We start from the raw sequence: 123608 nt of genomic DNA, 5'->3' as shown, positions 1-123608 counted from the left end.
TTTGAAAGAAGTGCAAAGAAGAAAAACATTAACTTACTAAGAAAGGAAATTGTATGGGCAAACTAAAACAGGCAAAAGCCTGACCTTCATATTGGGCAAGTGTATGCAAAGGTGGAGAAGTCAGGACTTGATTTAGTTTGATGAACAACCCAATCATGCTTATAACATGAAATTAGACCATTTATTTAAAAAAGAGCTACAGAAACCAAAAAAATCTTATGCCATTGACCTTAACACTCCTCTGTAATATACTTGATGAGAGGGATTTTGTTTTATTTTTACTGAGACAAATTCAATAGATTTACAGTGATGAATGCAATAAAATTACATCCATGGTGAAGGAAAGCTTCAAGGCAGCACAACTCTGTCCAAGCAACTTAACTCCTTAAAATGCACCATTTTCAGCTGGAAAGGAAAAATCTCAAAGGCATGACTCCAGCAAGGCTATTTAGTCAAGCAGTACCAGATGGATGTATGAGACTCACCTTCTGCTTCGGTTATGAATGAAAGTAGTCACTTAGGAGTTTGCTGAAGCCTATTTTTACCTGGAGAAGTCCGGTCAAGACGGGGTTAATGTAGCCACGCTTGGATCTGCTGTGCTTTGAGGGAGGGATGTGTAGAAATGAGAAGGAAAGGAAGATCAGGAGAAGCCAAGTAGCACAATGACTGAAGTATTTTGCTTGGATGAATTCAGTCTGTGACCAGACATTTTGCTTTGGTACAAAATGCCATGGTCTCCGGGAGACATTGTCAATTTGTGACACAGTTTTCAGCATTTTCCTCTTTCTGGGAACCTCACCAACAATACAGCTTGTGCTGTCCACATAAGGCACAAGAGAAAGAGCCCTTTGACTGACCTCTGAAAAGCAGACCATTATCTGGGTTTGGATGGGCTTGGAGCATCTGCCTCTCCTTAAATGGCAAGGAGTTGGGTAGCAGCCCCAGGGAAGCCAGGTGTGATGGACGGAGCAGGGAGTGACACCTCATACTCACAGGAAGACAAGCCCAATGCAGAGCAAGATCTTCTTTCAGTAAAGGCTTTAATCCATATTTGGCTCCTTCTTCTTGAGGAAGTTTTGAAAGGTGTCTAAATGCTCACACAAACTCTGCGGTAGGCATACTTATACACTTTCCAACTTGCCTTTTGTTCTGAAAAGTCAGATCAGCTCTGTGTGATTTGGCCCATCAGGTGTCAGATGTTGGTACGTACAGACTCACCACCTGATGAGGCGACTAGAAACCCAAACCTGTGTTCAGCCCAGCTTTGGCTAAGCTGACATCCTCCCTTTGCCCCTTCTCCTTTGGGGCAGAGCAGCAAGGGGATTCAGGGAGCAGGACATATCATACAGATCAGATCCATCAATCACATGTACGGGCCAGTGGCAAGCCATCCCCTTTCTGCCAGCCTATGGGCCTTTGCAGGGCTACCAAAGCCCCCAGCCTAACCAAAAATTGTCCCTTCTATCTACCGCACCGAAGGCCAGAGATCCAAAGCCTACCCTTCGTATCCCACATATTTCAGAAATGGTTCCAGGGAGAGCAAAAGAAACTGCTGCCCAAGCAACATACACAGATGCAAGTACTTAGCTGCATGATTAATAAGGCAGTTTGTTTCACCACTTAAAATTCATCCAGAGGGCTCTTTTTAATAGTCGGAATCATCCCTGGCAAAGGTCTTTTTGAATGTACCTATTAAGACCAAGTTCAGAGTGTTGTGGCTTTTTGGTTTTGCTTTTTTTTCAAAAAAGGGTTGATGAAAACCATTTTCCTAAACTGACAGCAACAACCATAACACGCGTACAGAAACAAGATAGCAGTCTCATACAGGAAATATTTCTGCTTTCGTTTTTATTTTATGAATACATATACAAGAGATGCATAACTTTCCATTATCCAGGCTTAAAAGTAACAGGTTGGGGTCTGTCTTTTTTTTGTTTGTTTGTTTGTTTGTTTTTCCTTTCCAAAAATAGCTTAAAGAGGAAAATAAAAATAAGAACGAAGGAGGTGCAACATATCCAAACCATACAGTTGAAAAGTTTGATGAAATTACTGCTGAAATGTGAACCCGTGGAGGATGTGCCTCTGTGTGTGTGTGTTAAAGCCTCACCCAAGGTATTTATGTATAGGAATAAAAAAAAGTGCTTTGGCATAACCAGAGATTCCTCCATGCACAGTTTATTGACATTTCTGAAATACTGAGAGAATTAAATCTGAGGATTATATCACATATCATTTTCTCTTCTTGGCAGCAACGTCTTTAAATGCAGTGGGGAAATGAAGAAGAGTCTGTTGACAAGAGACTTTGCTTCCATACTACGATGGTTATATTAGCAGAATGCAATCAGCTTCATAGAGAAGAGATGGAGAGACAGATATACGTATATAATCTAAAAATGCATATTTTTTTATGAGAAAGGAAGATTTTCCAAAATAACATAAAATGAACCACTCTAAGACTAGCTTCCAGCAAAACATGTTGCTTTATTAGTTCTATTTTCTAGCTACAAGTCAAGCTGACATCTGTCAGGCTTTTTAATTTTTCATATGGCAGTCTATAAGAAACGTTTCATGCAACGTCTACAACGCTAAATACAGGGTAAATAACTGGGATTAAACAAGTGAGGAATACAGACTATCGTAAGGACCAATAACAGCATACTATGTACACAGAGCCATATTATATTCTCATGTCTTCACAGTAATGTGCAAATGTGACAAATATGGCTTTCATTTTTTTTTCCCTTAAGAAAGTAAGACATAATTATACAGAATAATGTTTTAAAACGCTTAGGAGGATTTCACTTTTTTGCGAAACCTGTTCAGTCTTCATTGCATCAGGGTTAAGGAGCCACCCCAGCTCAGGGGTGTAGTTCAGGTGTGTTTCCAGGAGGGGGCACAGATTCCTAAGGCACAATATTAATGTTAAACATTTTTAATTTAAAGTCATGCTATTTTATTTTAGTTTTGTTTTTATTTTTTTTTTTGGTTATATGAAATAATAGGTTGTTACTAGTTATATAATAAGCAGTTGATTGTAAAAAATACAATGTTAAAGGCTACACTACATGCCTACCTGTAGCTCCAGAAACATTAGCTAATCTGAAAACACACTATACAGCGCCGCATATTAAACCTTGGTGGTTTTTTGGTAATATCCTTTTTCATACATGTAGCAGAGAGTTATAAGGCTTCTGCGGAATAATAACATTATAACTGAACAAATATTTTACACTCTTCCATAATGGTATTTACAGTGACTACAATTCATATTTCGACATTTGGTAAATAACATGTATCTTGTATGCATCCTTCTTGCCTATCTAAAGTGCTTGCTTAACTGCTTGAGGAAAGAAAATGCATACCTGCTTTAGGTGCAACAAACCCTCAGAAAAAGTAGCTGAAATATTTGTTGTGGATTTGAAATGCATTCTCAGAAATTGAAATTATTGCTAAATTCAGTGCCCTTATCAGGCAATCATCTATATTATTTGTCATATATAAATATATGCATATATACTAGTATGTATGTACATGCATACACATTCATCTATCATGTAAAAGATAGATATCAATTTTTTGTCCATCAACCTTTTTATTTTGTGCTATTCAACTCACTTGTGCTATGACAGAAGCTGGATTAAAATCAAAATCTTACCATGCTACTACTAACAACCCTATGATTCATTAGCACATAACAAAGACAATATGCAAAAGAAAGCTGAGATGATGACGAATCATGAGGCTTTTGAAATGCACTGAGAATAAGGCAATAGGCTGTACATTACAGCAGAGGAAAAGCTGAAGAAATTCAGGAATTCATAAACATGTCTTACTGGAGTTGGGACTGCTCTCCCTACTCTGCTGCACAGTCCTACTTTTTTTTTTTTTTCCCAATATCACTCTCAGGAATTCAAGCTCTGTAATTTCTGCATTTACCAACACTTTTAATGGTAGCAAATTCAAAGCTTATTAAAAATGCCCTGATGCCACAACCTGGTAAAATAAGGCACTTCCAGGGCTGTATTCCAGCGGTGCCATGCCAAAAAGATCAGCACTGGGGAAGAAGCGCTCAGATTTTGCTGAGTTTCCTAGTTTTGTCCCATGAAATGAGCCGTCTCGGAGCGTACTCCCTCTTCTCTCTTTTGAGATGATTTTCTTTGAAAAAGCTGTTTTTCATCAGTTGAAGCTGAGGAGCTACTTCTTCGTAAGCAAGAGGTAAATCTTCAGTTCCTGACATTCAGTAAGGTGGAAGGTCAGAGCGGTACCAGGCAACGTCTTCAGTTCATTCGGTATCTCTGTACTCGAGCTGACACACCAGCTAAGTCAAAAGTCTGTATTTCATGCTAAAGCCCACACTGAAAGCTATGAATGGACATTGGTACTGGAAAGGTCATTCCTTATAATTTCATTTACTGCAAAGAAAGAAGACAAGAGAAAAGGAATCAATTAACATCCCACTGCTGCAGGTAGGTCTCTTCAATACACAGCACCCGCCCTCCCCCAAAACCTGCATTCGTTCCTTGGCAGTTTCAGTACAGCTCTGAAGAGTAAGTGTAACATCACGAGGTAGCTTGTACAGGCTGATCACAGTGCAAAACCAGCAGGATTAACCAAGGTTATTAACATGCTAAATACCATGTAAAACCAGCCATCACAAGAACAGCAGCATCCTGGATCCGTACTCCACATTTCAAATGACTTACAGATAAAACATTTCATTTGCTCTAGAACTGGCTCAGAAATGTAAAACCAACAACAGAAGATCTTAAAATAATCTGCTCCTTCCTTAAAAAGAGACGTTTGGAAAGCATGTTAGCCATGGTAGGTAACAGTGGCAGAAGGCTGCCAGTCACCAAACCTGGCTATGTGCAGCTGCAGTGCCTAGATAGAATACAACTTCACATGCTGATTTTTTCCACCGTGGGTTGATTAAGGGGGGGGAAAAAAAAAAAAAAAAAAAAAAAAAAGAAGAGACGAAACTGCTGAGTGCTTGCCCATTCCCTGGAGGTGGTAACATGTTCAAATACCCTCCTTTTGCAGTGACCAACACACGTGGTCACTTCACACTTCAATTCTATCCACACAAACAGACAAGGGGGACAAACAAGTTAAACTCTCGGCAAGAGCCAGGGGAAAGAACAAACAAGGTTTGCTATCTCAGCATCAGCCAGTCAGACTGCATCTCCACTGATAAAGTGGTTTCTTTCCTTATTCACAAGCTCTTCTTTCATTCTTTTCCCTCTTCCCCGAAGATCATCAGGCAATAGAGTTTCCCACACTCCAATTATGTCCATGTGATTTTTGGCAGATGGACAGGAAATGACTGAACCTGGCAAAGGTCATCAACAGTGGACTACACAACGTCCCTTTTATTTCCACTCCACCTCCCTACAGCAACTGCCACCACCTGATTTACACAGAGAGAGACAAAATGCCATCAGTAGGGCTATCACTGCTTCTGAGTTTCCCTAACACTGCTGGGAGTGGGAAACACATGCCCACGTCATGGAAGCAACACGGAAAAGCCCGCACTTTCCTTTCCTTGTGGGCTGCTGTTCACAGCAATCCAGATAACTTCATGTGTTTACTGGAAAAGACCAAAGCCTGTCTAAAACCAACTTCCTGAAGCAGTCAATTGGGTCTGTTGGGTGTTGGGATTTATGACTTGGTGGGTTTTTATGAATTGTTTGGGTTTTGTTTTGTTTGTTTGTTGTTAGGTTTTTTTTGGCTTGGGTTTTTGTTTGTTTGTTTGTTTATGTTCAGACCTATTGCTCACTTCCTAGTTGTAGCACATGAATCAGTCAATTTGTATCAAAGGTCCAAAACCAAATATACCAATGGATATGCACATCATATTTTGGAAAGGACATATCAATTGCACCTATGACTACCTATTTACAGAAGCAAATTAGGAGATATGGAAATGAGCTGTGAAGGACAAAGCAGTTCTTTCACTTGAGATTGCCAAGGAGTTCATCTTCAATACTACCAAACAGAAAATCCAAATTCAAGCAGCAAGCCCTGCACTGTGGCACAGACTGCTCTGCATGCCTCCAAACACAGCAAGAGGTGCCACCCCATTCATTTATGTCGTGACTCCGGGCAGCTTTTGGGACTGAGTCTCTGCCTTCACTGCAAACAGCACGCTTCTGTGGGATGGTTTTTCCATTATGCTTTTGTAAAGATGGTTTCTGTGATAAACTTCTCAAAGCAATATTGGGTATGCAGCAAACCCACACAGCAATACCCTGGTGTTGGATGTGACAATGAAAACAAATCCTCATATGGGCCGGGCAGTGCCAGACAGTTTTGCTAACTTACCCTCAAAGTTTCTGTTACATCAAATAAAATACTAGTAAAGGCTACTGCCACTCTTTGTACAGGTAATTAGAGCTCAGAAACATTAAACAATGAATCTTTACAGTGCTTCTGTAATATGTGAACATAAATATCACTGGTATTTCACAGATGCGGACAGGGAAGTGGAAACATGAAGGACATCCCCATCTCAACCACGATTAGCACTAAGGCATCCTGAATCTCAGACTAATGCTACAACATATGCTGAGGTACTCTTGTTTGATTCTTTCAATAAAACTTTCAAAAGCAAGAGTCTCAGCCTGCCTGCCCATGCTTTCCCCTATTAAAGCATCTAGTAAAGATATTTTGGAAGCAACTTGATGACATGAGAGTCTAACAGCCAAAGGTTCATCTCCAAAATCATCTTAGAAACTCACAGGCTGCCCTTTCCAATCATGCTAGGTACCCTCAGCTGATCCTCTGTCACTCAAACGCTCTAGGGCACATGACTTACCCTAGATATGACATGACTTTTCCTTTCAGCTGGGAACCCACCTGCCTTGGCTCAGGCCATGAGACCATGACGCTCCTGCAGTCACACTCTCTCCAACTCTCAGCAGCTAAATCAGTCTGTCTCCAGCTGAAATTACTTATAATTTTGCTATCAACCCACAACAGTTTATTGTTTTTGGTTTTTTTTATTGTATGTTACTTTCTCAACAGAGGAGGACTTTTGCTACCTTGACGAGTAAGTCCAGTGTCCTCATGTAACAACATCTGACATCTGTTCAAAATAGTCACTAGACAACCACTCCATGGACTTGGGAGACAACTGAACCTCAAGTGTACCCATTGCCACTGGATCTCACAGCCAAAAACACCAAGAGGACATTCAAGGTTTCTCCCATCCACAGTGGTCCATGGACAGCATGGCTCAGACACGTATCTCTTTTATTTCACTGTTGCTTGTTCCCTTTTAGCCACTGCAATGTCAAAAACGCAAAAAAATTCCCAATAATGCGGTGGAAAAAGCCTGCAGAGAGGGACAAGGGTGCAGGCAAAAGGCCCAGGTGGGGCAATACGTGATCTGGCAGCACAGCCGACCTTGCAGAGAGCACTAAACACAAGAGCTGAAAGGGGAAGTGTGCTGAGAGCGGGCTTTCCCTCACTGCCCACCAAGGCACCTGAGGCTGGAAGGAAAACCCTTGGGTGGGTGGGAACAGGGGAAAACCAGGAGGCAAGTGGGCAGGAAGTGTGCAGGGTGACGCTTGCTGGGTTCAGCTAGAAGGATCCTCCTGCATGGTCCAGCACTCCCATGGAGGATCTCTCAACGTGGTTTGTTTTTAATTTCTGGAAAATTTTCTTCTTTTAATACTCCAAAACGTATTAATATTTTTGCTGCATGTTAGGAAATGTTTTATTTTGCATCAAATGGAATGTCTTGGAATGTTTTGTTTGACCCCAAACGGATTTGTTTTCTTAGGAAAACATTAATATTCTTGTTGTAGGCTGACCCAAGACTGTCCTTCCCAACAGCAAATCAAACATTCTGTTACTGAAGTATGGCTCTGCTAACACATCATCTGTGTGATGCCCACCCACACTAGTGTCACAACTACCACAATGGCCAGTAGTCAGTTATTTGGAAAAGAGCTTAGGAACCAGTACATCTCCAGTGATGCTTTCTCTGGTACACCTTTACTCTGCTGGGGGATCTTTGTGAGCCAGAGGAGGTCTGCATCCTTTTTTCTAGTGAACTTTGATGAACTTTCTTTCATGAAGTCTTCTAATAACCTTCTGAACTTGTTTTGGCGTTCAAGATTTTCTGTAGCAATGACTTCCACAGCTTATGGATGGAAAAAGTGCATGGTGGAAAAAGTATGGGTTTTTTTTTGTTTTAATTTTGTTTCTTGTTAATTTATGTGTCACGTGAATGAGCTGACTGTTCCCTGTTCACTATCTCCTTTGCCATCTATTCCACTCCTTTCCCTTGGTATCCTCAGGGCTCTACTTGGTCCTGTAAGACCACTGGAGAACTTTCCAGAGAAGCAAGATAAACTGTTTGTGCAGCTAAAATAATTGGCATTTTTCTCTTAAGTTTCCACCTTTCTAACAAAATATATATTATATACTTAAGGAGATTCGGCTGTTTGCTGTCTTGAACGCTCAAGTTCTGACTTCTAAACCTGTTACTATTACAAGAAGATTGTGTGTGCTCCACAGAACAGCAGTATTCAGTGCAAGCAGTATTTTGGCCTGGGTTTGAGTTTCACTCCCAAAGCAAACGCTGTTCTTTGATTCCGCTGCTGCTTGGATATGCATCCATTCATGTCTGCAGTACCATTCCAGGAGTAGCTGGGCTTTGAATAAGCACAACATTCTTCAAAGGAAGGTTGCAAAGCCTCTACACTTATTTTTAAAACAACATACCCTGAGCACTTGAAAAGACCCATTTTACAAACAGGACAGATGAGATCCAACTAATTACCTGGCTTGTTGCAGGCCCTACACGCAGCTTAGCAGCAGATCTAGAATAGCATGCAAGATGTTTAATCTTCAATGCCTAGAAGTAGCATAACATTTCCCTTACAGCAATAGGTTGATCCCTATCAGATCAAACAGCTGAGTACTACAATTTACAGTGCCTTTGTCATCAGGTTTTTTTTTTTTTTTTCACTGTTTTTCTGCTGGCTTTGGGGTGGGAGGCCACTGTCGCTTTCATAGCTAACACCTACAGTTCCCCACAATGCCTTCTTTCAACTGGTATTTTCCATTGTCATGTTCAGCTTTTCCACTGACAGAAAAGTCAAAAAATAATAATGCTGAGAAATGCAGGTAACATGTGACCTCTCTACCTGTCAAGACTTCTGAAAGAGGAACCTTTCCTTTGCTAAACAGCAGATGCCACGGTAGCAGGATGTGGTGAGCTGTTACACCACATTTTAGTTTATTAAGTAGCTTTTTTCTTCTTGTATTTAATTTTGCTTTGAAATGCCCTTGCATTGGAATTTTTTGCCGTACTAATTAGCAAAATCAGTGTCTTACCAATGCAACAGTTTGGGTTTCTGCACGGAACAGGACAACCAGATATATCTGAACAAATGTGGGTTCCATATATAGATGTGAACTTCATAGGAAATGGAATATTTTTAACATTTAGTGGCTGTACGTGGATTCCATCAACTGGCAAAACTTTAAATTTCTGCGTATTTCTGCTTCTCTTGCATCTGACTACTAATAGGGATAACAATGTCGCCTTTGGTCTTAATAAAGTACTGTTCTTCTAAGACAAAGTTCTGCCTTCCAGCACAGAGACTGATCCCTCTCAGATCAAAGAAGATACAAGGTCATTGGTGCAGGGAGTAGGGAGAGGGCACATGCACGGGGTTTCCCCAGCTGGGGAGCTTTTTGGGGATACAAATAAGAGAGGCTGGAAGACTTCACACTCCTAAAGATGACTGTTCCCAAGAATCTGAAAAAAACAGAATGTGAATGAAAGCCACGGTCAAACCCACAATTATAAAGAGCTGAGCCTACAGTTTTTTGGGGGGAACAATGCCAGTTTGAAAGCACATCCCACCTCTGTTCACTTTGTAAGCAGTAACATTAAGTCTCCAGTTTCTGGCTGGGTTAAACTGCTGTCTCCTCACGCATCACACACCAAAGGCAGTGGAAGTCAAAGGCCATCTTTCCAGTGACTTCCATCCACTCCAACAGGGGCCCAGAAAGGCTGAGCGAGCAGCAGGACTCTGGGCTTGTATTTACTGTTGTGCCCCTTTACCACCCCACGCTTCTCTTCCGCAAGAGAGCTTTGTGTCTCCCCGCTCTTTAAGGGGTGTGACAGAGTTGAAGCAAAAGGGCACTGAGAGGTTGTGCGCTGAGCTGACACCACGTGATTCACACGTCCCTGTTCTCCCGTAAGTAGCGACGGCATCAGCTCGGTTCCTTCAGGATGGGTTTTTGTTTTCCTTACCAACGGGCACTGCGACATGGTATGCCCCAAGACATGCAGGCATTCTGGGTCACCATCAAGTTTCTATCCACAGCCGACTAACCAACCTTTGCTTGTTACTTCGTGTCCACCTGTGTCCGCTGGGGACCATTGCCTCTACCGTGGAGGAGAACCGAAGACGGAAGCTGAGATGCCGTAACGCTCTCTTGACGAAAATGAACAAAAGCAACCTGCTCTGACTGGTTGGAAAATACAAGTAATACCAGCTGCATCTTTCAAGCTGCATGCGTGGAAAGCCTGTGGTAAATTACGCTCAGATTCGGCCGCATCCAGACAATAACACTTCATCTTTCAGATAGGTGTAACTTCCCAAGCAGTGCAGTGCCATGTTTTGGACACCCTGTTTGGAATATGTTTGACACTGGTCAGACTACACAGCTTCTGTGTCACAACCTCCAGAAGGTTTGTGGAAGGTCTGAGCAACCTCCAGAAAAAGCAGCAGTCCTGAAAGAAAAACTGCCTCGGTTTGGCTCATCCTTTTTGCCTTCCGGCAGAACTCACTAGCTCAGGTCAAGCCTTACACAGGTACAGCTACAGCGATATCCAGGTCAGGGATCTCACCACATAGCTCATTACACAGCGTAGATGTACTCACAAGCGCTCTAAATTTCTGCTGTCACTATTCAACATCTGAACAGAGACAGGGACACAGAGCTCTGGAGCGAGTATGTGAGTTTGATGCTGAGGTCATGCTACCTGTAGTAATGCTTTGTAGTATGATGTTCGCTTTGCTGTCTGTAATTACTGCCCTCAGATTTTTTTCACCAGCAATGATGCCATTTCTTGCTCCATCAGGCTCTTGTATGCGCTTTCATTTCAGATGAAATGCCACATACTAGCCTCACCGAAGAGGAATTCAAAGTTGCAAGTGAATGCAGAGGAAGCAGAACAGGAGGGAAAAAGTGTTTTTCTTATCTCCGTGGACAGATTTTATTTTAAGAGAAAAATTACTAAATATAGACATATACAGAGCAAGTAAAGAAATTAGGTTCCTGGTATAAACTCCATCCCATAATTAAAATCCTACCGTTTTTATCAGGGTATCTACTTCCTCACTATTAACAGGCATCATTCCTTTCTGACATATGAAAACTGCAACAAAAAAAAAATAGAATTGTGACTCAAATCACTGAAAAAAGTAGAGTTGTCTTTTCCAAAGCTACTAAGTATTGTCCTGTGAGTAAAACACCAGAAAATGGCGATACAAACTCCTTGGGTGCCAGACTGTAATGCAAAACTATAGATCACATTAAAGCTTACTGAATTAAAAACCAAACAAAACGAGTTTCATGAAGCAATGGAAAATGTAACTTCACACGCTCCATAAAGAAGTCAGACCTTGTATTACCTCAGGTGTCCTGGATGTGTTTAAACCTTAAACTTATTTTTGTCTGTTTAATCATAATAAGCCGCCACCACCACCACAGGGCATGCTATTTTTGGAGACAGCGAATAGGACAGTGGAGCAAGTGAGTGACAACAGCTAGCAGGTTTTAATAAAACATGATCCTCCCATAAGGACGTCAGCTTGGCGCGATGGATGGTATTGTTGTGCATGACAGCCAGTAACATGGAGTCATTTTCCTACCTGCTTTACCCTCTGCCTTATTTAGCTCAACAAGCCCAACTAACCAAAATCTCCCACAGTGGCTGTGCTGAGGAGGGCTGATGGGAAAAGTTCCTTGAAGTGCGATGACAGCACTGTGTGGCAGCGATTTCACTGGGACTCCTGACGAGGTGCCCAGACTAAACGAGTCCTATCCTATCACACCAAAACTCCTGGGTTTGGATTTTTTTTCATCTCTTCCATATGCAGCCCTGCAAAAGCCCTGTGTCTCTTGCTCTGCAAAGACTTAGGGATGAATTCCCTGGCTGCTGGAAATCAGTGCAAGAAATCAGCAGAGCCGCAGTGATTACCAGCACACTGGGGTCTAAACTTCAGCTTGTTTCTACTCTCAATCTAAGAGTGCCTGCACTGAACCTGATTTACCCTTCTTACCAAAGAATCAGAGAGTCAAAAGGAATTTAAAGTAGCCCTCACTGAGGCCATCCTTGCCTGGAGGGATGGGGATTTGGGCTGCGCAGAGGCTGCAGGATCTGCCCTGCTATGATGCAAGCCACGTTTGACACACACCCACACACACACACACACACACATATGTGTGAGGATAAGGCTGCAAAAAGGACAAATAAACCGCATTTTAACCAAAATGATGTGTTTACATTCTTAAGAGAACCTGTAAGGGAAACAAAACAGACATATCTTACGTTTTACACAAAATTTCCACATGACTAACTACACAAATGCTACCTAAGGCAGCCAAAAGTCGACACTGCTGGAACCTTTGTGGACACCAATCCGGAAGGAGTAAGGAAGACCATGCACGGCTTTACCAGAGATAACAGACATCAGCCTCTGCCATAAGCAATACAATAATGCAAACTGATCCTGGTGAGTTCTACTTTTCAGTCTAATGCCCAGCAGTGAAATAGTACTGTTAGACCCCGGCATTCAGAACTTATGAATCATGCCCTGAAGGATGATGAGACCAGATTCAAAACTGAAATAAATTTAAAGCAGTTCTGCATTTGCCTATTTTTTAGCCTCCAGGCTTCTCTGGCAACATTTATTAAATCATGAGTGCAATCGAAATGAAACTTCCTCTTTTTCCTTTTTACTCTCATATTCCTGATTCCATCCCTCAAGGTTTGCTGTACCTCAAAACCAGCAGTCAGCTACAGGATGGACAACACTTGAGACACGAGGGCCTCAAAGCATCCTACAGTTAGAAGAGCAAGGTTAAAGCCCACCTGATGACCCCAAGGGCTGGCAGCTCCCAATGTTTACAAGCAGTGAATGGGAGAGTGGAGTGAGTCTGGACCATGTTGCAAAGCTTTGAACCTGAAGGTTGCTACTTGGGGACTTCATATCCTGCCAAAGGAGCATCCCACGTGCACATACCCAGCCAAACACCGGTGATTTCTGTGGGCAGCTGACACCAACCCTTAGCATCTCACACAGCAATCTGTATCAGCCAGGCCTTTCCACATAACACAGGAAGGACTTTCTCCACATGTTAGAAAAGTGACAGATTAGCCTTAGGAAAAAAAAAAAATTCTGGGGGTACAGGAGGGAAGAAACAGAGCAAGGGAGGGTCCATAATCTCCATAGCATACTGCTTTCAGAGTTTTAAAAAAAGCCAAATAAGACTGAATTTTTTTATTGATTATACAATTATTAATCTTTTTAGAAGCTTTTCCAACATAGCACATAATGAGCAATTCATCAAAGTATATTAGGTGCCACAGAAGTTGCATTCAATATAACGGGGTCATTAAGTTTCTTGTAATTGCGCATTACTGAAGCTTTCGTTAGTTCTAAATCAAATCAATAGGATGTGCACGTATGCTCTTTAATTGACTTTATGTAATAATAGTGTGGCCCCTAGTGAGCATCTGGAATCCTCCAAAATGAGCCACCTTGCACTGCTGTTCATAAAAAAAAACAGCTCGTGTGCAGCTGGGCATATCAAATAAAGCAACGGAATAATGAATAGGGAAAGAAAAAAAAAAGCACCTTGGGGCACACTGCAGTATTTGCTGAGTGCCCTTTTCTTTCCATGACAGAGCCAAGCAACTCAACTCTTCTTCTACTCAACCAGCTTCGAAGTCTGATGGGCTTTAATAGGAGTAACATAGCCTCAACACTGTCCTGGAGACAAGGTTAAAACAAGTTCTATCTGATCATCTTCTGAGCAAGAACGGTTTGCTTTTGGTTTAGTGGTGGGGTTTTTTAAAAATGGACCCTACTTGCCATATTATCATCACCATCATCCAGACTTCTTTCCTTTATAAGCCTTTTCATCAGCAAAGTGTGTGCTAAATGGAAAAAAATCAGTGCTATTATTCCCATCACCTACCAAAGAGGGCACTGAAGCAGGAACAACACCAGGATGCTGCTGCCTATACCACAGAAGATGTGCCTATGAGCTGCTTCAGGGAGTGACCACTGTTGGGCCACATCCACACCTAGGCTGTGGTAAAGGCTGAGCCTTGTTTGGTAATCTCTAATTCACGGGAGTTTTGCTCAGGCAGATAAAATGATGGTCATAAGATGACTCAGTGAGCGGCCACATGCTGCTGGATAGAAGAGAAAGGCTGGGTGGAGCTAATAAAACTTTTATGTGTTTGATAAGGGAAAAGAAATCCACCTATGAGCCTGCTGGGGACTAGGCTGGGAAAGGTCATGCTAGCTGGGGGAAATCCTTAGGTGATGGAACACAGCTGCTAATCTTCTGCAGTGGGCACAGATGAAGGGCTGACTCTGGGAACCTGAACTGGCAGCTGCAAACAGCCTGCAAAAAAACCAGATGCAATAAAAAAAACCATCACGCAATAAATCTGCTTGTGGCATGATGACCTGGTCACCACCATAATGTGAGCTGTATGTAATGCCACAGCTCTTTCGAACCACAGCAGCATCTGTTGCTGGAGAACACTGAAGTTCAAAGAGGAACGCACGTCCCCTCTGCCACAGCTCCTTGGACAACAGCACTGGCAGCGGATGATGACACTCTTGCAGTGGTTTTGCACCACACTCACTAGGTAAAGACCTTTTTGTAACACAACTCTCATCCAGTTTGGCTGAGAAGGTCTGAAACAAAGGCTGATTCGGTGGACCCACGCTGGAGACATACCAATGCAACCTGGGCCATGGTGGGGGAACCACCAGGTGGGTGTTAGTAGGTGCTGTAAGCAGTGCAGAGACGTGGATGTGAAAGCCACTGCGTCCAGACAGTTGCTGGACTCCAGTACTCCTTGGATGCTGGAGTCGCCTATAGCAAGCATCTCAAATTATAGCAGCTGGAAGAATACTCTTATTTGTACATGGTCCCAGTGCGACAGAGCTGCAAACACAGCAAAATGTCTCTTCCTCTTTTCCACTCTCCCACATGCTGTGTCTAGCTGCAGAACGGCTCAAGCTTAGGCTGGACTGACAGAAAAACAGTCAACAGTAAAACACCAGATACAGTTGCAAGAATTCAGTAAGCACGGCAGCCAGCCTCTCAGGGAAGACAAAACCTTCCTCCTTGCAGCTCAGTGCTTGACACAAGAACCCTGCTGAAGCTCAGTGCTCTTGACTAGAGAGGAAATTTATTCTGCCTCAAGAATGAAGCCTGTAATCCTGCTGCCAGCACTGGAGAACAAGGAAAAAGGCACTTGAGAGCAGGCATGCAACACTCATCTCTCAAACACACTTAAGGATCTGAAATTTTATTCAAAATGTTTGCATTACACTTCCCAAACAACCACTCTCAATGTGCAACAGGCTTCTTTTCTGCCTCTTTTGAGAACCTGGACTCCAAATCCCTCGCTTCTCAATAGCTGAGAAATGACAGGGTGCTTCCGTGGCCCAGGCTGCGATCTTGCAGCACATCCAAACTCTAGCAGGAGTTGGCCTGGACTTTTGAGAGGTGCTCTGGGCAACAAAATGAGTGGAAGAACTTTAACAGTAATTCAAGAAGAACTTTAAAAAATTTATTAACGCTACAACGAAGAAAACTGGCTGCTTATATGAGACTCAGCCAGGTCAAGTCAGCCAATTCAGCCCGGGAGGTGAATGCACGGAACCTAACACAGGAGTTTTGGAAAATCCACACAACTACACATTGCTGGAAGGGGCAGGCATCTCCCTGCTCCCCAGGGAGATTAGCCAGAGCATGCAGACCCCAGGACCCAGCTGTGGGCACGCAGATGTGCAATATCCCACTCTATCTTCAGAAGCAACCTCGTGACAGGAGCAACCCAGCAAGGGCCAGCTCTTCCTGAAGACCCTGTAAACCCAATGCTTTTCAGGATGGGGCCTTAGGGACATCAAGGACATTCCAATGATGGGATAAAAGGAAAAAAAAAACAACAAAGGTTCTGATGAAAGGCTGTGCAAGTTGATTGTTGTTTGCCCCACACAACAGCCATTCTTGTGCAACCACACCTTCTGTAAAACACAGTTCCATGAAACAAATTATTATCTCCAGCAGCTTCCGTCTACACAAATTTCTGAAATACTTTCATCCCAAATTATTTTGAGAGGAAACATTAAAAAGAATGGAAACCTGGCAATTGATCAGATGGAAACCTTCGTTTCCACTTTACAGAATAGGAAAAAAAAAAGGGAGAGAATTATAAAAAGAATACCCATCATTAACTGCTAAGCAGGGAAATGAAAGATAAGAAGAGGCCAGGAACTGGGAACACTGGTGCGCTGCATGCATTTACCTGCATTTGGACGTGCTTCTAAAGGGTGGGTCAGATCTGTGTTTGCCATTCTCGTTCAAACCCACATAAACACCTAGCTAGGAACTGGTTTTTGACAGATGAAAATTCTGTTTTCTTTAAAACTCACAAAATAAAAACCTTGAAAAATTTTTTTTTGAAGTATGGACGAAAGTCTCTCCTGGTCAAGACACAGCGCAAATATTTACAGGTGCTGGGGAGACACCATTTCCTCCCTTTAGGCTTCAACCCAGTGTCTGCCACATAATTTCATCCATTCAATGAATTTTTTTTTTTTTCCAGACATCTGCCAAGAGGAAATAACTCTGCTGTATTGGGAGTCTGGGAATCCTAGAAAACAATCTTAAATCCATAAAATAATTGAAGTGCAGTTTTACTGAGCTGTTCAGTTCGATTCTGATTTTTACTACAATGTCAACAAGAGTTTAATTTGTTTTAAAGTTTAGGTTCTTAAATCTGAGTGATATACGGTAGTTTACAGCTTGCTGGCAACAGCTACTGTGGAAAAAAAAATGGAAAGTGCATATAAAGGCAGTTCTAAGTTTGACATTGTGAAAGCAGGGAGCAGTGCCAAGAGCAGCAAACAGCATGGCTTTCCCAATCCTGGCTGGCTTTAGGGACTGCTTGCTATTGACATCAGTCGCTATGGGATACATTTCCCTGCTCTAACAAATCTCATCTGGAGCCTGTAATTAAAAAAGAAATGTCTCAAAGTGTAATTTCTTTCCCTAAAACATTTACAGATGTTAACTAGGTTGCTAATAGTGTGAGATGTCCGTGGGTGGACATCTTCCTCCTTATCTGCTGTGTCAAAGAGGAAGATTTCTTTACTAAAACCAATTCTAAAGGTAGTATCTTCTCTGTGTACATCTTTGTGTATGGGGATGGTGGTGTCTTTTTTTTCTAAACTGCTTGCTGAACTGAAAGGTTTGGAGGTGTTTTTATAATTTCTTCTTTTTATCTTTTCCTTCAGAAGTCACCTCCAGAGTCAGTCTGACATAAAAAGGACTCAAAGGGACTAAAAATGTCTTTCCTGAGCAGATTAAGGAGTATCCCATCTGAGCTGTAAAATTATAATAAAAATAATAGTGGTAGTAAAAAAAAAAATAATAATAGTAGTAGTGATGTAAGTTTCCTGCTCCAGTGACTTTCCACCAGTGTCTTTGGCTGGCACTCTTTGCTAAGTGCTGCTAAAAGCATTTACAGGAGCTGCCGGACGACCAGGAAAGCTGATCTGCTTTAGGCGCACACCAGACACGAGAGGGGAGAACGTGACAAAGGGACGGGTTTTTAGAAAAGCATGTCCCTGGGGAGACAAAAAGAGGTTTTCTTGGCTGTTTAGGGAAGGTGCTGGCCCCAGCTGTGCCTTGCCAGCAGCATGGAACACCACTCCCAGCCAAGCGCTCCCTGTCCACATGGCCGTGTCGAGCAACTCCCCAGTACCCCGCAGGAGGTGATGGCTGAAACTCTCCTTCCTGACACACACAGCCCAGTTGTCTGCTTGGGCCTTCCCCTCTGCCAACACTCCCTCTCTCCCTTTTCATTTTCTTTTTTCAACCAGCTTTGATTGGAGCCAGGGCCTGGGGTAAATCAGAGGAATTTCTAGATTTTTCTGAGTGCTGTGAGCTCTTGCCTTTTTCCGGTACCTACTTCCTGCCATATCTAAAATAACAGCAGCTGCAAGGGCCTGATAGAGAAGAGCTCCAGGGGAGAAATTCTCACAAATGGGGTGGGGAAAAAAAAGAAAAAAAAAAAAAAAAAAAAAAAAAAAAAAAAAAAAAAAAGAAGTCAGTTATTAGGGAGACGATAACACACAGAGCCAGCATCAGATTCATTGTTGGAGTCGATAGCACCATAGGCTGTGGATGTTGTTGTCAGAAGAAAACAAATCCTGTAAAATGGCCGTGAGAATGATAAGTCTCCATGTTTGCTGGGATAACAGAAGTAGCTTTACAGCACTTGTCCTATTGTATGGAGTATCGTGCCTCGATTAGCTAATGTCTCCGAGGGCCAGATAAGCAACGATGAATGTTCTGACGTAGAGGCTTTCATGCTTTCCCTTTGTCATGGCTATCTGTGGAGTGCTGCAACAGAAATCTTTGCACACATAAAGAAGGCCCGCTCTCTTGAGGAAAACATCACTGAGAGTGGAAAACTGTTGAAATTACCCTGTTTTCTGTGGAGGATGTATGGGTGCAGTGTTGTCATAGTCTCATTGCAGACCACACGAGTACAGCAACTCAAGACTTCCAAAATGGACATGGCGCACTCACACAAAATATACCTGTGTGCAAGAACACACTGAGATCTCCCTGAGATTCCTTGAAACCGACACAACATATTGCTTTAAATATCAGCACATCCCAGCAACCAAAGTGAGGGTTCTTAAAATGCCACCAGTCAGTCACACTACTTGTACAATACAGGCAGCACTTCGGATTATTGTATGTGCCATTAACCTTAACAGAATAACGTAATAGAATCTTCCACAGTTACTTCAGGAACTATAAGTTGTGGCCGTATCAACTTTTGGGCCCTGAAATTTCCACCCAATACTAGAGATTTTCATAGATTATTTGTTTTCAACACAGGACTTTTTTAAAGAGCATTAAGTGATTGTTAGATGGAGGTTATCGTGACTGTGCGTTGGAGTCTGATCCAAAGAGCACAGAAGACAACAGAAAAATTCCTTCTCACTTTAATGGGCTTTGCATTAAGTTCTTATGAAACACAGGCAGGTATGTAAAGGTGGTCTACAAATGCACAGTGTACCAGTCTGATGACTTGACAGAAAACATCAGTCACCGCATTGTAATCATCCTATTTTGCTCATTATTCCCAAAAGATCATTTGAAATGTTTTAATGTTGATATGCAAAAAAGGCAAATAGATCTGTTCTCCTCTTTTGCCTGAATTTTGGAGCATGCAAGACTTCTCTGATGTCAGCAGAGAAGTCTTACTTCTTGTCAGCACACTACTCAGAGAGGACGAGCATGTTTCTGTGTTTACTTCAGTGTGTTGGTTTGATTGCATATGCATGTGGGTGCAGTTTGATCCTAGAGCTCTATCCCCTTTCTAGAGAATAGTGGAAAACCATAAACAGGGTTTTAGTAGCAGCATGTGGTTTTTCTTTTCTAGATTTTAAACAATTTCTGTAGGCCTAAAAATCCTTGCTTTGCTTGAGTACGCAGCTTAGGTGCCAATTTTTAATTGTTAAAACAAGATCATGTTAAGCTACTTGGTTCTTCACATCCCCAAAAGAGGCTCCTTAAAACACAAACCATTTTTAGTTCATGTTTAGGTAATTACACAAATTGACCAAGTTTAGATAGACTAGACAATCTTCTAGCCTAAACTCATAAACCAAAACTAATTAAAACATTTTTTTAACCAAAAAAATCACCCTTGACAACACAAAGAGAGTGAATTTGTATTCCTGCAAAAGTAGTAGTTAGAAAACATGAGGTATTGTCTAATCCCGTTTCAAGCACTGCTATGGCTGTGCTGACATATGCTCATGGAGTAGTACACTTATGGTAAACTGGTTAAGGAATCTGGGAGCAGGATTAATGAACTTTCCTTTCACACTAGACTAGATCAGATCTCAGAAGGAGATCAATCTGCCACAATTCCCAGCTTTTGTTCAAGAAAGGCGAGCACGGCGAAGGTCAGAGGCAGACTAAAGAGCAGCATGGCAATTATTTACTGACATGAGACTGGAAAGAATATCACATGGAGCACAACTTGGACTTTAGACACGTAGGAAAGAATGGTTCATTTTATGCCACTAATCATAGCCAGGGATTAAGATATTTTGGAAAAGCCCTATTATTTCTCATTCTGCAAACCAGGATTTCATTACTGGTAAACCAGGAAATTTATGAAGTCCATTCATACAAATTAATTTCCTTTCCTGATTTCCATTGGCATGTGAGACACAGATACATAATAGAAATAAAAGTCTGTGAAGGAAAAGATACACAGAAATGTCTGCTAATGCTTAAAAGTGGGGTCACCTCAAGGAAGGGTGTAGCTAAGAGGATCACCCCTGCAGCTAATACATTCAATCTTAAACAAATTGGTTTGGGGTCTAAACGGGTAGAAATCAGTGCAGTTGCACTACATCTAGATGGATTTATATTGACTTACTCTAGTTGTTTCTATCAAGAATAACCTAAAGTTCTTCCCCTCTAAGACTTTCACTGTGCAGTAGCACTGTAAAATCTAGATATCTTTCCTATATTATGAGAAATATTCCCACCTAGACAACTTAACGAAGAATTCTTACAATCATTTTAGTGTCACAAGGTATGGGGGTTTCCCCCTTCGGTGGTGCTTCCCCTTGATGAAAGTTTTTCATATGAAATGTAAATCTGTCTTCAGACAACTTTCTGAACACTGACATTTTTCCAAAAATAGGCACGGGGAGGTGGCGGCCATATCCCTCAGGGGACCATGCACGACAGAAAGCATGATACAGCCTCATCTGGCACCCCAAGCATCTGCCAGCTCCTCCCTGAAACAAGGGCTTGACTAACAGTAAAGAAATTGCGTTGGTTGTTGCAGAAATCTAGATTTCATCATCAGGGAAACCATAAATATAGCCCTGAAATATTAGGTATACATCTGGCTGATTTCTGGCTGGCTGGCCATTTTTAGAGTCAAAACTCCTGCCACGAGACACAGAAAGTCCTCTATCTGACCACCTTCCTCACTAAAATAATGACAGACAGTAAGTTTGCTTCAAATTTCAAAACCAGATTACTTTTTCCGAATATTCACCTAACAACCAAAGAAATGGCCCATCCATTTTTAGATTTCTTGGCAGGAAATCCGGCATCTCTACCAAAGTCTGCTCACTTTTTGTACTCTCCTCTGTGCTGAGTGTTGAATCTAAGATATTCCTTATAATACTAAAAGTCTATCCTACAGTTTGTTATGCAAGGGCAGGCCTTGGTTCCAAAAATTAGTTCATGGGAGCAGAAGGTGCTCTGGTTTAAGATGGTGATATTCCCTGTAACAGAATTCAGTGGAAGGGAACGAATTAGGGAGAAGTTTTCTCTTTTCCTTTCGCAGATGATTTTTTTTTCAAAAGTGTTTTTGGTCTGGAAACACTTAAAATTTTTGATGAGACACCATTCAGTCCAGGTGCTTTTCCTAAGATAATATTAAATATAGCTTTGGAAACTTCAGCAGATGTTCCAATTTTTCCTAGTTCAAATTTTTTTTTGCTACTACTCTGCCTTTATGTAAATAGCTGACTCTAATTGATTCTTTAATACAGTGATTCATAATCTGTTGTGAATCTTAATTTACTTGCAAGTCTGTTAATATTTCCCCTGATTTAACACATCCTGTTTTAGAACATCCATCGAAGTTGATGGAAAAAATTTCCATGGCGTTTGGATCATATCCTAAATGTAACTTGAATGCCATCTTTCGAGAGTTGCAAAGTAAAGGGATTTCCTGTTTTATTCTTCAATTGTATAGCCTTGAAAGTGAGCTTTTACAAATCCCCCCTCTGCCTTGTCAAGGTCTGATCACTTCTACTCCTTCTAGCACTACTTTTTCTGGGTAGCTTCCAACTGGGGAAAAGTCAATGGATAATATATTATTTTTCTAATTTTTACTGATCGCCCTCTTACACCATGAGTCTTAAAACCGATATGAAAATTTCTCAGGAAGTTCAGGTGATGGGAGTGTATTTCTTCAGAGAGCACTTCCCATCCCCTTAATTTCCACCACATTTCTGAGGGTCTTTTGGGCTCCCTACGGAAGCTTTCTCCTCCTGGTGCTACCACTGAAGCCCCTTCTTTGTCCCTTACAGAACTTGTCAATACAACATGGCAAAAAGTCATGGGGTTATTTGAGGGTCCTGCCCCGATGGAGCTGGGCCACCAAAACTTTCCACCTGCAGGCAGTGCAGCCACTTCACTGCAGACCGATACAGACAGATGGGCTCCTCTACACTCTCTCCTCATATCTACGTAAATTTAATAATCCCGTTGCTCATTTCATCAGCTCCTCTAATTTTTCTCTATACTTAAATTATTTTTGGGCAACGGGAGGTATTCTTCAGGCACACTTTTCCATGGCAGTCAAATCCTGGGCTATTACCAATCATTTCTACCATTTCACTTTTAGACAAACTCCTCTCTCTCACACTCCCACTCATCCTTTCTTCTCTTCTTCCAGAATTCATTTTTACTCTTTTTTTTTTCTTTTTTTTAAGGGGGTTGCTATATTTAACCTTTCTCTCATTTCTCTTTTTCTCAAGCCTTTACTCACTCTAATTACACCACCAGGTAGTTTCACAGCCATACTCCAAGTCTGAAACTTCAAAATGCTTGCTAACTGTGCTACAGCTTCATGAAAAAGCTTCTATTTTTTTTCAGAATGTTTCCCACATACAATACATGCATTTACACACATGCACTTGCTTGTACTTGTCACAAAGGGCCCCAAACCTTCAAATGTGCTGAAATCCTCTACGTGGAGCAGCCCCATGCAGAGCCCCTGCTTTGGTTGGGGGTCCTGGAGTCCTGCAACACAGATCTGCCTCTGCCAGCAAGCACAGACCAACTCAGCTGAGGGCTGCAGTTATCTCTGGACTTGTAAATTAGCTACTAAAATACTGCAAGATGATGCTTTTGCATTAGCATATCCTTCTGGCAAACCTTTCCCTGACTTCAGCACTGCTGGTTCCACTTTAAGACTTGAGTTTTACCATTGAAATAGCATGAAAGGTAAGTCTAAAGCCTCTAAACAAAAAAGTGATGGTCACCTTTATCTCTACAACCCTAACTATGTGCTGAACAGGGCAGAAATCAGCAGTCTGTCTGGTAATAATGGAGATTCACAGGTTCCTACCAAGTGGTGATCTGACACAGTTGTGAGTCTGTGGTTTACATAGATTATAGTGTGCTTGTCTGACCTGTAAAGGTCCAGCATGGGTTTCCAGAAATAGTGAGAGAGCTTCTGGAAAGTTCTCTGAAGCAGCCATTGCCACCGTGTTTGCCCACTGATGCAAAAAGCATAATCTTCTCTCTGTGGTTGATGGCACTTTCTGCCCTAGGATTAGTTTTGCTTCTTTTTCGCTTGTAATGAGTTCTTCCCTCATCCTAACATACTCTCTATGTGGAAGAAAAAAACACAAGAAAAAAAAAAATCCCTGAGAGCTTTTTCAAAGTAGAGGCTGAGGGTCTCGAGCAGAGCAGCCACCTCCATCTCCGGTGGCCCGTCCAGAGAGATGCTGTGCAGTGCCTGGCTGAGGTACACCTCGCCAGAACTCGGACCTGTTATAATTCTCTGCAAAACCACAATCTGTGTTGCATCAATTCTAGCAACTTCAGGAAGCTGTAGCCTTTGACTGCCGTGGCCCACGGGACACCTCTCCATTGTGCGGTGCCATGGTTAACAGTTAACGAGCCAGGGAATTTTCTCAGAAGAAAGAAAACAAACAAGAGTGTGTAACTGGAAAAAAAATCTGGGCCAGTTTCTCTGCTAAGCTCTTTTAATATGACGATTTCACACACAGTCACTTTAGACTGAGAAGAACCTCTGAACCTCCCAGTACTACTGACCCAGAGACATTACCATAAGGAGAAGATGCCCAGAGAAGCTGTTAATGCCTTATGCAGATGCTCTGAGGTGAAAGCCCTCGAGTCAATAGCTGAGTACAAGCGCAGCCTGGAGCTTGGTGGAACAAAGAGTCATCACAGGGAAAAAGAAGAACCCAACTAATAGTGAAGAGATTATCTTTACCAGTTGCTTCCAAAAGAATAACTGGATAGCAAAAGCTGGGATGCCAGCACCAGCGACAGCCACAGCTCAGAGATGTGCAGCAGCATGGAACCAGTTTTCAGAGCTGCAATGGGTATTTCAGTTCAGAAACTAACTGCACAAAAGAACATCCACAGGATGGGCTTATCCACCTGACGTGCTTCTAAAAGCTTTTACTCAGCAGGCACCTGCAGATTTTCAGAAAAGTCAGTCATAAGTAGAATAGACTTAGATCACTCTAGCCCACCACAACTAAAAGGATGCAAAAAAATTAGAATACTAAGTCTTACATCTCATTCAATATATAGCTTATTTCATACACACTGCATGTGTGTATGGGCTTGCATATACAGGATAGAAATAAAGGTTAAAATAAATATTCCAGGTTTTTATTTTTGGAGGCTTCTCTTGTGACCCAAAATAGCATTTTCCTACTTCTTAAGTAATTTGCAGAAGATTTTGCTTATGAGGTGGCAATGAAACATATTTTCCCTGAGGCACTAGAAAAAGAACTGACTGCTGCTCCCAGACTATCAAAATGGATTTGTAATATCTATAGCAATACCTATTCTGCAACCCCAATGATATCACAAGAGTTATGAAATGGAACAAATCTTCAGCTCCATCTCCCACAGAAATCTAACATCATGAGCAATAAGGACAGCACAGACATAAAACATCAAATCTTGTTTTCTGCACTCTCATATGGCTGCAGATGCATCAAAATTCAGTAAAGAAATCGTTTTAGTTATGCAGAAGAAAGGTAAGTAAGGAATGTTCTCGTGCACACATGATGCTTGGATAACATGAGCTGTAACTATGTTAAGGACCAAAGAATTGAATCCATTAATTATGGACTTCAATAGCCTGTAGCATTGCTTTTTCAAGACTGTTCAAGTGCTCATATTGCAATTTACTTGCTCAGGAACGTTGCAGCTTGGGAGTTTTGACACACTTGCAGCACGGTCTCACTTGGCTTTCTGCTGTTTGTCTTGCAGTAGACTTCACAGCATGCAAAATGTAGAAAACCTACTGACAAACTAAGGCCTGTAAAGTAGGCAGAGGGCTGGTCCAGCTCCCTGGTTTGCTGACAAACCCATCCAGGCTAGCCAATGAAGAACAGGACCACAGTTTTCCTACTGTATTTCTTACTCACCAATTCTTCCCAGGTATTTTGAATGCCCAGACTTTGCAGACTTCCTCAGCGACAGAGGAGGAGGGGAACATTTTGAAGGTCTGCTTTTTTTCATAAGCTTCCTCCCCGCCTGGAGATAAGCCTGCTGTGGAAAGCCTGTGCCCCCTTCGGTTGCAATCGGCGCTAGCTCCTCAGAGAGGAGGAAAGACCTGGAGCCAGGTTATCGAGCAGCCTGCTCTCAGCAGCAACGGTCAAGACACTATCAGGCCCCTGACCAAGCCCCCAGCTGCCCAGCAGACACAGATGAAACACAAATCTGCTAGGGATTTCCCTCTCTGCCTATCGGGGACCAGGTTTCCATGAATGCAGCTATTATGTGCGCTTCGGCTGCCAGCCACGCGCTTGGTCCCGCTCCCAACAAACCCAAAGGGAATGCTGCTATTGACTTAAGCGGGAGCAGAGGCAGGCCCTCCACAGCTTGGGGATCCAGCAGCTTGCCAGTGCCACACCACGAGTGCCGTCCGTGAAGTCGGGGAGCCTGCTCATGAGAGTGCTTCCTCTGGCACGTAGGTGTTGGCCGGCAGCTTGCTCCAGCCCAGCTCTGCCGGGACGCGGTGGGGGTCTGTGCGATACTGTGCTCCCTCGAGAAGAGGGGTCTGCTGCCACAACTTCCCCCCGCGGTGTTTTGCCAGAAGGGGTTCAGGACACGGAGGCCGTGCAGGAGGCACAAGGCCACACCTGACCAGCTAACATTGCTCAGCTCAGCAGAAACAATTCAAACAAACAACGTATTCCTAAAATAATTTGCATCGGGACAAAGCTTTCTCACGAAGCTTCTGCAAGCCATGTATTTTCCTTGGCACCGCTCCAGGCTTAAAAGCAGATGTAAATGTTGCCAAGGCTCAGATACAGCAACTTCTTCTCTCCCAACCACCAGGGAAAACTTACAGAAAATAACCAACAAAACCTTTACCGTTTGAAATAGCAATGCCAACAGCTATTAATATGGAAACAGAAGAATGGATCAGGCATGGGAGTCAACAGAGACTTCTTCCCCAGTGAACTGCACAGCCACCAGCGGGGCTGCTGTGTCAAGCAGCTCTTGGCTGGAAAGAGGGGGAGCAATGCAGCTTCAGACGGACACTTACTGACTCCAAACATTACCATGAAGGTGTGCGTGCAGATGCACATCAAGCAAAGCTGTTTTTTCAGCACTAAAAATACCGCTTTCTGCAGCTTTCCCATCGCTTGGTCAGCCTCCTGCTCCCTCTGCCAGTGTCTGCCATCACTGAATGGGGCTGAAGGCACCCTCAGACTTCTCTGAAGGAACCGGACGCTTCTTTGAAAGTCTGAGACTCCCTGGAAATCCAAGTGCTGATGTTGAAAGAAAGCAAAGTTCCCTGCTATATTTCACAGCATACCGCAGCTAGGAGGTGGGCAGGTCTGCTCTACGGGCAACCGCGCACCTGGGGCTGGAGAAAACCAGGAGGAACACCTAGTCTGGTCATCTGCGCTTCTGGGGGCTTTCTTCTGGTGGGCCTCCTGGGAGACCCAATTCATCAAACGCACTAGAAACAGCAAAACACCATCCCCGTGGGCGTGTGGTTTCGTGTAACAGGATACCCCTCCAACCCAGACACGCAAGCCCGCTGAAGGTCTGACTCGAACGCATTACTTCAGCCCTCCCGTACTCATCGCCTCCAACCCAAGCCCCAAATGTTAACGACTCAGCATGTTTTATCACAGTAGCATGTACACTTTCAATCATCATTAGAGATGAGGAGGGTCTAGGCTCAGGCACTACGCCAGGTTAAGTAAAACTTTCCATGAGGAAAGCTATTTGTTTTCTCCCAGAGCTGCGAGGCTTGGCCAAGAGGGAGGGAGGGAGGGAGAGAAAAGCTCGCCCAAGCCAGACCAAAGTGTAGACAGTGTTACTGGGCTTTGCAGACTACCTGCGTGTTGTTCTAATGACATTTGGACTACTGGAAATCACTGAGTGAACCCAGGAGTTTTCAAAGGCATAATTGTGGCAGAAGCAGACTAAACTTAATGCCTCAAGAGCCAATCGCTTTAATCATGAAGCTGAGATGTATGAAAAAGGATACATTTCAGCAAAAGAATAATTCTGTCTGCTATGGTTCCTGTTCAAATAAACTATATCACCAAACCACGTGCATTTCCAGAATATAGAGGAGTAAAAAAAGAACATATGGTTTAGAGGCAAAAAACTTTCATATATACTGTATAGGAGATATATGGACTTGTCAGACATCTAACAGTTCAACACTGTAAGCAATTCATGGGAATGACATTAGCAATAGCTCATATTACATCCAGGAGTTACAGTTTTTACTGCAAAAGTTATTTTTAAAAGAGCCATGTTTAAAATGAAATGGCTGGCAGGGCTGCAGCTTTCAGTAACACTTTACCTGTGGTTTTGCCACTTTTACATACTTATTGGGGGCTTAGTGCTCCCAATTTACCTTTTCAGAGTAAAATAAAAGTCGCAATGAGTGCATTCATTGGCACAGTGCTATAAAACTCACAGCTGTGCAAAGACAATCACAAGAACAAAAGCCTCCTTGTTTTAAAAAAGATGATTATGTGGTTCTGATACTTTCTCTTAGCCACATATCCAAACATCAGATACCTTTGTTTATGACCTGTGTATTTTCATCTTACTACACAAAGATTTATAGATCCAATCAGGTCAAGATCAGGATAGAGACCTTTATGAAAGCATTCATGTGGAGAGGAGGAGGCTGAATTAATATACAAAACTTTGGACAGGAGATCTGTCATTCAGATATTGTTATTTCAGTTCTGGCTCCTACACAGGACTTGGGGCGTTCTGGAGAACATTTTTTTTCAACAGCATGTGGAACCTTGGCCCCACGGCCAGCAATGGGAGTGCGATGCTGATTTCAGCAAGGCTGGGACTGCATCTCAGAAGTTGAGATTACAACCCAGGAAAAGCTTGAAGAAGCTAAGATCTTCATCTTCACTACTCAAGTCCACCTTAAAGAATTCTCCAGGATGCTACTTTGCTTTAAATTAAAAGCTGCTTTTGTAAAGTTTTGTGCATTAATATAACAAATGGGATTACAGCATTTACAATATACCTTGAAACCTGCTGAGAACGTAAGTCATACATCTTTTCCTGTTGGTATCAATATGTTTCCCCCTCGCTTTTTCCAAATACCTTATTTTCATCTGTAATAAAAACTACATTCTTTGATGTGTCTAACAGCAGGAAATAATTTCACAACCGAGTGTTGTTCTGCTGCAGGTAAAATATCCAATAGCTATTGGTAGTGCCAGTTAAAAACTGAAAAAAGTTTCTTGGCATTAGCATGCTTAATTGAACTCTCTCCATCCTGGTGAAATGAAAGATTTGGAGCTCAGTTCCACTCAGGCTACACTAGGTCCAGGAAAGGGAAATGGGTGTAAGGAAGGTGATTTCAAGTCACCTTCAGCATCTCCTGTTGTAAGCCTGGCCAGTTCCCAGCTGCCTGAACATCCCGAAAGCTTCCACTCCACTGCCTCTGGCTGGGGGTTTCTTCTATCACTAAGAAAAGCCACTAAAAATTTGAAAATTTATCTGAGCTGCCCTAGTCAACAGAAAAGAAGGAGGACTAGCTCAAGAGAAGACTGGAACACCTTTTGACCCAAGTACTAGCTAGATGAGCGCACAGAGGAATACATTCAAAAGTGAGATACAAATTAAGGAAATGTTCACATCTGGTTCAAGGGACCAGGAAGAATTTTTGCCAGCTTGTAGCTTCCCCAAACTAGCCATCTCCTTGGGCAATGCTCATCCACTTCATGTCCCAAAGGGGATACATCAATACCCAAATAAAATGCTTTCTCTTAAAAGCAATTACAGCATCGACTTGTACTTGCCTGCCTAATGATTTTCCATGAGCTCCACCGCCCTAGCACCCCCACACTACTCCCAGGTTAGCTACTTAACAGAAATGTCACTTAACCTTCTCTGTCTAAGGCAGGGGTGGCACACGTACACAGAGACATTGTCAGCCCTGGCATCATCTACCAGGGTGCCACAGTGCCCTGCAGGTTTCTGCAAGAGCTCCTGGCAAGACACTTCCTCTCCCACTGCAAAGGACCATGGGCTCTTGCAGAGGACCAAAACAGGCATAAATGTCACCATTTCAACCACTTTTAATCAATTTTTCCTGTCAAAGCAGCAAAGGCAGTCAGCCATAATCTTTGCTAGGAGGCTGAACTCAAAATTATTTGAAACCAGCGCTGCTATCCAAGCCAGATACCTTTCAGTATCAAGGCCATAGCCATAATATATCAGGTATCACCTTATGGTGTGAGTTTTAAATATGGTCTATATGTGGAATCATATATTCACATACTGAAAGAGACAGCACATTTAATGAATAGCTCAGGTGGCTACTGTGGATTTTGATTTAAAACAAATTGCCAAGACTAAAACTTATTTGTCAAAATGGAAGTCACTTTGTGTGCTCCCTTTACATCACTTCAGCTGCCCACCACTACCAAAGAAGAAAAATGTCATATAAAGGGTGTGTATCTATATAAATTCATTGACTCTTTTTTTCCATCTATACTTTGCAGTGTATATGATCTATATCCGGACTTACTCCAAAACAAAAGGAATGAATGTTGCTTTGAACCCATAAGCTGAAACCAAAAGATTTCTGTTTATACCTGGTCCAAAAATGCTATGCATATATTAGATGCATAAATCAAACCTCCTTAAAGTGGTAAACAAGCAACCAAAATTCTATGAAATATCACTCTGGGAAAAACGGCTGGGTATTTTATTTGTCTGGCAGTCCCATAAGTATGTTAGATATCTATATCTCACACTTATTAAATACTTTTACGTAAAACTGGATGAATTAAATAGCTACAAGCACTCTATTAAAAGAAAAAAAAAAAAAAGAGGAACCCTCCTTACTCATGGATATGATTATTCTGGATTCATGGATTTGATATTCTGATTTTCAGAATACAGCCATAAGGTACTACAGATATCTCTCCTCCAACAAGAAAAACACTTAGAGGTGGATATGATACCAGTAATAAGCAACGCTGATGGCTTAAAAGCTCCTATTTAAAAAAAGATCAGGCACATGAAGGACTACTAGTGGCATGAGCCACTTGCCAAAACCCATTGTCCCTTATTCCACAGTCATGGCCAGAGGTCTGAATGAAACAGTGCCAGGCACAAAGTCATTGCATATGTGCATCGCCTCTTCCGTGCCCATCTCAGCGAGCAGCACCTCCCGGGATACCAGGAGCAATTACTGGTGGTTTCCAGGCAGTCACTGTAGTAGCCAAACTGCCCTTTGAGACTGTGCCATGGAGCCCAGATGTCATCCTTCCGTAACTGAAAGGTGAGCACGAGAAGGGGATTTTTAACTGAGACAGGATGAGCTGATTAGATAGTTGCTGGGGAGATAAGATCACGTCAGACGTGTGTGTGGCTTCAACTCACACTTACTCTGGCCTAGGGTGGGCTGCTGCCAGCAGGAGCGGTCCTGTGGCACCCCTCAACCCACAGCACCAGACTTCCTGCCCCTCTCGAGGGCTGGACCCAGAGCTTGGACCAAGGGCATGTTGGTTCCATGAGCTGACCCAAGAGAAAACTACGTGGGTTTTGCTATTTTGGGCAGGCTAATTTTCCATTAGCCTGCTCTGCTGCTCCATAATCAATTGATACGACTCAAAGGAAGCAGCAAGAACACGTGACTGAGAGCAAGACGGATTGAGGCCACCCTTTCCACTGGAGCCTGCAGTTACATCAGACTAAATGGAATGTGAAACCAATGTCTGCAGCGGTGGTGAAAAGGCTGCCTTCATGAAATGCATGTAGCATTGACCAAGTAGGCTTCCAGCCTGAGCCACAGCTTTGCTATCCTGCTCTGTGTGTCTGAGGCATGATGGAGCTCTGAATGCTTTGAACAGGGGGGCTTGGCCACCACAACTCTAACAAGACATGCTTCCTGCCTTTAGTCCCTCTGCCACATACTTTCTCTCTTAACTGCCCAGATACTGAGACAAATAGAAAGACGAATAGTAGCCCACTCCAGATTTCCACAAGGGCTTCATTTTGTCAACAGAAAACACAGAGGGGATGACCTTTTCTTTCAGGTAGTGTGATAAGGTTCATATAGGAAAGGGCAGCTTATGTGGATTACACTCCATCAGTGTGAACCCTAAGACAAGCCTAAATATCAGTTTAGCCATTTCTGACTAACTCCTTTAGAGGAAACTGGTGGTATACAATTTTTGAAAGTTCAAAAGGTTGGGGTTTTTCCTATTATATACTGTTACCAGGACTGTTGTACCTATGAATTCTTTCTTGGCCTATAGTTCTTGTGGGCTAGCTGAAGGGATCTCCAAAGTCAACCTCAAGTTTCAGGACAGATGTACAAGGTGACTTCCACAATCACTTCCGATCATCTGTTAGAGGATTGGTGTGCATGTGTGTCCAGAAGAGGGGACAGAAGAGAGATGAGGTTAAAGGCTAAATTATTTCTGCTTTATCAGAGAGAATGAGTACTGCTGAAAAAAACCTAAAACCTCTCTCTCAAAACACGTGGTAGCAAGTTCCTCTGCTCCTCCAGGAGAAACCTGAAGTAGACATGGCTAAGGAGCTTCATTCACCTTTCATCCCAGAGATGCAGTCCCATCTCTCGGAGAGACCAGCCAAAGGCAACCTTCATGGTTCTGTCAGAGGAATGGTTACTGGATTTTTGAAAGGTAAGGCAGGAAGACTGCCCATTTCTCATACTTTTCTAGAAAGACAGCTATAGACTTTGTTTAGATTTTATCTGGATTCTCTTCCTTCCATATACAACTTCTGTTTTCTCTCAAAACCAAAATTTGGCCGTGGCTTTTTGTTTTGGTTTGCGTACATTTCTAATTTAGTTTGTTGAAATCTTACTCCTTTACAGCACAGACAAGTGGTAAAAATGTCTGCTACATGAAGAAAACCTTGTCACAAAGATGTGTTGTGTAAAATTTTAGTGAATTAAATAGGAAAAATTACTTAGACCTGTCTATCATGTAATCAATAATAACTTCTGTTAAGAAACATAATTTTTCTAGAGTTGAAAAGCAAAGGGCTGCTACTTGGGCTCCAAAACATTAACTTGCAATCCTAATTCAGTGAGTAGCATGCTGTTTAAAACAGAATGACAAAATGTTCTTTTAAAAAAAAACAGTGCAATGAACTGTCTTAAATTCTCCCTCAAGGTCAATCACGTTCAGATGCTCCTTGGCACCAATTAGTTTCAATGCAGCCATTTAAGAGGATCTCGCCTTCAAATAGAATGGTATGTTATATAAAGTTATGTGGCTATTGGAAGGGAACTCACATACTGCATTAAGGTGAGGGACCAGAATACTACTGGGATGCTTAGCAGCAAATGCTAAATCACAGTTCAGTGAGGTCACATAATCAAATCCCATATTATCCCTGTTATTACATTCAACTAATAAATCTTTGGAAACTAGAGTATGACAAGTTTACCACAGTATTTTCACTTTTTGGTGGTGCACGGAGAATATATATACATACAGAATCTTACAAAAGCAAAAAAGAAACACCACCAAAAAAACAAAAAAAAACCCAAAACATCAGCAAGGCCACAATAAGAATGGAAAAAACCCCAGTCTTAATGCCAGATGCAAACAGACTGTAAAAAGTTATGCTGAAAGATGTGCCTCCGTTTTCAATTTCAACCTTCCCAACTGAAGTAGGGCGGTTTATCATTTAGCTCCAGCGAACAGATCTGCACATCAGGCATTTCACTGCATTATGAATGGGACAATGTTAAATATGTTTTCACTGCAGCTCCGCAGGTCACTGGTGTGGGCATAAGCCAAGAACACACAGTTAAGGTTATTACAACATAGCTGTGGGTCATGCAGCTAGCTCTGTGCTGACTAACAGCACTTAATGCTTAGATAACGTGGTTTCATTATCGCAAATGAAATGAGAGGGCCCTTTCCTGTACAGAGACAATCCAAGCAAAGGGCCGCACCATTACACCAGGCTGTTAATTGAACTTTTTTATCACCAGGGTTCAAAAGAAGGAGGGGGTTAAGGGAACTCACTGGTAAGAGCAACATGGTGAACGCAAACCTATGCTGCGGAAGACTTACCATCATCCAGGTACATCTGGTCCAATTCCTCAGGTTCTCGCTTGATCGTTACAGGAATAGGGGCCAAATTATGATTACTTTCCTCATGCAACTCTGGCAATGACAGTGGTTGGGTTGTTGGAGACTCATTTCTGTGAACCTTCGGCAGTTGCTGCTGCTGTTGACCCATTATGGATGAGTGAGTTGGACTGCAGGACTGCAAATAGGTTGGCTCTTGGGTAACAGATGGAACTGGAGAAGAGGGACTGTTGGGATAGAGTGTTTGTTGATAACCAAGGGGACAGCTACTGCTCAGATGTTGACTCACCTGCGGCTGCAGCATGATGTGAGATGATTGCTCGGGGGAGCTTGGGTGCACAACTATAGACCTTGGCACTTCCTGTATGGTGGGGACACCTCCAGCGGGCTGCTGAAGTCCGAGGTGGCTGTGGCCCGGGTTGGGGATGCACTTGTAAGGAGAGGACGAAAGGTCATGCAGCTTGGGGCTTGCGTTGGGAGAGGGTGACATCACGGCGTTTCTCTGCTGACAGGAGGCAAAGCCAGCCACGAGGCACGAACCAGGATCAGGGGGCATCATGATCTGCTGGCTGTAGTACGGTTTAGAGAGAGGGCTTAAGCCTTGGTTCATTGGTCCACAGGTTTGAGCAGGCTCATAGTCATCTGTGGGTTCTGTTTTTATAATTGGAACTGTTAAGAGAAAAAAGGTTTTAAATAAACATGAGTTGCGTATTGGTATGATCAAGTTGGCTTGTGGCTAGGATACCCTTTGCAAAACAAACAACGTCGTGAATAAGACTCTGTGTGTCTTTTGCCTAGTTCTCCCACCCTATAAAAAAAAAAATGAATGAGTCATCAGCACAAGAAAGTCACAGCTGGTTCTAATATTGAAAAGGACTATTTTCTTTGGACTCTCCTCCAGCACTAATGTGCTATAAAAATCTATTTGCAAATAACCGAGCTTCAGTGGAAGCTTTGGACCCAAGGGCTCCATGGATTTGTAGTAATCAAGGCAAGAATTTTAACTTGGATATACTACTGCAGTTCCACGGCTACTGATGGCTCCTTTGATAAATGTCTGCACACTCAGTAAACTGGAGCACAATAAGGTAGAGGTGGGGCTTTCAGAGTTCAATGAAAGTGAAGTTGCAATGATACATGGCAAACTGCTATGTACAAGAAGTTTTCAATTATGGGGATATTTTTGAAAGATAGGAAATTATTTATTTAGTTTTTAATTTCTGCTAATGCCAACTCCTAACAAATGTCAGTAAGTCTCTGTCTACCAAGAAAAACTGATTCCTGTTCTAGACCTCTGCTTACTGTTCCCAAAAGATGCCCTAATTGAGCTGTCAAGTCTCTAAAAGCTACCAGAATCTGGACAGAAATGACAGTCAGTGAGCACCAACTCAGTCCTGAAAAGTGTAGAGCTGCCTTCTCAAACCAGAGAAGATCCTTCCACAAATCAAAGTGTCTTTTCAACATTGGTTTTCTCTCCCAAATCAAGGGGAGGTGCCTTTGAAGCTTCTGCTACAACAGATGCGGTGCAGAGGTAACAGTAAAATTATAAATAATAGGGCAAGTCTGATGTGTAGATGTATTCTTTTCTAGACAGACGCAACTCTAATGCATACAGTGCTTGACTACGGATGCATTTATCTTCTTCCTAAAAAATTCCAGTGGCACCAGAGGAGATTTTTTTCAGAATATTCTAATAACCAACCCATTGTGGCACGAGGTTATTAGTGAAACCTCTTTGCACAACTCAGCTGAGAGACACGTGTTGCTTGAGTGCCTCTGACAATATTTTTGCTTGTGCTTTACAAAAGCCCTTATACATTGTCCTGTTCATGTATGAGTCTTTCTGAACCCCTAAAAGTACACGTGTGCACGTGTACATATAAAACCTCTTTTAACACTCACAGATTTTGCTGGTGGTGAATGCACTTCACTACCCTTGTTTTACAGTGCCCTAGCCCCTTGTTAACTCTGTTCCTTTTATGTTCTTTTACATGTAGATGCTTGCAACACTTGTTTCAAGATTTCTAGCACCCCTAGTAAAAACAGGTCTATATATGCAACAGATGCACAGGTGTTGCTCAAGACAAATGTGTTCGGGATAACGGGCTGCCATTGGATTCCTCATAATCTTATTTTCACCACCTCGTGTGCTGTACACTGGATAGCAGGGCTACTAAAGCACTTGGTTGCAGATTCCAGCTTCAGTGACAGCTTTATAAAACCACTATCACACCCTTTACGAAAATGCAAGACCAAAGAAACGCACCTAGATAAACACAGCAGCTCAGATACTGTAAGAAAATACCTTTAACAAGTTCCTGAGCTAGCAAATATTCTCACATGTTTTACATTAGGTTCACTGTGCTTGCACTAACCACAGCACAGCTGGAAATATGATGGTTGTTGAACACTGAATTTTCCCAATATATCACTGTTATAGAAACACCTGTGCTAAATAATTCCAAGCTCAACCACTGCTCGTACAACTCCAATAAACCCTGAAGTTGTCTGAGTTATTATAAACCAGGGAAGGTTATAGCCCTGATGGCAGGCAGGCTGGAGACTTTACAGAAGGCAGGTTCCTGATCTCAGGCTGGTTTCTCATTGCAGTTCTTCTACAGCACATCCTCGCTACCTGATTTGCCAAGCACTTTTTCGTCACTTAAATTTGAATTATTTTCTCTACAAAAGCAATGCCATGTGGTCCAGTCGGAGGCCATGAATATAGTAAATCTCTTTTCTGCGTCGCTACACTGAAATGCACGCGCTGCAACCAACAGAGGATAACCAGTTAAGTCCTGCTCTGCACCAGGTGAAGGACTGATGGGTGGGCAGGACTCCATTCCAAAAACTCTCTTGGAGATGGTGACAGCAACCAAGGGCACTCCTGGCTGCCTATAAACCACAGTTCAGAGGGAAAATAGAGACTGGTGGTAATTACAGAGCCAGTCAGGGTAGGTCACAGTAGCTCGTTTGCTAATGGTAGGTTGGTAGCCAGAGAGGGAGACAAGAAGGAGGGATATGAGATTAAGTGGCACCTCCATTTTATCTGACATCTGTTTACAGTGTTTTGCTCTGAACTGATACTCTTGAGCATCAGTTATTTCATGTAATGGGAAACAAATTTTCTTTAAATGGACAGATACTACCTGCACTTAGGCTTAGAGGTGCCTAAACTCATTCAACTGAATTGTCTCCATTACCTTTTTTAATGTGTTTTCTTCAACACAGTAAAAGAAGTCACCCCTTGCTCATTATCATATATTTTGTTTGTAGGCTAATCTCATAACCAGAACAGGTATCACACTGGAAGACAGGAAAAGTATTCATTCTAAAATGGTGAAGGGATTTCTATCCGACTTTTCAGGGCTTTGCTATTTGCAAAGTCATTAACCCTGGGCAGAGTCAATGTATGCATGCACCAAACTGTGGGATGGCAGCCACTTACTATCCTTTAAAAAACTGCAAATGTCTTCATGGGGTACCAGTTTGGAAAAGGAAGGTCTGTAGGATATTTTTTTTTTTTCCCCCATGAAGAACCCATTACTAATGATCCAGAGGATCTGGAATCAGACCTGCAAAGCTGAGCATGTCAGAAGAAATGTAAGACATTTGATCCTTAACTGCAAAGCCCTACAGCTGTTCAGAACCTGCAAGAACTTTCAGCAGAAACCAGGCTATTTCTTAAATCCTTTTTGGGCAGGCCTCAACTTTAGTATTTTACATGAATAACAATAGCACTTGACTTGTGGAGGACAGATATACCACAAATTGCCACATTTCACCCGTTAACGGCTTATTTACGCTGCTCTATCCTGTTACATGCTTCTCCCCAGCCTATGTAACTTCACCAAATGGAGTGAGTAACAGGGGCCAAAAATCTTTGCTAGTGTTTGTACTTCCAAACTCAACTATAACCAGCTGTGGGTCTGATCTGATCATTCTGAAAATACTCTGAATGTGTCAAAAGTTGATGTAAACGACCTTATAGTCTTTGAAAGGGCAGTAATTTTCTTCTGCTTTTCAAAGGACTGCAGGGAGACAAAGCAAGAGCCCTGGGTATTTCAAGGCACACCTTCCAAAAACCAACGCATGAACAGCTTGCAGCTGTGCTCAGTGGCTACCCACCCACCCTCATGGTGTCTGTGGTGTTAAACAATTCAAAATGCTCCTATGTAATAAGGCTACAGTAACTAACACACCCTACCCACTGTCTCACTGACTTCTGGGGGACTGAGATGCTCAGCTGGGGTGAGCAACTGCAGCTGACACAGAACAGCTGAGGATACAAACCTCAGTGTCCACCTTCACCACTTTCTCCTAGGTAGGCACCCAGTGGGTTCCTTCAGAAAATCACAGAATATCCAGAGTTGGACGAGAAGCTCAAGGATCAAGCCCAAATCTTGGACCTGCACAGGAAAACCCTGGGCAACACATAGGACAAACCTCTGCACAAGGCAACACAGCAGAGAGGGCTGTTCCCTGGCCAGCCAGGGACTAGTGTTACCACTTACCTATTGACTCATGCTTCATTAACTGCAAATCTTTACAAACCGGAGCTCAAAAAACGGGTCTCGAGCCCTTTTCTACATCCTCATGGAGGCATGGTAAGCTAGCTGCCATAATACACATCCATTTCCATCCTCACTCACGTGCACAAGCGAATATTTCACACAATGAGATACAGACAGTGCCGTTAATTTTCTCAGGATTAATATCTAACGGAGAACAGTATTAGCTTGATTAACTTCTGGCTCAAATACTTCAAATCTTAAATGATGTAGTAAAACCCTACTAGCCAAAAAAGACTCTCCTAGTCACACAGCAGGCCTGGACTGGCCATAAACTGCAAAGCCCTACAGCTGTTCAGAACCTGCAAGCACTTTCAGCAGAAACCAGGCTATTTCTTAAATCCAGCAGAGCCATACCAAATAGCAACAAACATTCTGTCTCAAAACTGCTCTGTGGTGCAGACTCTCAGCTGGCTAGAGTGAAAAATTGTGACTGAATCTGCCATATGCTGAGATTTGCCCACAACAAACTTCAGCAACGAAGCCAGAATTTGTGAAATTGTATACACACAGAAGATGATACTGTTTTTACACGCGCTCAGGCTCAGAAGTAACGTTACTCATTTAAGAGGCACTACTCTGCTAAGGATCTGGCCCTTGTCATAAAAAGGGAAAAAAGAAGATGAGTTTGGTTTGTATGGCGAATTTTTAAGTACCTGTTACTTCACAATGCATTAGGTCAGCTGACAGACGATTTTAAACAGCGCTTGGGTTTGAATATTAAAATATGACAGAGCTCACAGTCGTAAATTAGTCCTGATAAGCAAATTAATTTCTGCTAATTGGTGTTCAATGGTTCGATGATGCCTTCTTAGACTCTGAACACATGTCATTATGTCATCTAATTTAATATGAAGTTCTAAGAACCGCACATTGGCAGCAGCCCTGGCTATAAATCAAAGCTTCTTACTCAGAAAGACCAGGGTTATGACATCATACCGAGGTACTGGTGGAAGACAATGGTCCTTCTGTGTGTGTCTGAATCTGGGAGAAATATTTCAGCCAGTTCTGCAAGCCCACATTAAATGAAAGGCCTTTCTAGCAGGTAAAAAGTTAATATATCAAACCTAGAAGAAAAATAATAAATCATGCACGTTCAGTAAAGGGAGTCAGAAAGTGCTCAAATATAAATTATATGTATTTTTTGACAATTCTAACAAGTCTGTTTGCTTTTACACTTTAGCAATCCAGATGGGTTTTTAAACTTTTTTGGAGGGCTGTTATTAAAATATGCGAACTGAGAAAATAAAATCATATAAATGAAACAGATGTTTATCCTGATTAACATTTAACTAACGAATTCCCATTTTCCATGTAGTATTATCAATGTAGACATTTATGGCACTATAATATATTTACTTTACCCTTAAGTTTGATTGAACCTATCCAACAAAATAGCTACCTTTCATAATGCAGACTATGATGTAGTTCCCTGGCACCAGCACATGGATTTTGGTTAGAGTATGAAAATCAAAACACTACTTTTTTCATCATGTGCACGCACACATTTCTTCAACTTCTAGAGTAAATGTCTTGCAATTGGTAAGAATTAGGGGATGAGGCTTTCAAAGAGAGTTGAGGAGTTGGGTATCTAAATCTTCATCGCTGACTTGAACTCTGAAAGGCTGTTTGTGCCTTTGAAATCCTCCTCTGTCAGTCAGTTTTGATGCTGGCAGCACACCTTCAGAAGACACTGCACAAGTCTCCCCAGCTCCCGCTGCTGCTTTGCTGTTTGTTGACCGGAGACATAATTAGGGATGTGGACACATCACCACGTACAGCTCAGCCACCCTGGATCTGTGCAAAGACAAAATCCTGGCAGCTGCAGCAGCACTGGCTGCATCCAGCACGCTTGAGCAAAGCAAGGACCTCTCCCCTCGTTTTCACTGTGGAGCTGTTGGTGTCAGGGAGAGGCAAGGGGTTGGCTGCCCTCAGAAAATAGAATCCCTCCTTCAGTAGCACCCAAGCAGCAGTGGCTCAGCAAAACCTTCTGAAATGACCCATCAACATATCTGCAGCAGTGGCAATCTCAGTGATAAGGGACAAGCATTCAGCCCCAGGGATATTGTGAGACAGTCACTACAGGGACCTGTGCAGATGCTATCTGTGCATTTCCACCTATTAAACCAAAACACTTTTAAAGGTTAAGCTACTATCAAGCTTTAGCTTTTAATTAATAAATCCAGAACACAGTGACTCAGAAACAAAGGGAGCCTCATGCTATCAAGAAGCTGTAGGCAGCATATGTGTGAATGCAGCTTTTATCTGCACAAAGTATCTGAATTCACCCTCTCTTGCTAGTGCACTGCTACTGGTGCTGCTCGTTGGGAGGGCTAACTAACACATGCCTGCCTGCCCTTTTTGGGTTTGTTTGGATAGATTTTTATGGGATCAGATGCATATGTACAGTTTTATACAAGAACAGCTCCAGCAAGATGGAAGCCTTGTGCATACATCTCAGCATATAATCTCGGACAGTGCTATTATCTGATTAGGAAATGCTTTCTAGCTAACTCATTTGCTAAATGCTTTTCAACAGCTGTTAAACTATTAGGTTATTCTACACATATTTATAAAACAGAAGTTATATATGGTGGCTTGGTGCATGCACTGCTAAACTGGGAGTGGGAGGAGCGGAAAAGTAGGTGGAGGGCATTTTGGTTGTGCTCGTACAGAAGATGGGCACTGGCTTTTTTTTTTTCAAAAGAAAAAGGGAAAATTCTTAAAAGGCACAATTTTCCATCACAACACTTTATTAAATCCTATGATGTTGAATATGAAAATCAAGTCCTGTGATATGCCCATCTGGGCTGCTCTACATCTTGTTCCCGCCGCGCAGAGCAGCACCTCGCTCCACTACTGCCTGGACTTGGCTGACCTCAGACATCTCAGCTCCAACATGCTCTTTGTCTTCAGAGGAGGATGCAGTTTCTCCCACAGTCTTCCTTGCCCATGCATTTCACTTCCAGCAGCCTCCACCACTGTGTCCCCTTTAGGATCAATTACTGGGCTGGATTAATTTTGGTGATCAGCCACTCAGGGAGAACAAAAATAAGCATCTCCTGTAATCCAGCCCATGTAATTCTAAACTCCGCTCCCTCACACAAGGTTTACCTTTTGACTTTTAAGCTAATTGGAAGATCTCAAAGGCCCACGCTTGCTAACATATGCATGTGAAATCACTGGGAAATAAGGGAGGGAGTCCTTGAGATGCTCATGCAGAGGGGTTTGGTGACCAAAACCATAAGGCTGGGTTTTGTTATCTGAAGGGAAATATCTGAAAAGGGAAATACTGCCAAAAGACAACTTTATGCACTGGAAGTTAACTGTTATGGGTGATTGCTGCTGCTGTGGATCCTGATGGTCAGACACAGGCAGGGGCTTCTAAAACAGTGCTCATCCACCCCTGCCTGTCTCAGGGACATTACACAGGTACTGGTGGCTTTCCAGGTGATGAAGGAGCACTGCACAGAGAGGCAGAGTTCTGCCCTTAGAGATCAAGGCAGACTGCATCTCCAGTTTGGATGGCTGGGCTCTGGCTGACCGCTGAAAACGGATGTCACCTGGATGAAGTGTGGTACCAGCTGGGTACCCACTAGAGCACCTGGGGGTGTAATGCTGGTGAGTGCCTCCTCTGCTCTGCCACAGACCTTGAGCGCCTGCTGGATGGGAGCAGAAGGACTGATGTACCCAGCGATCATGAATTTTATGACTGCCCTAAATGGAAACAGGACTGACAAAAATCTTACCTGCTTTTAGTTACTCTATTAGATGTCAAAAGTAACAATCAACCACTGAGCAGCCAAAATAAACTAAACTGTGACAGTGCATAGTGTAAAAACGAGTAACTGTGATTCTTATTTTCACCTAAAGCAAGTCCCCTGCAGCCAACGTTTCTCCCCATCCCTTCTGTTGTCCTATCCTGCCCTGCACCAGCTTTGCAGCAGTCTGCCTGTTCCCTGGGCTGGATGGAAACACTTCCAGCAGGTGTGAGCCTCCAGGCCTAATTCAGCTATGCTCAGTCCCCTCATCGAGGTGCTGCCCTTCCTGGCTCTGCTGTGATCATGTTGCATAAGCCACCGATTAGGATCCATTCACAATGCAGGCTCTGAATTTGTCCCTGCTTCCCCAAAAGCCCCCAAATCACCATCTTTTTTTTTTTTCAGAAAGGACTAGGCTGATAATTTTGCCAACCTTGAGCAGGAAAATCCATCGAATACTGAAGAGGTGAGAGGTGTCGGGAGACAATCAGCACAAGCTGTGTGCTGTGTCCCATTAGAGAGGCAACGATTTGCATCCTCATTTGGATACTTTTAGATATTTTTAGAGCAGAGGCAGGAAGTCAGGAGGATGCTGACAACAATGCGCAGTGGGCACTAACCACCCTTTTCAGATGTACACCAAAAAGTGGTCCTGCAAGGAGCAGGTAGTTTGACTTTGATGAGCCTTATGGGTCCCTTCTAACTCGAGATACTCTATTCTACAATTCTAAGACCTTCAATTTCGTGCCACTTGTGCTGTAAACCACAACACTAAGGAACATCCAGTCACCACAGACAGGCTCTCAGCACAACTCCCTACACGCAGCCTTGAAGGACCTGCATCCCCACCAAATCACTGTGGTCAGGTTTTCAGAGGAGCTCAACACCTTGAAGACTCTTGCAGATGACTGCAGGGAGGCAAAAGGAACTGCAGAAAAGCTGGCTCTGCAAGTGGAGGCCGTGCAGTTGAAAATCCGGCCCTATGGGTAGTGAAACGCATCTCCAAATAAAAGTTGCCCATAATATTAACACCATTTTAACAAATACTAGAAGCAATGAAATGATTTTTTAATAATTCTTTGACAATTAAGAAGCCTGACAGAAACAGAAACCAGAAATGCTTTATCATCAACTGTTTGCAAAAGAGTACTTTTTCATTCCAGTGAAAGAAACACATCAACTTTCCTTTTTCAATCTTATTAAATATTTTCTAGGCAAACTAAGCCTGTCTTTGGTTAATCAAATATCACTACTAGTCTATTTTCAAAGAAAACTTTCTGGTATTCACCATTCTTGATATCAATATTCATTAGATATTAGAAAACATAGAGAGCACTCCTATTTGTAAAAAGTAAACCTCTTCAGCACATTTCCTCTATTTTGATGTACCTACTTAAAAGAAATCTGAACAAACACACATCTAACCCTTATCGTTCAGTGAGTTGTTTAAAGTCTTCTGAGCAGGAGAACGCCTTCAGCTTTCTTAGCAGGTGAGAACACAGGTTTTTGGAACCACAGCATACGTCTGGTTGCTTGTGTACTTCTTCGGGCTCTCCAGGTTAGTTTATCCCTCAAACGCTACTGCTTACCTCTAGTGATTTCAGAAGACTATTTTCCCTATTTCAAATGCATATATGGGCCGATGGTATAACAAATTCACAGAAGCAAAAATGACATGCAGTCATTAAACAGAAGTCAAAACCACGTGTTTTTCTGGAGGGCGGGGTTCACAAATGCGGGGTTCACCAACGGTTTTCCAAAATGTTCTGCTGCACGTGATGGAGCCGCAGAGCCCATCTGCACAGAGCTGCAGCAACGGAGGCACTTTAAAAGCTGAATATCCAAGGGTCTGCTCATTGTGCTCTGCTCAGACTCCTGACTGCAGCAACTGGTCCGGAGCCTTCCTCCTCAAATTCTGATGGGACGTGGCAACGCAAAACGTATCAGTACTTACCACAGGAGCTGCGGGAATTCACCTCTGCCAGAATGGTACGGAAACTACTTATATTTCTGCACTAGGCATGTCTGGAGAGGAGTCTCAAGAGCCTACAGCCTGCAGGCTCCAGGACAAAACTGATATGCAGTTGCTCAGTGATGCGTAACATTAAAGTAATACTAAAAAAATGACATTACAGTCATTTCTGTACAATATAGGCTAAGACAGGATTCAGGGATTGCTCAGATTTAGCAGAACAGTAAATCAAAATTTCAATTAAAAGTGGATTATGAGTACTTAGGTTTACAGTCTGTCCTAAGCCAAAGACTTAAGCAAGCCAGTTTTCAAGACCTTGGCTCCATTTGTGAAGCATCTACTTTCTGTTTTGTTTTGTTATTTAAACTTTCCATTTACAGAGCAGTTAAGATTTTAATGTTTACAGCAATTTTTTTTTGTTTCTGAAGCAGGAACTCATCTTCACAAAGTTAAGTCCCTGCTCTGCAAAACACTTGAGCTAACAGAGGAAAGGAACAATCCTGCCACATCTCCGCAGCACGGGAGAAGCCTTACGGCGACGAAACCATAACACTCTGCTGGAGATGGCAGCTTGTGCTGACTGCACGTCACAGAGCTGTACTCCATGGAGACGCTATAGGACCATCCATAGGAGGTGGGATGAGTGAGGCCACGTGGTGTCCCTGGATCCACTGGCTGTTCTCCCCTAGGGAATGAGGAGAAATAGGAGCTACAGGGAAAAAAAAAAACCCTCCTGCTCTGCGGTCGGAGCTGCACAGCGAGCCCATGGCTCTCCCACTGGTCTGTGTGTACCCACACCCACCCCAGGAGCACGGCCAGTGGGCTCACACAATATTTATGCTTTAGTCCATGTATGGTATTTTGCTTTGGCACGGTCCAGTTGAGCTGTAAAATACATCTAATGTGCGTTATGAAGCTTTTAAAAGCTCTCTCATGCAGCAATACCTGCAAAACTACAGTAGGCACTGAAATGATAGCATTTTGATTAGTCCTAAGGCAAGGAAGGAGAAGCAGCTTGCAGGGTACCATCTGATCTGTGAAACCACATCTTACACTTGATGATCACTGACATTTGCTTCTCAAAACTCTTCACCTTCTCTCTTTGTGGGATTTGTTTAAACAAGAGGCAAACTGTTAACCGGGCCAAAATCACTTATCTCATTTACATTTTTTACACTGATCACCCAGTGGCTGTTGACTCAAGTACTTTTTCCTTATGAGCTAAACTTTAGTTTTCTACAGTGTCTTGAATCACTGTGAGAACATTGTGACTGAAAGCAACTAAGGCAGAACATCCTAAAATGACTCCTAGAAATACAGCACCATAAATCACTGATTCAGTCACTGTATACAGTTGGTAAATATATGGTTGAGGTGACTGTATGTATCTTTGAAAGGCAAGATGGAAAAAAACACCAGCCACATAAGGGCAGAACCTTAAAGCCCTAGCACAGGCATTACAACACAGCATGATAAAAACATAGTATACTATTAATATTAATGAATATATATGTTAATTAATTCTGATGATTGCAGAAGCACATTTACTCTTACCACTGTAACGAGAGAGGTTGTGAAGAACACAACCTGTTTTTCAATTACCTATATGCACATATACATGTGTATTAAGAGAATGTAAGTGGAGAACCAAACAGGAATGGGAGCAAGGTATATTTACTATGAATACCTTTCCTTTACCCTACCCTGCTGTTACATGTTTTCTTTCAGGTTTCCCTACACTGAAATGAAAAGATTTCCTGTGAATTTAAATAGGTACAGCAGACTAAAAAAGATGCCCAGTGATTTCAACAATTACCATAATTAAAGATGCCTTTGCAGAATAAAGCCTAGATTGTTTCTCTGTTGCCTTTTACTAGTTATATATTCCCACCTCTTCACATCAAATGAAACATTAGATGTTTCAAACAGAGAACGGGGGCAACATAAACCAACTCTGCAGCAGTGAATGCTGTTCCCATGGTTTAGAATACAGTGGTAAAAAATGGCCAGTGTAAAGGTTGGAGGGAAGATGCTGCTTAATGAACAGCAGTTAACACGAGGAATTAATCTGAAATATTTATGAGGGGAACTTGGGTGACAAGGCAATACCTGATTGCCTCTACAACTGATTTTTGTTGCTGAAAAGTGTCGTGGAAGAGAATAACAACTCTTTTTCTTTCCAATTTAAGAGATGAACAGTCTTTAAATATACACAGACATCCCCACTGGGGATGAAGTTTGCATAAGTAGGCTGATTCACTGAAGCATAGCTACACAGCACATATGCAATAAGCAGTCAGTTGCCCATGTCAAGTTTCCTGTACTTTTATTATAAATTAAAGTCCTGATAAAAGTCTGAAGTGCATGCATGCTAACTGGGTGAAATTCCAAGTGTGTAATTTAAGGGATTTCACCTACGAACAGTTGGCAAGTCTCTTCAAGTCATGCAACATGACTCAAGTATTGCTTTGTGGGAATCTCCCTCAGAAGGACTATTTTCACTTGGAAAGTCTACAAAAAAGCACCTAATAATTTTTCTAATTCCTCTTCCTTCTAAAACAACAACAAAACAAGCATCCTTTTATTCCTGCCTTCCCCAAAAGAGTGTTCTCAGAAATAGAGCCATTTCAAATAATAAAAATAATTAAAAAAAATATCTAAATTTACTTGCTATTAAAATCTTCATTACAAGCCTGCTTGGAATTCAGCTATCATGAGTGACTTTATTGTCACTTCACAGCTATCAATATAAGCTCAAAAAAAGTACTGTCATGTGTTTCCAAACATTTCCCATACATAAATCACTTTGTATGGAGCGCTTTGATCTCCATTGCCCATCTCAACTTTCATCCTGAGCAAGACAGCGAGGTACAGAATGACTGCAAGGAGAATTCACACACCACTTCCAGCTCAGAGCCCAGCATGTTTACAATGCTGTGGTGCGAATTCAGAAGTGTTATTCAAATGCAATGTATCTTCTGGGGCCAGAAATTCAGACTGAGGGTTGACAGCAACTTAGCAGAGAGCTCAGTGCCTTCACAATTTGTAGCTACACGTGTTTGTGTTGTGGTTCTTTAGCTCGCAAAAGCAGATGCCCTTGTTCCAACAGGTCTCTGCCACCAACACAAATGGAAATAATCTGCAAAGGAGGTCTCTTGTGTGGACAGCAAAGAGAAAGGCACCTCTCGTGGGTCGATTCTCACTCTCATTTTAGAACACCAGCTATACATCCAAATTATTTAGGTTACTAAAAAAATATCAGAGCCATAAATCTTTCTAAGTGATCATCATTATCATCTCTCAGTTTTTACTAGCAGAGATAAGGAACATGTTTTGTTACCATTGGCAGGGAGATAGGTGAAAAGCTGGTACTGGCTTCTCTTTCTCTTCCCGTTGCAGACATAGAAGTTGACCTGAACAGGGCTGGTAATTCTCTGATTGCGGAAAGGTGGTATCTCAACCACCAGTGAATTCTGCAAAAGTAATAACACATGAGAAAGTCAAGGCATGACTTAAGGCAGTTGAGCTGTACAACAGTATTCAAACATCAACCCCGAAAAGGAGGTGCTCGGGTTCCCAAGGAGGAAAATCCTCTGCGGGGAAACTGGTAGGCTTTGTGGGCAAGGATGGCCTCCCACCAACTCCTGTGTCCATTCCAAGGACTCTAGAAGCAAGGAAAGTATTTTAGCATGGTTCAGATCTTTACAAAATCACTAGCTTCCACTTCTTCCCTTTGGACAGCAAATAAGAGACTGCATATGGACAAGGCTCCATCCCCCCTGCCTCTGTCAAGAATCTGGGACCACAATCAAATTGCGGTGCCTAACTCAGCAGGAGAAAGCACAACAGCTCAGCTGGCAGGTCATCCCCAGTATATCTCAAGCTAACACAATTTCCTTTGAAAGCCATTAGGACAGGATTATTCAAATATTTCCATTTTCCACAGCGCAGTATTTTTTCATATAACAACTCAGGAAGTTTCAAGCATGCTAGTTTCTGCAGATAGGAGATCTTGCAAGAACCTCTAGTGATACAGGAAGAAAGGTTGGACAGCCTGTAGATGATCTTCCACTGTTAGAAACGAAATGCTCCAGGTATAGGGCTAAGGAAAGACTTAGTTGCTAGGGCATCAACTTACACAAATGCACAATGAAATCTGCTATGACCATCAAAACCTCCCTTGGCACTTTTTGAGAGAATAAAATGGAATGCTCATCTTAGTATTTGGCCTGAATTCAGCTGAGATCTTTAAATTGTTTGCCTGCAGGTCTGCAAGTATTGCATATTCCTGGAGACATGGAATAGTGGACGTACTTCCCACTTAGAGTCATGGCTGAGAGAGACACACTTCTCTAGCGTGGGGTTGATCTCCTGTGAGGGTACTCATGTTTCTTTTGCTGAAGATAGAGGAGAGCCAAGGAAAACGATCAGAAATTGCTTTGGGAGCAGAGGAAAGAACTGACCCAGCACGATAGAAGACGAGCAGACAGGGCTGGCCCATCCTGGACAATGAAAAAATATTTTCCAAATGGTCTCTCCTACTTTTGGAATAGCTTCCAGAGAAGGTTTTTTACCCCATGCTCACGTTAAAGAAAGATTTCCAGGAGGGGAGGCCTAAGTACTTGTTCTGTTTCAGTGCCAAAGCCTTGGAAATCCCTCTTTAGTAGCAGTGCTGGAGAAGGCAGTATATATTTTTCATCCCGATGTTAAAATATTTAAGGCAGACTTACTGGCTTGCACATTTCTTTGTCGGTTTTGGCTTCCATTTCCCACACATGGTGACCATCTAAAAGACAAAAGAAAAAGATATCTAGTTCTGTCCTTTTTTCCTCTCCCAAGCCAAGGAAGGAATGACTTCTGCGAAAAAAATCTCTTCGAAGGGGCACTGCACATACGAAAACCAGCTCTCAAAACGCACTGCCCAAGTGTTGCCCGACTAAGAGACCATCTGGGCGGGTAACCTGTGGCAGGAGTCCACTCAGCTTTTCTGAAGGGGAGAACCACAACCCAGAGCTGCGACGGGCAAAGCCACTGCGAGTTTGTTCTGCCACCAGTCTGGATAAAATGTGCAACTGCTCTACACCTTAGTTTCCTGAACTTTCAGGCGACAGTACTGCTACGTGTAAGGCCTTTTGATCACTACCTATGCTGCATGTCATATTCAACATTAACATTAAACACAACAACAAAAAAAGGTAGTATTAAGAAGCTCCTCAGCCATGCAGTGTTTGATTTTAATACACTCCTAGTCTGGCTTGTCAGAATTCTTCTGCTTGGATCAAAAGGCAAGGCCGTAGGCTGGGAAACACTGCTTTTTGCTCCATCCTAAAGTTGGTTTAGCTTAGCTACAATGGTCCCACTTCTGGAGTTGCTTCTAGTGGTGTGTTGGGTCCTCCTAATTTACTGTATTTCTGTTTTCAAGCAAACACAGATTTAACCCACAGCTGTAACTTCTTCTGGGGAAGAAACTGGTTTTGTCTAGTCATTTTTCTGCACGTCACTGATCCAGAAATAACCTGTCAATAACAAGGTAGGCTCTTACTTCCCTGCATCTTCAAACCTCAACAGCAAAGAAATCAGAAAAATAATACAGAATATAAGATTTTCATTCCGCAGGCCTAGAAAAACCCAAATGAAAGGCCATAAGCAGACTGCTGGCTAAGCTGGGCAGGAGAGACACAGGAGTCCCACCACTGTCAGATGTTGCTGGAATGAGCAGGAAACTGAGACTTTGTGTCATCTCTTTTGCACATTTGTTGTGGCATCGGGACATGCAAATGCAAATATTAGTTATTTTGAACTTCATCACACAGACGTGGGCCTGCCTTAGGAAAACAGCTCTTTGAAAGGTAAAAGAGTGAATGTACTTTTTCTTCTCTGTTCACTTCCATGGCCAGGATGGAGGTGACGCATTTAGAACCGCCTGATTTATTACAAATGTCTGTAAATAACATTTTTGTGTACAGCTGTCCTACTGTGAAAGGAATGCTGCTGGCAATTGTTTTAATGTCCAACCCCCCCTTTTTTTTTAACCTATGGAAAGAAGTGCAATGTGAAGGTCGCAGCACAAATACCACAGCGGATTTGGCAGGTCTTTCTGTAGGAAAACAATTAGCAGATCTGCCCTCAGTTTCTTCCTACATTTTAACTTGTGACGCTGGGAAAGGAATCCCTTTAATTGGTACTGCCACGTTCGGCTGCGGGGGAAGGAGGAGCAGCCAGACTGTGCTCGAGTCTCCCTAACGATGCCTTTGGAGAGTGCCAAAATTGAAGCAGACTTCTCGGGAGGACTGGCGATCACTTCGCAATTTATACAACAGATGCTTCCCCTGAGCTGTCAGTAGAAAAAACCTGACCGAAATTCAGCGAGCCAGGACACATCCCCTGTCTGGGAGCAGCCTCCTTTATTGCCAGCCCTCTCCTCGCAGAGGACCTGTAGCCCTCCCTCCCCGCCCCTAATTAATTCAATCAGTTGTAAAAGCAACACAACTCCGACACTGTCACACGTTTCGCAAAGTCTAGGAACTTCTGCTTTGTAAGGGGTTTGTTGGGTTGGTTTTTTTAAAATCTACAGACGTCCAGACTAGTAGTTAACATGTGTTCAATTTGCCTTTGTAAACGGATTACCAGAAGTTCAGGTTTTTTTACTACGTTTAATTTCTGCTTTGCAAGACGAATGATCTGATTCAGGTTTCTGGTTTTTATTTCCTGCCGATACTTCAGTAAAATTCAAAATTACTCCATTTCCAGCTAATCTTTCAATTACTTCACGCAGCACCGTCTTTTTGCATTTTTAAAATTTTTATGATGACAAAAACGCTGTAATCTAAACTATTAGGAAAACAAAAATCCAGAGCCATGGCTTCTCTCATGGAAGCTAATAAGAACAATACGGGCTTTGCTCCAAGAAATTCCCTTGAGACTGTCCAGACCATCACTGCTCAGCAATTGAGGGGAAAGGGAAGAGAGGGAAGAAGTAGGGAATAGACAACTCATTAACAGCTAGTGACATTTCATTTAACAAAAACACAGGGAGGAGAAGTTGTTATGAAGCAAGAAACCAAAAAAAAAAAAAAAAAAAAAAAAAAGAAAGACAATTCCTCATATTACGTCTGGTGAACCAAGAGGGAAATCTCAACGCCCACAGACTGGGATCAGCTCCAGGAGGGAAACCTTAGACCACTACGTCAACCTTTTACAGTAAACATGTTTTGCAGGTTTATACAGTTGAGCCGAAATTAAAAGTAAAAAAGAAAAAAGGAATAATGGCTTCAGAATGGTTTGTGGGAGCCCTAAGCATCAAGACAATCTGCCTATGCCAGGGAAAATGGTTTTGCCCCAGTGCCCATCCACTGGGGAGCCTGGCGAGCAGGCGGGATGCCGCCTCCTGTCAGCGTGTGCTGGAGCAGCGAGGGCTGCTCGCCCACAAAAGTTTCCATTGTACGCCTGCCACATCTGCAGCAACGCGCCTGGTCTGGGCCCGAGGCAACTCCCTCCTGGCCGCCAGCCAACCCAAGTACACCAGAGCAATTTATACCTTTCCAAAATGCAAATAATTCAAATTACAGACATAACACAAAGCTGAAGCAGACACATTTCAGGCATTCCCGTTAAAGTTTACTCTCTGGAATTACCGTACCCAAATGGGCAGTTGTTATACAGGGAGGGGGAGAGATGGAGTCAGGAGAGGAAGGAGAGGAGGAGGCACGGAGGAAAACAGAGAAAACGGCTTTTCCAAAGGCCTTATTTCATTCCCTTTCATTTCATTATTTACTTTTACCAAGTAATAAGAAGTGTCTTCTCCAAACCAAATGCCTGGCTTTGTTTCGGCATTTTTAAGATTTATAAGCGCAATATTTTGAAGAGAAAGACAGTTCTTTATATAGCTAAAAAGCTGTGTTGAGGTATTATACTTGGTTTCTTCTATTATGCGAGGTTTTCTTTTACAAAATGGAAATAAAACCAAAACATCCGCGCACGGAACCGCAGGGCAGGAACCCTGCAGAGTCCCCGCTCCCTCACTGCCAGCAGCAACAGCGACTGACCCGACAAAGCCAAGGCCTCACGTGTGAACCGTGCCACGGGCTGGATGAATGACCCTCAAATCTCTCCTCCCTCCAAAGAGGCAGCGCAGGAGTGCGGCAACGCCGAGGGGGAAGGAGAAACCCCCCATTCCACACAGGCTCTCCGCCTGCGCCCGGGCTGGACGCTGTGCTAACAGGTGGCCATCAGCGCTGCCCCGCCAGCTGAAGACACCAGGTTTGTCAGGAAGCCTGACATTTAGAGCGATGGCTGTTATTTATAGCTATCCCAGCTCCGGGTGCACTTCACCACCATCCGCTTCTGGCTTTTTTTTTTTTTTTTTTTTTTTTGTAGCTGAGACACTCGGAGCACCTGGGACTGCTCATGACGAAAATGCCGTGAACCTACTACGTTATGTGGAGTGGGTTTTCAGCTTTGCAAAGCATAAACACCCTGTTTTAACACGGGGTGGCTGAACAGTGAATGGGCCTTTGTAGTCTGCTCTTATCAGCCGCTCACTCGGCGTTGAAGGAAACTGCGCACAAGTCCAGAAGTAAAAATACTCTAATTCATCAGGGAATTCCCTGCAGTATGAGTCACCGAACGGCTTCCCCACCACACCCAGCTACAAGATTTCCACATAAAAAGGCACCATAGAGGCCTGTTTTAGCACAGAAGCAGCACTAAAAAGTAGTTGTGTAAATCTAGCAGCATCAGTTATTCACGTATAGATCCTAGTGGACCACGATATACAGATTTTCTTCGTGGAAGAGCAACACAAAGAGCTTTCTAAAGACACTTTTGTAGCATCTTCCCCTCATCTCCACCCATCTGGACAGATACCCCTTGGTTCCTAGGGCTGGATTTACCTTCGTACCCCAGGGAACAAAGTATAGCATCAGGAGTTCGCAAGCTCTCAACAGTCAAGCCACCAGCGTAACTTTCATTCCAAACCAATGGACTGCAGAAAGGGGAAAAGAAGATACAAGAGCAAAAAGACCCCCAAGCCTGGAAATGCAGCAGGGTACAACATCTGGCAACCACTTAAGCCTTGCCTCTATGAAATGGGCATAATGGGAGCGTGCAGACGTATTTAAGTGATTCCACTTTACTACAGGAGGTTAAAACAGTCTATATTCTTTAGCAGACCTACGTTCACTTGAGATCTGAGAAGAACAGACATTATGTAGGATTTCACTGCCTGTACACAGGGTACATTTTATACTCTTCCAACCAGCAGTCCAACAGAGTTCAACTGCACTGGCTGCTCTATAAATCTGTATTTACATTCATATATTCCAAGGAAAATGGTGAAACAAGCCTTACTCTCCCAAAGGAACCCATTACTTGATTAATGTGTTGTGAGATTACCCTGAACAATAATTCCTATGTTACATCCCAGATTACTTTAACATGTCCAACACAGGCAGGGCACAGATGCAATTGCAGAGTCATTCTTAGGTGCTCTGCCTACTTTCCTATTTGGCTCTAACAATGCATATTTAAATCCCTGAGGATTGAAGGATTTGCAAGTTTTCAGTTTTACCCCAACCCCTTTTTCCTGGTAAGTACCCTCATGACACTGAGATGACTGATCTGTAACCACATACAGAAGGAATGGATAGGTTTCCGTGCAAAGAGGTTGAAGACTAAGGCAAAGTCTCATCATTCAGACTTAAAAGTTATCCATTTCTGTGCAGAGATGCTATCAGCCTCTAGGGGAAGGGCAAGTCGAGCCAGATCTGCACCTGGGCTGGCAATGAGAGAGGCAAGGAGGCAGCTCCGTTGCTTGGAGGACAGCACTCCCCACACCAGTCCTGGGCATGACCCACTGGCACCATCTCACCTGCTGGCACGTATTTGCTGGCACAGGTGCACTAGTGCCGGATTTTGCAGAGGCAGCAGCCTTTTCTCAGCCAGTCTTGCAGGTTTCTTGCTGTGAACAATGTTTCCCCAGCTGAACACCAGCAAGGGAAGGGAATCCTACCAAGTGGGTGGGATTCTGTGCCTGTGCTGACATGCTGGTGTGTCTCAAAGACACTTACAAGGGTCAGACTAAGGGTTAACCAACACCAGCCAAGCAGTCTGATATGAGATGTACAGGGAAGAGGGGGCAAGAAAACATGCAGAAATACAGAGGCAGCAGAGAGTATCTGCAATGTAAGTGGCCACTTACATCTCCGATGTAAACGACCATTCTTTTGATCTCCTCAAAATCCTAAGATTTACATCTCTTGGGGCTCTGTGAGCAGCAAGGTGCCTCCTGCTCCCAGAGCCACCTTCAGAGCAGCTCTACCTCCTGCTGCTGCTCCTGCTGGTGTCATGGCTTGCCTACCTACTGCCCAGCACCTCATCCCTGTTTGCCTCTCCAACCACCTTGATCTCCCCACTTTGCTCTTCCGCTACTTTTACACATGGCTAGACAGATTTTTGCTTACTTTATTTCCCTCTACCTTGCCAGAAAGTCCCCCAGCTGCTCTTCTGCCCTCCTCACAGTCTACTGTCCTGCTACAGAGACTTCCCCCACAGCTTTGCTCCCCATCCCTGGCATGCCTTCTTGCAGGCATCCGTCCATGCACGGCAGGGTTCAGGCATAACTGACCTATTTTCATTTCCACATCAAAGGTGCTGCATTTGTTTGTGTCTCATCATAAGCATTTTTGCAGCATATGTATTTTGTCCATTCCTTCAGCTATACATTTCTGCAGTACTGAGCTGAGCACTATGTAGACTTAGGTGTGTCTGTCATCAATATGACGCTCTCAAGTTACTTCTTCTCTCTTCTTTACCTTAAATTAACAATAAAAAAGCCATGCAGCGACCAGGTGATAGAAATCCAGCACAAACTGGATCTTGTAGTACTTTGGCATTTGTGCCAGACATGGGCTTCCTCTATGGTTGCTCATCTGGGCGAGCCAAAAGCTGAGGGACTCGCTTTGCCTAAATGGCAATGCCTAAAGGCTTTCCAGCTGCTTTTACCACAGTATGCCTAACAGACTTAATTACTCTGAGTTCAAGTGTTTGCAAATGAACTGTAATTTTAGTTCAGGTAATTAAAAGGAGGCACTGTGATGACAACTGACTGATCGGTGTTCATTTTGAGCCAAAACCATTGGAATGATCTGCCAGATACTATTTTCAGCAGAATGGAAGCTGGTTATGCAATTTGTGTTCTCTGGCACCTCCCCCAATTCAAATTATCATTGGTCCGAGGGTTTTATTTAACATCTTTAAGTAATTCCAGGTCTAAGACACACAACTTCCAAGTAAAACTGCAGCCTGACATCCCTGAAAAATCTCTCTAGAGCAGGCAGGTCAAACAAAGCACACCCAGCACAGCCACCCACCAGCAGTCATGACAGTACTTCACTCTGGTTTTGATTACATTCATGTCATCTCCTTGTCTCCACAATTTTACTTTCCTCTGTGAAGCTCTAGTAGGCTGAACCTGTGACTCTGCAGCTGAAACTGAGTAAAATATTCCTGGTCCATCTTCTTCGGTCCAATCTGTCTCATATTTTCTCAGACTATTGGAGTAACAAACCTCATAGCCAGTTCAAATCAAGTTCCAAATTTTTCTTCCATGAACAATTCTTTTCCTATACTTCTGTGCTGGATGCCAACACCACCACCTGTATTATAGCTACTTCTAGTTCTTTCTCATCTTAAGATGTAAGCTTGATCCAAATGCTTTCAACCTCCTTGATTAGTTTTTGAGACTCTTCGTTTTATTTTTATGACCACAACTTTTCACCTTCCAGAAATATCCCATTATGGCAACTCCTTGTGACATTTTAGTAGAGTCTAAACAGCGAGCTTTTAAATAGCATTTTTATTTTTTCCATCTCATTGTCCCACTCATGTCCCTTTTTTTGTCTCTCTAATTCAAGAAGGTCAGGCTCAATCTTAGAGGTCCTTCCTCCTCCTCTCCTCTGATTTTCCATCATGACATCAGCTTTCCAGCAACAAGGCATACCTTGAAAATTATTTATCTCTCTATTCCTCTCTTAAACGTAATTATACTTTCTTCCACATTGCTCTTGAAGGTGTAATCCTACTTCCTTAATAGACCGAAAAGGAACATGATCCTCTTCCCTCATCTCTCCCCACTTTTTCTGTGATGCCCACCTGAGTAAAGGTGGTTTTCAGTTTTACCTTTTGTTTTTCACTATCCTATTCTATTTTCAATTGGAAACAAACTATTTTCCCCAAGTGGAGTCTGTTTTGCCTATGACTGCAACTGATAAACAATCTCCCCGTCTTTATCTTTACCCATGAGCTTTTTGATCTTATTTTCTTCCCCTGCCCCGTCGAGGAAGGGGAGTGAGAGAGCAGCTTGGTGGGCACCTGGCAGCCAGCCAAGGTCAACCCACCATACTTCTTTCCTCCACTGTATGCACTGATCACTTCATTAGACTCAGCTTTCTTGTAAGGGCTGTGTGTTTGGACAGAGGGTGCTACTGGAATTGTAACAGTAAAAACTATTTGAAATCTTGTGCTAGTTGCAAAAGCTCAGAGAGAAAGCTTTGATTGCACAGATGCAGCTGTTTGAAGCCACTTAGTCTGGAAGACTTGAAAGAATGAATAAACTTGAAGCATTCAGCCGCCTTTTCTATAAAAATAAAACATTTACAGGATTACTCAGACAAGTGACTTTTGAGACCACATGGTTATTCCTTATTTCTCTGTTGACCACAGTAAGTATCTGTGATTGATTGATCTCACTCTTCACTGTGAGAGCAACACTCTGGACGAGGCTTGTTGCTGCTGACACCATCTCATGCGTGTATGGCTGCTGTCCCACTCTGTCTTCACCATTCCCTAGACTAAACAGCCAGGAAAAACTGAAACGTGCTGACATTTCCTACGAGCTGCACCGCTACTCCTCTGTGCGCGTGAAAGGGTTCCACCATCAAATGACTCCATCATCTGATGACGCTATTCGCCCAAGGATATCTATTTCTGGGCAGTGGCCAGAAACCCCTTCAGCTATCAATATATCTCTAGGAACTAGGTTCAAGTGACCTTCATGTGAACTCCATGCTCCCAACTTGCATGCCTTTGAAGTTTCCAGTTTATCTAGTTTCCCGAATTTTTAACCTCAATGCGCATGAGTCAGCGTGCAATCGCTCACTGCCAACTCGAACGTGTGTCCTGAACTTGGATAAAGAGACAGACAAAGACAAAATTATGTACTATTTGTCCATATGACTAGAGAGGGAAAGAGAGTTCTGCCACTTGCTTATTTATTACGTGAGCTACAGTATGATTACCCGTGTGAAACATGACCCCTTCTTGGCCAGTTGCCCCCCAAACTGTGACTGCTACTGGCAGTGGAAAAAGCAATGGAAAGATCTCTGAGAATGTAAGATCTTTTACCACATGGAGCTCTGCCAAGACTCAGGTCACCCGTCTCCCCATCACATCACATCACGTCAAAACAGACTCCAAACCCGAAGCTCCACAGCGTATCTAAGTCAAACCGAAAAGCCCACATGCTTCCCCAATGCATCTGTTCCATCCACGTGCCACTCAAATGCTTCGTCTACGTATCGCTTTCCACAACTTTTTATAAGTTCTCCTGAAGCTAAAAGACTGCATTTAACTAAGCTGCCACACAACAAGGTAAACTCTGCTCACACGACATACAGGAAACAGCACCTAATTTATTAGACTGATGAATACCTTTAAGCAGCAATTGATTGACTCCAGTGAGACAGGGAAATTTGAGAGGAACAAAAAACTGTGAAATGCTTGAGTGGACACCTAAATTCGTCCAGCTTCCCTCTTTTCCATATTGTATTTCCTTTGTGCAAACATTTGGCTGACCAAGCTTGACCACACGTTTAACAAAAGGCAAACTGCAAGTTTTACTATCTGAAATATTTAAAGAAACATATGATTTCCTTTGGTATATATACAAAAAAAAAATTGCTGATTGCACCCAGTTATCTTTCATCTGCTCTAGTATAACTATTACCATTACACATCAGCACCTTCATGTTCTAAGGGCAAAACCTGTTCCAGCAGGGAAGAGGAACAGTTTTGACAGAAAAATCCATTTAACAAAATAAAAATGAGCAGAACGAACAGTTGGAAGCAATAACTAAATCTGAAAAGCACTTTAATTGCTTGAAACTATTAAAAAAGAGAAAAATCCCTGGAGGAAATGTTGCTTATGTGCTGTTTATTTCTCTGTCTTTCAGGAACTTTGAGTGTCAAAGGCTTTGGGCACAATTGCTGAGGATATTATGCGTGTAGGTGCTAGGATTACTGTTGATTTGAAGTTGCAGTAATTAACAACACGTTCAAAACCACTGAAGTCTGTAAGTCTGGAGTTACTCAGAGATACAGCATTACAAATTATGAACTCTATAAATGTCCATCAAAGAGAGTGATGCATCTTCAGGGAGGGGCATTTGGTATAGGGAAGCTTTGACGCAAGCCTTTGACCAGGACAAAGTGTCCCTCAACATTTAAAGCCCAGAATAAGAATTTCAAAGTCAGTGTTATTTGAGAGACTAATCCCACAGAGAAGTTGGATGTTAACATTTCAGCCTTCTGGCTCCTTAAATCTCTTGTCTCGAGCTCTCATCACTAAACACAAAAGCAAAGACATGGGTTTGGAGTTCTAACCAAACTAGTGGTAACTCAACTGAATGATTATTAATAATAATACATCAAATGACTATTTCTTCCCATAGATCACAACTTGATAATAATGAAGACTCAGTTTAACCTGATCTCTTAGGTATGTCTAGACTTGGTCAAATCCATGAAGTCCAGAAATACTTGAGCTACTTCCAGTGTCAAAACCACTCCAGCTACAGGAGCAAGGAGCAATTTTTGAGCAAGGAGTAATTTTCAGGGTAGATTAACTCTTTCAGATCTCAGTATGAGGCTCTTTCTAAATCCCAAAATACCTTGGGCTATTCTTTCTGTCCCAAAACACCCTACAGCATGCTAAGAAGACATACCCATAACTTTCTTGTGCTTTGTTTCTTGGGATACTGGATTTGCGCCTCATCACTGGGCTTTCACTCATCTGTTACATTTTGTGAACAGAGGGGAAAAAAACCAGGATTTTTCCACCACACTCAGTTTTACAGATCTCTAATCACAATCTGATATACTAAGAGCAAGAAGCCTAGTTGTTTCTGTTAGGCTTTTGTTCTGCTTTGTGCTCAGTAATCCATATTACTTTTAAAAAAACAGCTTTGAAAACAGAGTGTTCATAGAATTGGTTACCAAAAGAAGGTAGCTGACAGATACACAGTCCTTAAAACACACTCTCCAAACTCCTCTGCATTTTCTGAACTTCCTTTGAGATTTTGATGCCTGGCAAATAGCAAGTTTTTAAATTATAATTAACTAAATCAGTCTTTTATTGTAATTCCAAATCACAATCCATGCAGATGCATGTGTTAACAGGAAACATTTTGTCTCTCCTAGACAAACTCTTCCTCCTGTAGCTAACAAACACCAACTTCATTTCATCTACTTTTGTAACTAAAATGCACACCTTTCCTCCACAGTGAATCCCAGCCTACAGACATCAAGGGCCTTTGCCAGTAAGAAGTTGCAGACTTCTTAATATCTTACAAAATACTAATTCTGGTGAAAAACAGGTAGGTGTTGGACATTCTAAATGCAGCATCCAACAACCATGTCACAAACACGACACTTTTGAACCTCAGGAAGAGAAAAGCATGACCACGAAGAGAGACAGAAAGCGAAAGAAGATAGGAAAACCAATTATTAGCGTAATATTTCAGAGTCATTGTGGGGCTCCCCAGTTTGAGGAAATTCTGAATTTAAGAGTGAAACCTCTCGAAGTACATTTAGCATTCACATTTTCACTAGATTATTTATCCAAGGGCAGGGGGGGGCCTTCTGCCTGAGCACTGGACCTTCCAGAGGAGGTCCTCACAGCACTTCTCACGTGGTCCTTTCAGTGTGCCGTGCCTTCACCCCTTTCTCCTGCGTGACACACAGAGTCACAGGCCTGCAAAGTTTGCTTTGCTCTGTTTCATGTGTCTCTGGGCTGAACAGCAGCCAGTAACGGGTTAAGCTGAAAAGCACCAAGCCACTGCCTCCCCGGCAGAAGGATTGATTCGATCATTCTTCAGGGATTCCCTCTTGTATGAGTCACCGCTGAGACTGACTCCCGAGGAAAGGAGGCCAGGATAATGCCATTACTCCAGAGACTGCAACAGCTGAGGGCTAGCCCTGAAGACTGAAAGCTTGGGACTCATGCTTGGAAAAACACTCAGCACACTTAGAGAAATTATTCAATTATTCAGATTGGGGCGGGGTGGGGGGGGGGCGGGTGTCGGGGAGAAGAAGGGCAAACAAAAAGTGTTCTCAAACTCTTTGAGTTAACCAATTAAGTATGCAGACTAGCAAGAATTAGATGAGCTTCCGGAGACTGCCTCCTGGCTTGGGGACTCTGTCAGAGCGAGGACTGAAGACACGAGTTCACGTAGTACAATAGTTAAATTTTATGCAAAAGATATGTTCTCTTTATGAGCACAAGGATTCCTGTGATCTATTACTTTGTAATAGCTGTGTTTGGCTGCTACCAACTAGGAACGTGATTACCATTCCAAATTCAAAAACAAAAGTGGTAAAAGCAGCAAAACTAATGAATGTCTCCAGCTAATCACAGAAGTTCATAACCAGCTCTCTAAGAGAAAGAGAAACTATGTTGGTGTTCCCTCTCTTGACCTACTTTCACTGACATGCCAGAGCTGAAAGGCAAAGAAACACCTCGTGCTGATTTACACAAGCGAAGGCTGCTAATGCTTGTTCATTTGACATTAAATACAGTGACTCTGTTCAAAAATCCAGATAGAGCACTCTGCCACTAAGGCAAGGATGCATTCCTCGTGTTTGCTTCCAACGCACTGAGCTGTGTCAGGCAGCGTAGCGCACAATTCACCACAGAAGTCTTAAAAATTGCTCAGCCCAGATCAGTCAGCAACTTGGCTTTTTGTGTGTTACTCCTAGTAACTCCTACATGAATGCAGCTGCTGGGGATGCTACACACTCTTGACTTTCAAGGCTCAGCCCCTGGACAGTATCTACTGCCCTGCAACTGCAGCAAACCTACAGTGAGACGACGAATTCCAGGAAGGACCTTAAATTCTGTAACTTAATGCTATACACTGAATATCCTGCTTTTAGGGTACTTAATGCAAAGGGAGACAGTGTTCAAATCTACAGTGTGGTACCTGCTGGTGGGCAAAGAGCATCACCACTGCAATCCTTTGGGATGTGATACTTCAAAATTTTCTAACTCAAAAAAGGAAGAAGAGAGGAAATAAGTATGAAGGAAAGCACCTTCTAATGTGGTTTCCTTCCTGTAATGAGACAGATCGAGGACTCCGCTCCTGGCATGCCACAGTAACCCAGTTCTGGGCAGCAAAGGAAGTTTAAATATAAAGCAGACAGACAGTCATTTTCTCCCCCTCCCCCTGATCTATGGAGAAAGCAAAATTCAGGGTTTTTTAATTGCAATACCCCCTTTTTTCCCTTTCTTTTTCAAATTTCCTAAGAAACAAAAAGAACGTTCTGCTGATGTGTCGCAGCCACAGCCCAAGTGTGTGCAGTTGCTTGGGAGTCACAGGAATAGTGCCACTGTCTCTCCCCGAGCAGCCTCTGCCCCAGATGTGCACTTTGGGTGACTTCAACATCACCAACCCAGGACTCCACTGGGGAACTTCAGCCAAGTCTTCTGTTCTTCTCCTGATCTTGCTAAACCCAAAGACCTGAAGTCTACATCTCTGTACCCTCCCCTGCTCGCCCTGCCATCCGGCCCCATGGCCTGACCTCCTGCGCTGCTGGTAGGGGCTGTGGGCAGGAGAAAAGCGTGAGAACCTCGTGGACATCAAGGGTTAAACAGGCACAGTGTCAAAGCCAGCGCTGTCGGCCTGAGGAGTGCCCAAGACTGTTTAAAGTTCAGGAGGGGGGGGTTCAGTCGGCAGCTGAGGAATCCACAGCTTGTGCCAGCGCCAGGGAAACCCTTTCCAAAACAAGACTCAAAACTATCCTTAACAGTCTTGTTTCAGAGCCTGACTTTGACTCACAGCTCTGCTCCCACCACCTATTCCCACAGGGGGCATACACACACACTGTGCATTTTTACCCTGTGATCCACTGCCCCTGCAGGAACCCCATGGCTCCTGCAGACAAACCGTGCTCCTGCTCCAGCCCCAGCTCCCACTCCATGCTCTCTGACCCAGGAGAACCAGTCCCACCACGAATGCACTGCAGGAGCAGGTGGGCACTTGTATCCTCCCCTCAGTCCCCGCGGTAAACTAGAAACATGCCCTTCAAATGAACATGTGTGCGCTCCAAGTCCTCCTCTGCCAGCACCTTCTAAGTGCCACCAACCTCAACCACCACAGGAGGAGACACAGGTGCACCCACACCACCAGCAGCACCGCTCTCTCCTCCACAAGTTACAGAGATGTTTAAGAAGATGCATGGTATTGCAGCCTTGATGGGGACTTGGCACCAGAGGCTTCCACAGCCCCTCTCACAGGCTCTACCTGCTACAGTCATGGTTTGCTACAAAAACAAATGGCAAAGGGTTGACTTTCAATGCTGCTGTTGTCCACCTGTACCTACGCTTGCCACAGTGGGAAACTTCACCATTAAGGCACATCTCAGATCACTGCCACAGCTTTGCCCAGTGACATGGAAAACATATTAGGTAGAGAAGAAAAATGCTATTACCATATTTACTCTTTCATCATTTGACATAGACTTTAAAAAGGGGCAAAAGAGACCAGAGTCTGGATTGAAGACATACCTGGCGCTTTCTCCACAAAGATGACTTTAGAGTCTTGCAGAAAGTTATGACCAGTCAGTACCATTTTTTTCCCTCCAATAACAGGAAAGCTGTCAGTACTTTGCTTCTCCACCAGAGGCAGTTCTTGGGCAGATCTCTGAGCTGGAGAGTTATAAAGAAGATTAAAAAAAAAAAAAGGGCAACCACAAACATACACAAAAAAGTAAATACTGACTAGTAAGTAACTTAATGCCTCATAAGATAAGCTGAGTTTGATACAGAGACAATGAAAGGTCAGAAGTTTTCAGGAAACATGTTTTGTTTTCAAGTGCCTTGACTGTAAACAACAGGGTTAAACAGATTCAAAAGGTTCGCAAAGAACAAGTGTTTTAAAACTCAGTTCAATCTGTACTATATCCAAAAGTATATTTTTATTGAAATTAATTTATTTTAAACCATTTTCTTTTATGCTATGTATGACATACATGCTGTGTGTTTACAAGGCACACACCACAAGGTGACCATGCATGTTCAAAATCTGTTTCAGCCACTACACGTTGTACTGTCAGTTCTGCAAACTGTCTTGCAGCAGCAGCAGCCATGGCCCTTTTCACTTTAGTGAACATATTCCCAAAAGAACCTGAGTGCCAAAGCACACAAGGTTCCATGCAAACAGAATCTGGTACAGTTTATGGAACATGAAGAAAGCGCTGCTTCAAGGGATGATGTGATACTTTACCCAGATTATATGGTTTCTCCCTGAGTTACATGCACTAAGAAATGTATGAAGTTTTTTGCACCACTTTATTCCACATTCTGCACTGGAAATAATACTATTACTTACTTTTTCTCCTGTTTTCGCCTTTTTTCAGCAGGCATGTGCCATGCAATTGCTCATTACAGTTCCCTGCCACAAGTCCAATCAGCTTCCTATTTAGCGGCCCCCTGATCTTGGCACCTTTGCACAGGCCAGTTCAGGACCAATTCAAATTTTGCCTTATCCTGCTATATAGAAACTGAAGCTCTCTAAACTTCAACAGCAGCAGGATGAAACCACGACTCCTCACATTTCTTGCTTTGCCCTCCAGGATGAATGGAGTTAGGGATGATCAGGCCTTCCTCTCCATCCCCTCTGTTAAGTTTATCCCCTGCTCAGTGGGCATCAGAAAGATCCACTTCGTGGAATTCAACAGAACCTTAAAAAATTGTTTTGGTCCATCCAGCTGACCAAATTAGCATTGGGAGTTAGGCAGAAATTCAGCTTCCACCACTTATCCTGAAAGGTTAAAGCTACACAAAACAAACAGGTTTTTTGTTTTGCGTGGGGGTGGCTGACGAGGCTTACAGAGCAAGAATGACACAGGTGGCTTTGGAGGGTGTCCCAGTGCATCTGATAAAATGTAGTCTGTTCAGTCAAAGAGACCCCAGTGCAGAAACCTGGCTTCTGGAGGTTTTGTGAAGCCGCAGGCAGCTTGTGCCAGTGTGTCAGCTCTAGTATACTGGCAGCTCCCCATCAAAGGGGTTGAGTTTTGTTTGCTGATTTTTGCTGTATGATGGGGAGACAGAGAGTGAAAAGGACAGAAGAGATGTTTTCCAGAACTTCTATAGCAGTTACCTTTATGATAAAGAGTCACAAAAAAAAACCAAAACACAAAACAGGCCCTGTCACTCCCAGGTTTACAATTAGTTTAACTCCTCTCTACTTTTGCTTCAAGCGTGTGTTTTTCTACAGCAATCAATGCAAGACAAGGGTATTCTGTTCTCACAGTAAACCACATGCTTTTGGAAAGCAGTTTAAAGTTCACTGACTAGACAGGTAAGGCAAAACCAGTGCGGAGCATGTTGGTGAACAAAGACTGCATGTGGGGTGGAAGCGTTCAAAATGGTTCAAAAGGTGTGTGGATGTGCCACTTGGGGACATGGTTTGGTGGTGCACATGGTAGTACTGGGTTAACAATCCCACTTGATGATCTCAGAGGTCTTTTTCAATCTTCCTGATTAAATGACTTCATGATAACGCCCAGCAAAAGGAGGATGTTTGTCGCTACTTACAGCACTCAATGGGATTGGAGGCTACTTGTAAAGAGAGGGTCCTGCCATTGGCCTGCGGGATATGAACCCTGAAGACCAGCCGCACACGTGTGTTCTTCCGACCGATGTCCGTCTCCCCCTTGCGCAGCTCGATGTCAGAGTTTCGGAGCTTTAATATCCCAGCACAGTCGATGCTATCCGAAAGGAAACACAGAGCGATTCAATGAATTTCGAGTAGACTTCAGAAAGGCCTGAGTGTGCAACATCTTCCCTCTCTCCTGTATGCTCTTCTTAAAACACTGAGTCAGCCACAGCCCACTGACCGGGCTGAACACAGCACTCTGCTTAGTCTAGTACTTGCATTCACAAGCAGCTAAGTTGGGGCTATCTGCAGTTAACAGGCAGTAGGTGCTGCTGAGCACATAAATTTAGGATGTTACCTCAGTTCCCAGAGGGAGAAAATCTAAAAGACTACTCCTCCTCAACACATCCTGTCAGGATGGTGCTTAAAGATTAATAAAAACCCAAAGAAACAGCAAGACTAGAAAAGTCAACGGAACGAGACGATGGTGCAGGAAGTGTTACTAACGCAGAACACAGGGTTACTTACAATTGCACTTGTTACAGCTAATTTGGAGAAAAATCTGACATGATTTTTCATCTAGGGCAAAGTCCTGAAAGTGTTTATTAATGAGCACAGCTGTCCCTGAGGTCAGTTCCACTGTCCGTTTGTTCGTATTTGAACGAGTTGGAAATACTCCCAGGCTGAGCACTGAGCTGAAGCTTTGCATGAAAAAACACTAAACTCAGTCCTCCCTCCACATTAGGGAAAAAACGTGCTTTTCATCAGATACAACTATTACTATTTCTGACCTCTCTCTCTTTTTTCTTTTTTCTTTTTTTTTTTTTTTTTTAACTTTGGTTTCCTCCTGGATGAGCTTACAAGTAAGGATTTTTGTCAAAGAAAATTTCAACAGAAGAAGTTCCCAGAACAAAAGACATATAAACATACACACTCAAAAACCCCACTGCACAAATACCTCTGCCTTGGCCACGACTACAAAGCCTACATGGCAATTTCTTCTGGGTACTGGTCTCTGGCACGCACTTTTAATACACTGAATATGCATAGTTTAATTTTATTTTGCATTCAAAGAGTTTAATTCCCCCTCCAGACCTTTGAAGCTCTGTTCTGAAGCAAACTGCAAACAAGCACTATGGCAGCACGGTTTTGATCTGCGTTTTTTGTGAAGTATGGATTTCAGAATTAAAAAAATGCCCTTGCTGATACGATCAAAGAAACTAATGAAAGTGTTAAAGCTCCTCAACAGTGCATATTAGCAGGTGAAGCCATAAGAATCATGAAATATCTGTACCCATGTCAAAATTCTATGCAAAGATCATTAAGCTATGGAAGAAACTGTGCATTTCTCAATATTGTCTCTCCTATAGCAACACTTGTAAAACAAATACAGTACTTAATGAGATTCAATTCAGAGCCAATAAAGCTCAGAGGAGAAAAAGCATTTAAATTCAGGTTTGTCAATCATGGATATTAAAATCTGAAGTCAACAGGAACAGCTAAGCGTGCAAAAATTTAGATGTGGAGATGAGCTTCGGTGTTTCCCTAAATCGAGGCCTGAACACACAAACTATGTATGAAAAAAGTCCTTGGCTCCAAATTTCAACTCATTGTTAGTGCCACATGAGGTTTTAGACTACTGACGTGTAAGGCTTATATACAGCAAAGCACTGTTTGTGGTTCTTGAGAGAGCTCTACTACAATCTGGCACGCGTGCCACAAAAATATTCAGCTTGGCTCCCAAACTGTGTAACTACCTTTATTCTAGGGTGAAAGATGATTGAAATGGTAATAATGTTCCTAGACGGCCAAAAATGTGATTCCAACTGGATAAATAAAGGGCCAAATAAATATTGTTTGGGTACAAATCGCTGAAATTTCATTAACCTCAATGTAGCTGTGCCAGCTTATGACGACAGCAAATGGGGCCAATAATTTTGCAGGCTTGTCACGACTTTTAACACAGTGCACTGAGAGAGGTCCTCGGGTCTTGAGTGATCACTCTAAGCCCAGCTGGCAATGCAGCTAAACATATTCTGGCTGTTCTATTTACATGAGGTACTCCGGGGCATGTTGTACATGACACTGCAAACCAGCTTCTAATAACCACTATGTGCGGAAGGACTTCAGGTATCTGATACCATTTCCCACTTCATTAAGGCACAGAAAACTCTGTGACTAACAAGGAGTGAAATTGTGATTTTCCTGTGGCATTTGGTTTGGTGGCATTTGCTTTCTGTCTACCTTCTACTTACCTATCTCCCTATACATGCACACAAAGGTGCACACGCCTATACGTAAATATGAATACATTTATACTTACACACACACCGAGAGCTGTACTTGCACGCAGAAAATTCCTCCCAAGGCAGACACCTCAGAAAAGGGTTAGGATCATTTGAAGGAGGGGGGAGAAAACTCAGATAAGGGCTAGGATGATTTAAAGGAGGGGGACAAAGAGCACAGGATTAAATAATGTGGAGTGTCTCATGTCTGTCACACACACAGAGGGATATTTCAACCTTTATATACAATCCTATAATGACATTCACCTGTGTGTAATGGGCTTTTTTTTTTTACTTATCACTCCTACTAACTCAGAAATCCATGCCTGCTATTTTGCATAGGACTTAACTTACCCCAGTTTAATGACTCCAATCTGTAAATTGCATCACCTTCGAGTAAAGGTTCTCAAAGGTAACTCTTGTTAGTTCTAGAAGACTTGCTTCTAAACAAATGCTATAAAAATGCTGAGTTTTATTATGTGAGAAATGAGTGGTTTTATTTGTCGCAAAAAAACCACGAGGGCACTTGGAACTGCTCTCTAAGAGTTTCCTTTGACATCCAAAGATAAATTTTAATAGGGCCTGTTCCTTGTGCTAGTGCGTATAGGAGCAAGAGGTGTCATATTTAGAAACTAAATGCAGGAGCTGAGGTAGGAGATATTTACAGCTCGGTAACTGAGATACTTATTTTAAATGGCAAATAAGCACATTGGCTGAAACTCTAGAATGAAAGCAATCAGTTGTCATAAATATTTGTGAAGTTCATTTTCTGTTTAGCCGATTAGGGGCAATTTGTCCCAGCAAAGTTGTGAAAACCTACTATTACACAGAGAGATTTAGGGGGGAAAAAAAAATAGGAAAAGGAAAATTGTGTACAAAAAAAAAAAAAAAGAAAAAAAATAACCAAAAGAAGGTAAGTGAGGTGACCAAAGACCAAGAGGAAACTGCTAGATGTCAGATACGCTGCCTGGCTCTTACATTGCTCTCATGTTGTTCTCTGGAAGAAGTGGAATTTCCAGGACTTTGGTGTTGGAAAGTATTGTTTCGTGGCTGGTGGTGGAAACAGTCTTCCCGGTGATTCGGTGGACCTGGTAGAAAGCATGGGGTCGCAGCAGGCGGTCGTCTGCAGTCCCAATGAACAGCTGTAGCGTGAGCGGCTCGCTTTCTAAGTAACCATGTAGCTGGCAAGAGAACAGAAAACGCCCACTGAGCACCATGCACATAAACTGCTGGGAATCAATTAAATTTTTATAAGCGGGAGTGCCTAATTCAAGGAGAGGACTTGTGACAGGTGCGATGTGTTAAGTTCCCCCCTTCCATTTTTCCTGTGATGTAATATTAGTACAATAAAAAGGTGCACTCAGAAAAAAATGTCTCATTATCCTAAAGGACCTGAGGGCACTCTAGATGGGCTGCGCCTTTGAGTGCTCCTGCTACATCCACAGAAAACTTTGCACAAATTCTGCTGCAGCGTTCAGCAAAAATCCACAATGAACTTGATGTTCCCTCCCGGTACCGAGGGAGGCAAAACCGACGGAGTTTGCAAGTGGAACAGACAAAGCTCATCCATCCCCGTGCTTCCTGGGTCATCCCTCATGCAGCAGCAGGCTGCTGCTCGTGACTCGTACCCTCATTGACCAATTTTTATGCTGGTAATTACCTCCCGGGACAGCACAGAGATCACATATACACAACCAGTAGCTCACCACGTGTGTCAAATTCTTGTTACAATCACACAAAAATCTCATTGAAGCTATCGCACCTGGCCATATTACAGCGACAAGTTATTTGTGCCACAGGCTGGGGAGGGAACAGGAGCAGAGCCTGACCTTACCCCCACCATCTCCTGTAGAAGCTACTCTGGGTTCCCACTGCTGTGGAATCCTCAAACAACATCCTGCTTAAAGCTGCCACCTGACATTGGGAAACAAGTCTCACAAAGCACAGTTATCTTGCAGTTGTTACCTGTGAAGCCTTGTCCCAAGGGAAGAGAGGACACAGCAACTTTAGGAGAGAGAAGCATGGGCAAGGTGGGCTGTCCCAGGAGATGCCCCACAGCAAACCTGCTCACTTTGTTGTAGGTTTCGTTTCCCCTCTGAATGGTTCAGGTGGGTTTTGGCCATGAGTTATTCACCATCACTGAATCTGATGGATCAAAATTTGTCATAATTTGGTGAGGAGCAACACTTTTATGGTGCATGCAAATTCAGAGCTAAGTGAATATAAAAGCAAATGGCGAAACTCGTGTCAAACCCCATAGGTAAATTCTGTGTTGTATTTTGTCAGCTTTCACTCTCCTTAAACCTTAAAAAATAATTTTTGGGTATCTCTCCACTGTATTTTACCATTTGACATCGGGAGTGCTATTAAAAACAAAGATCCTGAGTCGCTCTTACTCCTTGAGCACTGCAATATTCTGGTAGGTGCTTACACAGGCACAAAGCCTCCCCTCCGTTATCAAACACGCTGAATGGCAACAGGAATGCACAGTGGTAATGTTCCAGGTACCACGGTGACCAACACATGAGCAAGGAAGGACGTTGTGCTTAGACACATCCTCCATCGCTAATTGGGCACACTGTGGATTTTTCAACACTCACTTTGGTCAGAAGAGCCAAGAGGAAGCATTTCAAGTTGTGTGGCAAGTTTTATATCCTTACCTAAAGCACACAGATGCTGGGAGGACATAGCGACAGGAGGAGAACAAGGCTCATTTCCAGCACCACAGTATTTTATCAGCTCTGCGTTCCTGAGACACAACATGAAGGCAGCTCAGAGCCGGGGGGTTGTGATATGATACGATATATGAGGGGGTTCCATACCAATATTGTCACAGTGAAAACACACCAGTGGCAGTTTGAAAATCTACGGTATCAGCGAAACGACGAGGAGAGATGCCTGTACATTGCCTTCAGCAGGGTGCCACGGGCTGCAAGCCTCAGTCCAGACCCACTTGGAACACCCTCTTCCTACAACATCAGCACTGCACTGCAAAAAGGGGACTTTCTGGCTTTATCCCCCAGAGACAGGCATGCAGCCTGAGCTGCCGGTGGGTGATCACACGGGTGTGCTCCTTCTACAGCCACTGGCTGTACCGTGGGGAAGCCACCATCCTGCTCATCACCACTCTGCCCCCTCGCACAGCAGCCCTGCCTGTTCGGTAATTCCATCAGTGTGCATGAGCTGCACTGGCAGAGTGACCTGGATCTGTCCTGGGCTGATCTTACCTCACCTCGGCACCTCCAGAGCCCCAGCAGCGAAGCTGAGGTAACGGAAGATACTCAAGGTATCGTGGGGTATTTTTGGTCAAGGAGCAGCACGTGGGTTTTCAGAGGGAAAAGTAAGATAGTGTGACACGCCAGCCAAATAAATTCCTGTGCATTACTAGCGGTCACTTCTCCAACTCGTCATGGAGGGTGCTTTTTATGGGGAGTGTAAAATTAAAACAAACACATATTGAATTACAAGGCCACTTAAAACGTAAAAATAGACTAGCGAGTAACTCAAACCTCAATTCAGCAAAAGCAAAGTCGCACACCACGGTACCCATATGTTTTACTGAATACAGGCAAAGGGGACCAAAAACCTTGGTCTTGCACTGGGTTCTGCTATTTCAGGCTTTATCTTGAAATCTGAACTCAGCTGCCGCCGTATCTTGCAACCTACTGCTGAGTCTCAGCTTGTGCTTTTCCCACAGGTTTCCTACCAGGAGGCAATCAAACACCCACAGTCCTCAGTTTTGCACACCTGCCTTCCCCCGAGAAGTGTTCACATGCTGGAGAATAAATAATAAGTTCTCAGATGCATGTTTTGCACTGTTTTTTGTGATCTTCAAACTGAATTTATGTTTACTCTTTTTTTAAAAGGATCTGTCCTAGAGCCATTCTGTGCTTTGCTTTGGATCCATCACCCACAGTTACTTACTCCCTGACTTGGAAAGTGCCAGAAACATCCAGAAAGACTAATGTAATCACTATATGCTTGATTTTGCTGCCCTCAAAACAGGCAAAACCTGCGCTCATGTCACAAATGTTATGTCGTCTTCTGCGGTAGGAGGCACCTGATCTCCGATTTGTATTTCCATTTGAGCTTTACCCATTGCATCACATTATTTACTTTTATATTATGTCACATAATTGCATATGCCAACAAAAGCAATAAAAGAAAGCGATGCAAGGATTAACATTTAAAGGAGCACATACTGTGAATGACTTGTTTTAGATTACGCACCCAGCACACAATTTCTGTGACAGACAGTGCTGAACACTGGGAATTTTCAGAATGTTGAAGATGCCTGGAGAGTGAGCAAGATCCTGCTTACTCCCAGCTGGGCACAACGAGAATATTCTACAATTCCCTCCAAACATCGAAGAGCAATATTATTGTCACATCATTCAACAAAATGTCAAGAGGAGCGGTGCCAGTAAAGGCAGAGCTGCGGTACTCCATGCTGTTAAGATTTGTTAGCACATAGATGGAATATCAAACAAGAGCAGTGTAAAATGGGACGGGGGGGGAAAAGGGTGACTGAGCATTTTTCTAGGTGAGGAAAGATGTCGCATGTTCACATCCATGCATATTTTCCACACATGCTCTTGGGATACTGTACTTGGTGGTGTAGCGATTCAGTTTCCTGGCGTGCAACATGGGATGCGTGCGTCAGACACCCTATTTTTATCTTTTTCTCTGTGTAACACAGTCCAAAGCTCTTAATAACTCAGCGGCTGAGTATGGGTGACAAAGGTGCTCTCGGCTGAGACATTCATAAAAAAGGATGTGTCTTTCCTATCAAGCATGCTTTGCTTGGCAATACATAGATCCAAGCGGAAAGATCTGTACCTTCCCCTGCTGTGAAAGTGTAAAAGGAATTACTTGGAAAACAGGATCAGGAGCAGAATGTTTTTGAGTGAGTTTTCCTTCCAAAATAAAGGCCATGATACAGCAGGCACCTGATTCGGTACAAAGGAAAGATGCAGGAAAAACTTAAGTATGCAGATAAGAGTTCTGTGGTCAGTTTGTTTGGTGTTGAAACTAAAGTAGGTCACGTTGTCTTGCTCTGACCAATCACTGAATACTCTGTCCTTTTCCTTTCTGAGCAATACTCTTAAAAATATTTTGAACTGGTCTCAAGTGATATTTGCATTTATATTGTTTGAAGCTGCTAAGATCAAAATCAGATCTTAATTGTGGGCCTATTATATACTCCTCTAATTCTATCAGAAGTGATGCAGTCACTGGTAATTAACACCAGAACAGGACCGACTGCAGTCAAGCTCTTCCTCACCCTACACCATCTTACACAAGAGCGAGGAAAGGCTGGGCGACTGCGCCACCGCATCAAGCTTTCCCTGGGATTCCTACACCTCTCTGTCATCGCTTTCCCAACGCCATCTCCCACCAACACGTCTTGATTCTCACCAATAGATTGCTGCTCATCTCGGCACAGGGTGCCAAAGCAAACCCCAGCCTTTCCCTGAGGAGATGCGTTACGCACCGTGTGCTGGTGTTTCTGTGTGTCCAGTGCCACGGCAATGAACACCAGGCATCTTCCTCTGGTAGTCAGCAAAGTGTGAGGGAAACAGGGCTGTCACCCCTCGCAGCCATCAGCCGACTACAAGGCACTATCCAATTCAGTCCTCCAGACAGGACAACCTCAGGTTTATCACAGATGTGAGCACACCCGGCCTGCCTGGATTCCAAATGTGTGCCTGGTGCATATCTATTAAAGCTTTCAATCACAATTAAACAGACTTGAAAAACGATGAGCAGAAGGAGGTGAGGTGTTTCACCTCAACACAAGGACTAGAAAAAGAAAAAACAAAAAGCAAAACCTCCCCAAACCTTGCTATAGTTACCAAATTCTGAGGAATTTCTGCAAATGTCACATCCAATAACTCAAACGCTATTTTGGCTTCAGTGGTTATTCTACAGTCTGTGAGGAAAATTTCTATTATTTAAGCCACAGCATTTATTTTAAGAAACGCAGCTGAAATATTCTGCATGCTCCCTTCCAAGTGCTTTATGCTTTTGGCATGCTGAAGCATCTGTCGAAATGCTCAGAAAAGCTACCTGTCATAACAATACCTCTCTGTGCCTAGAGAGGCTCCTGGACGCCACCGAAAGAACGGTCCTGTTCTCACAGGACACACCAGCCAGGTACGCCGTCTGCACCACCCATGACATCAGTCAGGAAAAAATGGAGCTACACTATGTAATAGCCTTCAAGTGTACTTCCTGCAAAAACCCTACAGTGGCACATTCCTCCAGATACGGACTCTGCAAATACGTTAAATACTCACCATGGAATAATTTAGGGCTTAGCCTTGCCCCAGTGCATTCAGGGCAGAGCTTCCACTAATAACAAAGGCAGGGCACAACCAGGGACTTAGTATTCACCCTCAAAGCTAATCAGTAGCTTGTGCTTGAGACTCGAGGGTCTGCATTCTTAATGAGAATGATGTGCCAAAAAAACTCATAGGTAACTTCTGTATCAGCAATGCCTCTAGAAATGTGTGCGACTGTTCTTTGTATGTTTGGCATATAATAAAAACAACAAGTAAATACACCCATTTATGCCTCTAAAATATTAAGAACAATATCTATATTTTCTTATCTGACCATGTAACTTATGGCCATGCTGCTTGCAGCAGGTACTGCAGTGTTTATGCTTAGCAATGCCTTACACATCTGTCTGTCTCATTTGCATTTCCACAACTCTTAAGGAATATCTCAGTCAGTCTGGAGAGAACCATTAGTGAGACTAACTACCCAGTCTGGGGAAAGAGGGCTTCTTTCCCCCTTTTCCCCATCAATGTGTTGGAATGTAATTCTAATACTTACTAAAAAAGCCCAAACAAGAATAAAATCTATGAAATAGTGGCAATTTTTATGTAATTGCTGCTTGTCTCTTTAAACTAGAGATTAGGGAGCTACACAACAAACAGCTTTATTGCTAACTTTCTCAAGCAGCAGGTCTTTTTTTTCTGTTACAGTAACTGCACATGATGAATGAGAAAATGAAACAAATGGTCATGTTTTTAAAGTGAATCTAATATACAGACTCAATAAAATACCATCAGCGAGTGCTCAGTATCCTGACTTTTTAAAACCAAATCGAAGATCAAGCTGTTTAAACTACAAAGAAAGTGCACAAACATTTTGGGTATTGATTTCATCTGTGAGCACCAAGCATGCATAAAAATTGGGTCATCAATCTGATTTTCAAGAAAAAGAATTTACTTAGAGCTCCCGCGTAGAAGCACTCAAAGACAAAGTTGAGCCACCGCATCATGGGTTTAAACAGCAAGAGGGAAAAGTTGATCTCGCGGGCAATGACTGTCATGTGAAAGCACAGGCAAAGAGGGTGAGGTCAGGAGACACGGGCATCTATTCTCGTGTACACTGCAGAGATCCTGCCTGACCTTCGCCTGGGCAGCCCCTGGACTGCCCTGTCACCATGCCCCTGGGCTGAAAACTCCCAGGGACCTGCTGCTGAAGGCTCAAGGAGCCAGCAACCTACGCCCCCGGGGAAAAAAGTCAGGAAAAGATTGCCCTCCTCATTGCAAAATTCCCTCCATCTATTCTGGTATGTTTTGGCACTGAATTCCTCTGCTAGGGGAGGTCTGGGGAAAAAACACACCTCAGGTGTCTTGAGGCAGAGGGCTGCAGAGGCTCTCCTCTCCCCCTCCTCTCCAAAACTCAAGGGCTGAACACCAGGTGCCACGGGATGTGGCTTATGAAATCAGCTCAAACTGCCCCTCAGCTCCTCTGCTTAAGAAGGAAGCTGGGCAGTCCTCCTGCAGATCCAGGGGTGCTCTACATGCTGCAGGGCAGTGGCAGGGCACCAACAGGCAGCTGTATGCTCTGCTACAGAGCAGGGCTGGGGCAGGGGCTGGCAGCCTCCAGTCTGGAGATGCAGGACCCCACAGGGCAATGAGCAAGTTAACCTGGCAGTGGCAATTCAATCAGACAGGCAGCATCCACAGAGCACTGATATGTGTGCCTTGGTTTGGAGTGCTGCAGCATCCCTGTCTCTTTCCAGCTGTTTCTCTCCAACTTCAACCTCACGCACTCCAAGAGTACATGCTTCAGTCACCGCCATACCACCCATGTGCTCCTTGTGCTTTTTAGGCTCCTAAGGCTGCTGTGCACCTTAGGACTGAGAGAGGCACGTCATCCTGACCAGGGTGAAGGAGAACCTCTTCTCCTTGCCAGCAACCAAGCAAGCAATACGGGGTGATGGTTTCTGGATGAGGTGCAAAGCTCAGTTCCAGACTCCTTGTCAGTGTGTATTCAAAACGGAGGTGCTAAACTTGGGCAGCTTGGATGCTCCACGAGCCAAAAAAAAAAAGAGGAGCATCTTACTCAAAACAGCAGAACAGACTGACTTCAGAATAAAAAACAAAACACAGCAAAACAAAACAAACCCCCCAAAAACCAACCAAACAGAAAACACCTCCTTAGGAGCCGAGGTGATTCTCTGGCTGTGGTAAGATTTTGCTGAACTTTATCTGATACAGTTAAGCAGAAAAAATGAATAAATTGCACTGTGTGACTAAACAGGGTACTACTCCTTAGTCCTTCCCTTACTTCAAGTAAAACTGTAACAGGAATTCCTACAGGTTTTTTGTGCTGCTTTCAGGATTTATTTTTCCTTTCTAGAACTGATTTTCCTTGGATTCACTCAAACCCTGTTTTAAAGATCCAAATGTAGTCAGAGCTGGTCCACAAATAAAAATAAGATGGTTTGCTCCTGCAAAAGGCCAAGCCTGGGGCGAGGGTGAGGGCTGGATGGGAGAAAAGTGAATGGAAACAGCAGGAGTGTGTTTTATGTGGCACTTTCTAGTGCTGCCACTTGGACCTTAACTCAACAGTGCAGCAAAAGAGCAGCTGTTCACATCAGGATGAATAAAGATCTATATAAAACTTCCAGCTGCAAATACGCTAAGGAATTATTAATCTTAATGTAACAGAGACGCTGTACACTCAGTCACTGGCTCACAAGTAATTTCAGTCTCTATCCAGGGAAAAACAGCCTTCGTGGCTGCTGGCTCTCAGCACAGCCATGAAATCTCCTTGTCTAAACAGCCGTAAGATGCTGCTCCCTATTTCTGGGAAGGATTTTCCTCCTAAAAAATATGCATACCTAGTAACCAACCCAAGTCACACTCCTCCTAAAACTATTAGACTCACAAGGGGAATGCCCAAAAGAAAAAGGAGTTACTAATAGGATGAATTTGTAGGTCCTGGGTACCTTATTCCCTGGGACACCAGGAAATCATTACTGCTTTCATGACATCTTCTACCACAAGACAGAAGAAATGTCCTTCTCCTAATCCTTGTTGCCTCACCACACTCCAAGGATTAAAATTCCGAGTCTGGAAATAAGTCCAACACAATAGTGCCCTCCCTGAAACTACCCAACCCCTCACTTTACTTAAGTTTCCACTCCAACATTTGCCCTCAGCATCCGTAACAGCTCTCAGTTTGGACAGTCATACCCGTGGCCAAGTATGAGTTAAAAAAAAAAAAAAAAGCACAAGAGCGCCGTGAAAGGAATTTATTACATATTCTTAGGCAGATACCCCTGGCAAGCTTGTACTTGTGAACCTGCCTTTCGTCACGCCGCTGACGCATCGCTCGCACCCAGCACGCTCCCGTTTGTGGGTGAGCACAGCCTGGCCTGGGATCCTGGGGCGTGTGTTGGGCGCCGTCAGCGCAAGTGGGATGGGCACAGTGCCCTTCACCGGTGCCCATCCCAGCCACTGCCAACATCAGTGACTTCTCCAAGCCTGAGACACACCCTCCCTCAACGCCACGTTTTAACCTGGCGGCTCACTAGTGCTTCGGTAGCTGCGTGACTTTGAATTCTCACCCTTGCAAACCCGAGGACAACGGGGTGCCCCTCGGGGATTATCTGATTCAGGGTCAACGCTTCTGAGGTGCACATCAAGACTAACGCTGGGTCACGTGGGACAGGGGCAACACAGTTCCAGGCAAAAAGCCTTTGGGGTTCAGAGGCACCAGTGAGACTAGAAATGGCTGCCCTTCCCCTAAATCTTAACTCCTATCCAAATGACATTTATTTAAACTGCTACTGAAGACAGAAAGCTGGGGCTATGTTTAAAGGCTTTATCTCTGTAAATATTTGGAGAGCTATAAATACTGAGCCATATTCATAATACGAATATTGCACTTACTGTTCTGTTGCCATGAAAATTACTATAAATACACTTCCAATTCTTAATTTCTCTGATTTGCCAAGAACTCGTTTAAAAAGATGAAAAAAAAACTTATGTGAGACATTTTGCTATTTAATTAGTCAAAGGCCATAGCACAGAGCAGGCACTGAAAACTCAGTGATGGAGGCAGACAAAGCACGTAGTGCACTAGCACTCTATAAAGCTGTTTGTCCCAAGTGAGACTTATTATAATCAGACAGTCCACGAGTCAAGCCCTGACTGCTTTCTGTGTTTGGGGAAAGGAGGGAGAGTGAAGGGAGATTGCCTGGAGGTCTGAAATAAACCTCCTCCCTTCTTCTGCAAGTCACATGAACACCAATGGGTTCCAAATTTCACAGTACTTCTGTCCATTTTTCATTGGGGGTTTTTTTGGGTTTTTTTGGTTTTTTTTGGTTTTTTTAATGTAGGAATGAATTAAAAGAAGGAAAGTATTTCAAGGCATAAAAGTGTCTTGGATGAAGTAGCAGTGAGCTGGGCATAGACTGAGTTCCCATCTTCAGCTCTGCCACAGTTTTTGTTTTATGAGAGATACATCACTTGATTTGAGCAGAAGAGAAAATCATAACGACTTCTTACGTAGTTTCCAGACTGCTTTATATTTAATCAACTTGTGCTTCAACCTCCTTATAAAACAAAAGCCATTAACCACAGTGCCATGTGGCTGGGTAACCCTTTCTTCATGAGGAAAACACAGCAATTCTAGCCCCCCTGTTTCCAATCCCTGCACAATTTACACTCGCATTCCTTGGGAATAAAGGAGAATAATGCTCTCTGGAGTCAGAGAAGTGCTGTCTGCATGTGTATGTTCCTCAAGCCAGGTTCCACTTCTGTTGTTTCATGTTGTGCATGTTGCTGTGATAAGAATAAGATTCCTAAACATTTGTGACTCCTGTCTAAGAGCAGAAAGGGGCAGTGGCCTTTGCCAGGACTCTACACACTTCAGGTCCTACTCTCCTTCCCCAAGCCACCTTTGATCCACCTGGTCCCACAGCTCCGATTACGCTGCAGTTTTATCTGAGAACATGCTTCCATGGAAAGGATCTTAATGCAGCAATAAAAATAGGTCAGGTATATGTTATAGCTCAGATTCAACGTTTTGACCTCCAGGACAGTCTGATTAAACTATGAAAAATCCAGAGAGACTGGATTCCACACTGTGAGCTGTTTAAGAGCAAGCGTGATGCTGTTAGTTGATGTCCCTTTTTTTGACTAAATAAAACCCCAAACGGACAGAACAGACCAGACTCTGACCAACGAGCATAACACAAACTGCTCTGCCACAAGGGCTACAATGAACTGAAAAGCCTGTGATCTCCAACAGCAAGTAAATAAAATAAGCATGAAAGTCTCCTAGATAAACATATAGGGACTATTCTCAGTCAGCCATTCTAAATATTGTCACGTTGAGTAACATTATTTAGCAACAGCTGTTGCACTAGAATTTCTGACTAGAATACTGACAAGCTAATACCACAACTCTGTTTAATGCCAGTAAGACAGCCAAATAAAATGTTGAAAATATTAACAGCAGAACTTGCCAATAAAAGCTTTACAGAGTGGCTTATCTGCTGCTGCAAATGGATGACACCTTGCTCCAGTCAGTGGAGCAGGACTGCAGTGTACGACTGGGAATCGAGGAGGATGCTGAGGGTAACACTTTCTCCTATGAAGGGAGATATGATGAGGAGGTGATGGTGACCAGGACCTGTGTTTTTACACGTAAACCAAGACAGCGTCTCTATCAACCTGCTGACTTCAAACATGAGGCTCTAGCACGGGCCAAGTTCTAAGCCAGAGACAGGAATGCCAAGCTCTTTAACGATGCTGCTCGTCCCAGTCATGCTCAATCCTTACCTGGGTATGCAGCCTAAGAAGTGCATCTGAGTCTTGGCAAACTGGTAAGATCTTAAAGCCTGCTGAGCACAGTTGCAAATAGTTGCACACAATATATTAAGTCAAAAGAAAAAGGGAAAAGCCAGGTGATTCATGACACGTAACTTTTAACACGTACAGGCTGGACAACAACAGGGTCTAGTCACCTCGGCTGCCGTCACAGCCAGCAAAATGAGACAGGCACTCTGAAGGTGTGACTTACGCAGGCTGCTTCAGATGTTAACATCAGAATAAAATTAATAGCTCTCCATACTGACAAGCCTTTCCCTGATTACAGAGAGAAACTAAGGCAATTAAATCAGGTGCAGACATCTAATAAACCCTAAAACATAGACTTGCCCCTGCCACCTGCCCAGACCACAGTTCAAAGCGTGAGTGTCCCACAAACCCAGGGCAGTGCTGCAAGAGAGGCACGCTGAGCTTCTCCCAAAGAGACATGGAGCAGAGATCTTGTGAGCAGCCCCCTGCAGTGGCAGAGCCCACTCCAGACACAATGGTCTGCACTTCATGAACCATTCTAGTTTGGGCAGTCACCCAGAGACCATTGACTTGAATGGTGATACTCTGCAGTTCTTTTCCCCGCCCAAAGGCAGCTCCACCAAGCCACAGCTTAAATTCTGTGCTTTGGCTTCTCCACCCTGACATTGAGGACCTGCTGTACTCTGGTCCTAGAATCAGCCCCAGCACAGGGTGGGCAGAATATGGTCACAGCTGGGAGGCAGACACTTCACCAGCTCCCTCCACAGCCTCCCTCCCTGTGTCTTCGATGGGAATAATCACCCCTCCCTCCCTCCCTCCCTCAGAAGAAGGGAGGCACAAAGCAGCAGCTCATTTCCCTGCAAAGACCGTAGCAGCCCCCCTAGGCCCAGCACTGCTCCCGACCTCTTCTCTGGAGCAGACAGGAAATTCTGGAGCAGCACCATGTGCAGTTTCAGTGGCCTTGCTGTTTCCATCGTTTCAAAATTGGACTGCACATTAAAATCATAATAAAAATACAATCCTGAGCCCTATTCCTCCTAATGACTATTTTAATATTAAATTCAAATACATATTACATACCTTTTTCTATTACAAAAATGGAAAAGAGAATTTGCTAATAACTGGAGAAACTAAAGGCCAAATTTCATCATATTTTTCTCTATTTTTACTCAAACTGGAGGAAAAGAATTCTTTTCTCACCAGGCCATTTTCCTACAAACATCTGCTATTACAGCCAGGCTTCTTGGTTAATGCTGCCCTGTGATTAGAGCAACTTCCCCTGTAAAATCTATTTGGGCTAAGAGTTTCAGGGGGTTCATTTATGCTAGCAAAACAGCAGAGCCATAGCCCACTGCACTGCCTTGTTCTTTGCAAAACCTCTCCAAGCTGCCTCCACCTCAACCAGGCCTCTTGCAGCCGACAGTGGGGCTATGTCAGTTCGCATATTTTAAGGTTTTCCTCACAACTGGGAGGGATTTAGGAAATGAGGCTTTGATGTATTCAGGACATGTGCTTGAGATTGCTTGTGTACCTCGATGCTAGCACATGTGCCGGCAAGTTGTGGTCTGAATTTGTTTGTCCCTGGAAACTCATGTTTGCAGCTGGGTGGAGTTTGTGTCAAATTCTACAACCCTATGCCGTTTTGTGGTCAGTAATACTCTATAACCTGCATTCAGTAGCAATATTCAAGTCTATATTAAGGAATATTCTATTACTGCAGAATAAGAGCTACAACACATAAGGCCCACATAATGAAAACAACGTCATTGTTGTTAAATTTGAAAGCCATTTACAAAGTTATTGCAGGATTATTAAGGATGATTGATTAATAAACACAATCTATAATATTTTTAATATATATATATGACATTCCAAACCATTTTATGAATTCCTCTAACTATGGAGAGAGATTTATATATTTTATGTAGCTTTTTTTTTATTCTGATATGACAGGCACTATCTAAATGCTGTACATATAAACCAGACTGCTCTATGCTCCACTTTCAATCAGATCAAATACTCTCCCACAGCATAGGAGCTGTTACAAGATCTTAATACAGAGTTCTGATAGAAGTGGCAAGATTTTTGCCTTTTTTCCAACAGGTAGTATCTTCTGTGGACTTATCCAAGACAAAAAGCAAGCTGACCTACAGCAGTCACACTTCTTCAGTACTTCTCAACTTAAGTCATGCTACTCCTGTTCAAGTCAATGAGAACTTTATGGCTAAATCTAACCCTGCATGCTTTGCCATTTTTCTTCGGTGTTTTTGTCCTAGAAATGCAGGCACTTGGTACATATATACCAGCATGACTGTATTAAAAGCTACAGCAGGTAGAAAATAATGCAGACCAGGGAAATTTTGGTTTTGACTCTCTCATAATCAAAGCTATGCACAAAGCACAATGAGGCACAGTAAATACAGACGTTTCACACAGACAAGCACGAAAATCTTCCAAAACAAAGAAAATTAAATTATCTTTCAACTAAAGAACACACTGCAGTGAAAGACTAAATGAGCAATTCTAATTAAAACCATGCTGTGAATCTCCTACTTTCCACCATTTAAAAAAAAAAAAAAAAAAAAATCAGCTAGTGTTTGTGCATTTACAGCCACCCTCCAAAACCAGTCAAGCAGCTTTCCAGCCAAACAATGATAGACACAGCATCTCAGAAGTACAAAACATACTGAAATTATTTCCATAGCAATCATAACAACGACACGTCAGGCCAGGATACGCAGGGGAAGGGGGTGGCAGCAGGAGCTCAGCCCCTCACTGGCCCCAGAGCCACCCACGCAGAGTCCATCCATCCCTTCGCCCCACGGTCGCATCCAGCATGCCAGCCAGGGAGCTCCAGCATGGGAGCTCACTTTGGCAACACTGCAGCTCATCCCAACTAGGCACCTGCCCCGCACTTGGAAGCGAAGCGTTACATCCCTGCGTGCACACACACAGGAGAGCCAAGGCGCTGGTAGCCCTGGCCACCGGCAAGCACAGGCAGCATTGTGCAAGCCCTGCTCCAGCTTCTTAATCCTGACACGTCGCAACCAGCTCACGCTCAGGTCTCTCTCTCCTTGCAGTGCTGAACGGAGCAGCTGCCTCAGGTGAAGACGCTAAGACAAGGGATGAAAACTTGGGACTAACCCTCTGTGCCTGAGCCGCACTCAGGCTTCACGCACAGCTCGGCTCTGAGCAGCTCTCCAGAAACGAAACGTGATCTCTCTCCCAACCTGCTCCCTTCTAGTTATTTATCTGTTTGTGCAGTCACGATGTGCTGCGGGCTTCTTGAAAGCTAGCCACTGTCCTTTCACGGGCAGAGAGCCGAGGGGATGGGAACGTGAGTCTTATTAAATAGAGTCAGTATGGGCAACCATGTCCTGTGCAGAACATGCACGATATGCTGATACTGCTGTTTTGATGCGGGCACAGGGACAGGAATCAGCTAAATATAGCACGCTTCAGTGTAAATTATAGACCTAAATTACATGAAGAAAGGCACAGTTTGCCCAAAGACGGAGGAAAGCAATGGGAAGATCCTGGACACGGATGGAAAGCTTGGCTCCAGTATCATCATGCCTGACTTGCTATCAAGACATCCAGTAAAAGCGTCAGAGGCACAGAGACTTCACGGCCATTAGATGAGGACAGGCTAAAGGGGTGGCAGAACAAAAGAAGATGCAGTCACCCTAAGGGATCCCGAAATCAAAGGGACCAAAGACAGAGGCAGAGAAAAAGGAGAGCCCAGTTAGCAGCATTCGCCTGAAAGCCATCAGAAAGAAGCAGCAACATATGAGGAACCTGCAACAGATGCCCAGTGCGTCAGATTTTTAAGAGGCAAAACTCAGTAGATTTCCTGAAAAGCAGCACAGAGGTCTGCAGGAACAGAATGCAGCTACTGCAACTTGCTCCCCTTTATCACGCTATTTTCAGGCAGCTGGCAGCCCCACACGCTCACGCCTGACACCCAATCCCTTGTAACACCCGCACAAGGCAGTGAAAGTGTTTTAATCCAGATTTTGTAGCCAAGTAACCTGAGAGACAATACACTGCACAATTAATTGCCAGTTAATCAACGTATTCTTTCTTGGTAGAAAACTGACGTGCATATTCAACATTTAATCCCACTTTATGATTAAGTGCTCTGTTCCTCTGAGGATCGCTTTGCTCAGTCTCTTACATTTCTTCTCCCTTACATTACACAGACCGGGACCAGCAATATTTTTTACATGAGTAGGACTGCAAGCGGCAAGGGAGCAGTTCTCTTTCTGGTGAGGACTATTGGTTTTCTCCAGGATTCTCATTTGGTTCTAACACCATGTTACCAGTGCCCCAAAGAGAATAACTCACTGAGGAGGACTCCAGTGCCTCCAACTCCCCAAAACATACCCACTCTGTACCTGCAAGCATTTACTGCTTTGAGCAGGGCTGCATTTGAAACCTACGCAGCAGACTTTTAAATCCCAATGTACATAACGTCTGCATGCAAACCAAAAGCAGGAGTTCCTCCAATTTACTGGGTACTGAAACATTAAAAACAGGTGTTTAAAAACTGTATTACAAATCTGTCTGTAACCTATATTATTTTTACCACGTGCAAGTAAATTGATCGCTAGCATGTTTAAACTGTTTCGGTGAAAAGAGGCAACTCCTGCTAAATTATTTCTTGAACACGTGGAGGGAGGAGAAGTTTATTTGATTTCACTGCACTGACAGCCCGCAAACAAATTTTACTTATGTGTATGTACATAGCAGATGCTGTAATGGATCATCCCCCTTTCACGGCACGTATCAAAGAAGATCTTGAGCTATTCTTCACAAGGAAAGAAATTATAAACCCCTGCTCATAATGAAAGCTGCAACATACTTCAAGAGAGCAACTGAGTAATTTGACACCATATTTTCCACTGATTCAGCCCGTTAGCTGAAATAATGACTAATTAAAATGGAAAATCTGTATTATAACCACATATACTGAAATTCCAGATCACAAGGTAGGTTGCAGATGTAATTTTTTACTCTTCTTGAATATAAAAACTAGAAAGTATAAAACCAGAAATTCCAGTGGAGTTAGGCCGGTGTGAAAGGGATCTGAAATTTGAACTGGCCCCCAGTATGTCTTCATACAGAATGCAGGCAATATAATTTTCATGATGTATGTTTTATGTAATTCGGAGTACCAAGAAAAAAAAAAAAAAAACACAAAAAAAAACACAAAACACCTTTGCCCTGAGATATTACTTTTAGGAATAGAGGACAGATGTCTAGTTGCCAAAGCAGACTTGTAAAAAATTAATCACCTGCCTCATGCAGGTTAGCAGTATTTGGCAGGTAGGTTAGCTCAGCTTATAATGAAGCATCTGGCTTCTGGTAAAGCTGCATTTTAATTTTAACTGTGTTTCATTTCAGTTTTTGGGCACATGCGCAATAATCTGACAAGTCTGGAGTAGATTTGCTGGTTGGTAACTTTGGTGTAGGTCTTCTCAGCTGCAACCAAAACTAAGTCAAGTGACAACTGTGGTTCATGCCCAGACCACAGCCTCACATAGCACCTTAAGCTCCCTGAAAAGCAGCGTCTTCTCTGCCTTCTGATCCTGTGACTCTCATAATTTCTAGGTGTTCTCCCTGATGGATGCATTTTTAGTGCAGGGGTGCTTCTACCACAAATTTACTGGGAATCCCCACCCCCACCACCATCAATGGTCCTTGCGAGAGATCCATCACTGTGCAGATGCAGGAGCCATTTTTTGACATGAATAACTCAGGCATTGGAAAGATGTTTTCAAAAGACAAAGATGTATCAGAGCATGAATCAAGCAACTGCCAGTTTTTGGGTTTTACACGACGACCACACTTTAAGCTTTCAAACGTGCCCAAACCCTCAAGAATGTCACTGGTTGATGGTTTTTTCTCTTCTTGTACCATTTAAGCTGAACTTTTTCTTTCTAATACTTTTTCTAAAAAGAAATATACGGGACAACAGATCATACTATAGGGTCCTGAGCTCTACAGATCTTGACAGAGGAAAGGAACTGGGAATATTTAGCTCTGAAAGCACATTCGCAGCAGACTCCCTAGCAGTATCACGAATGCCTTTTGCCAGGCTGCTGTGGCTTGGGCAGGTATTTTCCTAGTACCTCACTGCAAAGAAATCACCTATTTCAGCTGCTGAATATATTCATTTTTTGTTTCCATCTTCACTGAACACCACCCAGTGACAGATACTGATCAGGCCCACAGACACACTTAAACTCTATTCAGGTATGTAGAAAAAACAAGGCTAGGGGAATTCTTATCTTGATTGGGACCTACCTGATCTCTTGTGGGAAAGGGGAATGGCAACTTCTAGAAAGAAAATTCAAGAAACAAACAGAGCAAGAGACACCACATCTGCAACTTTTAGCAGGAGTGATGCAATATTAAGCACAGGGCAAAAAGGATGGAAGGGGCAAAAAAAAAGCACTGCACTCAAACAGTCAAGGATGAGTCCTGATTCCTCCCTTGAGAGCAGCAATACACACTTTGGAGGTATACTTCCAAAATAATGATGAATTGCCCTTTTAGACGAAGAAAAACTCTGCAGAATAAACTGTCCACAATGCAAGCAGTGCACCAAGTAAAAGGATGCATGATGAGACCTGAGAAAAAGAAAATGAGGAATCAGAGAAGACTATTACATTTATGTTCTGTCTTTTTTGACCTTGCACAGACTTCCATCACATTGTTCCTAGACACTCAGGGTGCGTATGCTGCTGGTAACCAAAATCAACCTGACAGGAGAAGCAGAAAGGATGGCTCTGTGAGCAGTGCTGGAGAGAAAGACGACTACTCTGCTTCCTCCCTAACCTAGAAGGTTTTTGCCAAATCAACTGCCAGCAGAGGACAACTGGAAGATAACCCACACAGCGAGAGCAATGCCACTGACTCCCTTGTCTCAAAGAACAAGGAAGAAAGTGAACTGGGAGAGGCCAAGGAAGAGGAAAGTCAAGAGCCGTTATATCATCCCCTCTCATAACGGAATGGAGACGGCACCAGTGGAGGAGTAGGAATGCTTTCCATCTCCTCCTTCCTCAAGGCCATCACCAACTTCTGCTTTGCCTGCAGTCAGTGAGTCCAAACTGAAGGCAATCCTAGGGCTAAAGCCTTCAGGCTGGAAAGCCAGAGCCAGATTGAATATCTCAGCCTCCTAACAGCCGGGATATGTACTGCAGCGTCCATCACACTGAGCGTGGGCGAGGTATCATTTTTAACAGCAGGGAGCAGAGTGCATCCCCCAAAGCGCAGGCTGATGGAAACTTCGTTTTTCATTTGGAAAGGGCTGCTGTACCAAACAGAAGAAGCCTGTCCCCAGGATGGCTCATAAATCAGAGCTGAAGTTGCATTTTCAGGGTCACGAAATCTTCTCCGCCTGACAGCAGCACACTTTCCAGGATGGCTCCCTTCTGGACTTACCCCTCCTCAGGGAGGCCATAAGCTAAAGATACAGCTGTGCTTGTGGAGCTACTCTGTGGGACCAACTTCACACAAAACACCAAAAAGAGAAACTCCCCCCTTCCCAAAATACTCTCTCCTAACCAAAAAAAAAAAAGAAAAAAGTGATGAAAAGCTTTCAATGCGCGTTCTTCCATTTGCTGGATTTATAGAAGCAATAGCAGCCTTAAAACATCTGCCAAATCATTGTACTTTTCAGTTTTGATTATGTGTCTGCTAGTTTGAGGTTTAGCTTTAACTACACAGATGCAAGAAGTGAGAAAGCCATTCAGGTTAGATTTATTCTTCTAAAACAGGCTATAAAGTGTAGGCTCCCTGTCTGGTTTGTTGTGTGAATTCCGTGGCTTTGTGCTATGACGTGCAACCTGGCTAACAGGTGCTTGCCAATGTCTTTATAAGCCCACCATAAGAAAGGATTATATTTCCATCTGAACAAAAGGGTGATGCTATGCTGCCTTCTTCTAAAAAGGAGTTAAGAACAGCACAGAGAGGAAGTCCACTGCGGCATGACGAGCTGAATCACTGCTTACTAACAAGAACATGGCCCCTACTCTGCCCTGACAGACTCGGAGAGGGAAGGGGAAAGCGGCTAACACGATTTTTTCCACATCCACTCTTCCTGGTTAGGTGTCAGATGGCCATGAGCTGGACCCACAAGGGGCTGCTTTTTCCTTCCCCTTGACTCACCCAGTAATGGTGGTAGTTCTGTTGTTTAAAACAAACTTGCAGCACTGGGGGACCCCTACCAAGAGAAGCCCATACGCACACACTGCAAGTATATGAGAAGTCCAAAAACATAACCATGGGGTCACTCTTGCATCAGAGCATTGCTGCAAAGGACTTGCCCATCTCTGTCTGGAAGAGCCATCCTCTGGGCTTCCTTATACCTTCATCTTCTTCCTGTCATCAATGGTGAACACCTCTTTCCAGTCCTTAGCTCTTCATTTCTCTCTTCTTCTCATCTTGCCCTCTGGTTATTGCACAACCCTCTTACCTCATGCTGTTAAGTATTTGTGTAGCCTGGTGCATGAGAAGTTCTGTATCAGACTTTGATGCCCTCTGAAGTTACAGTGCTTTGATGGATGAGGCTTTCTATTCCCTGAGGGGTTTGCAAAAGGTATTCATTGCTCATGGGTCTGAAAATGAAAGGGGACTGATGGATATCTGCAGGGGCCAGCACCTGGACCAGGACCTTGAGCTTGTTATCCAACAGTAAAAAATCCAGCCGATTCATGAGAAGCAAACAATAACATGCTCCACGTGTTACTGAGGTGCACAAACAGCTCAGGGGCATGTTGGTGCCTAATTATGGTGATGTGGAGATGTACAAAAAATACCAGGGCAACAACTGCTTTAGAGAGAAGTCTGACACTTGCTAGTCATAAGGGGATTTACAAATCCCAACACATGCCTCAAGGCCTTTGAAAATCAGGCCCTAAGTGCCTACTTGAGATCTTGTCAAGAAATGATACAGACGACTCTTGCAAACAAATCTCCTGGCACAGACAGCATTTTGACTATGTAAATCATCAGACAAATTGTTGTGTTTTGCCTGTAAAATGAGGGAGTTTAGACTGTGCAGCTGTTAACAGGCTCAGATCAAATTTTGTATTGGAGCACAGGAGCCATGCACAACCTTTACCATCTCATGGCAAAGTGATACAGTGAAAGGCACGACAGCATCCACTCTATCTTCAGTGTTAACCTAATTTTCAAAGAGGAAAACAAATTCTGGATAGTATAGGTTACCTAGATAAAAAAGGAAAACCCCTGCAACTCCTTTGCTTCCCTTCTTCTAACTAATTTATCTACAACAAGAGTGATCTTAAAGAGAATTCCGGGCATATTTTCTGTCAAAAAACTTAATCATAACCATGGCCTTTGAAAGTGCTTACTAGGCTACTCTGTGCATTTGAATATTTTCTTTCACCATTGAGTACAATCTCCTATGGGAGTACATCATACCCTTTAATTAAACATTCCTGAGTATTTGGATTTTATCTCACAGATACACCGCACCCTGCTTGTAAAAATTCCATCTCAGGCAGTCAGAGTGCTTGACTTACTCCAAAGATGAGTTATTAATTAGAATATCTACAGACCATATATTTATAATCTGGTGCCATCCCTCCCCAGGGAGCCCAAAATTTATCTGCTGTATTACTTACCTGCAGCTGAAACAGAGCCATCGCTGCCTGGAATGCAATTCCCATCTTGTGTAACTCCTCACCACCACTCTCAAAATGAAGAATGGGAGACAGGTCCAAATGGAGGACATTTTTAAGATGTTCTGGATGCCACCCCCTTGAATTAAGTTCACCTTGCTCAAAATACGGCTGCAGCCATGTAGTGCTGTGGGTGTCCTAAGGCCCCTATTCACTTCATCTTGCTTCATTCAAAAAAGTCCTTCCACTAGCCATGAACTCTTGTGAAGGGAGAGGTGCCACCAGGATGTGTACTGACAGGATTTCACTCCCCAAAGTGGTCCCAGGTTTAAGCCTCACCTGACACAGCCTGCAGCTTCGCAATGCCTGATGCCAGCTAGGGCACCATCCCTGTTTTGACTCAGAGCTGGGAGTACTCCTGTCTGCAATCACCAAAGGCAACGGCAACTCGCAAAATACTTCCCCGAGCCAAGGGATGAGAAAAGTCAGTGCCAGCCGTGAGCTCACCAGCGCCGCTCCCCAGCACCGCTCGCTTGCCAATCTTCTGCGGCATTTTTAGCTCGCTAGGCGCGCCCGCTCGTCCCACTCTCCAAGCGTTTAGCAATCGGGAACAGCGATAGCTCAGAGCTGCCATGGCAGCCAAACACCCAAACAGGCAAAGGCAAAACGCGAGAGAGTCGAATATTGCGCTACGGGGCTCATGAGCCTTCACGGGCAACCTGAAGCTCTGCAAATAATATCATTCCCAAGTGCAGAAGGGAGGGTGCAGCCATTCCACACAAGGAAATCCACAGGAAATCCTGCTGGCGTGAAACACGCCCTGGGAGATGGCTTACAAGAGCTTCCATTGAGCAAGTCCCATGAAGGCGATGCAGAGATGACAAGGAGCAAGTGGTGCCTTCCAGCACTGTGCCAGGACAAGACTCTGCTGCCACAGGCAGCCACCAGCACCTGTCAGGCTTGCCCCTTCCATAGGTCAGTTTGTATCCCTCTGGCAGCCTGCCATGCTCAGCACTGCCTGCCCTTTCCCATGCTCATGTTTGGGAGAGAAAGGTAATCTCATACACTGGTGGCCTTGCACACAGTGTCAGGCCTTCAGCTTTACATGTGGATCTCTCCAGCTCCACACAGGAAAGAATCACCAGCCTGGAGGAGCCAGTAGAGCCAAGGAAAAAACTGGTCTCCAACCCTGAGCTTCATGTCACACCCACGAGAGACTCCTGCCCTCCTACGCCACCACTGTCCTCCTCCAGCACGTTTGCCTCAGAAACCTTTGATCCTCAGACATTCCATCTCCCCCAAGAAGAGAAGAGATGGAGCAGCAGCAAGGAAGCTAATGGTGCCTGGAAGAAAACAGATAAGCATGCTCTGGTTGCAGAGAGAGCAACCTCCTGGCAGTTTTGCTTGGGAGCCATACCATAAACAGTGGATTCTTTTTGGATTTACTTCTCCTCTTCCTTAGCAAGCCCTACAGATTTGTGGAGATATTAGTGTGAGAACATCTCCTGGTTTGGGAAGCAAGATGCCAGTGAGAGGGGGTTTGAAGAGAAAAAGAGAGAAAAAAGAAAGATCTCTTCCACATTCTCTTCTTGCTGAAGATAAAGGGGAAGAGCTTCAACACACACAGCAGAATTGAAGCAAGTTTCCCCAAAGTACCAACATAAGAAAGCCTGTCCACATGGCTAAAAAAATATAACACAAAAGGGTAGTGCAAGAGGTCAGAGCAGTTTTATGAGAGGTTTCCCTGAGTCGATACAATGGAAAACACCAGAAATATTAGAGGAGAAAGCTTGATGTAAAATCTCTCACCTGAAGACACTCAGGTTCTGTTGGAGCTTACCTCTGGGTTTGAACTCCAAAAACTTAGGCTCCTTTCTGTCTAATACAGGGGGATGAATCAAACCTAACTCAAATAGCTGCACCATCTGGAAATATGTTGGTTCAGAGCTGCATTTTACAGGTTTTGTCAGTCACTAATTTATCAGAGGTTAGTCCCTAGATTTCCTCCTCCTGAATTTATTTATACACACTTTTGTTTTTCAGGTACTTCTTTAATTATAAGTACTTACTATTTCTCTTCTAAAAATTATTTATAACCACTTGCTCTCTTTTTGGAAGTACTTTTAATACATCCATCCATCTTTGGTCTAAGTCAGAAGCTTTTATGCATTTCCTCAGATAACTGGCCATGGTGGCAATGTCAGCGTGGAGCAGCTTTTTTCTGGCCCCCTTTATGTTTCTGTTCTTTCTGGAGAAAAGGATGCAATAAAAAGACTGAAAAATACACTAATCCTTATTAAACCAGTAGAGCCAATTGACAGGGCCAGGACTGTCTGCTTCCTCCCCTCTCCCTTCATGCCCTTCCATAGCTTCCTCCCCTCTTTTCTGACACTTGTTTGTGTTCGGAAGCTCGTGACTGACAGACCGGGACAGGGAACAAGAGGGGAAATGTCTGGACACATTTAGTCCAATTAAATGTTTGCATCACATTCGATCTTTCCAAAAAGCCCATCAGAAACTCTAAACTCCAGGCTGGCCATTGCAAATTGATTGCCTCCCAATCTGCATTTCCTCGCATCAAGCCACACACAGAGCAGGCATTACCTGTCATCACGCATGTCTGCCACAAGCCCCTCTTTAATATCATCCACAAATGCTCTTGTTAAAACCTTTCAACTTCCAGCAGATGACTTCCATAATCCTATGTCACTGACGAGTTCTGGCAGAGCTAAAGAGTGAGCTGCGTTTGCTGCTGGCAACTCCCCTCACTTTCCTTTTCCAGCTACCACAGCAGCACACATTCTGCATTCTGCAGCAGCATTCTCTGACCAGCGTCATCTCAGCCTCCCATCCTTCCTTCTAACGATGTGTTTGCTAACAAGCTTTTACACCAAATAAGCAAACACGCACGAGCCCTGCACGTGTGGTCCGTACATCATCTGGAGCCGTCCGGGCTTTCAACAAGCCATCGCTCCTATCAGAAGGCTTGTGGCACGGACCCAAGCAGCGTGAGCACGGCAGCAGTGCCCCAGCACCCATGGATCCTGTGATGTCTGGGCAGTGACAAAACCTGGGCACAGAGGGTCACAACCCTGACAGCCAACACTGGAAGTTTAAGTGCTGGGTGAGGAAGCAGCAGCTGAAGAGGGACAGGCACTCTGTCCCACGCTCTCCCACTACTTTTTCTTCTTTTGTTTTAAACGACTAAACCTTGTTCTTCCCACTCCTGAGCAAAGTCCTTTAAAAATGAATGAGACTAGTCATATAAATGAATTAAGGGTCAGTTTCAAGTGTTATTAAATTAAATGCTTTATACACAGTAACCAAAGAGCTCGGTCGAATTCATGAGACTAGATTCAGACCTCAGATGCTTTCCAGAGCAGCTGGAAGGGCTTTGGGAACTGAACAGAACAAACTTTAAGCGCCTCCCTTTGCTCAGAACTCACTGCAACATCCAAACCAGTGACATACTTCTACATCACTGCTACAGCTCTGCACTCCAACATGTGTTCACAGTTCTGATTAGATCCAACTGCACGTTAAGGACTAAATGTACCGAGGCACATCCCCAGCTGATCTCAGTATAAACCGTGTGTCTGGAGTCTGACTGCACAGATAGGTCCGTGGTCACTGCTTGCCAGCTGAACACTCACTGAGTCCTACACAGACAGAGCAGCAACCCTCTTGCTCTGTACTCACACTGCTAAGAGCAAGTGGATGCTCTTGCCTTGTTTTTTACCAAAGGCTTGGTCCACCCAGTTTAAAATGCGCTCCAAGGCGCACTCGCGTGCAGCAATCTTTGAGGACGGGAAAAATCTCCCACCGCTTTTTTTGGTTTTGCAGAAGAAAGGGCGCTCACCACGGAGCACTGAGATAAACAACCCGTGCTGTCTGATACCTGCACAATAGGGTGGCCCCCCGCAGACGCCTTCACAGCCCCTCGACTGCCTTCCGTCTCGTAATGGGCTCGGTGGTGGGATTTCGGCTGCACTTCAATACGGAGCTCATAAGGTCCTGAGTGAGACGGCAGCTGCCAATCAAGGGCAGGGAGGGACGGGCTATAACAGAAAGGAAAACGGATTAAAAATTAACATCAAGGGCACTATCACAAACCACAAGCATCCAGCACTATTACTTTAGAGACCCTGTTTCACGGTTCATCCTCCACCACATTACGTTTAAAATTTCATCAATAAGGGTAAGCCCACGACTTAAGTAATTTAGAAGGTAATGATTATTTTATGAAGATTTATGGGTCAAGCATATCTGATGGTCCAGATGGTAACCGATTTGTAACCAAAATGGAAAAATTTGAAGACATAGCTTACAAATATATTGACTCTTGAACCAAAAGAAGAAAGGTAGGCAGAAAAACACAGAAGAATTTTAGGAAGAAGCTTTCTGCTGCGAAAGTGAATGCCAAACCAGTCCATCATGTAATAAATCTAATGGATTTCAACAAATCTGCTCAGCTTATAGAGGGTGAAAAGAAGAAACAAAGCCATGTCCCTGCTTCCTTCCCAACACAAAACACGTACTAGAGCCTTGAAACAAAGCTATTCTCTTTGGGGTTAATGCACTGCAGGGGAGCAAGCTCTGAAGTCAGAACTTGCTTGTGAATCCTGATGGTGATGCTCAAGTCTGGAGAAAATGCAGCTCACTCTTCTGGCTCTGTGTTGACTGTGCAATTAACTAAAATACTAAGGACTCATTACCATCACAAAAGCCAGCAGGCCCAAGAGCAGTGATGGTGGCAAGTGTCATTCTTAGAAACCCCTCTTCCAGTACAAAACCACACTTGAAAACAGCGAGGAGACCTGTAAGAAATGCCAAGTTGATGCTTTGGGTTGAAAGAAAAGAAACAAAAAAGCACTGTAGGAACAGCAGGCCTGAGACAAACTTATCGGTCTTAAAACAGAAGCAGAAAGCTTCACAATTAAACAGCTAATTTCATGTCAACTCTTTTTTTTTTCCTTTGCTGAATTCTCTTCACTGGGTGTCCTTCAAAAACCTTTACAAGTAGTTAAATGGCACAAGCACAACATACTACCCTGCCCTCTTACATTAAACTTTATTATTTCTCCCATCAGCGCACAGAAGGTGACCAGCAAGCAGAAAATCATGGTCCTCAACCCTCTGTAGGCTCCCTGCCACCCTGAGAGGACTTGTCCCACCACAGCACACAGGTGAGGAAGCTGAAGGGCTTACTAGCTCTCCCCAGCCTGGGAGGAGGCTGGGCACTGGGGATTTTTTACTGGTCTCCTGCCTCACTGCAATAGCTGGGGTGCAAGGACAGCCTGAGCTGTGTGAATCACAGCTGAAACGAGCTCCCTGAGAGGGAAAGGATGCACAGGAGCTTCCACACTGGATGTGTCTACTACAAACACATGTTCAGCTAGAGACTGAATACTTCATGTTACCATCCCAGTGATCCACACTCCAATGCACTTTCGACTTCTCAGGCATTACAGCTCTCACATTCCCTGGGGCATCCCTGCTGTCTCCCACGGCAGGACAGGGACTTTGACCACTAGCACCAGCACTTTTTTTGCTTTGCCTTTTAGATTTTTTTTGGGGTGCTTATCCAGCCCTGTATGACCAGCTTATTTAACCCGCACCCGCCAGTGCACACGTGCACATGCACTGATGAGACTTCAGGTGGTGCTACGTTTCTCTGGGCTATCTCTCTCCTCATTGCTAATACATCTGAGCCATGCGATTTGCAGGCCTATGAACACACACTGCACACATTACAGGGGTCTCCCAGCCCTGGGTGAGGACCCACAACCACCCTTGCTCTCTGGGCACCCCCTGCAAACACAGAACAGTTTGCTGGCAAGTTACAGGCTCCAAATTTCCAGCTATTCTGCTCTCCAGCCCTCAGGACATGCAGCCTAATAACAGAGGAGGAGAGAAGGAAGCAACCATTTAGCTCCCAGCTCTGCCTAAATGGGAGCTCACCCAAAAGATGTTGCCTCTGTGCAGGCCTCCACCTGCCATGAACATCTCTGGATCCAGCAGAAGCGAGTTGGTCACTCTCTCACAGTGGCAAGATCCTGCCAGGGACAAACCCTGAATTTGGCTACCACTTCTCCACACGTGGAAACCCCAGCCTCAGCTACAGGCAGGATGCTACACCTTCTTAGCTCCTGTGCAAGCCTTTCCCCCCAAACGGCCAAGACCCAACTTGGGGGATGACAGGAAGCTCTTTTGCTACTAGACACTCATACAAAGAGCAAAGCAACAGCAAATAATTACAGACAATTGGCCATGGTATGTAGCCACTGCTCTTCGCCCAGCACTTTAGGTACACATACTTCACTCTTAAAAAATCTCAAAAAAAAAAATTCTGGATAAACCATATTTGACTAATGATAAATGACAAAGAGCAGAGCAAAACAGCTGTGTCTCTCCTGGTGATGATCAGCACACATTTTTAAACAGATGTTTCTGGTTTTAAGTAAATTCTCACTTGATGGATCTTCTTTATTCTGAGGACACAAAGTCTATCAGATTACAAACTTTTAACACTTAATTAAAAAGGACAACTTTGACCAGCAGCATGTAGCTCTCCAGGGAAGAGGGCTAGGGTTTTTTTAAGATACAGGGAAGCAAGCAATAGTTTCATAATTAAATACAGCCCTTAAAAAAAAAAAAAAAAAAAAAAAAAAAAAAAAAAAAAAAAAAAAAAAAAAAAAAAAAAAAAAAAAAAAGAAAAGAAAAATGCACAAAAAATACCCTTTCAAATAAGCACCTGAAAATGTCAGTATAATTAAGTTATACTGTAAAATATATACACGTAAAATCCATGCTTTGAAGTAAAGCCTGAAAATAAAAATACAGTTTGTTGTTAGCCTGAAATCTACCATCAAATTCCAAAATACTACCTGCCCAACTATAAATTGACAATTAATGGGAGTTTTCCTGATAAAGGAAGCAGAGTGATGCATTTACCAGTGTCACGGACTGGGGCTGTCAGAGCTATTTCCTATGTTAGGTTATCTTCATCATGCACTTAATTTCCTGCGGCTAAACGTGGTTAAAGGAAAAAGCCACCAAGCAAATGGTGCAGTGGTAAAATCAAATCTGGTTGCTGCAAATAAGCCTTATCAATTTGAAAAGGCCCGAGCTGCCTCTGCTAGCCAGCATCACATGGGGGAGAGAAGAGTCCCTCCACAGGGGTCATGAAGAAGAATAGAAGGTCTTCACACAGCCTTCCTATCAAATATACAGCAGTGTATTTCCCTCAGGTCGCATTTTCCACCAGCTGAAAATACGTCCCGTTCCTTTCCATGCCCTAATAAACTTCACTCTAGTCCTCCTAAATGCTGTAACGAGGTATACTTACTTCAAGGTGGGTTCACAAAACCTGGTGCTAGGCTGTAGAAAACTGGCTCAATATAACTCCGTGCTACATAAATCAGATTAAAAACCAGATGAATAGTGATTTATTTTGCATACACCAGATACACAATATGATTAAATCAAAAACAGATTATCCAGTCTGGCTGACTTCTGCCTTTAGCAGAAAGATTTATCAAGTTACCAAAAAAAAAAAAAAAGATACTAAGCAGCACACTGGAATACAGACAGGAGGAAATAAAGCCAAAAACTTATGCTAAACTTTGAACAGGGGTTTAAGCTCCATTTTCACATGACTGCTATGCATTTGGGAATCAAATTACCATTACGCTTTCTAAGCCACTAGATGCCCAAGGTCGCTGGAAACAGAGATTTGTAAACATTTTCGTCCCAAACCAGGCTGCTGTGCAGAGGAGACATCAGAACAACCGCCAGGCTCGCACTGGGACTAACCCTGCTCCTCACCCAAGTACCACAGCATGGAGCCATCTACCCCAGATGGCACAAGCCCCTGCCTGGGAGAGGAGGATGGTAAAGCCTCTTTCAGCACCCAAACTAAAGCAAGTGACTTAGAAGGAGCGTGGCTGAAACTGGGTGCCCTATGCTAAACTTATTTTTTTCAGAGAAGGACTTTTCCTTTAGAAACAAAAGCACAGACTAGAGAAACCACAGGGCTGCTGGAAGTTCTACCAGGCTACTAGCTTGAATCTGTTCCAACTGCACACCAAATGCAAATATGGTTACCATTTATTATTCATCACCCGGGCCTCACAGTGAAGTGCATGCCTGTGAAAGATCCCTGTGTGTGATTTTGAAAGAGTAAGAAAACAACAAGGATGGCTACGTGCCCACCAACTTTATTGTGTTCAGAATAATATACCTGCTTTACATTTCACCTGTGAATTAATGTGGGGAGATTTTGCTCTCTCCTTTTTTGCATTTCCTGTCTGACAATTGAGCAATCTGGCTGGGATCTGTTAAAATACATGCTGCATCCCACCCCACACTTGGCTGCATTTTGCTGGCATGTGGAGCAAGTAGCTCCTCTGTGAAGAGCATGTGGTGCACTGGAATTCCTCAGGCTGAAGCCTGAAAACACAAGTCGTTGTTGCCATATTCCCAAACAATACGTCACACTACTGTCCTAAAAATTCACATTCAGAGATTGACTTGCATGGGAAGTTTTGCATTTGTTGTCCTAGAGAAAGAACAAGAAGCTATTGCTGTGGGATTGGAGATAACATGTGGCTGGCATCGCATGCCTGCTCATTCTGAATTTAGAATCACAGGGTGCTAAAACGAGCTGGTGAAGGAGGGCCATTAATAAGATGCTCACAGGGGCGTTTGAATGACCTGAAAAACAGTCAGGAGAAAGCGTGGGGAGTATTAAATCAATCAAACATACAAACAAAAATATATCAGTTTACTGAGACAGGCTTCCAAGTAGTCTTCAGCCCTACGGTACAGCAATGAAACATAACTGAAAGCCGCTGCTACGTGGTGGCAAACCAAACTTGTCGAAGCATCTAAATATCCCCATCCAGCAGGAATACAGCAGGAAAAAAGAGAAAAAGTTCGGAGGCATTTCGGGCTCTTCTCTGTCCACTCCCAGCCCCGGCCCCTCAATTAACACTAACGAGTCCCAGGAGATGGTCACCGCCACACAACACAAGTCCCCACTTCACTGGGTCTTGCCCAGACAGCCCTGTCTTTGCTTTGTCTGAGGAACTTCCTCTCACTTGCCCTAAACACACAAGTTCGTGATAAATGCACAGGTCAGCAAATCCGGTGCTGCTGCACTGGTGACTATCTCATCTTAAGGTTGCCTTTTTCCACCTTCAGAAACCCCCAGTTTCTGGAGAAACTTAACTTCCCCCAAGGAAGGTTGTCCTCTGTCTCATGCTCCGGAACAAAACATCTTTAAAAAAAAAAAAAAAAAAGAAAAGAAAAAAAAAGGCAAAATCAAAAGCATCTGAAAGGTCCACAAACCAAAGGAAAGAACTAAAAGGTCTGCAACATTTTAAAATCGTGGTTTGTAAGGAAATCATATGGTTTGGGGCCTCAATTTTTGCTTGCTTCAGTTTAATACTGTCACAGTCCCAAAAGTGGAATGCAAAAAATACACACAAAAAAAAGAACAAGCCCATCAGTGCAGACAAAGTCAAATGTGCTTTTGCAACTTGAAGACAGGTATCTACCCACACATTCTCTAGCTGTAAACTTCAGTCTCCATATGTAAAATTACACGACCATGCTTCTGTGAGGACAAGAACATACATGTATATTTTTGAGGTTGGAAAAGAGACTGCAGCTAAAGGAAATCCAGCTTGTGACAGTTAAAAAAAAAATAAATAAACTGCTCAAGAAAATACAGAAGAGAACTTTTATAAGCCACCTGTGTATTCCTGGAAGCTCGTTTTGGTGTGGCAGACCTCATATATTGCCATATGCCCAACCAACAAACCCAACCACTTCTGTTCCCCTTCCCCCTGAAAAACACTACATTTAGGGCAAACTCAAGTGTTAAAGACCAACACACTTCTTGGATTAATCTGATGGCACTTGAAACAACTACAGTGCATTACTTTTCAACACGTAAGAAACTGCCTTCGAAAAATTCCAGGTTGTGTTTAGTCAAATACAACAGGTGACGAAGAGGTCATATGAAATGTGTAAGATGCTCAGAAACACGGCACTTTGGTGAGTGCCTATACCCTCTGCTGTGATATAGGGTGATTTAGGACCTGATAATGAGTGGGCAAAGAATAAATAAATAGGATTTCAGTTTTGAAATAGTCACTAACAGTGACCCCATAGCTGAGGGCAGAAGTCCAGTTCCTTTACTCCATTTTGGCTTTGAAATTTTTGCCCATGAGAGATCCTGCATTACACAGCACTGAGGAGTGATGGAAAAATGGGGCAGAAGGAACACCACTGACACAGCAAGGGCTAGAGAAACACAGAGCATCACCTGCTCATGTAATAACTGCCTGGCAGAGTGCTTATTTAAACTCTATTTGCTACGTTAATATTAAGAGACAGAAACTTCTTGCGTTTGAGTGAGACAGCAGAATGTATAAATACTGAAACAGAGAAAGGCCTTGGAGTTAAAAGCTACAACAAAATTTCTCAAAGACCATCTCTTGACTCTCTGCATCATGATTTACCTCCAGGTTTTTTTGAAGCAGATTGGTGTATTCAGGTAACCCATTTTAGTTTAGAAAACATACAATTCTCACCACTGCCTCAGGGTTTGTCGCAAAGCTTTCTCTGAAATCCCTGCTTGGTCTCTAAGTCTTTTCTGCATCCCAGGATTTGGCGTGAGGCCCTGGGCTGCAACCAACGGACCACGGGCAAATCCCCAGCAGCACTGGGTTAACCTGTGCAGCCCTTCCTTGGCTACAGGGTCAGGCTCTACCCTCCCATCCTGTCTTGTGCCAAGTCCCATGCAGGAATGTTTATAGTCTTCAAGGAGGATGTGTGAGCCCAGATCTGAACCAAAGAGCCCACAGCCTTGGGACTGGGCTGAGCGTCCAAGCTCACAGTCCTTGTATGCAACAAAATAAAGCAGGAAACACATAAAGACTCTATTTCTGTTAAGGCACACACTATTATACTCTCATTATATACTCTTACTATTGCCCTGCTCCAGGACTCAAAAAGCCTAAAGCAGATTGAACTTCAACTGTGACAAATTAAAAACATCATCAATTTTAGAAACAATACCAAAAAGTACCAGTTTCCCTTTTAAACTGGTGCCCACCATAAAACCCTGGGAAAGGAGACAGCACCTGGCCGATGGTCTGCCTGAATCTGCTCCCTCCTACTCCCAAAGAGATGGGAATGCAAGAGAGGGAGGGAAAGGCGTCAGTGATTTTCCAAGGCATGCTGGCTTTTGATGAAAACTGTACCGCATATTCAGGAAGAGACAGAGGAGGTAATCAAATCTGGTTATCTCAAAATCATTATGACCAGATAGATTTTGGAGCCCGAGTTGTTTGTTGGAATCCACCCCTCCAGCCCTCGTGTTTGAAATAGAACAGATGTGTAACATAACAGGAAAAAAATCCAGCTCTGTTGTGACAAATTCTTAACCAATTTTTTGGAAAGATTTAAAATAACAAGTTTCTGTTGCGTAGGCTGTGATCCTGTTGACGTCCGTGCTCAGTTGCCCAGCGCTTTCACATACATAAAATGAGAGGTATTTTTGGTGGAAGGAAGCACAGTCAGTGTATCTGATTGGTAAAATAACTTAAAATCACATTTCGACAGTAACTTCCAACTGCCCTAGAGCACGAGTTAATGAGATCACATGGAAACATATTGCGAACCAGGAAACATATTTTATACGAGACCAAAACAGTGGAAAAAAAAAAAAAAAAAGTTAAATACACAACATAGTGGGGCTTCGTTTTGTACACTTCACCTTTCTTGTTTGTGTTAGCACACAGGCACACCGGGTGCCTCCCGACGGCCTACGGCCGCTCGCTGGAACAGAAAGATAAAAGCCTTTTCGGGCAAACTGTCCTATTCCTGCCCTTGAAGTAGTCGGCAAAAAGCTGCCCCCGATGCAGCAGCCAACAGCCTGATGAACGTGGGCTACTTGGCACTGCGGTGGGAAAAAATAAAAGGCTTTTTTTTAAGTAGGTGAGAAGGCTCTGAAGCGTTTGCCTGGTGTTAGAAGTCTCCATTCCTGCTCTGAAAGGCAGTGAGCTCCTAACTCTGGGTGGCTCAACCAGACCCAAAGGAGTTGCTGCATTTCCCAGTGCTGAAGTCAGACAGGATCTTGAAAGGACCTTGGGAAATGCAGAAAGGAGGAAGAACAACGATGAGGAAGGGGAATGTACTGTAACACAAAAGGCCACAGGCTGTTCCACCTCAGTTTTGGGAGACGGTACATGGCAGAGAGGTGCTGGCTAGGGAAAAGTGAGACTGACAAGTTTGAGAGCCAGGAAATGCATTGCTAATTAAAACATTTCAGCTATGTGCTCTCTGCTTTCATTTTGAGAAAGGCAGCCTTGCTGTCAAAAGCAAGAAGCCAGGTGTGCTCAGGGAGGAAGAGGAAAGGTGACCATCACCACCATGAACTGGGAACAGCCTGCAAACCTTTGGAAAGCCAAACTATTTTCCTGCACTACATGCTTCTGCATATACAGCCTTCAGACAACTCCAAAATAAAGCCTGTAACAGAGATGGAAAGAGAATGCAAGAGATGTAACTCAAATTCTGGCTATTCTGTGCTGCTTCCTACCCAGAGTCTTCTTGTGACAAATAAATGTGACTAGTGTATTGACTCCTACCAGCTGAACAAATTAGGTTTACTTCTTTAAACATAAAAATAGCAGTGAAGATGGAAAAAAAGAGAATCACTGTCTAACACAGACAGGAAAAAATTGATAGCCTTCAGATGAACTCTAATAATTTCAGATGAACTGAAATAATTAACAAAAGAATCACAGTCTTATTCTACTTGTATTCACTGTGTGTAAAGCATGCATGTAAAAAGGCCCTATAACAGCCACCATAATGAGACCATCTCCTTGTCCTGCAATATAAACATCCTGAGACATGATGAACTTTATTTAAGTAAAGCCACAGATTTGACGGCACCAAATTGTCCTGTTGCCTCACAAGCTTCCAAATACCCCATTTCAGGACTGACCGGCCTGGGGCTCATCCCTTGAGAAGCTGATAAGCAGTTACAACCTATGCATGGCCAACTTCTTTTACCTTTTAGGGCTTTACTCGTAGTCACACCAAACCAACAACAGAGGCATCACAAGATACATTAAAGTGCAGCGAGTGGATGGGCAGATTTGGCAGGAAGCAGAGACAGGAAGGGAAAGGAGGAAAAAAAGGCATGCAGTGAAGATATTACCGGAACTGTCCTCCAAGTCAGAGCTCCTTACCTCATGTAGGATGTTGGAGACAGAGACTTTGGTTTGGCCCACTGGTAGGGATGCTGTGGCACAGACAGGTACTGCTCGCAGAAGTTTCCTTTCCTGATGTGCTGAAAGCTGGAGAAGTCTTCTGGTGACAAATCGGCAGTTGGCGATATGGTCCCGTGATCCTCGCCGGCCGGTTCGGTTTTGAGAGTCATGGATGGGGTGTGATCAATGGCGGTCTTCCTCGACTTGATGGGAATCCCATCGTTCATATCCATGGTGCTGTCGGTGGTGAGGGCGTTGATGGCAGCGACGATGGCGGAGCTGGTGTACTGGTTGGTGTTCCCCAGCCACGTCTCGTCCGTGACACTCACCCGGGGCGAGTTTTGAGGAGAAGGCGTGGGGGAGTGGTGTGGGGAGTAGGAGGTCTGCCGCCCGTTGAGGCTGTACTTCCTCTTGTTGCAGGGAGACGGAGGCCGGGAGTTGCGAGCCCCCAGCCAGTTCTCCTCTGTGATGCTCGTTCTGGGAGACGTTGATGGAGAGTGCCTCGGGGAACTGAGCAAAGTACAGGCCACCATGCTGCGCTGGTAGCCCTCCTCCGTGTCGGTGGTCTTTGGAGAGACACACGGGGACTGCCACGGAGAGGTCTGAGGTGAAGTGTATGGATACGAGTAGTTGGACTCATAGGAAGACGCTTCGGAGTTGCAGCTTCTGGAAGACAAGCTACTGGCTGGACTCAGGCAGGACGGGTCTCTGTAGGTCTCGATGTTCGGTAAGTTCAAAGTGGCAGTGGACGGCGACCGCTTGGGGTTTGGGATGGCCTCCTCGACCTCATCGTGGAAAAACTGGTTGTTGTTGTGATGCAGCCCCATGTAGGAGGTGATCTCAATTCTAGGGCTCTCCAGCGCTGGAGCTCCGTTAGGTCTCATGTTTGGAGGCAGGTAGTACTCAGAGGCCCCGCTGTCAATGTGAGCTCCATATCCAGACGGATGGTTTGTCGACGGGACAACTGAAATGACGGGATTTGATGTCTGCAGGCCATGACATGGAGTTGACAATGAGGAATGCGCCACATTTAGAGGCAAGCCAGCATTTACATTTGAAGACGCATAATTATAGTGTTCTGGAAGAAAACAAACAAACAACAAAGAATGACATGAGGTGCTGCACGAATATACTCACTTAGCAACATACCCAGCTGAAATGGAGGGACATGGCACAACACACAAAAGCACAGCTCTCCTTAACAATCCAGCCCACAGGCATGCCACGCTGGGGGAGAGGCTACAGACTAGCATCACTGAAAATGTCACTAACTGAACACCACAAGACAAGATATTTCGGGAGGGAGACGTACACAGAGTCTGTCTTGAGGATGTGCTTGTTATGTGAACCTTCAAAGGAAAAAAAAAACTTTAAATAATGTCGCTTCAGCATTGAAAGACTGCAGCACTGCCCAAGAGATCTGTTTTTTACACAAGTGAGCCTAACTCCCTCCCTGAAAAGTTGGAATACACAAAAAACACAGGACAAAAAAATAAAACTGGAGGCAGACTAAAGGAAAGAACATGATCAACTGCATTCCGTTAAAAAAAAAAATCATACACAACCAAAATTTCCATTACAGCAAGTTTCCGACTGGTTCCAGTTAACTAGGATTTTGGAACAAGATGGATGTATTGACCTGCTGTGGTTTCTGGGACCACTTATCCTCCAGCCCAACTGGCAGAGGCCAGGTGAAGGATAAACATGGATGTCTCACTATTCAACGACAGCTGAAATTCCACTGAAATTGCTGGTTATTGTGCACGCCACATCGAGTGCTGCCAGCAGCACTTTCTCTGGGCCAACGCTCCAACCATCTAACAGCTCTGGGTGTATAAAAGCAACAGAAGAGTTGCACAGCCACTGTGGAAAACCTGGACAGTGACAGATCAGACCACAGTCCTGTGCCAATGGGGTCCCTGACCCAGCACAGTGGAACCCCCTGTCCTTTGCATGCCTCCATCCCTGCTGCACTACAGGGACCAGCCTCTCAAAGCTGGTCTACAAGAGGTCATCCCTGCCTAGCCTCGCTGTCTGCCTGCAGAAGGGACTCCTTCAGTTCTGCTTCCCCCACCCCAGGGATGCATATGTGACTCTCTCTGCTACCCAGAGATATTGGTGGGCCACACGTGGGGAGATGGGCAGCCCTCAACCAAGCCTTGGTGCTCTGAGCAGTGGTGGGATGAGGAATCAATCTCCCCATTCTTTCTTATCTACAGGGACTCTGTGTCATCAGTACATGTGAGACAAGGGGCCCTAATGCCAGTACCTCTTGCTTTACTGGGAAAAGACAGCAAAGCCTTTCTGGCAGGGACAATGGTTGCTGAATTTGGATAGTGCCGTCGTGCAGGTTCCTCTCAGCACTCTGGAACTGGAACCAGTTCCAGCCCCAAGAAGTGCATCAGCCTTCCCTGAGGTTTATTATGGCAGCAGCAGCACTTTCCTGCAGGACAGAGGGAAATTCTACATCCCCCGCTGACCGCAGCCAGTCCACATAGGGAACCTGTCCCTTTTCCTCCCAGGAGGCAATTTCCTTTGGGAGTCACCCTTGCCTACCTTCCCTAGGGAGATACGGACAAGCTGTGTTAATTACTGCAGCTGCTATTCCGGAGGCAACCTGCTCCCGGGAGTGCTGCAAATGCAAACGAGCCTCCAAGCTGGTAACCAGCACAGCCAGCTATTCTCTTTCTCTTGTTTATCAGCTCAGCCCTCTCTGGTGTCATCCTCCTGCGATCCCGCGCTCACCTTTCTTGCTGGCAACAACTCCAAGGCAAACGGTACTTAGGAAAAATTAATGTGCAGTGGCAGCTTCACAGCAACTCCACGATGTTCCAGCTGATGTATGTCATGGCAGGTAACAGTCAGGAACAATGAGCAACAACACCTTTTGAACTCACTCTCTAGTCTGCCTTCAGAGACCAGCCATTTGCTGAGGAAGGGTCATTAAATTACACTGCAGTGTGCCACAAATAAAACTGGATTATTCAAAACATGCTGCAGCTTCATGCTCTATTCAAACAACCACACAGGCAGGAAATGTAGAGAAAGAAGTAACACTTGTCAAGACAATCCAACTGCAGTGATGCAGCGGGTTGCAGATCTGTCTGGGTGATCAGAATCTCCTCCTTCCAAAATCAATCCCCTTTTGTTGCTGCCCTGCCACACTGCTCTGCGTCACCACAACTGCCATCACTTCCCTGTCACTCTTCACGGAAAAAAACCCTGAAGTGGTACAACAGTGGTAAGATCTTCCCTGTCTCAGAACTTAGCTCAGAGAAAGGGTCGAGAGCAGCGCCCTCAAGGCACCTTCAACCCCTTTACTGCTTCCTCCAGCTCCCAAGAAAGGTGATGTCTGTGGCACCACAGACTGCTGCCAGGACACTGGCTAGGCTCTTCTTCCACGTACCCATCCACAGCCTCCTGGTCTGGCATGTAGGTGGATGGCACTGGTGGCACGGCACCTCATCCAGCTGGTCCCCACCACGCAGTCGGACAGCCCAGGCAGGGAAGCGAGGGCTCAGCAGGCTGCCCCAGCTCTGCACCCACTAGGAGGGCTTTGCCTCTGCTTTCTGCAGAATCTGTGCCTTTGGATCTTGCATTAAAAATATATAGGTAAACAAACAAAATAACAAGAATAACTACCACTGGCGAGAAAAGTGTTGTGGAACCCAGCAGTTCACTTAGAATCTAGTGCATGACTAGTGTGACGTTCAAACACTGCAGTCTGCTGGAGATCTGCAGCCCAGGCTGAACAGGCAAAATAAAAGTTCAAATGAGCCTTTGTAACCCAGTTTAAAAAAAAAAAAATAGTTAAAAGATAGGCTCAGGTGCTACAAGCAACAAGTTCCCAAATTCACATGGCAAGGAATAGCCACTTTTAGAACTATTATGCTTTTTTTGTTAAAGTCAACTTTTAAAGGGCCAAGAAAAATAACATGTCATACAACTCACACAATAATATTCAAAACTGAAAGATGCAAGATCCAAAGCTTTCCAAACATATTTAGGTATCTTAAAATTACAGGCAGCATGTAAAAAGTACATCCACCAAACATAAAAGCACCAAAGCCAGAACCAGGAACAGGACTGAGCACTTCGTTTGTGAGCTAAAACCTACCAGCTACAACTTCTGAAAAAGGACATTCTTCTCCAAAATTTCTGTATTTACAAAATTCATTAAATGCACATCGCTATTCAGTACTTATAACAGGTTAACATTTTCTTCACTGGGGTGAATTAGACAGAAATAAAAAGCTGCACCACAGAACGTAACTGTGTATGGTATTTCTACAGTCCTGGTGGGGACAGAAGGTGGGTAAGGCTTTAGCATGGTGTCACTGTTACAACCGTGATCCAGAGAGGCTGCGGGGACCAGTGCACTAAGTACCTTCTACCTACTACACTTCTACCAGTGTATTTTAATATCCCATTATTGCATAGACCAGTGGAGGTTTGCAACAGTTCTGTTCCAACAAATCCACACTTATGTTAGATGCAACTAGAACAAGAAATTGGACCTCTTGATTTGTGAGCACACCTCCACATATTACATTTCACTCTGTAGCAGTATAATTTTTTTTTTCTCTAGCCAATTTCACAGCACATTTCTGTCATTAACTGGCTGATCCTGCAAGGCACTGGACACCACCTGTTTTTATTTACATACCTTAAATAGGAATGCAGAACACCTGCAGCTCAAAGGGGTTTCAGAGAAGATGAGGGCTGTTTTACATTTCAAAAGATGAAGCCCCATCTAGGTCTATGTTTAAATTCGTGCTTTCAAAATTACCTAACAGAGTTAGGTACTTTTCTCACTAGGACTTTGAAACTCAATTTGCTTAGGCCCCTCCATTTTAGACACTGAGGTGTCTAATGACTAGGACACTCATCTAATAAGCTTGGTGTGAAACTCTTAAAATTGCCTTTTAAAAAAAACCTAGAAGCACTTAACAACTATTTGGACACCAATAACATCGCAGAGAGCTCGGCATTTGAGGAGTGCTGGGAAGGTCCAAACGCCTTCACCCACATCCCGGCAAACTGCAATAGGCAAGGCAAGGATTTGGGAACCTGCTTCAATTTACAAGCAAAAGACAAAGCACAGACGCAGCCCTACTCTGAGGCAGCGGTAAGTCATCTACTTCCAAGAGAGCTTTTTACAGTGACCTGCTACCTCCAACACCACTGCAAGTCAGCCCCGTACCAGGAAGAGGCAACTTTTTCTCTCTGTCAATTCCAGGCTCGTTCACCTCATTTCCACCTCAAGTATTGTTGGAAGTCATAAAAAGAGGCAGCCAGACCGAGACACCAGAGTTGGGAACAGTTGAGACCGGTGACACATTCGCGCCCGTTATTTTTATTTACAGATGACCTTCAAGCTAAACCCTGAGCCCAACTCCGGCTCAAGGGGGATGGGGAAGGGGGCTGAAGCGCGTTTTGAACCGGCCCATCTCTGTAACGGGCGAGAGACCCAGAACCTCACGTCCTCAGCCGGGCCGGTCCCGGGCTGCGCGCAGGCGGAGGCCAACGCGGGAGTCTGCAGAGCCCAAACAACACCAAACAAGTTCTGAAAACTCGGCTCCCCGGGTCATCTCCCCTTGCCGGCTCGTCCGGCTGCAGCAAGGACCCCGCGAGGGGAGCGCCGACCTCCTGGGCAGGACCCGCTCCCGGCCGCGGCCGCCGCCGCCCCGCTCGCCGCTTCCCGGAGCGGCGGAGGCGACAAGCGCCGCCCGGGGCCGGGCCGACCTGTCCGGGCGGCACTGCCGGCTCCCCCGCCCCGCTCCCCGCGGACGGGGGTATCCTTTCCCCTCCCGAAGCGGTCAGCGCAGGGAGGGCTCCCCGCAGCATCCCGCCGCCGCCGCCGCCACCCCCGGAGGTACCCCGGGCCGCCCCGCCGCGACCCACCTCCGCCCTCATCGCTGTGCTTGAACTCGAAGAGGAAATCGAAGTCAAACTCCTGCTCGGCCTCCACGCCCGTCATGGCTCCCGCCGCGACCCCCGCCACGCTCCGGCACCCAGGCAGCGGCGACGGCGCAGCCCCGGCCCGCCCCGTCGGGCTCGCCCCGTCGCGGCCGGACACCTGCTGCCGGCGGGCCGGGCTGCGCGGAGCCCCGGCACGGCGTGGGACGGCGGCCGCTGCTGAGCTCGGTAACGTGACCCCGGCCCCGACGGGCGGCCTGTCTCGCTGCCGCTGCCACCGCCTCCGATCCGCCCTCCCGCCCGCTGTTGATGTTTCCGGGTCGATGCAAACAGCCGCGATGCCCGGCCCCCCTCCTACCCCCGCGCCGGGGCTCTGCCCCCGCAGCACAGCCTGTGAACCGCGGGCAGCCCCCGCCCCGCCCGGGGGGCCCGGCACCGGGGGGGGAACCCCAGACCGCCGGGGGCTCGCCGGCTCCCCGGGAGCGGGATGGGGAGCCCGGGGTAGGCGGGCAGCGGGACTTCACCTGCTCCCGACCGGCGGTAACAGCGCGGGGCAGGAGCGGCTCCTTCCTCGGTCGGCGAGGGGGCAGTGGGGAGGGAGGGCTGCTCAGCCCACTCGGGGGAACACCGGCGTGTCCCCTCTTCACCGAGGACTGCTAAGGTTTCTTCCGTGGGTGCCCACCACGCCGCGTCTGCGAGCCAGGAGGCTCCGCTTTCATTTATTTATTATTTATTTCACTTAGTCGCAGCACCCACTAGTGCCAGCTGCTATAAAAAGCGCAGTAAAGCGGGACTCGGAATGCTGCCGGCCGCCTCTGTGCGCCGGGGAGGGACGGAAAGGTCCCGGGGCAGCCGCCGCGCACCGGCGGAGATCCTGCAAAGGTGACGGTGCGGGGCAGGCACGGCGCTGCCCCGGCCTGCCGCCCTTCCCGCTCGGACGGGATAGAAATCAACTAGGGGAAAAAAGTAAACGACGACTTTTTTTTCTGTTTCGAAGTGTCTTTCTGTAAGGTTACGCCAGCCCGTCTGAAGGTCCCTGCCAGGCAAAGAAGGGCCCGCCCGATAAGCTCAGCTGGGCTCCGCTCCTCAAGCTCCCGGAGCTTCAGGCCGGGTTTCAAAAGGAACAGTTATTTAAAGCAGTTATGGAAATGGTATTCCCTTTTAAACTCAGGGAATACCATTTTCCAGGCTTACGACTGAAATCTCCGTTACAAAGTGCCAGGAAAACACAATTTTTTTCCATCTGAGCCCGTTATGCTTTTTCCCCTCCTCGCCGGGATAGGCGCGCTGGGTTCTCGCAGGAGCCCAGCTGGGCTTTGCCCCGGGGGGGACGAGTGTGCTCGGGGGCGGCGGTGAGGCAGCCTCCGTGGGGCTGCCCTCGGTGCTCGCAGCCCCCGTCTGAGTCACCCGAGTGTGCTAAAGGCCTTGGCTGCAGCGGAACCCCTTCGCCTGTATCTGCCAGCTTGCCAGGACCGTGCTCCCCCCGGGATGCCGGAGAAGGCCGGAGGCGGCGGGGACAGGGGCCTCTCCTCTCATCCCCTGTGCAGGGCCTACAGGCGAGACAGCCGCCTCATCCCGGCCCCCAGGCTCCCGGTTTCCCCGGTGTCACACCCTGCCACCTCTCCACCCTGGATGTCCATCTCCTGGGCCGCCCCGGCAGGGAGGCGAGGAGAAGCAGCTCCCAAGCTGCTCTCGATCCTTTGCCTTTTCCACAAGTGGCGCCTCCGAGGTGGGTGAATTGTCCCAGACTATTTACAGACAGCTTGATTTGTCGGTGCCATAAATATGAGTGCTGTCAATGAAATATTTCGATTGGCACCCTTTCCTTGGAGAAAGAGGAGAGATGTGCTATGGAAAGGCTAGAACCGAAGTGATACCACATGTGAGGACGGAATAACAGCGGTGCTCCAATTAATAGTCCAGTTTAAACCGGCGCCATTAAACTGGGGAGAGCGAAATGAGCAATGCGGGGGGGGCAATGCGCCCCAGTGAGGCCATTCCTATGCTGCAAACTGCCCTTGTGTGACCCATTGACTGACCCACCAGCTCAGCTGCTGCCCACTTAGCCTCTCCCTGCAGTGAACCAGAGCTGTTCCAACTCCACAACGCAAGTTCGACGGAAGACACAGCAGACAGGCTGCTCCAGATGCAGCCCACTGGCCTGAAGGAGAATTCAACTTGTCCACGGCATTAAACATGGTATAACCACTGGCATTCTTAGAGTCAGAGGACTCCACAGCTTGCTACCACCCCTAAAAAAAAAAAAAAAAAAAAAAAAGGCAAGGTCCTCCCACTAGGACTCTTTGCGAGTTTCTTCCCAGACTTAGCAAGAAATAAAGTATTTTCTTGGATTGTCATAGCTTGGCAATCAAGTGGCACCTTAATTTGCAGGCAGCAATCCTGACGCGCAGGGCTCCCCTACGTGTTTCCTGGATTGGGTCACGCTTTCTGGCTGGACTCACTTTCTTAGTCCCTTATAAAATACATCAGCGGGGAAGAGAACTATCGACGAGGGTTGGTGCATTTCAACACAGGCATCAGAAATGCCACAGAAGTGAAGGAAGGGGGATATTTTTTTTTTCCCTTTTACAAGAGGCGGCAGAACGCTTTTTGTGTCAGCTGCCTCTGGGTGTAATTTTTATAAGTGGGTGTATTCAGTGCCCTTGGAGCCCAGAGCACGGGAAGAGCCGTGCGTGCAGCCCGCGGATGTCCGAGCGTGCGACAGGCACGCCAGCCACTGCTACTAAATACAGCATAATTAACTTCCATCCCAAAAGGCGCTCCATACTTCACAAGCGGAGCCACAGTCACAGCTGCGCTTGTAGCTTTCGCACTGGCAGGATCCTCACAACTGAAATGAACCCCTGGGGTGAAAACTGCTGTGTTAAAAAAAAATAAAAATAAAATAAAAAAAAAAATAAAATGAGTCCTGAGCGCCCTTCCAGCTTTCCGGACAAGCCTGGGGAATGGAGTCACGTTGTCCCACGTTGTGGAATAAACACAGCGGACATGGACGGCCCCCCCTGCTCCACATCCTCACAACTTTCTCTGCCCGGGACGCGCGGGCTCGCTGCACCAGCAGCAGTAGCGGCGGCACCACTGGGTAGAGAAGAAACTTTGGAGCCGGGGAACAGCCGGTAGAGAGGGGCAGGGGGCAGCCCCCGGGCCCGCAGCGGGGAGCCGGGAGCTGCCCCGCACCTGCCGCGGCGCGGAGGTGATGCCCGGTGGGGATGCCGGCGGGGTCCCGCTGCCGGGGGAGGCGGCCGAAAGGAGCCGTAGGGAAAGCGAGGTGCAAAAGTTTAGCCGGTGGGCAAGACTAGTGCTGGGCAACGATGCTCCGGGGAAAGAACAATGTCGCGACTGGCAGAAGGGAGGCTGAAGCCGGTCCTGGCTCCGGCCAGACGCTGCCCCTGGCAGGGCCAAGTTCAGCCCCGAGGAGCAGAGCGCTTCCTGAGCCCCGCGCCCATCATTTTTCCCTCGAGAAACTTTGCCGCTGCGTTTTCAGGGCACTCATCTTTGCAGGGGCAGCGAAAGAAGACGCGACAGAGAGCTGGGATAGCGGGGCAAGCCCTGCCCCCGGGGCTGGGCCGGCGGCGGCAGGGCTCTCGCCCCCCGGCGGGGGCGCGGGGCATGCGGGACGGCGGAGCCCCGCAGCCGGACACGGCGTGCCCGCCTGTCTCGGTGTGCGGGAGCGCCGCTATGGCGCCTGGCACTGCCCGGGACCCGCAGTTTGAGGAGACTCCTTTGTCATTTCTCCGGGAGCGTGGGACGGCTGCAATGACCTCCTCCAAAACCAAGCCTGGGGCCGGGGAGGGAATCCCCGAGCCGCCTCGCAGCGTGTCCCCCTGGCCGGACCCCAGGCGCTCCCGCAGCCCCGCCGGGCCGTCAGCGGGAGCGGGCCCGAGCCCAGGGCCGGCGGGAGGCGGCCGGGAGCAGCGGCGGCGCCGTGCGAGAGGCGAAGGAGACACCTATTGGCAAGGGGCCGCCGCGGGGAAACACCGGGGGACACCGCCGCCCGCCCTCCGCCCCCCGCAGCGCCGCCCGTTACCTTCCTCCGCCGCCTTCATGGTGCTGCCGAGCGGGCGGGCGCCGTCCTGCGGGGCCACGGCCGGCCTCTCTCTCCCGCTGGATGGGTCCCGCGACGGCGGCGCGGCGGCGGCCGGCGGGGCAGCGCTTGGCATCCACCCGGCGGGGCGGCGGAGCCCGGCACCGCGCCCTGGGCCTGTCGCCTGTCCCGCCTTGGTCCCGCGCCCCCCGCCCGCCTTCACGACCCGATGACCGGGGCCGCGCCGCCCCCGGCGTGGTGGCCGCGCCCGCGGAGGCACAGGAGCTCGCCGCCGCCGCCCCCCCGGGGCCGGGGCATGGAGAGGAGGGCGGGTGTGCGTGGGGACTTCGGAGGCACTGCCCGCGCTGCGGCGGCGGCGGGACGGGGCGGCGGGCGCTGCCGCCCGCCGGGAGCAGCGGGCGGGGGACGGGGGCAGTGAGTGTGCGGAGCGTGGAAGTCTCGCTCTGACGCAGGGCTGCGCGCCCGGCGCCGCCTTTTTAAAGCTGGAAAACACCCCCCCACCTCCCTTCCCCTCCCGGCCCCTCTCCCCGCCCCGGCCCCGTGATGTCAGCCGGGCTCCGGCCCCGCCGCCGGCGGGCGGCCAGCGGGAGGCGGGCACCGGCGGGCACCGACGGGCCGCGGCCGCCCGCCCGCCCCTCCGCGGGGCACGGCGGCCGCCCAGCCCCCTGCCCGCCCAGTCCCGGCTCCGCAGCCGGCGCCCGCGGGGTCCTGTCAGCCTGCGGGAGCCGGGTGCCCTCCTGCGGGGGAACGGGCGGCGCGCCGGGGTCGCTAAGTGAAGGTGGGGAGAAGAAGGGAGACCAGAGAGCGAAGGAGGCAGGCAGGGAGAGGAGGGGAAAAAAAAAAAAAAAAAAAAAAAAGCGAGGCAGCCTCGCATGCTGAAATCATTATGTAAAAAATCGCAGGCTTCCCCCGCTGTGGAAATTTGGAAAAGAGCATCAACTGGCAGGCGAGAGAAAGGAAAATCCCATTCTGCTAAATTACTAACAGACCCGGCGGACTCGGTTTCAGTCGCTCCAGATTTATTATTATTTTATTTGTTATTATTCTGTAAATATCTCAGCAACACAGTTGTGTCTCATCACTTCGTAGCGGGGGGAAGGAGAGATTTCCAGCTCACAGCGGCTCCTCCTCCCACCTCCCATCTTCGGGATGCCCCGTCTGGGCCCCCGATGTGGCCGTGACACACCGGCCCAGGCAGGAGTCTCCCGGACGGGAGCTGAGAGAGGGGCCGCGCCGCCCCCGCTTCCAGTCCCTCTCCCCTCGCCCCCTGCTCCCGCTTTGTCCTCCCTCTGCCCCTAAAACTGGCAGAAGGGGACCATACTTTTCTGTTGGAATTGGAGGGCGGCGCGAGGGGAGTTGGGGTGCTTTTGAGCATATCTGGTGTGTGAAGAAGGAAAAAAAAAATCATAAATCTAGTGCCTGTGACCCATGTGTGGTTGGAAATAAACCCAATATAAACGAAATCCTGTCAGCTGCCAGGGAACAGGAGCCCGCGGCCGGTTATTCGGGGCGAGCTCCTCCACTAAACCGTGTTGGAAGACGATGCCCGCCGAAGAGGGCGGCCGGCGAGGAGCACAGCACCCCCCGCGAATCCCGCCGTCCCGTCGTCGGGCGGGGGAAACACAAATCCCAAAAAGGGCGACGCTTTTCTTTCAAGGAAAACAGAGGGGAAAAGCCCTCAGACCCGCAGCAGCACCCACCGTCCCACACCTCCCAACATCCCCTCGGGCCCGCGGGGCGGGCGGCCCCGACGTGGCGCTCGGGGAGCGGGGGAGCGCAGCGGCCCCCGGGGTGCCGCCAGGGGGCGCTGGGAGCGGGGCGGCCGCAGCGCCCCCGCCCGACGGGGCGGCCCCGGGGCGGCGCTCGGGGGTCCCGCGTGTCCCGGTCCCGCGTGTCCCGGTCCCGTGTGCCCCGGTCCCCTGCGAGCCGGCCCCGGTCCGTGTGCGCCGTCCGCGTGTCCCTCCCTATCAGTGCGCTCCGGCCCCGCGCCCACCGGAGCTGCCCGGCGTGGGTGGGGGACGCAGGGGAGATCCCGGCACCTTTTCGGGAGGCCGGGGCGGGGGCGGGAGCCGCGCTGCTCTCGGCGGGACTCTCCTTTCCTGCCGCCTCCCCCCCGCCCCGCCTTTCCCTTCCCCCCCCGCCCCGCTCCCCGCCGAAATGACGGAATCCCCCGTCTGTTTCCTCCTGTTTAATGCCGTTGCCCGGACCACCGTGGCTCCGCTCCAAGGCCCCGCCAGCCGGCGCGGGCAGCCGGCGGTGGCGGCGCAGCGAGGGGCCCGCTGCCGCCCCCCGGCCCCTGCCCCGGCCCCGCCGCCCCGCTCCCGGTCCCGGCCGCGGCCCCGCCGCCCTCGCCGCCTCCCGGGGCCGCCCCGGGACCGCCCCGCCTCCGCCCGCCGCTCCGCTTCGCTCTGCCCGGCACCTCCCGCCCGCCTCTCCGAGTTTGTTTACAGCCGCTACTAGGAGAGACTGTTACACGGAGCTTATTTTGGGAGCGGGTGATGACTAACGGAGTTAAAAGGAGCTTAGTACAGAAAACAACCTTATTTTTAGACGGCTGTTGTTTCATTGTAGCAATCGCGCCCCGGCCGTTTCTAAAAGCCACGTCCTCGGTGCCAGGTCCCCTCTCCTGTGCTGCCGCCGAGGCTCGCACACCGGCTGGCCCCTGCCCTGTTTGCTTCCCTTCCCTACCTCTCCTGCCCTAACCCTACCCATAACTGCTACGGCCATTGCTGGCCTTCATTAATTTGGACTTTACGAAATGTTCTTTAAACAGAAATAAAAACTAAGGGGAAAAACAAATAAACAAACAAACAAACAAATAAAAGTCTTGGGAGTATTAGGAACACTTTACAGTGACCTCAAGCGCTGGGTTAGCAAGGACCAGTATCGGCATTCTCCTTGCCTTTTGAGGCAGGGCTGGTCTTCTTCGCCTCCTCGGGAAGATGAAAAAGATCTCCACGTTCAGCTTCATCCCAAGCAGCCCCCTGGGTTGCAGCATGACGGCACTGCCCACTACAGCCCACCTGTGGGAGAGGTTGGCAGTGGACAACAGGGAGATGTGGCTGCTGCTGCTGCCTCACTCCCCCTCACTCTTCTTCTCCCCGCGTGGGAATCACTGCAGCACACCAAGAACAGACACGGGGCTCCCCCTGTCCAAGGCCAGTCCCTCGCTGACCAGTCTTAATCCCTAGCTAGTAAATCACAGCAGAGCTGGTGAGACCTCAGCAGGCTGTGCTCTGCTGGATACACAGATCTGTGCAGGCACGCACCTCAGCAAGAAACCCTCCCTTTGTCACCAGTGCTGTGCCAGGCCCTGTCTTGCCCCCCATCACTGCCACACAGCCAGCCTTCATCAGCTTTCCATGGGAATGCTTCTGCTGGCCCGTCTTTTCTCACAGCTCATATCTGCCAGGAGAGAGTTGTGTGGGCTCCCCGGGCAGCCCCTCTCCATCCATGTGTCCCACAGCACGGAGGGCACGGGGTGGTGCTTCCCATCCCCTCCACAGAAGCAGCTGTGCTTCAAATCAAAGCATTTGCAGCACTTAGCCAATAATTAGTTTAATTGCCAGGGAGAGTTGGGCTGCCCTGCTCTGCTGCCCTACTCTACTCTGTTTCCTCCTTTGCTGAGACTGAGTGTGCAGTGGCTTGCGTGGCCCAGGTCAGGCTGATAAACTTGTCAGTGTGGCTGCACGTCGAAGCGATGCTTGTGGGAGGCAGTGCAGAGTGGTGGGGAAGCAGCTGGACTGGGGAGAGAGTTTGGTAAGAAGGGAAACATAGCAGGTGACAGGGCCTTTGCTTTAGGGCGTATAGCCCTTTTGGTTTCCACCCATCTTCCCCTGCCCTGACAGCAATCAGTTTGTACTGGAGAAATCACAAGAATTAAAAAAAAAAAATCTGTATATTGTAGAAGGAAGGAGGGTAGGAGTAGGAAAAGAGCCTTCCCTCCTTCTTGCCTTCAGACACAGGGTGGGTGAGGAATACTGTCTCAGCATCGCAGTACTTCCCACTGCCAGAGATTTCTGGGCTATACCCCTCCAATGCTGGAGCCGCCTGTGGAACCCAGAGCCCACGCTGGCATTCCCTGTGCAGCTTGACCATCTGACACGTGCTGTCTCTGAACCTCACACACTGCCCCTTTGCTGCAGAAAGGAACCAAATGTCGCAAGCTTGGATGGGCACTTTTTGACCACTTTTTTACCCCTTCTGCTCATCTTTGCAAGCAATAAATTCCCCCCCCCCGCCCATCTTCAGCTCTTGCATGTAATGTTATCCTTTAAAAAAAAATACTGCAGAGTATTTATACAGGATGTTTTAATAACTGAAGAGTCTGATTCATGTTCACAAGATAAGTTTCACATTATGTGAAGTTGTGTGAGTGTGTGTATTCCCTTCTGCATTTTCCTTCTCCCTCCTTGTTGCTGGGCCTCAGCAGTCTGGGAGGGACAGTTTGCGTGGAGCTTCGTGCACAGTAGCTACAGTATTTCTCAGGGAAGCTTTAATTTAACCAAAACGCCTTTGTCAGAGGATATAGGTTAGTAGCACAGCACAACAGGTTGTGCCTCACCTGCACCCTGAGCTGCTTGTAAGACTTGGGGCAAATTGTTTCTTTGCACCGTGTCCTGTAAAATGAAAACTTGTAGCTTTGTCTACGCAAGTGTTTTGAAAACAGGGTGGTGGGAACTTCTCTCTGCAATGTTTACCAATGTCAAACATTTTCTTACAATAAACGCACGGAATCCCACAATCCAAGATATGGACCAGAAAAAGCCTCCCGTTGCTCTGCATGGAAATTTTGTTCTGTTTTGGGCTTCTTGTCCTTATATCCTTGCAGCCTTTTATATCTAACAGTCATAATTGGGGCCATCTTCTTAGGGTTCGCACTCCCATCTTTTGGGTCTTGGCAGCATCAAAAGCACCAGCATCTGTTCAGAATTTCATTCATTGTAACAAAAGATTTATAAGCCTCAAGCCTCCCTAACCAAGTCCCTAATTAAAGTCTTTCTAATCCCCTGCTTTGAAAATTGTAACAAGATTTGCTGGAAACTGAGAAAACACATGGCCAGTGTTTATGGCTGGTAAGGCACCATTTTGAAAACACATCCATGAACCTTTCAAGCAAGGCAGGGAGCACAGCTGAGCAGTGGCCAGCTGCTGCCTGGAGCCCCTCGGAGCTAGAAACTGGTGCAAAAGCAGAGGCTGGGCTCATCCCCCAGACACAGCCTCTTTCACAGGCTGCCAGAAATCATTTCATCACTTCTAAGGTGCACTGCACTTAGCAGGACAAATACCAGAGGAGTTTTGTGTGCTTGAATAATGTTGTAATTTACCTTGTAACTGGTATCATTACGACGTTGAGTGCTCTGTTGATTTACCTGGCTTTTGATTTAGTGGACTCTTTTTAAACGACAGTTTAGGAATGCAGCCAGCAACTGCAGGCAAAGAACCTTAAACCTTTTTAGAGCTACAGTCATCTGTTCAGACAGTGACTTTTTAAAATCAAGACAGACATCAGACAGCCACACCAGACCCATATACAGAGACCTGCGACTGAACTGAACTGGGGCATTAGCTCAGAGAAATAATTTCATAATGATACACGCTGCGTCAGTGCCATTTTGTTTTCTTTTGAGTTTGTCCCTTGTACAAACCCAAACTGTGGCAGGTACAGGGCGGAACCCTCGCTGCTGTCAGGGGTCGCTGTGCAGCATCTCCCCTCCACAGCTGGTCCAGCAGTGGGATGAATTCTGTCTCTGTTGCATGACCCTGGGGTCCCACTACGGCAATTCAGGAACTCCCTTCACGTGGCAAAACAACCGTCAACAACGAAAATACTGATACTCTGCATTTTTCCCTGGACGCTGCCAATGGAATGTGCAATACAGTGGGTGGTTAAAAAATAAGAGCATGTCTAACACTCTATTTGTACTTATACATTATTGACAGACTCGCAAAGAAACAGTGACAAGGTTTTGTGCCAGACAATGTGTTTTAGCTCTGGAAATACCTGAAGTTTCAGAATTCCCCAGGTGCTGATACAAAGCGTGGTAACAAGTTTTTTTACTTATTCAAAAGCACTTAATGAAGGAAAGATTGGTTGGGTACATAGGGACTCAAGCTGGCAGCAGAGCAGACCCTTCTTCTGAGGAAGGGAAACATCAGATTTACCATGTCTGTGGCAGACTGGAACTTGTGGTAGGTATCGGTTCCTGCTCACCGCGGGGATGGCAGCTTCCACCTCATCCATCCTTCAAGGTGCAGGATCACACCTTCATTTTTCAGGCAGTGCGAAGAAGTTTTTTCCAGATGTCTATGCTTCACCTGAAGGAGTGGGGTTGCTGCAATAGACTTTGTGGAAGTGGTCGGATTTTTCAGGATTTTCATTTTTCAGGCAGTGCGAAGAAGGATGGATGCAAGGTCTGTACTGGCTGCATGTGCAGCAATGCTGCTTCACTCAGTAGTCCAGGGGCCAGTGGCTGAGCCTGGGATGGTCAGGAGTCAGAAAAGGCTGTGCATGTTCTTCCACTGCGAAAGGGGCTCCTTTTTCTCTTGCGATAAGCTCTTCATCCCCTGGAAAGTCTTCTTTTAGCAACAGGTCCCCGTAACTCCATCTCATTCTCTACCCTCTGCTGGGTAGAGTCTGGTCCCCAAGTACATTTCCCCCCCCCATCAGTCAGAGGAGACCTAGACTGAGCTGATTTACAGCAAAGGCAGCATGTGCTGTTGAGCTGTGGTCACAACCCAGTGCCCTGAGGAGCCCAAACATGTCCTTAGCTGCCTTTGCTTCCATGCATATGGAAGCATCTCCTTTTAGATCCAAAGCTTTGTGTCCCAATGCGCAGAACAGGGCCAGCAGTGAAGTACTCTTTGTAGCCTTCCTCTCTGTAGCTGGGGACTGGCGTGTTTCAACTCCAGTGCCAAGAGCACTCTCACTGTTACATGAAATGAGTGACCCAATATGAGGTCCTGGGCTCTCTGGCTGCAGCATGAGCCCTCTTTTCCAGTATCTCAGCTGTGCTATTATTTACTTGTCAGACTGCTGCTATCCCTACTGCTCCCCAGCACCAGCCGAGTCTTTGCCTTCATTAGTTTCCTCCTGCTCTAGTCTATTAAACTTGCATTTAAATACACTATTGGTTCTCCCTAAATGAATAACCTTTCATTGTGTAATATTGAATTCCTTTGTACTAGCCTGTTCCTCCAGCGTCTCCAAATCCTCCTGCAGTCTGGTGCGTTCCTGAAATTTATCAGCAGCTTCCCCTCCTATCATGATGTCATCTGCACCTGGACACCTGGGATATCGCACCAACCTCGGGCTCATTTGTACAAAACTCTTTAACAGAACAAGTCCCAACGCTGAGCCCCGGGAGATCTGGCATGTAAACTCTCTTCTTGTGCATGGTGCTATTTATTGCACTTCTCTCTTCTCTAACCCAAGTTTATCCTTCTAATATTGATACTCCCAATACTTGTATACATGACCTCATTTTCTGATGCAGAGTCAGTGACCTTGTTAAACTCCAGCAAATACGAAATCACCGCTTTAACTTTTCTGGGCTCACCTTCACAAACTTTATGAATAGGATTTGGACTACTCTAGCAGCAGTTTTGACTATGGCCCCTTGTGCCAGATGCTCACAAATGCCAGCCCCTGCAGCGTGTTCCTGCAGTGTGATAGGGTAACCCAAGGGATGGGAAGTATTGAGGGAGAAAGGAAATATTTTCCAGGTGGTGAAATGCGGTGCCAAGGTTTTATTCCCTCATTTGTGGCTCTGTCCTATTGAGGAGCATCCTATACATTTGATATAAAGTAGGTAATGATGAACTACAGCCCAATGGCGTAAAACAATATGCTCTTCTCTGCTATTTTTTTCACCAAACACTGAGCTGCTCAGCCTTTCCAAAGACAGTGGCCTTGGACAGGGAGGAAACTTCGAGCTTTTCAGCCTAAAAGATGAAATTATAGGAAAGTGCTTGCTATTGGAGATGAAGGGCTATGATGGAGATGGTGATGCAGATGTCTCTAGGTGCCTGCAGGGCACTGCTTCAGTAGCAATGGCCATCTACAGTGTTCAGTGGTACCAAGGTCACGGCAGAGCTGCACCAGCTGCTGAGCTGGGAGCACTTTGGTGGTGGGCTGACTCTGATCCTAACTCTGAGCCCAAACTTGTGCTATCCTGCCTGCTCCGGCTGTCCAGGGATGCCACGGACCTCAGCCAATGCTTATTTCTCACTGAAATGCTGCATGGGTGGGGGATTTCTGAGAAGCACTTTGATCAGTTTGGCAGAGACAGAAGCTTCTCTTTGCCAGATGACAGGCTGGCAAGAGATTGGACTTTTAACATCTACCTTCTTCACGGCTGGAATTGTATCTCCCTCATTCTTTCCACACCATATTTCATGCACAGTGACAGTTTTCTTTATAGGGGTGATTTGACTCGGGGAGGTGGAGGGGGCAGCAACCTGAAAGAGATTGCTGGACTCCTGTAGTTTGGTCAAGGATGTGTTTGGTTCTTTGTGTAACAAAATGATGTACAAGCCTTTGTTCCATTAGCTAATGGCAGCATTCCTGTTTTGTGACATCCCTGCATGCTGAAGTAGCTATCTTAAAGAACAAATGCTGAAAATTAAAATCTTCTTGAGTCAACCTTCCTCATTAGCAGCCTGCCTGGCTAGACTCTACCTTATTATTTTTTTTTTTGCTGGTATGTAGCTGTAAAGAGAAAACCAAGGAGAAAAATAGGCAATTAAAATGCATTAAACTGATTTCCAAATGAGTATGCAGAACCAGAAAGTCTCAGGAAGAACCCCATCTCTTCTTTTGCATCTGTTGCTGTATATGAGAAGTGCAAATTCACTAGCAACTAGAACAAGACACGTTTGCAAACGTCAGTAGGGTCAAACTTCTATCTAGGATCTCTCAGTGAAGTCCTTGAAAACCAGATGTGTTGAGTCACTGCAGTTTCTTCACATGCATTGCAGAGCAGGACCTTTCAAAGGCTGTAAAAAGTTTTTTCAGGATGAACACCTCAGCCCCTGTAGTTCAAATGCAAGACTCTCAGCTCTGCAAAGCCAGAGAATCCTTTTCCTCACTGCTAACAAAAATGCCAAAAAGCACCTCATGATTCCTCTGCTCTGAACTGTGTTCCAGCACAACAGTGAAACCACAAGCGTCATGAAACCTTCCAACACCAGGCACTGGCTCTACATCAACTGCCTTCTACCTCAAGTTAATGCAGATACACCAAATGCAAGCCTGGAACAGTTATAGAAACCCATGAAGATGATACAAATTATTATCTTCCTCTCCTTTGCTTCCAGGACCTTATTCTCCCCACTCTCTTCCTCCCAAGAGTCCAATTGAATTTACTTTCAGGTTGCTTTTCAAGCACACTAAGTAAATTATAAAATTAAAGAAGCCTCTTAACCGTGGTGTATGAGAAGGAGGCTGCCCACAGAGGTGGGTATGGTGCAAGGGAAAACTGCATGGGCAGATCTGTGCAGACAGTACTGCCTTTGTTAAGCTAAGAGGTAGAGCCACGGCAGAACAGCCTCCTTGACTGACCAACGCAGACTGGATACATCCACCAAGCTTATTCTGGGGAAGGCAGGTGTGAAAAGGCAGACTGAAGAACAGGGCTGAAAATTGGTTCACAGAACGCTTTGGAACTTCAGCTGAAGAACCCTTCACTCGATGTGAGTCTTTGAGGTGAAAACTCTTTGCATTTACTCCTGAAGGGCTGCTGCCTGCTTGCTGCCCAGCACTGATGCGCTGAGCAGTCCACAAGAGCTGTGCCACAATGCAATACTTCTCTTGGTGTTTCTCAGGTCACATGAGTCAAAGCTGTCAAGTCTGGAAGTCTGGGATTTGGCTCCAAGTTTTGTTGGCTGCACTCCAATAAGTGGATGCAGACTAATTCCACAGAAGCAGCCAGCAACCTCTAGCAGGACAAAGAAAGGCCATTTCCACCCACACACAGCCTCTCCTTCTCCCACTGGAAAGCTCCACTTGTCACTGGGCTGCAGAGGTCCAGCACTGCGTGGAGCTCTGGAGCACCTTGTCTGGGTGCTGTCACGGTTCTCTGAATGCAAAGAGATGTAGAATGACCCACAGGATTAGGCAGAAAGAGACCTCAGAAATTGTGCATGCATGGGCATGTACACACACAGGTATCCCCTTTATTTAGAGTTCATGGCTAGCTAGACTTGGTGATCTCAGGGTGAAACTCTGTCTGGAGGAGGGATTTGAAGGGTGACTGCTGCCTGGGTACAAAGCCTAGTAAGAGACTTCTTAGATCCTGTGGCTGGCTTGGATAAAGAGGGTTTAAGGCTGGTGTCAGTGGCAGATCAGAGGAGGGTAAAGACAGGGTAGTAAGAGATCAGTTTGGGATTATGGAGGGGCCAAAGCATGAGCTCCCAGTTGAGTAATAAGGGTCTTTCTGGAACATTGGTGTGAAGGTCTGGAGTGGGGCAGGAGAAGGCAAGGGAAGGACTGCCAGGATGTTGGTGCTGAGAACACAACCATAACACTGGGTCTGGTAGAGCACTCCTATGGACTTTGTTGATACAGAAAGTGCTGAGATCCTGTCCTACTTGGAGCATGAGAACATGTTGCTTCTGATAGTTGGCACTAGTAAATCTGGCAAAAAGTGGTTAATGAGAGCCTTGATATGAAATCTGTCCTGACCCAGCTGCCTTCACCATCCTGAGGATATCACAGTAAACACTTCTTGGGGTAGTTTTCTCTTAAGGGCATTTTCTCCTCTCTTCACCCGATTAAAAGTTCAATAGAAACCACAGACTTGCCTCAGAGAGTGAGGACTCTGAATTCCCAAGACTTTGGTTTGAAGCCAGCCTAGATGGACTGCTATCAGAAACCCCTTCACCTTTCAGCTACTGCCCTGATAAATAAATTAGCCTGCCAGGTGGAGACTGCATTCCCAGCAGCAGGTGATGGTGTTTGACAATGACTGAGCTGGAAAGAAATCCTTTCCGTAAGACTTAAGACTAAACTGTTCAGGAGGCTTTTCTTCCCTGTACTATGGAAACACAATTTTAGAAAATGGGCACAGCGTATCTTGAAAGACAGGTATTTCTTCTTGGTTATGACAGAGGATGTGGGCTTTTACTTATTTATTGGCTTCCACTGCCCCCTTCTGGCTTTTGTAAAAACATCAGCTTTCACCAGAAACTTTCCCTTAGAAATAAAATAGCAAAGCAAACTCCCCATATTTATTGATGATGACTCTGACCTATTTAAACACATCAGCCATTCAAACAAAATCCGAGACCATTTTTTTGGAAAGCACAGATACCGACTAGAAGGGAAAGAATGCAGG

The 123608-nt window shown here is 45.2% G+C and overlaps 1 protein-coding gene across 3 annotated transcripts; it reads right to left on the bottom strand.

The window, feature by feature from the left end:
• Positions 1–2461: 2461 nt before the first annotated feature.
• On the bottom strand, positions 2462–112388 carry NFATC1 (nuclear factor of activated T cells 1). 3 transcript variants are annotated; one of them, XM_027886550.1, is made up of 11 exons: positions 108192–108275; positions 102267–103365; positions 92894–93053; positions 68208–68410; positions 64884–65056; positions 62853–62993; positions 48745–48800; positions 47355–47487; positions 34000–34379; positions 33693–33888; positions 2462–4412 (listed from the first exon to the last, which is right to left on the bottom strand). In XM_027886550.1, exons 1-11 carry the CDS (start codon positions 108265–108267, stop codon positions 4363–4365), a joined length of 2667 nt encoding a protein of 888 aa, XP_027742351.1. In that variant the 5' UTR covers positions 108268–108275; the 3' UTR covers positions 2462–4362. The 3 variants fall into 3 exon arrangements, with proteins under 3 accessions (XP_027742351.1, XP_027742354.1, XP_027742355.1); XM_027886553.1 differs by lacking the exons at positions 33693–33888; positions 108192–108275 and adding an exon at positions 112255–112388; XM_027886554.1 differs by lacking the exons at positions 2462–4412; positions 33693–33888; positions 34000–34379; positions 108192–108275 and adding exons at positions 43063–44699; positions 112255–112388.
• Between the last annotated feature and the right edge of the window lie 11220 nt (positions 112389–123608).

This window comes from Empidonax traillii, unplaced genomic scaffold (genome assembly GCF_003031625.1).
Source record: "Empidonax traillii isolate 1590-97213 ecotype Southwest subspecies unplaced genomic scaffold, ASM303162v1 scaffold189:size1549363, whole genome shotgun sequence".
Taxonomy (NCBI): Eukaryota; Metazoa; Chordata; class Aves; order Passeriformes; family Tyrannidae; genus Empidonax; species Empidonax traillii.
This window is presented reverse-complemented; position numbering and strand designations above follow the sequence as displayed.

Excerpts from the sequence above, each read along its gene's own strand:
- NFATC1 (XM_027886550.1), bottom strand. The coding sequence starts at position 108,267 with ATGACGGGCGTGGAGGCCGAGCAGGAGTTTGACTTCGATTTCCTCTTC. Across the intron at positions 65,057-68,207 it reads GAGAACAACATGAGAGCAAT|CATCGACTGTGCTGGGATAT; the intron begins GTAAGAGCCAGG and ends CCTTTCGGATAG. Across the intron at positions 47,488-48,744 it reads ACAAAGAAATGTGCAAGCCA|AATTCACTGGTGGTTGAGAT; the intron begins GTAAGTCTGCCT and ends TTACTTTTGCAG.